Source organism: Macaca fascicularis, chromosome 3, assembly GCF_037993035.2.
Source record: "Macaca fascicularis isolate 582-1 chromosome 3, T2T-MFA8v1.1".
Lineage (NCBI taxonomy): Eukaryota > Metazoa > Chordata > Mammalia > Primates > Cercopithecidae > Macaca > Macaca fascicularis.
Genome location: NC_088377.1, coordinates 195,502 through 339,680, shown reverse-complemented (window position 1 = coordinate 339,680; position 144,179 = coordinate 195,502). Strand labels below are relative to the sequence as shown.

The 144,179-nt window shown below is 47.5% G+C and overlaps 1 long non-coding RNA gene and 2 pseudogenes across 1 annotated transcript; all 3 read left to right on the top strand.

Moving 5' to 3' along the window:
* The first annotated feature begins 749 nt into the window (after positions 1–749).
* LOC135969982 (uncharacterized) lies at positions 750–6,857 on the top strand (annotated as a pseudogene).
* A 9,112-nt stretch (positions 6,858–15,969) lies between these two features.
* LOC135969802 (uncharacterized) lies at positions 15,970–16,574 on the top strand (annotated as a pseudogene).
* Positions 16,575–24,663: 8,089 nt separating this feature from the next.
* LOC135969801 (uncharacterized) lies at positions 24,664–143,050 on the top strand. Its single transcript, XR_010585207.2, has 3 exons — positions 24,664–24,938; positions 133,627–133,752; positions 140,377–143,050. It is a non-coding gene; the product is annotated as an uncharacterized lncRNA (long non-coding RNA).
* The last annotated feature ends 1,129 nt before the right edge of the window (positions 143,051–144,179 follow it).

Here is a 144,179-nt window from a genome sequence, read left to right as displayed (position 1 = left end):
CGCTTCCGCAGAGGTAAATTGCGTTGCTGAGAAAACTTTTGCTTAAGTGCTGGTTTCACTTTGCGTCACCGAGCATTTATCTCCAACAAAACTAAGCTGTGCTCTGACCACCTTGGGCAACTGTCATCAGGACTTCCTGAGGCTGTGTCATGCACAAGCATCCCCAACCTTGGCAAAATAAACTTTCTAAATACTCTTTTCCCCAAATGCTCAGGGAGACTGATTTGAATAATCATAAAACTCCGAGGCTGCACTCCAGCCTGGGCGACAGAGCAAGACTCTGTTTCAGAAATAATAAAATAAAATGAAATGAAATGAAATAAAATAAAATAAAAATCAAATCTCTGGTCTCCCGCACAGCCGACTCTGCGTGAATTACTCCTTCTCTATTGCTATTCCCCCCGTCTTGAGAAATCGGCTCTGTCTAGGTAGCGGGCAAGGTGAACCCACTGGGCAGTTACAGAATTGCCATTATATTGCTTGCAATTTTATATCTATATTATGCACAAATAGCTATAATCTTGTATACAAGGTTAAATGCGAATGTGCTCCTTGCATGGTCAGATCCCAGCGCAGGAAGGACGCACCCCCTATAAACCGCTAGGCCAAAACGGTCATTCTGGCCTCATCCAGCCTCACGTGAGATCGCAATCTCCTGTCACTCAGGGCCTGAGGGGGCGGGGCCTGAAGCCCCAGACAATCAGGGACGCTGGAGTGGGGGCCCGTCAATCAGGCGCACCGCCGGAAAGGAGAGGGCGGCTTCCGGGATCTGGCTGGCGGGCGCTTTGTCTCGCCTTCGCCACCGTAGGCTCTTCCTGTGAGTCTCCGCTGCTACCTCCTGGCTCTGGGAGGCCCGGTGGCTCTGCAGCAGCCTCGGCCACCCTGTGACCTGCGGGTGTTGGGACATCCCTAGGTGACGCCGGGACACCCGGGAAGCCGAGGAACCGTGGGTGGACTGCGCCTGGCTTCCGGAAGTGGGGAAGAGGGCTGGGTGAAACCTGCTGGAACCAGCCATGGGCTGCGGAACCTGCGGATCGAGTCGCCGGGCGCAGCCGGGCCTCAGTCACCTTCTGCGCAGGGCTGGGCGGCGCGGGCAGCGGGACCCCTGCGTCCTGTCTGTACCTGCGGGCGCCACTTCCGCCGGCCGGAGCCCTCTCGGGAACCCCGCGCCTCCCCAACCCAGGTAGTGCGGTGAGCACGGGAGGGTGATCCGGGAGAGCCCCGACTCCGTGTGCGGGGTTCCAGCGTGGGAGAAGCTGTGGTTCATGGAGCTTCCGGTCCCACCTTTCTCCCCCTAAAATTAACCTGAGGCTTTGTTAAAACGTTAAACGGCGTGTTTGAGCAAACGCGATTCATAAACGGGTACGGCAGTCATGGTTTGTGGTGTGGGGTTCACGGGAGGGGCGTAAATGAGAGGCTTTGATAAGGTGAATGAGGAAGCAAACCATACATATATATACACACACATATATATACATATATATACACATATACCCACATATATATATATTTTTTTTTCTTTTTTCTTTTTTTTTGAGACGGAGTCTCACCCTGTCGCTAGGCTGGAGTGCAATGATGCAGTCTCAGCTCACTGCAACCTCTGACTCCCGGGTTCAAGCGATTCTCCTGCCTCAGCCTCCCAAGTAGCTGGGCTTATAGGCGCCACCACCACGTCCAGCTAATTTTTGTATGTTTAGTAGAGACAGGGTTTCGCCATGTTGGCTAGGTTGGTTTCGAACTCCTGACCTTAATTGATCACCCTCCTCGGCCTCCTAAAGCGCCGGGATTACAGGCGTGAGGCACCTTGGCCAAAATATTTTTCTGTTTCCAAACATTTTACATGAGAGGAAAGCGGAGAATAAATCATCTGACACTCTAAAAAAAAATCTTTGTACCTCTCTTCTTTTCATCTTTCCTAAGTGTACATATTACCAAAATGTCTTTAGGTTGAGGTCCCCCCGTGAAAACTTTACAGGGTGTTGTGTTCTTAGCCACTCTCCTGTCTTTTCCTAGTCCTGGCATTTTAGAACTGTCTGGGGGATGACCCAGGATACCCACAGTGGCCATGTCTATTGGAGGGTCTAGTGAGTATCAGCCCCGGGGTCATCTCATCCCCAAGGACAGCCTGAGGTAGGGGGTAGAGTCTCTCAGGGGAGCAGCTGGATGCTCTTGGCCTTAGAGGAATCTCCTGGTATAGTTTCATCTAAAATGGTGACCCCTTAGGGTCATTAAAATTTTAGGACATTAAAATTAATGGACAATACAATGTAATGTCATGAAAGTTAGGTCATTAAAATTATTCCTCCGGCCCGAGTTTTTATTCCTCGAAGACACATTGATGGTTTGCCAATTGGATGCTGATATTGAGAGGAAAAGACAGAAATGATTTCTGCTCTCTAGCTTGTCTCAGACCTGTGAAGAGAGAAAAACCATCCCAAAGGACAAGGAAAACCCACCCCAGAGAGGATGTGCAAGCACCTGAATATTAAAATGCACTTAAGGCACACAGGAGGACAAAGAGCAGTGCCAGTGCCTCGTAGGTGGTCATTGAGTACTTTACTGAACAGGATGGGTGTCCTAAGGGATAGAATGGCCTGCCGTGACACTTAGAAAGGTCTGCGTTGGAGTCAGCACTGCCTCTCCCTGAGTTTGTTACCTTGAAAAGGCTTGTCCGCTTATTTGAGTTTCAGGTTTTCACTGACTGTAAGATACATTTTGTCAGTACAGCTTGAAAGATAAAAATACTATTTCCAAAGAGGCAAGGTAAAATGATGTATTTCATTTGCTAAAAATTCGTATTTATTTCTTCCCCAGAGTGAGTGTAGTAAGTTTTAAAGTTCTGTTCTTTTTAAGGGTAATTTCAAATGGAATTGTAGGACTTAGCTTTGTAAATGCTACTGGTGAAATAAAATGTGTTAGATAAATTGATGATTTATAAAGATTCACCAAAATGTCAGTTCCCCTCTTGTAGCTTGGTGAAGAATTTATGACAGTGGACACATGTGTATCCTCTTATCTGGGTGTCTGAGTGTTGTTTTTTGTTTTTTTGGAGATGCTGTCTTGCTCTGTAGCCCGGCTAGAGTGCAGTGGCGCCATCTCTGCTTACTGCAACCTCCGCCTCCCGAGTTCAAGTGATTCTCCTGTGTCAGCCTCCCGAGGAACTGGGATTATAGGCACCCACCACCACACCCAGCTAATTTTCATATTTTTAGTAAACACAGGGTTTTAGGCCTGGCACGGTGGCTTATGCCTGTAATCCCAGCCCTTTGGGAGGCCAAGGTGGTCGGATCACGAGGTCAGGAGTTCCAGAGCAGCCTGGCCAACATGATGAAACCCTGTCTCTACTAAAAATACGAAAAAATTAGCCAGGCGTGGTGGCAGGCACCTGTAATCCCAGCTACTCGGGAGGCTGAGGCAAGAGAATTGCTTGAACCCAGGAGGTGGAGGTTGCAGTGAGCCAAGATCTTGCCACTGCACCCCAGCCCAAGGGACAATGTGAGACTCCATCTCAAAAACAAATAAACAAACAAACAAACAACAAAAAGACGGGATTTTTGCCATGTTGGCCAGGCTGGTCTCAACCTCCTGACCTCAGGTGATCCCCTGCTTCAGCCTCCCAAGGTGCTGGGATTACAGGCGTGAGCCACGACGCCTGGCCCACTCTATTTTCTTTTTATTCCCTAAATTTTAATATGTTTGAGTTTGTCTGTTCCTTTATCACTTTTTTCTTACATAAAAAAATTCTGCCTAATCGTTCATTAAAAAAAAATCTTCCTGTGACTTCTGAAAGTATTCTGGTTTTATCTTTTGTATTTGAATATATAATAAGATGATTATTGTTCATGGAATAGAGAAGAATGCAATACATTTTCCCAAGTAGATGCCAGCCTGGTTTGCCTCATATTTTAAAGTGCATGTAATTTCTTTGTCTATTCTATAGTGCCTACTCTATCATTCCTCAACTTTCTATATAGATGCTGGGTCATTAAGACTTTTTTTTTCCTTTGGTCTGCTTGCTCATCTCTTTGCTAACACTGTGCTGTCCTGAATATTTTTGTTTGAAAATCTTAGAAGTATGTAGACAAGCCATCATTCTTTTTTTAGATGACTAAAAATGATTAGACATTGGTCATTTTTACTGCATATGAAAGAGTAGATTTTCTTGCCTAAAACCACCTGATTTGGGAATTTATGTGGTTTCATAGGAATAGCATCTGGAGGTGGTGATATTAATGTCATTTTAAAAAGCATGTGTCCTATTTCCTCTTATTCCTTTCCGCCTTGATATTGTGCAATAGAAATTTGAAAAATTGTTGTATTAGTATTGTTAAATATCAATTATTGGTTTTATTTACTACTCAATTAAATTTAATAAGCCTATTCTCTCTTGGTGTAATCACGTGGAATGGGTTCACTTCCACAGTTAACAAGTGACAGCACATGTAAAATATTGTCTACCAGGGAAATTAATGGAACACTAGTGTTCAGACTGTGTTTTTGTGTCTGGTTCCCTAAGTACCACTGCAGTGACACAAAATAATAGACTTTCAGCAGAAGAAGTTTTGGAAAATATACTGCATAAGCCATTTAGATGCAGTGAGTCATTCTTATTACTTGGGTTGGTGGAATCCCTTTCAAAATGTAAGTTCCTAATACAAACAAAGATTGAACTTTGCGAGCAGGTATTTTTAAGAATAAGTAGTCTCAGGACTGATAATATTAACGCACTTATGCACATCAGGTAGGACTTTAGTATTACAGATACTAGAAATGTACAAAGTGAAGTTAAAAGGTAACTCCTAGCAGCATATCGTAATCTCACTCCCTGGATTCTCTAATGAGATGGGTGTTTCTACTTTGCTGTTGCCTTTTTGAATAATTCAATTCTAGCATTAGTACTGCTGTGTGGGAGGGAGTATGTGTGAACAGAGTAAGAGTTGTGACAATCAAGTCATAGAATAAATGCTTGGAAATTTTAGAATCATGTAAACAGCTTATGAATTGAGTATACATTCCCAGTGCTCTCAGTCTCACTCATCCTTCTATCCACATGTGTGGAATGTTTTAGGACTCCATGGCTTTTGAGGATGTGGCTGTGAACTTTACCCAGCAGGAATGGGCTTTGCTAGATTCTTCTCAGAAGAATCTCTCCAGAGAAGTGATGCAGGAAACCTGCAGGAACCTGGCTTCTGTAGGTGAGAATGACAACACATTTCACTTAATTACAGAAGTATTTCCCTATCATCAGTGCTATTTGTGATTTGGAATGGGGCAAGGGAATGATTTGGTGAATAAATCAGGCATGGGCACTGTGTACAATGAACATGAAATCTAGTAATGTTTCTATAGTTTGAAATAATTCATGATAATTTTGTGCATCTGCATTTTAGGAAAAAACGGAAAGACCAGAATATTGAAGATCACTTCAAAAAACGGGAAAGATACAAGATAATTTGCACCGAGAAGAGGAAATAAAGTCCTCTGAAGGAATCTTAGCATGTCATGAATTTAAAAACAAGCAATCAAAGCAAATAAGAGTCACTTGAAATTCATTTCCTTTTAGAAAAATTTCACCCAAAATGTAACATACATCAGTGTAGCAGTCAGTGTTTGGAAAACAGTTTACTTGAAAATAGTACTACAAAATTGTGTATATGAATGTTACTATTTTGGTCATAGCCATGCAGGTGGTAGCTGTGTTTTCAGTAGTAGCCCATTTACTTTCAAATAATTCAGTCATGGCACAAAAACAAAAACAAAACAAAACAAAAATGCATTTTCCCTAGTATTGGTAGCAGTGTAAGTCAAAGACCTATGAATGAGTAGAAAGTTATTAAACCAACCAATAGTAATGTGCTTGTCATTTTTTTTTTTACAGAAATCATATGGTACAGAGACTGTGTGAAAGCAAAGAAGGTAGTCAGTATGGACAAGTTGTCAGCCACATTCCAAATCTTGATCTGAATGAGAACATTTCTACTGGATTAAAACAATGTGAATGCAGTATTTGTGGAAAAGTCTTTGTACATCATTCCCTCCTTAATAGGCACATCCCAGCTCACTCAGGATACAAACCATATGGAGAGAAGCAATATAAATGTGAACAGTGAGGGAAACTCTTTGTTTCTGTTCCAGGTGTTAGAAGACACAAGATAACGCACAGTGGAAATCCAGCTTATAAATGTACGATATGTGGGAAAGCTTTTCATTTTCTCAATTCAGTTGAAAGACATCAGAGAACTCACACAGGAGAAAAACCCTATAAATGTAAACAATGTGGTAAAGCATTCACTGTTTCTGGTTCTTGTCTAATACATGGATGAACTCACACTGGAGAGAAACCCTACGAATGTAAGGAATGTGGGAAAACACTCAGATTTTCTTGTTTTAAGATGCATGAAAGGACTCACACTGGAGAGAGATGTACCAAATGTGATAAAGCCTTCAGTTGTTCCACTTCCCTTCATGACCATGGAAGCATTCATACTGGAGAGAGACCCTATGAATGTAAACAATGTGGCAAAGCCTTTAGTCGTTTGAGTTCCCTTTGTAACCATAGAAGTACTCATACTGGAGAGAAACCCTATGAATGTAAACAATGTGACCAAGCCTTCAGTCGCCTCAGTTCCCTTCACCTCCACGAAAGAATTCATACTGGAGAAAAACCCTATGAATGTAAGAGATGCGGTAAAGCCTACACTCGTTCCAGTTACCTTATGCGCCACTAAAGAAGTCATGATATAGAGGTTGGGTGTAGTGCCTCAGCCTATAATCCCAGCACTTTGGGAGGCCAAGGTGTGTGTATTGCTTGAGCCCAGGAGTTCATAACCAGCCTGGATTAAAACAATGTGAAACAACCTGGGCATCGTGATGAAACCCTGTCTGTACAAAAAATAAAATAAAGCCGGGACCGGTGGCTCACGCCAGCTACTCGGGAGGCTGAGGCAGGAGAATGGCGTGAACCTGGGAGGCGGAGCTTGCAGTGAGCTGAGATCGCACCACTGCGCTCCAGCTTGGGCGACAGAAGCAGACTCCGTCTCAAAACAAAAACAAAGAAAATAATTAGCTGGGCATGGTGGCACATTTCAGTTGTCTTAGTTCTTTTTCAAGGACATAAAAGGCCACAGGGGCTTGGGGGGAAGCCCTGTGCATGCGGATCACGAGGTCAGGAGATCGAGACCATCCTGGCCAACATGGTGAAACCTCGTCTCTACTAAAAATACAAAAATAGCTGGGTGTGGTAGCATAGGCTTGTAATCCCAGCTACTCAGGAGGCTGAGGCAGGAGAATCACTTGAACCCAGGAGGCGGAGGTTGCAGGGAGCTGACATTGTGTCACTGCACTCCAGCCTGGTGACAGAGTGAGACTCCATCTCAAAAATAAATAAATAAATAAATAAAGCCCCTTGAATGTAAGAAATGTGGTAAAACATTTACTCTTTCCCATTCCCTCATAAACATGAAAGAGCTCACACTGCAGAGAAACCTTAAGAATGTAGGAAATGTGGTCAAGCCTTCAGATTTTCCTGAAGATTTGGGAGGGCTCAGAGTGGAGAAAAGGTTTTGAATTTAAATTTATGGTAAGGCCTTTGGTTGTATTAGTTCCATTTGAAGACATCAGCTCATTCCTGAGAAAAACCCTATGAACAGAATGTTTGAGTGTTTCATTTCTCTCATACCCACTCAAGGACATATGTAAATGCACGCTGTAGCTGGCTGGACCTTGTAAATACAAGAACGTACACAGGATTAAAACTCTAATAGTTTAGAAACTGCAAGAATATTTTCAGTTTTAACATTTACTTGAAAAGCCGTGTGAAAACTCCCACGGGAAAGAAGTTCTATAAGTGAAGCTTTTCTAATTTGGAAAGCCTGATGCAAATTAATTATCGTGCAGTGCTTGAAAAAAAATCTATGAAATGTTACACAAGTTACAAGTATATTGTTTTTATCAGTGGCCCATTCTTAAAGAGTCTTGAGTATGCATTTCACCTTGTGTTGCAGGGAAACCTTGAGGTGAGAGTTCTGTAAATGTTCTTTAAGCAGTAGTACTTGAATTTCATAGATAATGATATTTTCTTAAGTCTGTTGGTAGAATTTTTGTCTATTCATTTGATAATGTGCTGGATTCATGGTTGAATTTGGATGTTTTTCTAATATGTAGGTAAGTTTAATTTTTTTTATTTCATTATTATTTCTTTTTGAGATGGAGTCTCACTCTGTTGCCCAGGCTAGAGTGCAGTGGTTCAATCTCGGCTCACTGCAACCTCCGCCCCCTGGGTTTAAGCGATTCTCCTGCCTCAGCCTTCCGAGTAGCTGGGACTACAGGTGAACGCCACTACATCCAGCTAATTCTTTGTATTTTTAGTAGAGACAGGGTTTCATCATGTTGGCTAGGCTGGTCTTGAACTCCTGACCTCATGATTTGCCCGCCTCAGCCTCCCAAAGTGCTGGGATTACAGGCATGAGCCACTGCGCCCGGTCAGGTAAGTTTCAATTGTATGTATTGTCCTGTGATTAATGGACCAGTGAATAATTATTGTGAATTCTTGGGATTGTCTTACTAGCCTCATTTGGCAAATTTTTATTATCCCTTGTCCATTATACACATCCCACCTATTTTTGTTAAATGAAAAACTACTCTTGATATAAAGATATTTATTTTTAGCTAATAATGAGTTGGTATTAATTCCTAAGTACATACAGTTTACCCAGGAGATGGAGCTTGCAGTGCACTGAGATCACACCACTGCACTCCAGCAAGGGTGACAGAGCGAGATTCTGTGTCAAAAAAAAAAAAAAAAAGGAATATCCTCACTTTTTAAATGCTATACCACTCTCTACGCTCAAGTTAATCCCTGTTTGGGCCTGTGGGAGCTTACACCATCCTCCTGTATGTAATTAATAACTGATATCTGGCTTATCTGTTTAGTAATAGATGTTATGTGTTTAACGGTGTCAGTAAACGTAGGGTGCTAATTCCTTCCTCACCAGTGGGGTGCATGAGACGCTATTGAAACAATTGGCAACACGAATGGAATGGATCAGCCCTCATGAAGGACACCAGCTCAACTTGACCTACCTGCTGTGGGCTGACTGTTCCGTAACACATCAGCAGTCACCTGGGTCAGAACCGTGAGCTGACGATGGGCGTTCCCTTTGGTCTGCACAGTGTTTTGTGGTCTTCAGGTGTTGTCATCTTCTTCCACACTAAAATGCTCTCATCTCCTAGACATCAATGTTTAACTGCACCCCAGCATGACCTTTGGCCTGTGCTTAGCAGGCAGTTTTGAGGCCCTGGCTTATGAATGCACAAAAGCACAGGACGTAAGCCAACACTTAAGTCCTAATTAGCAAGAATCAGGCTGTATGTCTGTAGTCCCTGCATCTGCTCTGGTCACCATCTCTGTGTGCTTAGGGCAGCCATGTGAACATTATTAATTATTTTACACTCCAAGACAATAGTTATTATGTAAGCAGAAGTAGTGGCCTTGTTTGTTTCTTGTGCTGCTGCTCCCCTTGCTGCTGTACCATACACCCTCCTGATGAGGTGTACATCTATGGTGCCTCATGGTTCAGGCACTGCTGAGTAAAGAAAATGGGAAGAACTAGTTTGATATTAGCCCCTACCGAAGCATATGAAGAAGCGTCTCAGCTGCTTTCATTGAAAAATTCCTGGCCAGTGTGTGGGCTTTTCTTATAACTGCTGCTTATCAGCATGTCAAAAGTCTCATCTTTGGACTGCAAGTCTTGACGGCCTTAGTTATAGTGGCCTTACTGTATGTGGAGCTAACCCCAGGAAGATGGAGTGACACTCTCTGGAGGATTAGGTGGTCTCCTCCAATGTGGGTTGATGGGCTTCTGAACTCTTTCCTTTAACCATGCAGAGAGTCTACACTGCCAGTGATCATGTGCCACAACTCTATAGATGTAGAAATTCAAAATATTCTGAAATAGTTTCCATTGAAAGGAAATAGAAAAGCGGTCTGGTGCCACGCTCCGGTTAAGAGAACTAGTAGATGGCTCACAAGAACACTCTGTCGCTACTGTCTGTGCCTCTGTCACAGCAAATATCCTCATCCTTCAGTTTTAAGGGTGCAGGGCCATTTTCCTCCCTTTCTTACTGGTAGTTCTCAAGATTACTGTATGACATGCTGGGAAGGCAATATCCTGATAATCAAGTGACATTGGTCAGAACAGCCCAGGCTCTGTTATAGTCCCTGCTCGAAACAGAATGGCCTTTAACCCTTGTGTCCAGCAAACCACATCCTGGGAGAAAACTCAATGTGGGCTTCTTTCTGGGGTCCCTCAGTTGTAGTGCAAGTGAAGCACTTATAGTCAAAACTCTATCCATCTGCTCTGGGTAGCCTTCCTGATCTTGTGGTAGTGGTTCATATTGAATCCTAGACTTCTGTTGTCTTTTGTTTGCTATTTGTAAGTAATAAATTCACTTCATGGAATTTATCTATGAATGTATTTGGCCTCATTGTACTCAGAAAAGTTGGTAGCCATTGCACAGTGAACCCGCTTCATAACTGGTGAAAACACCTATGGCCCCCTTGTGCCACAGCAAGGAGGTTCATTCAGCCAAACATAAACTTCATGTTTATAAAACCCTATAGCACAATTATTACCATGTGGGAGGCCTTTAACAATGGTGATGCTGATTTGAAAAACTCTGAAGGAAGAAATTTACCCAAATGGGTTGGGTACATGGGAGTTCCTCCTAATTCCAAGAAACCCTTACTCCCCTCCACCTAAAAAGAGTGGAGAGGCCGGGTGCGGTGGCTAAGGCCTGTAATCCGAGCACTTTAGGAGGCCGAGGTGGGCAGATCACAAGGTCAGGGGTTCAAGACCAGCCTGACTAACATGGGGAAGCCCTATCTCTACTAAAAATACAAAAATTAGCTGGGCGTGGTGGCAGGCACCTGTAATCCCAGCTACTCAGGAGGCTGAGGCAGGAGAATCGCTTGAACCTGGGAGGCGGAGGTTACAGTGAGTCGAGACAATGCCACTGCACTCTAGCCTAGGTGGCAGGGCAAGACTCCGTCTCGGGGGAAAAAAAAAAGTGGATAGGAACTGAAACAGGTTTAAAATTTCAACTAACTGGAAATGCAAGTTTACAAAAATAATATTTAAAATAAAAGGTTAAATGAGTGCTCATTGAATTTTATGCCTCCACAAAATAGGTTGTGAGTTAACTTCCACATTTATTGAAAGCCACCAAAGTTGGGAAGCCTCCGTGTCTGAAATTCACAGGTGGCTCAAATAAGAATTATACCTGGGGATACCCCAAAGTTTAAATATGGTATCCCCTATGATATTATAAGGAATTACTGTACATAAATCAGGTTGTCTTCCTTTAACTCTGAAAATCATATTCTTGCCTAAATTCTCCATAACTTATTGCTCCGCAGTATCCTATAGTGGACATGGCTTTTCTGACCAATGAGCACTAAAATTAAGTGTGTGAGACTCACCTATGTTCTTATCAAAATGGAAATCCCTGAATCCCACCAGTTAGAATAACATGACAGAATGTCAGATTTATGGAATATATAAGTTTTCTGTAAGGTTATTAGGTATTGATTCCATTTTATTAATAGATATCAATATATATAGATTACCTATTTCTCCTGTGTTTTAGTATTAATAGATTGTGTCTTTTAATTCATCCAGTTGGTCTAAGTTACCAAGTTTGTGGGTTATGGAGATTGTAATATTCTTTATGATTTTATCATCCATGGGCTCTCTAATATAAAGGCTTCTTTTAATTCTTAAAGTATTAGGTTGGTGCAAAAGTAATTATGGTTTTGGACCATGAATTTTAAATTTATATAACTAGGCTGCAACACATCTTTATTAATCAAAGTAGAACCCATTACAATGGGCTGGGCACAGTGGCTCACGCCTGTAATCCAGCACTTTGGGAGGCTAAGGCAGGCGGATCAGGAGGTCAGGAGTTTGAGACCAGCCTGACCAACATGGTGAAATCCCGTCTCTACTAAAAAGACAAAAAGTAGCCGGGAGTGGTGGCATGTGTCTGTAATCCCAGCTACTCAAGAGGCTGAGGCAGGAGAATCTCTTGAACCCAGGAGGCAGAGGTTGCGGTGAGCCGAGATTGCACCTTTGCACTCTGGCCTGGGTGACAGAGTGAGACTCTGTCAAAAAAAAAAAAAAAGAAAAAGAAAAAGAAAAAGAAAAGAAACCATTACAATGAATACATTTTTGCCAATGAGAAATAAAGTTGTTTATTCTGTGCTTTCAGGGTTGGATGAACTCTTGAAAAGCATTTTCTACATCCTGCTGGTTGTGTACTTGTTTTCCCTGCAAAAAGTTGTCAAGATGCTTAAAGAAGTGGTAGTTGGTTGGCGGTAGTGGGAGTAGTATCATCATCTCTTCCTTTAGATGACAGGAACAATATCACAGGGTGGGTGTACACCCTGTGTGTTTTTGGAAGCAATGTCATTCTCTCTTCTTTTAGGTTTTAGGATTCATATCACAGGCGGGGTATACACCCCTTGTTATATTGGATGGAATCTCATTTTCTTTCAACCTGTATCTTTAGAACAATATCCCATGGCAGCTGTTCATCCCTTCAATATTGGTACTAACACCATCTTCTCCTTTCCTGGATATAAGAAACAGTATCACAGGAGGGGTGTACACCCCTTGCAATACTGGTAGTAATATCACCTCTCCCTGTGGTTATTAAGGACAAAATCCCAAGGTGGCTGTATGGTTCCTACTTTATTGGGAGTAGTATCATCCACTCACCCCCTGAATAAGAGGAACCATATCACTGAAGAAGTGTCCACCCACTTCGATATTGTCAGCCATGTCATCTTCTTCCCACCTGGATATTAGGAACGATATCCTAGGGTTGGAGGCTGTGTACACCCACTGCGATATCGAAAGTAAAATCACCCTCTTTCCCGCTGGATATTTGGAACTCTATCACAGGTGTGTGTGCACCTTCTGGGATATTGGGAGTACTATGAGCCTCCTCCCCGCTGCATATTAGGAACAATACACAGGGGGCAGGGTGGTTACAGCCCCTGTGATATTGAGAGCAATAGTCTTCTCTTTCCCCTGTACATTAGGGTCTACATCACAGGGGTCTGTACACCTTCTGTGATATTAGGATTAATGTTGTCCTCTCCCCTACTGAATGTCAAAAACAGTATCATAGAAGGGTGTACCCCCCCTGCGATATGGCCAGTAATATCATCGTCTCTACCTTTGGATACTAGGAACAACATAACAGAGGGTGTGTACACTCCCCTGCGATATTGGGCATTATCCCGGCCCGCGGGATAGTCGAAGCAGGCCCTGGAGGAGGGGGTGGGAATTTGGGGAACAAGAGATACGAGAAATGGAGACAAGACGGTGCTCTGATCAAGTCTCGTTTAATGGCGGTAATGCAGTGCCTTATATACACTTGGAGGGGAAGGGGTTGGGCCAAGGCGAAAATGATCTCATAGTGGAGGCGTGGCCAGATAGGTATTGATTTCTCTGGTCGAACGTCATGTTGCACCTGCGCTGTCAGGTAGTAATTTTCACGGGCGCGGGAAAAATGGGTGAAGAAGAAGCAGGAAGAGCGCCATCTTTTATGAGGTATTAATACAGGGAAAAAGGTAAATCTAGGGAGGAGGTAGAAGGTGGAAATGAATAGAGCTCAGGCGTTTTTAATCGTCAGTTATTATTCGCTATGGCCGGGGCGTGCAGCTCCGGACAGGGCATAATGTTATCCTCTCTTCCCCTGGATATTAGGACTGATATCCCTGGTGGTGGGAGGTGGAGTACATTAAGAACAATATCACTGGGTGGGTGTACACCCTGAGATACTGGGTGTAGTATCCTCCTCTCTTCCCTAGGATATTAAGAACAATATCACTGGAGGGGTGTACCTCTGCAGCCCCTGTGTTATTGAGAGCAATAGCATCTTCTCCCCCTCTCGATATAAGGAACAATATCCCAGGATGGGTGTACATCCCCTGCGATATTGGGCGTAATGTCTTCGTCTTCCAACGTGGATATTGAGTGTAGTGTCACAGGGGGGTGTACGCCTTCTTCGATATTGGGAGCAATATTACCCTCTCCCCTCAGGATTGTAGGCAAAATATCAAAGGAGTTTTACAACACATGTGATATGAGCAGTAATATCATCCTCTCCCCACCTAGATGTTAGGAACTGTATCACAGGCTACTGTACACTTCTTGCGATATTGGGAGTCATATCATCCTCTCCCATCATGGATATTAAGAACAATATTACAAAGGAGGTGTACACCCCCTGCCATATTGAGAGAAATATGTTGCTCTCCCTTTCAGGATATTAGGAACAATATCACAGGAGGTGTGTATAACCACTGCGATATTGGGAGTAATATCATCCTCTCTCCCTGAATATAAGAAACAATATCACAGGAGGATGTATACACCCTGTGATATTGGGAGTCACATCATTTTCTCTCCCTCTGGATATTCGGAACAATATCACAGTGGATATGTACACCCCCTGCGATATTGCCATGAGTATCATCGTCTCCCTCCCAGGATATAGAGAACAATATCACAAGGGGGTGTACATCCCCTGCAATACTGGGAGTAATATCTTCCTCTCCCCCGCTGGCTATTAGGAGCAATGTCACAGAAAGGGTGTACACTCCCTGCTCTATTGGGAGTGATATCTTCCTCTACTTCCCTGGATATTAGGAACAATGTCACTAGGGAGTGTACACCTCCTGCAATATTGGGAGTAATATCTTCCTCTCCCCTGCTGGCTATGAGGAGCAATGTCACAGAAGGGGTGTACACTCCCTGCTCTATTGGGAGTGATATCTTCCTCTACTTCCCTGGATATTAGGAACAATGTCACTAGGGAGTGTACACCTCCTGCAATATTGAGACTAATATCATCCTCTCGCCCCTGGATGTTAGGAACCATATTGCAGGGGTGGTGTACATCCCCTGCGAAATCGGAAGAAATATCATCCTCTCCACCTTTGGAACACTTTTTAACATAGCTTCGTATGTGGGGAGGACTCGAGTGATTAATGGAATGTTTCATCAGGTGCGGTTCTTCTGTTTCCCAGTTTTGACGCAACATTTGGTGAAATTTCCAGGGACTCCCGTCGTCAGCTTCACGGTTTCACTCTGTCACTTTCTAATGCAGTATTCTTTGGGAGTCTTTCAAATTAAGCGCCATCATTTAAAAATAAGTTTTATAATATGCAGTTTCAGGTGAATTCTTTACCTTCGTGTCTCAGGCAGTGGCTACCTACCTGTGAGTTGTCAGAAAGGTTCACACTGTTTTCCAGGGCGACCTTTGCATTTACTGGAACTATTAAGAGCTCGTTCCTGCTTCGGCGGCGATTGACACACAGTGCACGTGAGGCCGTGCGTGGTTTAGCGTCTTCTGCAGGCTTAGAGGTCACTTTCTGTTCTTCCCCAAGCCTGCTCTGCTGTGCTGAGTGTTCACTGCGGGCGACGGTCACACTGTCTGGCACAGGCCACCGATGCCACAGGGCAGACTCCACGTATCGGAGCCTGCAGAATGGCAGAGCCTGGCCTCGCCGCCCTTCAGGGGGAGCAAAAAGCGCAAGCCTGTGATCAGAGCTGTGCTAGCCCAGAAAGCCTCTGAACAGGTTTAATTTAGGAATCAGCTCCTACCAACTGCCCATGTTTAGGATGTGTTTGAGTTTTTGTGATTTTTCCTGCACTGAAGCTACTGGGCTGGCTCTGAGTCACTGTCATGGGACTTCAGGTTGCCCCCACGGGAAGCGGCGGGGGAGGAGGGCCGCACAGAGGCTTGCCGCCGTGATAATGAAGGGCTTGTTGCCTCTTGGGACAGTGAGTTCAAACTCTTTGTAATTGTCAGCGTAAATAGCGACCCGCTGAGGACATGGCTGTAATTCAGGGTGGCATGGTTGATTGTCATCCTTGATATCAGGTACCTGCCTCTAAAATGACGGTACCCGTAGTGCGGCTCCAGGAGGGCAGCTCCTGCCAAACACACGTGCTCCTGGGCCTGCGCCTGAAGCCACAGTCGTGCTGCCAGCCAGGCCTGCAGCTGTTGGTGCAGCGGGGTCTTCATGGCACTCAGCGCCTCCCTCGTTTGCTTGTGGGGCCCAGCCCTCCGTCCCTCCTGGTCCCCAATGCGGCTCCTCCCAGGGTTCTCCCAGCCCCGTGCACACCTCCATCTTCACAGCTTCCCTAGTTTTCTCGTGGGCGGCCCAGGTGGGCGCCTGGGCAGGGTTCGTGTGTTAGTCGAGTTCTCTCCAGCCTTCCCTGGCTAGTGGCTCAACAGGTCCCTTCAGATGAGTCAGCCAGCTGTGTGCCCGCATTTTCAGGATACTTGTCAGGGGCCTTCCTCAGAGCAAGACCGACGCTCACCTCCTCCACAGGACTTTGTAGCCCGCCCTGGAGAGACGCCAGCCACATCCAGATGGGCCGCCCAGGTCCCCGTGGGCTGGTGGGAGTGACTTCTGAGCCACTCGAGGCCCCATTTTATGTTCCTACACCCCACAAAGTCACTTAAAGTGCCATGTTCTGGTGCCGTGTGCCTCTTGAGTGTGGCACACAAGCCTAGACGGGGATCTGAGCGGGCCTGCCTTCCTCAGGCTGCGCTTGTGTTTTAGGGCCCGTGGAACACTCGTGGCTGTGATTCTAGCCACTGTCTCGGCTTCCCTAGACGGTTTCACCCACAGCCTGAGGGCCACATCGGCAGCCACCGAGGAGCCAGCAGACGTTGGTCTCACTCAGTCCATCTCGACTTTGGTGAGGGAGGAGACAGCAAAACTTCAGCTGGGAGCCCCAGGCCTTCTCTGCTTGGGGCCCTGGGACTGACATAGCACAGATCCTGCCATCCACGTGCTGGGGGCCCCGCTGTGCGGCTCCCTCCTCTGGTCAGGGGCCGCTCCCTTGGGCTGGGCAGCTCCAGGTCCTCGCACTCACGGGCTCAGGGTGGATCCTGGATGCAGAGAGAAGGAGAACGGCGGCCGTTTGAGCCCACCTGTGTTGGCTTCATCTTCTGCTTCTTGTCGCTAAATACATTTGCAAAGTTTTCCAGATGAATACTCAGAAGGGATTTTTAATGACTGGAATCTGTGAATTCCATGGAAGCCAAGTCTGTCCACCTCTTTCACCCACCTCATTTCTCCCCGTTGGGGCTGATTTTGGCAGCGTTCATAGGGGCAGGGACGCAAGGGGTGGTGGCCAGCCCTTGGCCCTGTGTCCCTCCTCTCCTCCCCTCAGCGCCACAGCATTTCGGTGTCATCCCCTTCCCTGCATGTGTCCTCATGAAAACCAAGTGCGGCTGGAGGGAGATGCCTGTGCCCACTCCCGTGACCTTCCTGGCCAGCCTGGCTGCAGCGGCCTCTCGCAGGCATCTTTCTGGTGCTGCCTCCGTGCCCCTCCCATCACCTGACGCTCGTGCTCCTGAATCTTCACGCGTGTGCTCCGTGCAGCCACCTCACGGGCTCCCTGGGAATGGAGACAGTGTCTCACGCCAGTCAGAATGCTCTTCTCTGTCTACTGAATAGGCCAACACAGAATTATTGATCTATGATTATTTATGCTTTGTTATGTAGAACTGGAATAAAGAGAAAGCGAATTTAGACATTACAGCCATCAGGTTGAAGCTAGGTAATTGCATTAGGGAATTAAATGAGAGCATTTGAGCTTCTCGAGTTCTAATTCCACATCTTCGTATCCCCATCACCCCATACCCAGTGTCTAACACAGCTCTTGGTCTAGGAGTTTCTTGATAAATGCTTACTGAATTGAACTGGACTGAGCTTAACATTCCCACCCAGAGCTAGAAGCCAGTCCCTGAACAAATTGCATTTAGAACATGAGTTTGACGTTACTATGGTAAGGGGTATCCTACATAATTCCTAGTCAATATCAGCTATTTAGTCAAATAGAGTCAAGTATAGAGAGGCATTGGCCCATCTGGGGAAAGGGCAAGGCACGATGCTTTAGGTGCAGGTCCCCAATATCAACTATGAAAATAAAATGTTGTCATCTCCAATTGCAGCCCTGTCCTCAGCTGGTCACTGCTTATGCTAACAATTATAAACAGCTTGAACTTGCTGTCCTGAGAGACAACACACCCTCCATTCTCTCTGCAGTGCAGCTGCCTTGGTGGATGGAACATGCCCCTCCTCCCTCCCTCCCCCTCCCCTCTCCCTCCCTCCCTCCTCCTCTCTCCCTCTCTCCCCCCTCCTCTCTCCCTCCCTCTCCCCTCCTCTCTATCCCCCTCCCCCCTCCTTCTTCCTGTCTTCTCTCACATTTCTCCCCCCACCTTCTCTCCTGGGTGAGAGGCAGAAGAGAAGAGACCTCCGGAATCTTCTGCTTCATCCAAGCAGCTTGGGGACAGCATCAACTGCTGCAATTTGGCTGCCCCAGCAGGAGCCTCAGGGCAGCCTTTCTAATGGGAATCCTGGAATCATGTCTTTCCTTAATGTGTCCTAAAGGCTGGAGGACATGAAGTGAAACAATGCTCCATGCTCAGTCCTGTGATTTTGTGTATTTATTGGACTTACTTTGAAATTAAACTAAATGATACCCAAGGTAGAGCATGAAAAAAAAAGTAAAAACAGGCTATGGTGTTTGAAAAACAAACAAAACTGTTTGGTTTGTTGGTTTGTTCTTAGACCTTCACAGGCTCCTAGGTCACACGTTTCAGTTTCTCAGCGAGTGACATTCTCTGCGGAAGCCATGTGAGCCTCTTGTTTGATGATGTCAGCCACAGCAGAAAGAAGCACTCCATAGGCCCCATGCTAGGCACCGTGGCATGAGCTCCTGCCATCTTCTGTTCATGCTCATCACAGCTCTGTGCAGTGGGCATCCTCCTGATCCCTGTGGGAGGATGGAGGATGGAGGTGGAAGGGTGAGTGACGGCAGGATCACATGAGGGGTCTCTCCCGAAGTAGGGAGGGGAACCTTCCCAGGACCTCAGTGCCCATCACGTCCTTCCTCCTCCTCCTCTGCCTCTCTGTGACTGTTTGACTCAGGCTGCAGGGACAGACGTGAGTATGTGCAGAGCGTGTGTGCACCCCTGGGTGTGTGTGCTCATATTGGCAGGGAGGGATGTGCGTGTGTACAGAGCGTGTGTGCACACCTTGGATATATGTGCTGGCATTGGCAGGGACAGATGTGAGTGCGTACAGAATGTGTGCTGGCATTGGCAGGGACAGATGTGTACAGAGCATACAGATGTGTACACCTGGGAGGGTGTGCTTATGTTGTTTTGTAAGCAGCAAATACGTGGCCTGTTGCATTGGGCGGCCCTGCGCCGGTGCTGAGTCCGTCAATGTCCCTCGGGTTGGGGTCTCCATCTCCCCAGACAGCACTCGAGTGTCTTGAGGTTTCAGATTCTTCCTCTACGGGTACTTGGGCCTCCTCAAGACCAAACATCAGAACCAGCCTCAACTGCAAACTACAAGAACATTCAAATGCATCTTCAGTAGAGAAAACAAAAGCAATTGGAATAATTTTCCAACATGACCCCGTGGTTAAGCCGTTAGATACTCCAGCCAACAGATTGAGTCACTTTAAAATTCACACCAATTAAAATGGTTGTGAGAGTTGCAGAGCTTTACCGCTAAACCTTGAAATAATTGAAGCGTTCTGCTCCACTTGCTTACAAACTAGGGTTGGGGATAACTTTCAGTCCAAAGTAGTAACCTTGTAAATCCAGCTTAGATGCGAGGCTCCCACTGACACAGGAAGAGACAGTGGCCCTTGATTATTCTCCTGTGTTCAGATACTTTGTCATTTTTTTTTTTTTGTATCCTGATCATCACTTCTGCTTTTCCAATTCAAACTAAAGGGAGTGTAGTTCTGTTTTGGAGAAGCTGTGGTTAGTGGTTTCTTTTCATGGCTTGCTTAATCTCTTATGTCTGGAGCTTACATTTACCCAAATAGATTTTTCTTTAGTACGGCAGTGCCATAGCTCAGGGCTTCTCCTTCCATATCTGCTCCCCAGGAGGCCCCCTAGGAATGGGCGCTGGAGATCCAGCCCCTCTCCATGTGCCGTTTTCTTTGAGTCCAAGGTAGGTTTGGCTCAGAGAAGAAAACAGGCCTCCGGGTTAGGTGCCTCTGACTGCTTGCTTGTGAAATGTTTAATGATAAGGTGCCTTCCAAACTAATTTTACACATTGATAGTTGTAGCCTGAAGTATCACTGCAGTCATAAGAACAAGAAACACTCCCATCAAGTAGATAGGCAGAAGAAAGCCATAAAAGTTTAATAAAGCGCAAATAAAATGGTGTTGTAAGAATGTACAGTGGGAAATGCTCTCAGTCCAGCTAGATCGGCTGTGGCGTCCTCCTGTAAATACATTTAGCCACGTGTGGCCCTGATCGCAATCACTACTGTGAATTGCGATCCAGAATGTTCTTGGGGGTCGATGCCTGGACTGTGCCAGCAGATGAGTCTGATTTGACGTCACGGTGGTGATGTGCTTAACACAGCCAGCTGAACTGAGGGGTGGCCACCCATGCACTCACCACGTGCAGCCTTTATTCTTGTGATGGAGTTGCACGGGGCGCAGCTTGTCCACCAGGGCTACTTAAAGTACCGGGAACCCAACCATGGGTGGGTGTCTCCCGACATGAGAGCTGTCTTTTTTATCCAGGGCCCTCTGGCGCTGCAGACTCTGAGTCCACGGGGAGGCACCAGAGTGCTCTGCTGGGCCATGGAGGTCCCCGAGCAGGTGGTCACTCATTGCTTGTGGAGTGGTCCATGGCCTGTGAGTTTATTCCCCGGGTCTGTGTGGGTGAGATTAACCAGTTCACAGCTGGGAAATTACCCCTTACACAGGTGACACTAGTTAAAGTGGAATCTATATTAACTCGCACGGGAGTATGTGAGGAACCCGAAGGGTGGGGAGGTTTGGCCCTAGCACTAGAGCCTGGGCTCCTGACGATCTGCGTCTTCCAGTTGAGGGGCCGTCAGAGCCGCTGTGGGTCCTGAAAACAGTGGGTGCCATATGGACCAGGGGATGCAGAAGCCTCTAGAGGCTGCGGGAGGCAAGGAGACGGTCGCTTCCCCAGAGCCAGCCCTGCCGACACCTCGACGTTAGCTGGTGGGACCTGTTTTGGACTCCAGCTTCCAGAAATGTGAGAAAATAAGTCAGTGTTTAGGGCGCTAAATTTGGGGTGATTTAGTGGAGAAATAGAAAACTAGCCCACAAATGTGCACGCATTGAAATGTGCTCTGTCCAGGTGTTCACAGTGGTGTGAGGGGGATGGCATCAGGGTTCTGGGAACTGTGCAGTTTTACTGAAGGAAGGGGGCTCGCCACGCCTTTCCTCATGTAACTGAAGGTATGTATGCCTGCCACACCGCCCAGGAGACAGGGACTGGAATTCTGACTTTATTTCTTATGGGAACCAAGCCACAGTCAGAACACAGTGAGGGCTGAAATGAGCTTCCTGCAGCCTGAACTGGGAAGAGGAATCGCAAGTAGCTTGTTTTTTTCTACACAGACCTGTCCTTTCAGGTTTTGTTAAGTTCTGGAAAAAGGGAGAAGCCAGGCACACCTCGGCGAGGGACAGTGTTTCTGGAGGTGGTGCGGCTTCAGCCTTAATGTGGCCGTGTGGTTGGGAGGCTCAGAAACTGCCCTCCAAGGGCACTCATCTATTCCTTATTGCAGTAATACCTCGTTTACAGAAATCCACAGAAATTACAGTGCGGGAGGCCTCTGGTCTGGATGGGTTTGTGTGGACCGAGGTCACGGGGTGTTGTCCCAAGTGCTTATCCTGATCTGGCAGAGGCTTTGTTCCCAAATAATTATTCCACAGTTTCAGAGCCTATATCTGAGTGATAGTCTTTTAACTTTGTTGCATAAAAGTAAACAAAGTATGTCTTGAGGGTCTAAAAATCTATTTAGTAGTCATGGCTTTAAACTCATACATGGGGCTTTGGGATGGAGTGAAAACCACCGTCACCTGGCGTGGACGCTGCGTGGTATTTTTAGCGTGGTGGCCTGCTCGTGCCTTGAGCTCCATCTGCAGTGTGAGCAACAGCTGTGCATTTGAGAAATGTGGACAGGTCAGCTTGCTCCTCCAGGGGCCTGTGGGCATCCGGATGAGGGGCCTGGGATGAGGCCACATCAGTGGGAAGGAGCTTGATTGTGTCAGCAGATATGTCTGCCTCTACAGGCCTGAAAGCCGGCCAGAACCCAGTTTTCCTTTGGTCATCTAATGCCAGAAAAAAACCTGTTTCTTGGAGATTCTCGTAATTTATATTAATGAACCATTTGACCATAAATGTTATAAATGCATGAGGCTTTACAATTTGGCAGATGTGTAACTCAAATGTCATTATATCAAACTGTTGAAGATATTTGTTTCACTTGAAGGTTTTTAGCATTTTATGCGCAAACCAAATGCCAGTAGCATTTTGAAGGAGTATTTTGGAATTTTAAACACAGTGGGATAGTGCTGGGTCTCTGGGATACTGGTGAGGTGGACGTGACCTCAAGCTCTTGGAGCTTGCAAGCAGGATTCCTAAATTGTCACACCTGCAGTGCTGGAAGTCAAAGTGGATTTCTGTAAATGAGGTATTAGTGCAATAAGGAAGAGATGAGTGCTTGGAGGGCAGTTTCTGAGCCTCCCAGACACCCCAGGAGGAAACGGGGTGGGAGGCAGTTACCCACCAGAACCTGGACGGTGGACCGTGTTTGCTGGTGGCCCTGCTTGGCAGGCCATTACGTGCAATAAGAAACAGGTGAGTGCCCTTGAGGGAGGTTTCTCGGCCCCCTTCAGAACCGCAAGTGGAAGACGCTCCAAGGTGGGGGGTGGGGGTTCGGTTATCCACAGGAGCCTGGATGGTAGAGCTGGGTTTGCTGGTGGTCCTGCGTGGCAGGTCATTACATGCAATAAGGAACAGGTGACTGCCCTTGAGGGCGGTTTCTCGGCCTGCTTCAGAACTGCATATGGAAGACGCCCCAAAGTGGGGGGGGGGGTGGTGGTCCATTATCCAGCGGGGCCGGATTTGCTGTTGGCCGCTGCGTGGCAGGTCACTGCGTGGAGCGATGGGAGGTGAGTGGAGTGGGAATAGAGGATGCACCCTGCACAGCTGCTGCTGGGAGTTGGCTCTGGTAGCCAAGGGGGCATAGAGGGATTCCCATCAGGGGCAACACGACTGGGGTCCCACGTGTACTGGACGCCGAGGTGTGGCTATAGGTAATCTGTCTGCACAGCCGTCCTGGTGAGTGGGTTCAGTTACCTTCCCATCTCACATTTGAGAAATCTCGGGGGCTCACATCACAGCTAGGTGGGTTGGAACTAATGTCTCAGGCAGGACGTTGGCCCCAGAGTCCAGATCTTACCCCCCCTCTTTTGAGTCCACCAAGCTTGTAGACGGGGTGTGTGGTGGTGGATGGCGGCTGAGAAACCAACACAGTAGAAGGGGGGGAGGAAATTAACCAGGCAGGAGACACAGGCAGTGCTTAGGAGGTCTGCACGGGGTCTGGGTGTGGGGGGCACCTCTGGGCCTGTGAACCCCGTTCTGTGCTCCTGGCTTGCCCAACCTTGGCCATCAGCCACATGCTGCATGCTTTAGGTGAAATCTCAGTCCCTCATGTGGTGCGGGCATCTTTTCTCCCTGGCTTTGTCACTCCGTAAATCACGGAGTCTCAGTGGGGATGCTGGGATGGTTGGTGGTCCATGGAATTTGCCCTCAACCTCCCCATACTTGTCCTGTCCTGTCTGGCCTGTTACCTGAATCTGTGTCTCTTCAGAGCCTGCAAATGAGTGGAGGCCACGGCAGCCTCTTGCTGACCGACCTCTCAAACTTTTTTATTCATCAGAATCGTGTTAAATGCTGATTCCTAGGCACCCCATTAGACTCTACGCCTGCCTGGCATGGGTACTTTGGGGAAGGTACAGAGGGTTGCTGGGCTGTTCCAGGGGGGAATTTGCATTGTTGAATGTCTATTGTGTTCCTTCCAGCACTCTACTTTCCACGCACACCTGGCATTAAACCTGAAAGACCTCTGGGTGCTGTGCTGGTGAGGAAGCCCCGGCTGGATGAGGGGCTGCTGGGGCTCAGACTTGATTCCTGGGCTGGGGGCTGCGGGCTTATTCTCTTCAGTGTGCCTGCTGATGGGATGCCCTGAGAAGTCCTGCTGTGCACTCAGGGGAAGGTGCAGATAGGCTCAGGAAAGACAGACCATGGATTTAAAAATCCCTACTGGAAAATCTTTTATGAGCAAAGTAATTTGCATCTAACTGTAGACAATCATTGCTTGAATAACTGGTTTGTTTACAAAGTTGGTCCTATGAACAGATTAAAGTTTTCATTCATGCCTTATCTATAATGTAAATAGGAACTATTACTGCAACCTAAATTAGCTTTAAATTTTGTATCAGATTGCAGTCCAGAGTACAAACGGCTGCTTGATAATCTAATTGATAAAACGGAGGAATTTACTGCTTGGAACCCAGAGTGAAGGGAACAGAACTGCTTTGGCTTCTCAAAAGTGTGTGACTGAGTGGTGACCTGGGGTGAAGAGAAGTGGCTGGAGTCATTACACTGGAGGAGATGATCTGCCCCCGCCTTTCTCAGCTGTCTTCTGGACAAAACAAAAGGGTGATAAGTGGAAAAATTCAGCACTGATTTCATCTATGCCCTGAGCTTCTCATACGGTCATTAATGGGCTGTATCTGTGAAGCCTCCATACAGGCACAAAGGAATTAGGCTAGAGTAAGGCGGCTGGCGACCTCTGGCATCTGGACCGCGTGTCATTTCCTAAAGCCCTTTTGAGTGAAATGACAGTGGCAATGTCGTTGTTCGGAGGAGTGTAATCTCATGTATGAGATGCAGATTTTAAACACCAAAGACAGGAAGCTTGGTGGGAGTGGCTGTCTTCCAAGTGGTTTTCTGTGCTGCCATGGATGAGGCGTGGATGTGTCATCTGTTGGTGAGATCCACTGGTGAAGGGGCTAAGCAAACCATGGAGGTCGGGGGTGTGAAGCTGCATCTCTTCTGGCATCCCAAGTAAATACATTTTGTAAAACTTGTGAATTTGACCCTGACCCTAACCCTGAGTGTTGAAGTCTGGTGCAGTGTCTTGAGCCGTCTTCTGCATTGAGGGTGAATGACTGTAAATGACCGATTCCTCAGTGGTGAAAGTTCAAATTTAGCTTCCCTGAGGAAGCCAGACCTCAGTCACCCGTGTCTCCATTAACACTGCAGCCCCTACGCGGGTGGCTGCAAGTTTCCAGGCCTTCCTTGGAGAAGCAGCTGTGAGGTGCTTGATGATTTGATAACATCAGCCACCTTCTGTCTTCTGTCTAATCACGGTACAAATGATTCTCCTACAAGGAAATGGATCTGGTTTCTTCCTGATCGTTGGAAGAAGCAGCCCGCCTAGGGACTGCACCGTCCTCTGCACTTTTGCAGCGAAGCCTGTGTCTGTCTCCGAGGAGTGTCACGTATGTCGTGGGAATCGCCTCCTTAATTCTTCCTGCTTTTGAGGGCTCGGGTAGCTCAGCCTGTTTCACCCGGGATGAGCAGTGGGTGGTCTCTGGCTGCTGTGGGACCAGGGCTTGTGTTTCACCCGGGACGAGCAGCGGGTGGCCTCTGGCTGCTGTGGGACTAGGGCTTGGGGGTACATCATCACATCCGTTGGCCTGTCCAGGTGGGCATCATTGTCTTTTACCTGTTGCCTGAGGCAGCTGTGATGCCATGGGGGTCATGCTTGTCAGGGCCAACCCAGTTCTTCCCGTGTACACCTCTCCTGCTGGAGTGCCTTTCCTTATGATGACTTGTTGAATTAGCGTGGAGAATGCAGAGAGGCTCTGGGCCTGTCTCTCCCATTCTTACTCCCTGGAGCTGTGATGCCCGAGAAGGGAGCCCATAGCCAGAGGCTCCTTTAAATTTAATTAGAATAAAGATTTGATTACATAGCTAAACACATTTGAAAAGAACTTCACAGATTAAATTCCAGATTCAACCCTTCAGGCCCAGTGGCCACGTTTCAGGGCTCAGCCGCTGTAGGTGGCTGTTGTCTTTCTGTGTTGGCTGAGCAGATTGAAGCGTTTCCAGTTCAGCAGGCAATTCTCTTGCATGGCTCTGCCTGTGGTGAGGGCACCTAGGCTGGAGAGCCTCGTGGGGGATCCCTTAGGCCTCTGGCTGGAGACAAGCTGCATGGTTCCTGTGCCTCGGGTCCTCTGCAGGCCCAGATGGATCCCACCACAGAGCCAGCACTGCCAGACTTGGGTACTGTGTGCAGACAGCAGAGGGGCACGTCTGGGTGTTGCAGGGGCTGGGGCGACTGGCCTCCTTGGCCAGGCTCCTGTCTCCTAGTCTTCAGGGGAAATGCATCCACCATCCACACCGTGCACCAGAGGAAAACTGCAGGCTTCTCTGTGGATGGTGAATTGAGGTCACGCAGAGTGACTAGGTTTGGGCTCCTGGCCAGCATGGAACCTGATACCTTTAAGTGGAACCTGACATGCCTCCATGTGTACATGGCAAAGAGAATGCAGCATTGTCAACTTGAATCCAGATGTGCTCCCGTTTTGAGGTGGAAGGTTCTGGGAGTATTGGCCATTGGTGATTGTGCTGCCGTGGAGGACTTTGAATGCAGGCACTGGTTTGGGATAACCCTGGTTTCCTGGTCCTGTATGTGGGCATCCCTGAATATCCCGGACTGGAGGAAGGCAGGGCAGATGGGAGGGTGACAAGAGGTGTCAGGTGTTTCCAGCTGTGGGGAGTGATGCCATCAGATGGCCGAGATCAGGATTGTGGTGGCCAGGGACCAAAGCAGGGGTGCGTGGAAATTCCATGTTTCCTGGAGCAAGTGGAGGACCTCTTGAACTCTATTCCTGGGCAACAGTTCTTCCATTCTCAGGAATCTGTGCCATGTAATTGAGTAGCAAATTCCGTAATTGCTCTAATTACTTACTGTTAAGTCCCCATCCCATTTACCATGAATTAACAACAGTGATAAGTTTGCCTGGTCAAACCTTACCAAGAAAAATCAGTGGACCTAGTTTTAGTTGCCTCCAGTTCCCTCCAAATCAGATTCTTCAGCGGCTTGTGTCCCCACACTTGCTGCAGTGCCTCCTGGGCCTGGCAGGCACATTCCAGACATTCACATCTCCGCTCAGATGCAGGCGTGCACATTATTTATAGAAAATCGCACTGCGCTGTGATCGGCTTGAGCTGACGTTCTCTAGGTGGGAGGCGGAGGTTCAAAAGTTCTAATGGGATGAAATTAGAAATATGAATTTTAAAAATTCACGTGTTATGAACTCTGTTCAGTGATTTTTCTCTGAAATGAGAGACTATTTGCAGATAAGGCAGTCAGCCTGCAGCTCTCCTTAGATCTGTCCTAGACCTCGATGTCATCCTTTGGCCTCTTCCTGGGTGTGGGGTGCTCTGCTTGAAGCAAAACCAAAGGAAAGAACGTGGTCTGCATCACTCCTGCAGCCAGCTCAACGCGCACACCCACTGGGAGGGGGGGGTTTGATCACTTAACATTTTAAATGCATTTAACATTAAACCAGCAAGTCAGCTAGTGCTTTCTGTAAGCAAGCTGCCTGGCTCATGGGAACCTGACACTTTTTGGAAGAGAGTACTTCTGTGGAGTGTCAATATTTGTCTCATTTCTTGAGACTCTGCTCAAAGTGATGAACGTGAGTAAATTAGGACCTTTTTTTTTTTTGTAAATTGGGCCACAGAGCTCTCTAGGCACAGTCAGAGGAGTAAATAGCTGTGAAAGATGCCGCCTGATGTGAGCCATGGCCAGGCACTTTGGAACCTGGGAACCCATCTCCAGCCTTTCAAAGGACACAGAGGAATATAAAATGCAGATGGGAGGGTTCATATTTTGGGCATCTCTGTTCTTTTGAAATCAAAGTGCAAAGAAAAAGTTTTGCCTTAAGGTCTTAACCCATACTTGTTTTTCTCCAGAGGTTTTAAGATTTTCTTAACTGCTTTTTTCTCCCCCGATCCTTGAGGAACTTCTATCTTCATATCTTCTTAAAAGATATGGTTAAATTCAACACTGAAATTTAAAAACATGCTTTCATATTTTTCTTTAAACTGATGTATCTGACATTGGTGAAGAACTAACTGGGAGTATTGGTTTATTTTTAATTTTTTGAGACAGTCTTGCTATGTTGCCCAGGCTTGAATGCAGTGGTGTGATCTTGGCTCACTGCAGCCTCACCTCTTGGTTCACGCCATTCCCCTGCCTCAGCCTCCTGAGTAGCTGGGATTATAAGTGCCTGCCACCATGGCTGGTTCATTTTTGTATTAGTAGAGATGGGGTTTCAACATGTTGGCCAGAACTCCTGACCTCAGGTGATTCGCTCACCTTGGTCTCTCAAAGTGCTGGGATTACAGGCATGAGCCACCACACTCGGCCTGGGATATTCTTGATTGTAACTGTAATAGATTGCTTTAATAAAAAAGAAATTAGAACAACAACAAAAAAAACTGTCTGAAAAGTCCCGAAATTAAAGAGCTCACTTGGACAGGGATTTGGACACCAGTTGAATGGCCCAGCACAAACCATAGTTACATGGGCCACTAGGCCTGTTAGATCCTTAGGGTACTTGAAATCGTGGGGATATTTGCATTTCTGCCTCTGGATATCGTGTTGGTATGAATTCGGCTAGTGTTTGAGGGCCAGGCTCAGATCCGGGAAAACAAGAGCCCCAGCCCTCACAGCACTTCTCTTCCGTGTGTGTGTGTGTGTGTGTGTGTTAGGAAAATAGAAAGCATAAGATATTTTTTTCAATGAGCTGGGAAGATGGAAAAACAAGCTTAAGATGTTTACTTGTTCAGAAGAAGGGAAGTGCAAGGAGTACTCAGCTTTGCTGCTGCTGAAGGAGGCCCCTGGCCGAGGCTGTTTGAGAGGTGGAGTTTCTCTGAGAAAGGTGGTAAGAGGCAAATAGGATGCCCCATCTGGTTTACCAGAGATGGGGAAAGTTAGTATCCCCAAAACAGCCTCAGCATTCTGGCAAAGGCTTTGGAAAACCAGCTACGGTGTGGGACCTTGTTGGCCACTGGGTAGAAGGAAAACGTTGCTGGTCCTGAGGACTATACTGTTCTTCCACTGCTATAAAGAACTACCTGAGGCTGGGTAATAAGGAAAAAAATGTTTAATCGGCATACAGTTCTGTGGATTGTACAGGCTTCTACATCTGGGGAAACTTACAATCAGAGTGGAAGGTGAAGGGGAGGCATGTCTTCATATGGCTGGAAGGGGAGAGAGAGTGAAGGGGAAGGTGCCATGTACCTCCAAACAACCAGATCTCGGGAGAACTATCATGAGGACAGCACTTGGGGGATTGTGCTGCTAAACCATTAGAAACCACCCCCATGAGTCAATCACCTCCCACCAGGGCCCACCTCCAACACAGGGTTACAGTTCAGCATGAGATTTGGGTGGGGACACAGAGCCACACCATGTCGTGCTTCCCATTCTTCTGCACATGCTTTGCAAATGGTTCTGTCATTGGTTTTTGTTTCTGTTGATACATAATATATGTACATATTTTCAGAGTGCATGTGATATCTTGATTCATCCCAATATTGATGAAATCTGTGTACTTGGGATGTCTTTCACTTTAAATATTTTCTTTTCCTTATGCTGGTAATGTTCAAGTTATTCTCTCCTAGCTGTTTTGAAATACACACTAGATGACCCACTGCCATCCCCCTGCTGATATATCAATAGTAGGTCTTGTGCTCCCATTACGCTGTGTATTTGTGCCTGTTACTAGCCTCTGCCCATCCTGCTTATGAGTGGGCTCTGCTGGGCCCTGTTGACCACCTACTCTTGGCCTCCATGAGATCTGCTCTCAGCTCCTGCTTATGAGTGAGAACGTGCTCTGTTTCTTTGCTTGGCTGGTTTGTTTGACGTAATGTCCTCCAGCTCCATCCATATGTCGCGGATGACAGGGCTCTCCGCTGTGTGGTGGAGTATTGCTCCTGTGTATGTTCAGGCCACGTTCCCTTCATCCCCTGTTGACGGGCACTCAGGGTGATCCCGGACGTTGGCTGCTGTGGATGGTGCTGCACTGAAGCTGAGAGCAGTCACTGGCTTTATACTCAGGGGACATGAGCCACTTTGATGTTCTCAAGCAGCCTATCCCCAAAGCCCTCCGTAGAATGCCGCATTCGTTTGTACCCACGGCTTCTTCCACTAGGATGAACAGCTGGGAAGGGGCTTTGAGTGAATGCTTGGGTTTCTGTCTTTAATTGGTACCCAGCTACACTGGCCAAGTAGGGGTCCCAGTGACCCTGGACACTACCTCACATAAGGTCCAAAGATGCAGTTAGGTTCTTTTTTTAACTTAAAAAAAAATGCTTTTGACCTGGTTAAGCTATAGCATTATCAGTTAGAGTTTTTCTATATTGGAAAGGTGTATATTTTATTTTCTAAGAAGGAAAGAAATCCTGTTAAATACTCTAACCACAGATTAAATCATGTCAAGGAAAGAGGTACTATTTTGGGGGAAAATTACCCCTTCATGTCAAAGATCAAGGAGATGACTTACATTGTTTAATTGAGTTAATTATGAAATCTTAAGTGGTTTTAAGAAGATGAGCTGTGGATGCTGCAAGACATGAGACTGATACTGATTTAATGTTAGTCAGCCCTGACAGAATGTGGCTAATATTTAAAGCTTGCTCCAGTATTGCTTGATAGATTGTAAGTTAATGTAAAGATCTGTTTGATGCTTTTATTTTACAAAATATGATTGAGAAAAAGTTTGACAGCCAAGGAACCGCCTTCAACCAATTTCTTCCTAATTTCTATCACCAGAAAATTTTGTCCTGTTAATTCTAGAATTTACTTTTGGAAAGTTCCCATAAGGAGAGCAGAGGTATTGGTGGTTGAATCGTGACTTGAATTTAGGGTGAAGATCGTTAAATATTTCATAGTCATGTTTGTCTTGGTGGTTTTAGCAATTTTATATTAAATTTAGAACTGTGAGTCAAACCAAATGCGTTCTTTTGCTTTTGTGATACTCCTTTGTATGACTATACTGGTAAAGGATGATAAAATGTGTATAGGGTATTTTTTCTGTGTAGATATTAGGATTTTTAGGTAAACAAATCATTCTTCTAATATACACTGTGCTGTGTGTTGGGTCCTTTGTATATTAGTTGAATCACTATAATGAGGACCACTTGAAAGTCTGTTTCTATACCAGATCTTTTATATGTTGACTTGTGTTATACAAAATCCTTCATCCTCTAAGAAGACTAAGCAATGGGTTGGAGGAGAGATTTAATCACCCATTAGGTCTATTCCGAATGCCCAGAATTGAATGCAAGTACTAATTATGTTTTTGAAGTGAGGTGTGTGTGTGGTGGACTCCTTTTTAGGTCATGGGAGGGTGGTAAAGCAAAGATGAGATTTGCTGATGAACATTTGTGCATATGCTAGTGGAGAAGTCATATGACTTGACTGCACCTGCGTACTCTGATTTTGGTTTTGTTAGTGTCCATAGCCACGAGCCTCAGCCGCCTCTGGGACCCACCCTGAGGGGCTGTGGTGAGGGTTATTACAGAGTTGTGTGTCTTAGCGAATGACACAAACGGTCTTATGGGCCTCCTTTGGCTTTGTTTGAACCTGTAGATTGTTAAACTAAGTTTAACATTTTGAGGATTATAAATTGTGATTCTTGTCTAAGAAGAGGTTTCTGTTGTCTCTGAAGACAAGAGCCCCAATACAGATGGTCCCTGGCTCCCAATGGTTACATTTGTGATTTTTTTTTCAACCTTGTGATGGTGTGAACTAGTCACACTCAGTGCATTGTTTGGCCCGAGATGGGCTGCCTCTGGATGAACCCATTGTAAGTTGAAACTATTATGTCAAATGCACTTTCTATTTAGGACATTTTCAGCTTACGCTGGGTTTATTGGAACAGTTTCATCCCATGGTAAGTCAGGGAGCATATGTGCTCATAAAAGTGGAGACGATCTCATAGATACCATGAGATATAATGTCTCTGATGTTGTAGAGATACGATGAAAACAATCAAGTGGGACTTGGAAGCCTTGGAGGGACTCACAAGGGCAGCTCCTGGAATGCAAACTTGAGCGCCACTGGCTTCTGGATGTGACATCTGTGCCTTCTGCTTAGCCCAGTGGGTTATTAGCTGCTCCTGAGGGCAGAGAGGTCCAGTGTTCCTGTGTTTAGGTGTTTGAGCTGCCTTAAGAGGCTAGGTCAATTCTCACTGGTGTCTTCAGGGCTTTAGGTCTTCTGAACAAGCAAGAGGAAGGGCGACTTTGTAGAGCTTTGGAAATCTCAACAGACTTCAGGGCCATCCCCCTTGGCAGGAGAGAACCCCACTGGAGGTGAGCAGGGTGCCCTGCGTGCCTGTGCTGGGTCCAGGCATGTACGGACGTTGTGAGGGCCACAGGACACAGATCGGTCTTGGTTCACAACTGGTGTCGATGGCCACGCAGCATTTCTGCCAGGTACGTGAGTGCAGGGACTTGGGTTTTGGGGTGTGCGTCCTGGTTGCCTAGTTGCTTGGAAGACCCCTATTCAGACCCCAGCCTGAGTCACCGTGACAGGCCTCCCGCTTCACACGCCACACGGAAGCCATGGCATCGGTCACTGACGTCCACCAGGTGTCAGATGTGCGTGTGTATCTTCCCTGGTCTCGTGATGGGTCTTGTTTTGAGGTTATAGTGAACGTTCTTTAAGAGGGGTTTTGGATTTTTTATGTTGTTTGCAAGGAGGCAGCAGGGAGTGCTTGAGCAGTGAGATCCCCTTCCTAACCAATGCAATTTCAGATCACAGCAGGTAATTAGGGCAACGGAGCTGTGGGATCACCTACCCAACCAATGAAAATTCGGATCACAGCAGGTAATTATGGCAGCGGGGCGGGTGGCAGAACCCTGAACTGTGGCTGTTTCTGGTGTCTTGCCCCGCGGACAGAGCGTGCTGGGGCCTCCGTGGTCCTCTGTGGGGTGAGTGGAGCGCATGAGCTGGGTGCTGCTGGGCTGTGGCTGGCTCCCCAGCCCGGGGTTTATGCAGGACTGGTTCTTAAGACAACTTGGAACCCAGAAAGCAGCACGAGGAGAACGGATTTGTGCGTTTCTGGATCCTTGGTGCTTCCCAGTCTCAGATGCTGTGCAGGCTCTGAAGGGTCTCGCCAGGAAGACTTGCACAGTCAGCCCCCAGGGTGGAGTGGGGCTGCAGCGGGTCTTGCAGGAGCTGAAAGTGGGGGTGAGTGTCTCACAAGCGGGACCTTTCAAATGGGCCCAGCAGGATGCATCCATTGAAATGGTGCCACCTAATGCAGGGCTGCGGCCAGCAGGGCCTGAAAGGCTACAGCGGGCTCTGTTTCTGCTCTCTTGAAAGAGTCTCTGCATGGTTTTCCTTGGTTTTTGTCTGTTTGGAGGGCGCTTCCCCCTTTCTTGGGCTTACCTAGCCTTCTGAGCTCCCTTGTTGAGTATGACAAAGCCCTGAGAAGGCATTTTTATCGCATAATTATGTTATCCTGGTGGCTGGATAAATGACCTACAAATGTGGGTGACTCAGTAGCTCTGAGGGTGTCCAATATGCAAGCCAGAGGTGGGAATGAAATGTTCAGGCAGGCATCAGAGGATCTGTTCTCTACTTCACACTGGGGCCCTGGTTTGCTGACAGTCTTCACATTTGATCCAAAATGGGGATAATGAAGTCTCACGGATTCGGCTTCAGCTGAGAGCTGCCTTCAGTACAGTCTTGCGTGAGTAACAGTTTATAGATTTGGTGCAAAGGGCAGGCGTCAGTTGATCTTATTTGTGGTGGTGCTTATGGTGGCTTTTCCCTAAGGAATGTAGACTTTATTAGCTTTGGCAAGGGAATCCTGAGTGATAAATTGGAAGAATGTTTCAGGAAATTCTGGAACCTGCAGTGAATCTGGAATCTATGAAATTGAGATTTGGATTCTCACAATTTCCTAATGCTACCCTGAAACCCAGCAGTTGACATAGTCGTAGAGCTTCGGTCGTGCTGCCCCAGTTCCACATTTTAAAAGGAACACGTTGCTTTCATCTAGAATGTTCGGAGCTCTGAGTGCTGCCAACAGAGTGACCAGCTCTCTGCATCAGAGGGGAAGCCAGGGCTGTGTTCACGGTGTCGCGGCAGCCGGGAGCTGACCCTGGACCTCAGGCACGTGTGATGCTGACCATTTTCTGTAAACTCCAAGGGTGTAGTGGTCTCCTTGGCGCTTTACAGTCTTCTGAAGCTTTTGATGTGTCTGCACTTTGTAGATTTTTCAGAAGTAGACAGCCTTTTCCCATACCCTTGGGCTGAGTTTCGTCAGAGGCTGGTGTGTGGGAAGCACCACACCCACATTCTGACAGGGAAGACTCTGGTGCCCAACTGAGGTCAGAGTGGAAATTTGTTTTTCCTTCCCTCCAGTCTGGTCCAGCTGCTCCCTGCTTGGCCAGAAGAAAATCATGCTTATCCAAGTCGTAAGCAAACCCCCTAAATCAAACCTTTGTCTTTTTTCTTTAATATGCCCATTTAGTTTAGACATTTATAGAGAAATGTCTTTTAGGGGAAAATTAATTTCTTTAATTACAGATAACTTTTTGGATAAAAACTGCAATCAGGAGGCTATTTTGTAATAAGATCTAGTTAAATACTACAGTGGAAAGCTGCTTATATTTGATCTTAAACTTGGGCCTGGTGTGCGTGGCCGCACGCTTGTACTCATGATGCCACGCTCAGCTGTGAACTACCGGCACAGTACATACTTTCTGGTTGCTTTTTTGAAAGTCTTATTGCTTGGCCTCTCCGACTCAAATGTTGAGTTACGTTGATTCTGTTCAGAATGTTCATCCCTCCGTCTAGGGTCCAGTCGTCCATCTCAGAGGAGGAGACCTGAGGATGAGATAGAGGCCAGAGGGCTGTGGGGCTGAGGGCGAGGGTGGGGCATGGGGCTGGAGGGGCATGGGGCCAAGGGTGGGGCAGGGGCCTGAGGTGTGCAGGGCTGAGGCCGGGGCAGTGGTAGGAGGGGTGTGGGGCTGTGAGCCAAGCTCCATTGTGGCCTCTATGAATTGGGAGACTCCAGGCAGGAATACAAGCTTCTGACCCCTTGACTTCAGCCCTGGGACTCCTGACTTCCAGGGCTGAGAGAAGGTTTGCATTTGTGGTAATTTGTTGCAGCAGCAATAGGAAGTTAATGCATTGTATCTGTTCTTCACCTCCAAACCTTTGAAAAGTAACCCTGTTATATTGGCCTTTTGTGTGCCCTAAATTCTAATGAGATGGTTTGTAGGAAATAATGGACACAAAAGATGACAGAACAAAAAGTTGGACAGAAGCAGTGTCTTCTGTGGTTCTGTAGTTTGGGTCTGTGAAGTTAGATTTCGGTCAGAGTGTGTGGTCTTGTTCAGCGTATACCTGGAGTACTTGTTCAGAGCTCCTGGGGGAGTGGTCTTTAACACTGTTAGGATTAAAACTCCAAGCACATCAGGGCCAGATTTCCTGAGTCAGTGTTAGGCGACCTTTGAGTAAGAGTTGGCGTGTAGAATCTGCCCACTTTACTAGTATGAAGCAGCAAAGTCTTTTTTTTTTTTTTTTTTTTTTTTTTTGAGATGGAGTCTCGTTCTGTCTCCCAGACTGGAGTACAGTGGCGAGGCCTCGGCTCACTGCAACCTCCACTGCCTGCGCTCAAGTGATTCTCCTGCTTCAGCCTCCAAATTGCATGATTTATTTTCCTGTTTTATATACTTAGTATGTGAAAACTCTGCAAACTTTATTAATACAAATGACATGCCAGAACTTATGAGAATCCAGCATTTTCCCATGCAAATTTGTAGTGATGTGAAATTCCTGGGCTGGTTTGGTTTTATAAGACATGGGATGGATTCTTTGCCTAATTTCTGTGGAGCTAACAATTGTTAATCACCCAGCACTCTTACCTCCCCCAACAGCTCAGGTGAGGGGGTTGTTACCCCCACTGTTGTGATGAGATGCAGGAGACTGAGGCTTAGATGAGCAGGTGACACATTACTGTCCAGCCCCACCCACCCTGTAGTTTCCTGCCATGGCTCAGCTATCTTCCTGCAAGAAAGGAGAGACACCCTGGTGCTGGGTAGAATTCCTTGTGAACCCCTTTGCATCCTCCAGGGAGTTCTTGCTTTACGGTGGTGGCTCATGTGGGGAGGCCTCTGGCCCACTGAGAAAGTGACTCAAGTTGTAACATTACTGTCTCTCTGTCGGGCTGCTGTCGATTGGGTGATTTGTAAACAGACATTTATTGCTCACAGCTCTGGAAGCTGGAAAGTCCAAGGTCAAGGCAGTCCAAAGTCAAGGCACCTGCACATCTGGTGTCCCAGGGCCTCTGGCTTACAGACGGCAGCATCTCACCGGGTCTTGCGTGGCAGCAGGCGTCTCATCGGGACTCACATGGTGGAGGAGCAGGAGGGCTCCTCCAGGCCTCCCAACAAGGACATCAACCCCAGTCCTGAGAGCAGGACCTCCCAAAGGCCCCACCTCTTAATGTATCCCATCGGAGATGGTTTCAGCATGAGGTTTTGGGGACATTCAGGCTCTGCTGTGGTGTTAGGGCTGCATGGCATCATTACTGCAGCAGAGCCACAGCCTTCTCATCTGCATTTGCTGCAGGAGGAAGACGCAGATGCCTGTGCAAGTTGGGGTTCAGTGCAAGAAGTCGAGACCCTCTAGGAATCTTAGCAGGAGGAACTTAAGGCTTTGAGAACTGATACCTTAGGACTGTAGTTTTCTTCAGACTGTAAAAACCTTGGTGTGTGATAATACTGAACATTGCCTGAGCCCTGTGATCCTGTAAAACAGTGGTGGTTAAGACATTCCCCCTCCCCACAACTGCACCCCCACTTTTACTGCAAGAAGCCCCTTCCCATGTGGCTTAGGCTGACTGGCAGATGACCATTTACTGAGGACAAGGCCAGACACAGGCCTTCAAACCCCGCTTCTCTGCCTTATAAGTGATTAGCTAAACTGTCTGTTCCCACTGATCAATCACCTCCCACCTTGAAATGGTTCTTCGTGGTGCAGTTGTGCCTAGGGGGGTGGACTTGTCTCTGACTGTTGCCTTCCACAGAGGCCAGTTAGGGTGGGCAGGAAAGAATTCTCTGCTACAGGTCTGCATTCCAGGCTGTTTCCAGAAGTGGGAATTCTGGTGCCCTGGAGTGTGGGAATGGATTTCTAGTGTCCCAGCTTCAGGTGGAGTTGAAATTGAGTGAGGCAACCCACGACACCCATCTGGAGCCAGGAACTAGAGCCATTTTTAAAGTGGCAGTTTCTCCATAAGATTACCCAAAAAATGCGCTCAGCACGTTTCTTTCTTTCTCATATGCATTTGGCCATCTAAAATGGGAATGGTGGTTTTTTGAAGCATGGATGTAGTTTTAAATTTTGAGTATTGTAAACCTTAATGTAGCTTCTTAAAATGTTTGCCTGATTATCTGGAGATTTACTAAACCTTTGGAGTGGTAATAATGAGTTGATCTATACGACTTTGCTTTCTATGATGCAATGAAAGTACTCTAATTAAAACCTCTGCAGTTGGGTCAGCAGGCGATTGGCCAAAACAAATTCTGCTTTTTGGGTTTCTTTAACCACACAAGGGAGTAGAGTGTAGGCTGAAGTGGCAAATTCATTTCAGAGCACGCCAGAGCCCTCAGTGATTGAGCAGCCTTCTCAGGTGAACGTGTAACGTGCCGTGAGTCTTGGCAAGCCTGGCTACTGATGTGTGCACGTGACACCACAGAGCCACACCTAGGAAGATGTGGTTTCTGTAACAAGCTTTGGAAAACCAAAGTTCAACTTAATTATCCAACTTTGTTACAGAAAAAGCTTAGACCAGATGGCCAAAGACCTGATTGTTTCATGGTTGAGACATGGTTATAAAATTGCCCTTACTTGGTGCCAATCAGTGTTGGTCCACAGTGATACTCCTCCAACCTCACTGAATAGTTTGGAGACTGATATGAGACTGTGAAAATCTCCTTAAGGTGAAAAGGTCTCTGGAGCACCTGGGAATATCTGCACACCCGTGGCCATTCCCCTATAAGATGGAAAGGACGGCTGGGTCACGCGGGAGCATCCGCACACCAGTGGCCGTCCTCTTTAAGACGGAAAGGGCTGCTGGGGTGCCCCGCAATGTCTGCACACCCGCGGCCATTGTGGCTGTCCCCCTTTCTGCTCAGTCACCTCTGTGTCCCCGCATTCAGGCTTTGGGACACTCATGAACAGCTCGTACCCTGGGCTGGTGAGGAAAGAGTGGGAGGTTGTTCTGAGGCTCTGTCACTGTCTGCCCTGTCATGAGCTGGGCAAGGCAGTGGCAGTGACCCTGGAGGAGTCTGGTCAGTGAGGGCTCCGGCAGGAAGTGCTGAGGCTTGAGGTGGCTCTGCCAGTCGTCACCAAATGTCTTCCCTCTTATTTCCATGATTCCTTCTAGTTCTGCACCTTGCACTGCAGAGTCTCTGTGTGTCTATAAATACACATGAGTTACGATACAGGTGTCTCTTTCCCCTCTTTCAGGGGCTGGGCCCAGGGAGTGAAGTGCAAGACTCCCTTACTGCTGGATGCCCACCAGCACGAGGCACTGCCTGCCCTGCTGACGAATGCCTACAGCGAGTCCTGGAAGCCTCCTTCTGAGCACCTGGCCTGTTGACGGTGTATACGGGAGACAACGGAGCTCCCCTTGCCCCACCCTGAGCAGAGACTGGGGAGGCGGGGGCAGCACTGCCCCCATGGTGCATCCTTGGTGCATGGAGGAAAGTCTGTTTAGCCGGGCGAGGTGGCGGGCGCCTGTAGTCCCAGCTACTCGGGAGGCTGAGGCAGGAGAATGGCGTAAGCCCGGGAGGCGGAGCTTGCAGTGAGCTGAGATCCGGCCACTGCACTCCAGCCTGGGCGACAGAGTGAGACTCTGTCTCAAGAAAAAAAAAGAAAAAAAAAACACAGCCCATCCTCTCAAAAGCAGGGTGACAACCACATTTACTTCTGGAATCTTAAGAAAGGGCCTGTCTCTTTGAGAGAAGAATGTGGCATGAATGTGTGTACCTCCTTTGTTTTTTTTGAGACAGTTTCCCTCTGTCACCCAGGCTGGAGTGCGGTGGTGCAATCTCAGCTCACTGCAAGCTCTGCCTCCCGGGTTCATGCAATTCTCCAGCCTCAGCCTCCCAAGTAGCTGGGACTACAGGCACCCGCCACCACGCCTGGCTAATTGTTTGTATTTTTAGTAGAGACGGGGTTTCACGGTGTTAGCCAGGATGGTCTCGGTTTCCTGATCTCTTGATCTGTCCACTTCGGCCTCCCAAAGTGCTGGGATCATAGGTGTGAGCCACCGCGCTGGGCCGTATGTGTGTACCTCTTTACAAGTCTTGCCCGATCTTTGCATTGAAAAATTATTGAAAACCTTAAGGATGTAACTGACAAGAACTTTATAGATTTCTCCAAGTAAAAATTTGGAAAAGTGAAGTGAACCCATAATTTGTTTTATTTCTGAGTCCCACACTTGGATTTTTAAATGTGGGCAAAACATCTGTATGTTCTTCAGCCTGATTTCCGTGGAATCGTGAATGAAACGTGCTGAAGTTGCCGTGCGGATTTTGTTATGTGGCGGTGACAAATGGGGCTGGTCATTAAACAACTGGAGGGATCCCTATCCTTTCTGTGCTCTTGTTGGACACTAGGCACGTGCTTGGGTGTTTTCTGTGTGTGTGGACAAGATGAGGACAGAATTTCCAGATTCACACGGTGGTATCTTCTCCCTTTTCTGTTAAAACGTGTCTTCTGCTGCTTCTACATAGACCAAGTGTTTCTTTCTCTTGCCTGTCTACAGAAACGCTGTTTAACAAAAACTGCATTGTAAGCATGTGAAGCTGAATTCCACATGATCAAGCAGATAGAGATGACTGAGTATACTGTTTTGTGGAAGGAAGGTTTAAAATGATTTTTAGCTTTTTCCCTGAAATAGGGAATACTTTTAACTTTTTCCCTGAGATAGGGAATAATGAAATGGGAAAATAATTAAATTTTCCCATATAATTGTTAGATTATATTTAATTATTAGATTATTCATGTATTGCAAGGGAAAAAGGAACTAGATCACCCCATGTACCCAAATGAAAATTTAAAGGGTATGGGCGAGTTCATTTGAACTCCTTTAATTTGTTTTTGTTTGTTTGTTTTTGACAGTCTCACTCTGTTTCTCAGGCTGGGTGCAGTAGTACAATGACAGCTCTCTGCAACCCCAACCTTCTAGGCTCAAGTGATTCTCCTGCCTCAGCCTCCCCAACTGCTGGGATTTACAGGCGTTAACCACCACACACAGCTTATCACCTCTTGGAGACTAGCTATGAGTTTGGGCATTCACTGAACTATATTTTGGTTAATTCTCAAAGTTTGTCACTGTTTATCTTTAATTTGCTAAAAATCTACATATATTGTAAAATGAGTTACATTTCCTTAGCATTCACGGATTCCCTGTTAGTGGGGCAGAGACGCAGAAGGGCAGAAGGCATTCGGACATCATCAGGTTTGCAGTTGAGTGCTTTCCCCGAACACACTGGAGCTCTGGGCTCTGTGGCCCCACGGGGGTCCTCTGTCCACTGAGGGGGCCAGGTTACCTGGGAGGTCCCTCCAGCCTCTGCAATTTTGCCCTTTTCAGGTTAACATCTCATCGTTGTCCTGGACAGCACTGTCTTTCGTTCACTGACCCATGAGTGAACAGCTGGTCAGTGGCCAGTGCTGCTTCCTTCAGCTGGGAGGTGGTGATGTGATAACACTTCCGTGGAAATTGGTTCTTGGTGTATTAAGGGTTCAGTTTTATGTTTATTTTTAATCTGCACCTCTGAATTGGTCTTTTGATTGCAAAGAGATTGCTTACTGGATTTGTTTCTGAATATTTGGTGGATAACAGGAGAACCTTGCTTATCTGTGTGTTCATTTAATGTGTTTTTGCCAGGCATTTATATGGGTGTGTTAGCCCCTAGCCCACTTTCTGTGTGTGGTGGAGTCATTGAAATCATTTATGTGAAGTCTCTCTTCTATCAAGGCTAGAGGACGTGGGGTGGTGTCTCCCTAAACTAGAGGGAAATGGCATTGTTCTGCCCTCCTCCCTGGGAACGCTGGTGTTTCCAGGTCTCTGAACTTGGCTCCCACACTGGGAGAGTGGCTGTGGCTTCTGGAGCCCGTTTTGGGCGGGACTGACTCCTTCATTTGCTTTATTCCCCACCGTCTTTGCTGCTTTGTGACGCAGGGATGAGGGAGTTGGGCCCGGGGGCCTTGCCTGTGCCTGAAGGGCCCGATGCAGAAAACTCCTGGTGGGAAGGATGTTCCTTGAGGGCAGCTTTTGGAGTCTCTTCCTACTTTTAACTAAGAAGCAGCTATTCACATGGTTCTATTCTGCTGGTGTGTTTCAAAATAATTGGTGTAGAGTTGCGAAGATGTCCGAGACACCCATGATCCACTCCGGGCCAGTGCCGGGCATTGTGCTCAGATGCCTTCAGACCACATTCACATGCCAAAGATTCTTGCTTGGTTATTCTCAAACTTAAGAGAATCTAAAACGCGAGCCACGGTATGGATTTTCTCTTGAGCCCCCATGACTTTGCCTTGTATTTTGGGCATGAATGACTTCATCAAGGGGAAAGAATTTGAGGAAGGAGCCTCTGAGGCTAGGAGGGGGTGGGAAGGGGTGGGGGGAAGAGGAGGGAAAAGGAGCTGTAGAGGGAGGAACCAGGCTGGGGCTGGGGCGTCTCCCCATGATGCTCCCCCACCCCTGGCGCGAGGCCCCAGGGACTGACTGATTTTCCCACAAGAAATGTGTATAATTGCGTGTCTGTTTTGTGGGCTGGCCATTTGGATTGAGGGAATGTCTGTGTTGTGATTCCTTATTGATTCGAAGGTTGGAAAGGTTTGTGCTCAATACAGGGGTCTCTTGGTGCTATGGGAAATGTGATCGCAGCTGCCTTCTGGGTGGGGAGAGCCCTCGAGGCCATCAGTGGTGGCCGGTGTCGGCCTTCACTTCCCTGGGTGAGCTGCCCTCAGGGTGGGAAGGGAGGCCCTCGGTGGTGGCCGCTGTTGGCCTTCGCCTCCCTGGGTGAGGGCTGCTCCATCCCCGGCTCTCCGACTCCTTGCCTGGCACCTTCCTCGTTGGGGGCCGTGATCCATCAACTTTGTCCACGCGTGTCCTGCAAACTAGTGCTGACTGCAGGTTGAGGAGTGGTCAGAGGAGGCCAGAGGAGGCCCTCGTGATGCAAAGCTAAACGTTTAATGATGGCGCTGCTGAGTGCATGAGCCACGTCAGCCCAAGAGTCTGAGTAAGAGGAAACCGCGGGGTGGAGGGAAGACTGGACAGATGGGTGCTTTCCTCGGCCCCTGGGAGCACGGCCATGTCCACGCTCAGACCTCCTGGTTTCTCCCATATTTCCATAAATAGCAAGGGAAGGATATGGGGCACCCAGGGACCTCAGGGGTATAAGCTGTGTCCTCGCGTGGCCCCAGCTGTGGCCAGTGACGTTATTCTCTTTAACCTCAGGCTTATTTTCTATAAAAACACAAAGGGACAGAAGTAGTTCAAGAGCCTGTAAAGACTTACGTAATTGTTAATAGGCCTACTTTTATGCTTTCTTATGTATTAAGAGCAAATCATGAAACAAACTCATTTCTGTTTGAAGAAATCTTTACTGCTCTCATTTTTGTGGCAAGCAGCATTGATTCTTTGCTTAGTGAGCGTTAGTGCCCTCCTGCCCAGTGCTGCTGCCTGGCGTGTCCTCGCACACACCTCTGTCCATTGGTCTCCGTTCACCTTTCCGCCTAGAATTGTAGGAGGGGCGCTGGGATCTTAGGGCTAGAAAGAAACCCTGAAGACCACTTTTAGGGGCGACTTTTAGTCAGGGCTTCCAGAGAGACAGCCAGCCAGGTGTGCGTGTGTCTCCAGGGCGAGGCCTGCTGCAGGGGCTACAGAGTCCAAGAAGCCCCAGGACCCACAGCCTGCAAGCTATAGTCCTGAGAGGGTGTGGCTTGAAGACTTGAGAAGCGGAGGTTGCAGATCCGACCAGGGTCTGAGGAGCTGAGACCCAGGAGCACGGGCTGCAGAAGACAGATGTCACTGGCCCATCAGCCAGAGAGGTGGAGTGAACCCAGTTTTCCCCGCCTTGCTGTTTTACTCGGGCCCTGGGGGGATAGGGTGGTGCCCCCCACACCGGCGAGGATGGGTCTCCACTCAGTCCAGAGACAAACATGCATCTCACACAGAAATAATGCAGAACCAGCCATCTGGGCACCCCGGGCATGCTCAGGTTGATGCACAAAACCAATGCCGCGCGTGGCCCTGACATCTGCGTGTTCGCATCACTCCACACACATTGCTCAGTCATCGCCTTGGTGAGTTTGTAAGCTCGTTGTGTGGTTCTGGGGCTCTTTGTCCCTGGTGATGAGAGGCTCCCCACTGTCCCAGCTCAGGTATGGAAGGTGATGGCACCAGCGGCTCCTTGTTTCTCAGACACCTGAGTGGGTGCTCTGTGCAGCCAGTTCAACCTGCAGCAGCATCTGTTTCCTATGCCGATTCCATTCGGAGTATGTGCCTCCCTTCTGTTGAGGGTGCAGCCTTCTTTCAGGGAAGAATTGTGTCCTGTTCGCCTATATCGCCTGTGGTGTATCTCATGGCTGAATAAGTAGCTATAGGATACCTCGGTGGCTGAATGATAGGTTCATTGGAAGGAAAACTTTATATATTTTTTTCTTTTTGGGATGGAGTTTCACACTCAACGCCCAGGCTGACGTGCAATGGCACGATCTTGGCTCATTACAAACTCTCCCTCCCGGGTTCAAGTGATTCTCCTCCCTCAGCCTCCCAAGTAACTGGGGCTACAGGCTTCCGCCACCATGCCTGGCTAATTTTCGTATTTTCGTTAGAGAAGGGGTTTCACCATGTTGGCCAGGCTGGTCTTAAACTCTTGACCTCAGGTGATGCGCCCACCTCGGCCACCCAAAGTGCTGGGATTACGGCCATGAGCCCCTGCACCCAGGAACTTAATACCGTTTTTTTTTTTCCTTTAAATCGTAATGGGCTTGTTAAATGCTTACGTTTTTTTTTAAATTTATTATTATTATACTTTAAGTTCTAAGGTACATGTGCATAACGTGCAGGTTTGTTACATATGTATACTTGTGCCTTGTTGGTGTGCTGCACCCATCAACTCGTCAGCACCCATCAACTCGCCATTTACATCGGGTATAACTCCCAATGCAATCCCTCCCCCCTCCCCCCTCCCCATGATAGGCCCCGGTGTGTGATGTTCCCCTTCCCGAGTCCAAGTGATCTCATTGTTCAGTTCCCACCTATGAGTGAGAACATGCGGTGTTTGGTTTTCTCTTCTTGTGATAGTTTGCTAAGAAGGATGGTTTCCAGCTGCATCCATGTCCCTACAAAGGACACAAACTCATCCTTTTTGATGGCTGCATAGTATTCCATGGTGTATATGTGCCACATTTTCTTAATCCAGTCTGTCACTGATGGACATTTGGGTTGATTCCAAGTCTTTGCTATTGTGAATAGTGCCGCAATAAACATACGTGTGCATGTGTCTTTATAGCAGCATAATTTATAATCCTTTGGGTATATACCCAGTAATGGGATGGCTGGGTCATATGGTACATCTAGTTCTAGATCCTTGAGGAATCGCCATACTGTTTTCCATAATGGTTGAACTGGTTTACAATCCCACCAACAGTATAAAAGTGTTCCTATTTCTCCACATCCTCTCCAGCACCTGTTGTTTCCTGACTTTTTAATGATCGCCATTCTAACTGGTGTGAGATGGTATCTCATTGTGGTTTTGATTTGCATTTCTCTGATGGCCAGTGATGATGAGCATTTTTTCATGTGTCTGTTGGCTGTATGAATGTCTTCTTTTGAGAAATGTCTGTTCATATCCTTTGCCCACTTTTTGATGGGGTTGTTTGTTTTTTTCTTGTAAATTTGTTTGAGTTCTTTGTAGGTTCTGGATATTAGCCCTTTGTCAGATGAGTAGATTGCAAAAATTTTCTCCCATTCTGTAGGTTGCCTGTTCACTCTGATGGTAGTTTCTTTTGCTGTGCAGAAGCTCTTTAGTTTAATGAGATCCCATTTGTCAATTTTGGCTTTTGCTGCCGTTGCTTTTGGTGTTTTAGACATGAAATCTTTGCCCATGCCTATGTCCTGAATGGTACTACCTAGGTTTTCCTCTAGGATTTTTATGGTACTAGGTCTAACATTTAAGTCTCTAATCCATCTTGAATTAATTTTCGTATGAAAAAACTGCTTTAAAGTTCATTTGGAACCAAAAAAGAGCCCGCATCTCCAAGACAATCCTAAGTCAAAAGAACAAAGCTGGAGGCATCACGCTACCTGACTTCAAACTCTACTACAAGGCTACAGTAACCAAAACAGCATGGTACTGGTACCAAAACAGAGATATAGACCAATGGAACAGAACAGAGTCCTCAGAAATAATACCACACATCTACAGCCATCTGATCTTTGACAAACCTGAGAGAAACAAGAAATGGGGAAAGGATTCCCTATTTAATAAATGGTGCTGGGAAAATTGGCTAGTCATAAGTAGAAAGCTGAAACTGGATCCTTTCCTTACTCCTTATATGAAAATTAAATGCTTACGTTAATGTTTATTTTTAAAAATGTTATCTGTGACCTTTCAGCTTTTCATAGCACTTCTCGTGTGAATATTTTAAAAAGGCCCTTTAGTCGTGGGGGAGAAGGAGGTTATCCCTTTCAGCAGAGGGAGATGGAAGAACAGGCCCTGGTGGGTCTGAGCACAGGCAGTCACCCCAGCCTTGGTGCTTGCTTAGGTCTGTTCTCCGTTCACCGTAGCCGCATCCACTCTCATTGTCAGCTTAAAAATAAGCTTTTTCCTCTTTCTAATCGGAACAGTTAGTTTGTTAACCGTCACATTAAGGTATCGAGAATGATGGCTTTCAGGCCTCAGATATGACACAAGTAATAAATGCAGCTGACCCTGAACAACATGGGTTTTGAGCTTCGAAGGATCACTTATGTTAATTTTTTTTCCAACCAAACCCTTACTGAAAAAACCTGGCTTTGTGGAGGGCCGACGTTTCCTACATGTGGTTCCATAGGGTGGCCGTGGGGTCCTGTGGATACGTAGATTTGGGTAAACTCGGGGCGTGTTCTGGAATCCATGTCCCTGTGTATACAGAGGGACAATTGCAGCTTTTTAGAAGTTTGTGTTCTGCCTTGTCCTAAAAAGGTTCCAAGGTGGATGCAAAATTATTTCATTCCTTTGGTTTTCTTGGTGGGATATTGATGTTTATTCTTCAGTGTCTAATATCCTGAGTGAACAGAGTTACCGCTTCAGGAACAAAGCCAGTCTGGAAACACATATTGAGATATCCACCTTTTCTTCATGGTTTCACAAAAGGCCATGATCATATTTTATTCAGTTGAACTGTAGGAAACTGCCAATATTTGCTGTTTTTGGCCTACAAAATGGCAAGTTCGTACGATATTAAAAACAAAGGCTTCCTGGATGGGGAAAATAGGAATCGGTAAGAACCTGAAGTTCTCTGTCATGGCCTCTGAGTCACAGGTAAATAAACCTGCGTGAGGGGGAGTTGACTGTACAGTATTTTCCTTCTGTTTTGATACTGTCAGAAAAAGGTCAGTTCCAATGTGTTGGGTCCCTTTGCCTCAGCTTTGCTGCAGAAGGGACTTGCCATTATACCTCTTGTTCCCAGTGCCCAGGAGGCTGATGCCACATAGAAGACCTGCAGGTCGGTGGATGTGAAACAGGCATCGGACACGCTGTGCACCTTGGGACGCATCTGAGAAGTGTGTGCTTGCAGCAGATCTGAGGTGAGGGCGTGTTCCATCTCCTCTCCCTTCTCTGGCTTTGCAGGCCTTTGAAGTTGGTCCTGGAAGGTGAAATTAGTTAATGCTGATTTAAGCTCCAGGTCAAAGCCTGGGGGCCGAAGAGACCCGCCCTTCACTAGGGGTGTGAAGCATTGGGCCCTCCCATCAGGAGGCAGCAGGGACTCGAGAAAGCCCCACATGCCCTCCAGTTCCCTTATGTTGAAAGTTTTTGTACTCGGCCATGCCGGGTCATTTTGGGAGGTGAGTAGGGGATTCACATGGGGGTGTGCAGTATTCTTAGGTGTCAGGTGCGAGAGGTGAATTTGTAGAAGCTGTGCAGATAGGAAAGGGCCTGGCAGGGAGTGCTGTTTACACGGGGCCGATTTAACGCGAGGTCTGTGCTCTGCCTGGGTCCGTGTCTGACTGCTGTCTCCCAGTCTGCAACAGGACGTTGACGTGACTTGGCGCCATCGTCCCACTCTGTGTAGATGTCTGAGGATCTGTGCGCAGCTGCTCTGTGAGAATGCGTTGTGATAATGAACTGAGAAACAGTGAACAAACCCTGAATTGGTTAGCACTGGTTCCACGGCCACTTCTGCTGTGGTTGGAGTCATTCATAATAAAGTGTGCTGGACTGCTATGCAGAGCTCTGAATTTCAGAGGCCCTTTAACTTGGCAGCTAACCAGTCGCTTCCTTCAGAAGACATTTGAGTCCCCTTTACCTACCAGGGTGACCCTGGGAGTTTGAAGATGAGTGAGACAAGCCCTCTGTGTCCTGTGGATTTTACTGTCCAGAGGGGAGACAGATGTGGATGGTGAAGGAGGCCCTATCAGAGGTCAGCGCACGTCAGTTTTGTTTCTTCAGCACTTGCTGTGTTCAGGCGGTGCCCCGGGCCATGTGCAGAGCATCTGGGGACCCTGCCCATGGCATCCCAGGCACAGCTAGCATCTGCGCCATCTTCATACTTGGCCTGAGTTTTGGGGAAGTACCGAGGATGGCTTCTGCCTTTGCTGGAGAGAGTTGGAAGTCAGGGCAGCCCTCCACAAGGAGATGATCGCCAGCTGATTCCTCAAGAAAGAGAGGTGGTCCCCACATGGGTAGAGCAGGGCAGCATGTACAGACCTGGGTGTGGGTCTGGGGCATGTGCATCTGAGTGGGTTCTGCTGGGAGACAGCAGGGGTGAGGTGTGAAGGCAGTTGGAATTTACAGGATAAATTATCACTAAGGCGATGCCTGGAAAACATAAAATTGGGACTCTCTGGGGTAAACGTGGACTTAGGGTGACCCTGGGCGTGGGTGTTTTCAGGCTCTGAAGGCAGAGATTTAGGAAATTGGGGCAGAGCTGAGCCCCAGACGAGGATGAAGACCACCCTTGGGATGTTGAATGAGACAGGGGTGGAAACCCAGTGAATGTCCTGGGGGGTCAGTCCAGCAGGCAGGCAGCAGAGGAGACCGGTGTCCTCAAAGGCCCCTTGGGCCTACCTCTCAAAGTGCTGGGATGACAGGCATGAGCCACTGCTCCCTGCTGATACTTTTAAAATTTCTAAGCTACTCTCTCTCATACCCACTCCCGTATTTTTTTAAAAAAACCAGGTTTATGGCTATATTTTTTCCAAGGGAACCAAACAGTTACCTGTTTGAAGTACAAATAACACCGTGTTTAAAAACCGAAAATGCCACTTTGCATAGAAGTTTCCAAATACCCAGTTGGTTTGAGCCTTGCATTGCAGTGTCACTACCTGCTCTTAAATTTCTACCCGATGTATAGATAGCGAGACAGGGACGGCTCGTACATCTTCAGGTTTCAGTTCTACTACCTTGGGCTATATTTTCATTTATTTTGGCACAACTGTGGGTGTGGCAAGCAATGCCAGGGTATTTATTTTGAAGCGTGTCCAATAACAGTTGGGAAGATTTTCACATTTTTAGAATTTTCATAGTAATAGTTATAATTTACAAAGAATTTAAAATTGTGTAGTCATTATTTTGCTTTTTTCTAGATGTGCCCCGAAACAGGGTTGCTAACTATCATTCTACATCACAGGATTAATAACAGTACCCTTTTGGAGCAGATGCCTGTAATCAAGGAATTCTGCCTAGTCAGTTCACTTTAAGCGTGTTTAAAAGGTTGTCTTTATCCTAGTTGGCACCTGTGGCTATAGTTTGTTTTCACTGCTGAAGAATATTCCACGATGGAAGCCGTAATTCATCTGTTTTTCATATCGGTGGACATTTGGATTATTTTGGGTGGGTGTGTATGTCTATTCAGCCTTCATTTTTTCAGGATTTTTTGTAGAAGATAATGTAACAGTGTAACATCCTCTGCTAGGGAGCCAACACGAACCCTGATTACAGCCACACAGACTCTCACACAGACTCTCAGGCCTTGTTACCAACACACAGAACCATTTTCTTAAGTTGAAACACAGTAGCAGAACCTGAAGCCATGTGAACGGTTCCTCCGATCTTACACTTGGAATTCACTTTTTATTACTATGTCTGCTAATTAGGAAGCATATCAATTATACAGAAATCTGAGAATGTAAAATTATACGTTTATAACAGAAAAACCTTATTTAATAGCCCAGAACACATGGCTATGTTTTTCCCTCATGCCCCACCACTGTTTTCTTTGCTTGAAATGGGAAATGACACTTGAATGCGGTTTTCTAGCGACTGTTAGCCTGGCATAGTTCTTCAGAGACAGAGGATGTAAAGCACATGGAGAATTTCTGTTTGTGGAATGTGATTTCCCGGTCGCCTCATTCAGGCTGCCGCCGCCTTCCCCTCTGGCCGCCTGCATCGTGGGACGTCTGAGAAGGTCCCTGTTTCATCCTCTGGAAATTCTGAAAAGGAAGGAGAGGAGGGTGTGCAGGGTGTGGTGCATTTGTGTTGGTCTTCCAGCTTTTATTTGGAGTCTCCGCTACCTTGGTTCCTGCCTTTATGTCCCTAGCTCGTGGCTTCATCCTTGTGTCTAACTCACAGGCAGACAGATGGAAAGGGAAGTTGTATTCAGCCAACAGCTTGATCTTATTCTCAAGGCTTAAATCGACTGGGTATTTGGAGACTTCTGTGCAAATGGGCATTTTTGGTTTTTAAACACCGTGTCTTATTTGTACTTGAAATGGGGTAACTGGTTCTCTTGGAAAAAATATAGGCATAAAGCTGGTTCTTAAAAAAAAAAAAAAAAAAAAAAAGGGAGTGGGTGTGAGAGAGTGGCTTAGAAATTACACCAGTAATGGTCGGGAGTGGTGGCTTATGCCTGTAATTCCAGCACTTTGAGAGAAGGAGGCAGGTGGATCCCCTGAGGTTAGGAGTTCGAGACCAGACTGGTGAACATGGTGAAACCCCGTCTGTACTGAAAAGATGAAAATTAGCCGGGCATGGTGGCAGGCACCTGTAATCCCAGCTACTTGGGAGGCTGAGGCAGGAGAATCACTTGTACCCGGGAGGCAGAGGTTGCAGGGAGCCAAGATCGCACCACTGCACTCCACCCTGGGCGACAGAGCAGAAACTCCATCTCAAAATAGAAAAAAACCAAAAAACTAAACAAAACAAAAACCCGGTAATGAAAACCTGATTGCATCATCTGTGATGGAGATGGCGGATTATTTCATTTTTAGTGACAGGATGAATTGGATATGTTTGCAGTATTGATTTGACAAGGGAAATGGTGAGAACCAAATGTGCCGCCCAGCTTGGGCCTCGCCGTTGGCAGAAAACCGTGGCGGGCAACAGACTGGAGACTCGGAGACCGAGGGGAGAATTCTCACGCCTTGACGCTGGTGCAGTGTGTGCTTCTGGACTCCTGCTGGAGGGAGCGGCCCCTTTGCCTTGCAGACTTTGGTGCAGTGGAGACCTTAGGACCTGCCCCTCCTGGCACACCTGTGGGTGTGGCGAGCAGTGCCAGGGCTGAGGCACAGGTGTTGAGCCAGGAACGTGGGACGGGAGAGGCTGCACACGCCGGCAGGCGTCTGCTCCAGCAGCCGGGGGTTTCCGCAAGGGGGCGGGGCGTTGGTTTTCCTCCTTGAATTTGGGTGGGGAGGGTGTCCTGGGGTGCTGTGTCTGCACTTGTGTTGCTCTGAGGTCAAGTTGTGGCCCCGAGTCCCTGTCTCTCTGCCAAAGTGAGGGTTTGCCCATTTTCAGGTCAGATTTCCCTTGGGTCCGGGCCTCTAGGAGTGGGGGGTAGCCGAAGGGGGCGTGAGCACGGTGGACGCGCGTGGGCCTGTTCCTCTCCCCTCAGCTCCTGGGCTGTGTGTGAAGAGCTGCCCAGCGGAATCACCCTCCTGCCTGGTGTTTCATTCACCAGAAATCGTTCTCACTGTGGACTCTTGAGTCAAATGTAATCCAGGAATGGAACGTGCTGTTGCTGGATGCCACACACAGCATCAGGAGCCTAGTTGGGGATTATATGATCTTACCCCACACCTTAAAAGTAAAGACTATAGTTGTCAGGCGTCTGAGCCCAAGCCAAGCCATCGCGTCCCCTGTGACTTGCACGTATATACGCCCAGATGGCCTGAAGTAACTGAAGAATCACAAAAGTGCAAATGCCCTGCCTGGACTTAACTGATAACATTCTACCAGAAATAAGTCAAAATGGCCAGTCCTTGCCTTAAGCGATGATTTTTTTTGTGTGTGAAATTCCTTTTCCAGGCTCATCCTGGCTCAAAAAGCTCCCCCACTGAGCACCTTGTGACCCCCACTCCTGCCCGCCAGAGAACAAGCCCCCTTTGACTAATATTCCTTTACCTAACCAAATCCTATAAAACGGCCCCACACTTAGCTCCCTTCGCTGACTCTTTGGACTCAGCCCGCCTGCACCCTGGTGAAATGAACAGCCATGTTGCGCTCACAAAGCCTGTTTGGTGGTCTCTTCACATGGATGTGCATGACAATAGTTAAGGGGATACTGAAGTCTTTGGCAGTTCCAAGAGCTTTTTCAGTTTGTGTCGGGCCATTGTAGGCAGAAGGAAATACTTGCTTAGAGACTCTTACAGAAATGTTCGGTGCAGTGCCATTAACTCGTGGAATAAATGTGTAACTTTCCATGGCAGACCTCTGGAAAGAGATGCTCTTTGAGTGCACCCTGGCCTGCTCGCTACAAGAATCGGCCGTGTCACCCCGCTTTCCGTGGGTCTGCAGGTGTGCGTGGTCCATTGCCCTGCACTGTGGCCATGGAAGGGAAGATGATCTGGAATGCTGGCGACAGTTATCGGTGCGTGTTGATATGTGCTGCTTTCTACAGGGGAGAACATTTCTGTTTAATAAACATCTCATCTCGATGATGACTGCAAGATATTTGAGTCTCATTCAATAGTGTTTCTGGGTTCCTTCTGTTTTTAATCTGCTTTCTAGCACTAGGCAAGTGAAGACATGGAAAGTAAAAACTCATCGAACTTGTAGAGACATGGTGTTGTGTAGGAGCAGACTGTAGCCTCTGGCTCTGTTTAAAGATTGTAGTAAACCTCTTACCTGGCACGGTCAGGGTGTAAATTATCTTGTTTAATCGAAATGTGTATGAGTCAAAGCTGGCGCCTGCATTGTTGATGAAATACCAGATTTTAAGGGAACATGTCAATGTGCTGTAAGATACCAACAAAGTTCCTCACTGAGGTTCGGGGCGGGTTCGGAGCAGCTGGCCCTTAGGTCACCAGGGTCGTCTCTGGGAGCAGATGCTCAGTGTGGGCATTAGTCACTTAGCCTTTCCAGAGCCGAGGAATAGCTCTCTGTGGTGATGTTTGAAACCTGTATTTTGAGTCAGTTTGTCCCACTGGACTCGAAGTTGCCGCGCGATATCAGACCTTTGCCTCCACCGTGCGCTCGTTTTCTTGTCCCCTGATAACTGCCTCGGTTGCCCCAGCCTGACATTTGAGCCTCGTCGTTCATGGACACAGGCTCCGTGGTGGGGCCAAGGCCGCGAGTCCGGCTTGTACAATTCCTTGCCTCTCACCATGGTTTATCACATCACTCCCGGGATCTCCCATTTAGAGGAAGAGTGTCCCTTTCCTGCAGGCCCTGTGTGGTGTGGAAACCACCCCTACCTAGCTTTTTCTGTTTGAACTGTACCGTGAAGCTATTTCTGTTCTAGTCAACCGTCAGAATTTAAGGAACAGTGATTTATGTAACTTATCACACGCTTCTCAGCAATTCTTTATGAATTTCATTCTGTTGTGAAATTATTGCAGTTTTCATGGCTATGCTGGTCTCACGTTGTGGCCCTTGAAATGAATTCCCTTCCCCATTGTGTGTTAAGGTTGTGCCTGGGAGCTGTTGAGGCCTCACCTCTGCTTAGGGCAGTGGCTTTGCTCTCCTGACAACAGGAAGAATCTTATTTAGAGCACTTCTAATGTAGTTTTTGCTTCCAGACAGAGTTACTTTTTTTCACAGAGACAGCCACTAAAGTCATAAATTATGCTCAGGATGGACACACGGGTCAGCTGACAGAGTGGAGTCCAGAACAGATCCAAAGACACAAAAGCAGTTCAGTGGAATTTGAGTCTTTTCAACAAATGGTGCTGGAATTATGGGACAGCTGTATGCAAAAGAGTGAAAACAGGGAGAAATTCCTGTATGAAAATTAAGGTGGACCATAGGCCTGAATGTAAAATACCAAACTACAAAAGAAAGGGAAATTGTGGAGACCTAGGGTGAGAGCTCTTAGCCATACCATGATCCATAATCAAGGAAGAAAACAAGTAGGTAAGACTCATCAAAATTAAACTTCTAATATAAAAGACACCCCTAGGGAATTGAAGAGACACATTTTCGATAGATGGGGAGAAGATGTCTACGAACCATGCAGCCGGCAAAGGACTCGTATCCAGAATGCACAGGACTCCCACGGCTCATGACAGAGAACAAACCACCTGACTTAAAAGCGGAAGAGACCTGAACAGATGCTTCGCTGAGAAGGACGGGAGGATGGCCCGAAAGCATCTGAAATGACCTTCAGCATGACTGGTTGCACCGAGATGTGCACCGAAGCCGCAGTGAATTTGTTCACACCCCTGCTGGAGCCGCCTGACTAAGGTCTTCCAACAGCCCCAGGTGCTGGTGAGGACCGGCAGTCGGGACTCCTGTGCGATGCTGGGGTTCAGCACGGTGCAGACAGCTTGGCGGTTTCTTACAAAACTGAACTCACACAAACGTGGGTCCCAGTGACCCCAATCCTGGGTATTTACCCTAGAGAAACAGAATCTGATGTTTAAGAAAAACTGTGCCCAGATGTTAATAGCGCTGTCTATGGTTGTCCAAAACAGGTTACAATGTGCCACAGCCATATGTGGAATAATAAATACCCAGCAGCCCCGAGGCCTGGCTGTTGATCACAGGACACCCTGGGTGCACCTCCAAGCACGATGCCCAGGAAATTGTGATTTTGCGAGTGTTTTGCCACAACGCTCGCAAAAGATAGACCCGAGTCATGGGAGGACACGGAAAGGGTGGTTGCTGAGAATGGGAGGGTATGCTTATGAGGCCCCGTGAGTGGGTTTGGGGCTGTTGGACTGTTCTGCTTGTGTGATGATGATTATGGGAATATTGTGCCGAAATTCACAGAACTGAACACTGTCCACTTTACAGTAATTTTTAAAAAGTGGTAATATGCTCATTTTCGGTACTGTTTTTAATGGAAGATGGAGTTTGCAGATGATTTGTCAGGGCAAGCCTCTTTCAAGAGTTTGTAGACAATTCGTTAGGGGCCTGTCTCAGGGCCCTTGGGGTGGGGTGGGGTGGGGTAGGGTGGGGTGGGTTGGGTTGGGTTGGGTTGGGTTGGGTTGGGTTGAGTTGGAAAAGCCTTCTCTGTTGTGGGCAGTAGTACGGGGCGTGGAAAGGATATTGCCAAGGAAACATGTAGAATCCTTTGAGGAAACGTGTATTTCTAACTTGCTATAAGATAGAATTGGAAATTGTAATGGTTTTGTTTTCTAGAGTCTTGGTAGAATAGGGAAGACAGTGTAATAAAAGCTAATTTTGAAATGAAGAATTTTAAAGATTTTCAACAGCAATTGCTCTAGGAAGTCACCCTGGAAATGTTTTTAAAGATGTTCAATAGCAATAGCTTTAGGAAGAGTCACCCTGGAGTTGCTTCTTGAGCATTGGTTTCCTGGCTGTATCTTCCAACTTTCATTTTTAAGTTTTGCTGTGAGTTGGGGATGTGTGGGAATAGCCATCCCGGCCCTGCAGGGGGGTGCATGTGCCCCGAGGCCTGAGGCACTGTTTCAACCTAGCTTGCAACATGGGGACTCTTGTCAGTGGCTGGAGTAAGAGTACCAGCCTGGCAGGCTGGGGGGAGCCCCAGGGTGGTCTGGGCACTGTCCTCCCTGCCTGCAGGATGGCAGCTGGAGGAGCTCGAAGGCTGCCTGCCTCGTGGCTGTCAGCGCAGCAGCCCCTCCTGGCCCTGGAGCAATCTTTGGGTCCATGAGTCTCTGCACCGGGACTTGCCTCCTGGGACCTCCGCCACTGTCCTGAGGGCCCTGGTGCCACTTTCCCGGTGGGACCCAAGCCTCAGGCAGCTGCGACCCCAGATTCGGTTGCTTTCCCTGCCGTCTCATTGCAGCACGAGTGCTCATCTCACTCAATGTAGAACCTCAGGTTCCTTCAAGATCCCCAGAGATGGAATCTCCCAACTTAACAAGATAGTTGGTGACAAGATTTGAGCGGCACTGATTTAACTCAGCTTCCAGAGTTTAAGTTCCCAAGACATAGTCCTGCTCCTTCCCTGGCCTCATCCTGTGTGGCTGGTGTGGATGCGGGGTTTCCGGAGGGTGGGGCTGTGGCAGGTCAGCAGCCAGGGGGATGGCTCATTATTGATCGCTCAATGCCTTGAGGATAACTAGGATTAATGACCTTTATAGGGCTGTAGGTTTGGAGTATATATATATATGTGTGTGTATATATATATACATATTTAAACGAGGTGGACACGGTTATCACTGCATTTTTCTGACATGAAACTTGGAGAGCAGAGGGTTTAGGAAACTCCTGAAGCCACACTGTCAGCGGGACTCGGGCGGTCTGGCCTTAGACCCTGCACTGTTTGCCCCTCACCACGCTGTCGGCAGACCCGGGTGGTCTGGCCTTAGAACTCACGCTGGTCGCCCCTCCCTGCCACGTTGTGGGGTTTTTCCTGCTTCTGGGCAGCATTTGATAGCTTGTGAAACAAGACCAAGACTTACTATGAGTGGATTTGCCATTATCTGAGATCCAGAACGTTTCCTGGACCTGGCGTTGCCGATGTCACGTAAGGGAAGGTAAAAACATTTTCATTGTGGTCACTGGGGCTCCTGAAATGGTATTTTTCCCAGTGAAAGTTTACTCATAAAAATCTTTTAACTCAATACTATGTGAACAGGAAGAAATGTGTTGGGCTCTAGTTAAATGTCTCAGAGCCACAGAAGTAAATGAGGGCACCTTCCGAGCACAGCCTCCCGGAGGAGGCCAAGGACGTTTGTCTGGAGGGTTTGCCATGAAGCAGGACTTGGGCAGGGCTGGTCTGCCTAGGGAGGCCTCTGCCATGATGTAGGTTAGTTGAAGTAGTTGACGGGTGGTGGCTTGAGGTCGGTGGTCCCCGAGGAAGCCCCTACCAAGGTCGGTTTCCGTGGGATGGAAAACTGCCGTTCAGTGGCTGTAATCTTGGCTTCACGGGTCTGACATACAATCCTGCCCTCGGATACTTGGATCCCAGCCAGGTCAGATGGCCCTGAAAGGACATTCGGACTGTGATGGCTGCACCCATTCTCAGCATCTGTAGGGTCTCCTATGTATGTGTGTGTTTCCATTTTCTTTCAGCACAATTTCTCCCAGTGAAGTCGTGAGAAATAGAAGGAAAGGTGGAATGAAGATGTGATTGAGGAAAGTGTGGTGTGGTCTTCGACCTTATTTTGCCTTGGTTGGTGCTCAAGAACTCCACCTGACCTCAGAGCTGAGCGTTTCTGCCAGGAAGTCCTGCCTTTTATCCTACCTCGAGGCCTGTTGAGACACTCCAAGAAGCTTCGTTAACAAATTGCCTTTTCCTTTTACAGCAGTTGGATATATTTGCAGCAAAACAAAGGAATAACCCCCAATATGGTGATTAAATGCATTTAAGTATAGATAGCATTCAGTCTTGAAGGGCCTGGGATTTTAATCATCTTTGGGTCATGTAACAAGTGGTGTTGGTGATTAAAATCTCCTGACAGCTTTGTTCTGCCACGTTCCTCAGTTTTGAATGATGATCTTCCTGGTGTTGTACCTTGGGAGGGGCGTTTGTGTCAGTAGAGAGCAGAGTGGTGGTTCCCAGAGGCTGCGAAAGGACAGAGGTGAGGCCCCTGAAGGACACTGGTCTTCCTGGTTTAGGGGTTTGGGGCTCTGCCACCTTCCTGTGTCCGTGTAAATTATACCCAGGATCATTTTCACTCGCCCCACTTTAGTTGAGTATTGGAGCTTCAGGATATGTGTGTGCCCACGTCACCTGGGCCGTGATCCTGGAGTTGGGTGAGACTGATTCCCGGGTTTATAGAATTACTCTGGGATTATTGAAAACAGAAGCACTTGAGGCATTCATAATGCTATTTCCTGAACGTAATTTATGTTCAGTTCTTCAGAAACATTTATCTGAGGAAGCATCTATAATTTTTGTTTTCTGCCACTCAGTGCTAGAAAGAATTGTGCAACACTCAAGTGAGTGGCATTATTCCTCTCCCTCCACCATGCAAGCAAGATTAAAGGTACCTCTGGCTCCCCTCAATCTTCTCATCTGCAGGGTGCCTGGCATGGCAGTGTGCTGCCTTCCGTCTTCTTTTTGGGGAGAATTAGTTGTGTTTGTGTGTACTGCCCAGCTCAGCCTCGTGCAGTTGTGTGGGTGAGGAGCTTGGATGCTAGGTGACCCTCCCAGGCCTGCCTCCCACCTCCCTAGGCCTTGTTCTAAACTGACAGATAAACAGTGTGTTTTGGAAGAGGACAGCAGCAGGGCAGGAGAGAGTTTGTTCAGACTTTCTCCTTGCACTGACGTTTGAGCCTTCATCCAGCCTGGGCACTTCTACAGAGCTGCGTTTGTGTGTTGCAAACCATTCCCTCCCAGTAACCGTGCTTTCAGAGGTTTGGAAATGTGACATAACTCATCTTCAATTTAAAGCGTACTATCAAATTTTAGTGTTGAAACTGATGTATTTTATGGCCTTTATTTGATTTCTCTTGATTTTTTTTCCCATATGACACAGGGCATCTTAAGGGACACAGCCTGGTGTTGGCCGCCTTTCCTAAGGATGAAAGTGAATTCTGAAAGCCCTTTATGTAGGCAGCGAAGGCCTCTTTTATTTTGGCCTAGTCAGGTATATAATTCTTTTTCTCTTTGGTTTTTTTGAGACAGGCAAAAAAACCTTTTTGTTGCCCAGGCAGTGGTGTGAGCACAGCTTACTACAGCCTCAACCTCCCAGGCTCAAGTGATCTTCCTGCCTCAGTCTCCTGAGTAGCCAGGACCCACAGGCACATGTTCCACGTGTCCCCATGCCTGACTTAGTTTTGTATTTTTTGTAGAGATGGAGTTTTGCAATGTTGCCCAGGCTGGACTTGAACTCCTGGACTTAAGCAGTCCAGCTGTCTCAGCCACCCAAAGTACTGAGATCACAGGCATGAGCCACCGTGCCTGGCCAAGTGTGTTTCTAATTTCAAAATTAAGAGGACACCCATCCAGTTAATTACATCTCTATTGGAACATGCTGCTTATAGTGCATTAGGAAAAATCATCCAGAACTTGGAAAAGGAGCTGGACAGACACAGCCCTTCGAGGTTGTCTGATGAACCCCTGGGGTCTTTAACTATCTGGAGGGATGTACCATGTCAGACTCACTGTTGACCGGCTGAAGCCTAGGTTTCATGAGGTTATGTGTCAGCTTGTAGTACTTTCTCTGGCAGAGATGCGAGTGACTTCTGCTCAGTGACAGGCTCATCTCAGGGACTTCATGGCCTGAGGGACGGCAGCCTGTTTGAGCTGATCGAGCAATCTCGCACTACCCTTATTTTCTGAAACGCCTATGAGTGACTTCTCACACGGTCTTTGAAGCGGCTTCATGCCCGCGCTCCTTGGTAATGATCGAATGCTTTTTTTGACCCCTCATCCCTTTCTTTGGGGTGTTCCAGTCTCAGTTCTCATGATGTGTTCTGCTTCTGCAGGAATTTCTGAAGCTGCTGAGTGTAGAAAGCACTGAGGAGGCTGTGCTCCCACCCCTGTGAGCCTTCCAGGCATCATCCTCTCCCCTTGGCGAGGCAGCGTCCATGACACACCGAGGAGGCTGTGCTCCTGTCCCCCGTGAGCTTTCCAGGCATCCTCGTCTCCCCTACAGGAGGACAGGAGGAACCTTTCAAACCCTTCTTAAACTTGTTTTCATGTCTTTGTTTTAACAGTTTTCTTTGCATCATCTCCCTTATCCAGAAGTGAGGGTGAACGCTGAGTTATTCACGGGAGTCAAGAAACCACACGCAGCCCAAAGTGACGTTTGTTTCCCTGAAATGATTTGTGTGTGTTCACCTTAAAATGCAACTCAGTAAAACAGGTGTGTTTTGAGGAATGACTTTAAATTACCTAGGTAAAAATGTGACAGTTAAATTTCATCATCTGTGTGGGTGTCCACAACCCCCTTCTGTGATTGCATGTGAGTTTGTGACTTGTGGTTATTTTTGAAGAAAGAAAATCTGTTGCTGAGGACTTCAGATGGTGTGCTGGGATTGTGTAGGGTGGACATCGGGGGCTTCAGTGTGTGACTTCCTTTGAAGAGGTTCAAATTAAGGCTGAGAGTCCCTACTCCAAAATGCTCCAAAACCTGAAACATTCTGAGCTTCCTCATGACACTCGAAGGAAATGCTCTTTAGAGCACTTTGGATTTCAGGCTGGGGATGGTCAACTGGAAAGTGAAATATTGCAAGACCCTTCTGGCCCCAGGAGCTTGGATAAGGACATGGAGGGGGCCTGTGCCGGGTGTCCCTGGAGTGTGAGGCAGCCTGGGCTCTCTGAACTGGTTTTTTGTAGGAGCCACAGAAGGGAAAAGAGGGTCAAAGTGGCCACGCCTGGCTCCTGAGAAGGCTGGACCAGAAGGAGGTGGATGCGGAGGACAGCAGTTGAGTCCCCAGCGTCCGGGACTCCTGTCCCTGGTGGAGTTGAGAGCCTCCTCTAGTTGTGGCCTCTCCCCTGTCAGCAGCCACTGAGGCCTGAAGGGAGAGGAAGGATAGGCCTGCTTCTGGAGAGGGCCAGCATCGGCCTGTGCTAGCCTCGTTTGTTACTCCTGCGTCCAGTGTGCACGGCCGTGCCTCGTGGTGTAGCGGTTCCCGGGATGCACAGCGCTCTTGTCTGCAGTAACGTCTTTGTCTCCGACCCTTGGAGGCAAGTTACCTTTTTCCCCAGTGAAAAGAGGTAGAAAACGTTACAGAAATGCATTTGCTCTAATGTCTGTTTTCCGATAAGACATGGTCGCTTAGGCTAAATCTTTGTGAGGTCAAGACAGGAGGATCACTTGAGGCCAAGGGGTTGAAGACCAGCCTGGACATCATAGCAAGACCCCATCTGTATAACAGAAGTTAGCTGAGTGTGGTGGTGCGTGCCTGTGGTCCCTGGTACTCTGGAGGCTGAGGTGGGAAAATCACTTAAGACTACAGTGAGCTGCTATTGCTCCACTGTACTCCAATCTTGGCGACAGAGCCAAGACCCTGTCTCAGAAAGAAAAGTTAAAAAAAAATCCAGAAATGTCATTTTCTTTTAAAATCATCCCAAAAGAAAAATCATTTTTTTCTAAGAATGTAAAGGGTAACTGATACGATTCTTTCCTTGCACTGTTTCTCCTTTTCGAATATCTACAGTAGTCCGTCCACATCGTCTCTCATCTCATTACAAAGCAGCAGGTGTCTTTGAGGTTAGTGGTGTTTCTCTGTGTCGCACCTTGGAGAACAGCCAGCATGAAACCTCTTACCACGATCGTGCACATCGTTTGTAGTCCCAATTAAAATCCTCTCCAGGGACGCCTGTGCTGCTTATTATAGCAGAACTTTGGTTGTGCTGAAATGTGCATTCAGCTAATGGTTTTAAGTTCATATCTGAGATGATGCTGTATAATTCCTGAAGCGTATGGGATCAGTAATGATTGAAGATAATTCTGGCTGATGTCATTTGGAGGATATTTTTCACTTCAAGTTAAAACTTCCTTCGCGATAGTCATTTTGGGATTCATTTAACTATGTGCTTTATTTCATAGCTCAAATTTTCATTAGTCATTTCATACCATAGGATTTTGAAAGCAGATTTGGCAAAACCTTTCTAACAAAATGTTTGCTTATGATGTCCCAAGGAACAGCACTCAGAATTGCTGGTAACTGTGGTACATTTTAAGGCTGATGATAGAAGTCACTTGAATGGTAAGGGCTGCTTTGTGAGGCAGATGGGGTTTGAATCCCGACCCTCCTGATATGCAAGCCCTGACCGTGGCCTTCTCTCCTCTCCCCTGGGAGATGGGAAGGTGCCAGCATCCACCTCACAGGCCGTCCTGAGAACCTGGGACTAAGGGCTTGTGTTCCTCTTGCAGGTGGCACAGACGTGGGGGCTTGACGATACACACACTGCAGGCTGCCAGTGTCAGGGTAATCCAGTTTTAGTCATAAAGGTGGGATTTGCTTTGCTCCCCTGCAGACCAGGTGCGGTGCTGCTGTTGTAGCAGGTGTGTGGATCCTCTTGGGTGGTCCTCAGGTGGACAAGGAGTCACCGATTCGGATTCCCAGTGTTAGATGTGAGGGGACCATGGACCTCATGTGTTCAGAGGGGAGGAGTAAAAAGCTTCCTTTGTATTTCCAGAACTGTCTATCCCAGGAATGCCAAACCCCACTGGCTTTCACCTGACGCTGTCGTAGGTGACACTGTCTGGAAATGAGGACTCATGTTCCGCATACTTGAGCCAGTACCCGTCTCCCTCCAGAGCCGTGGCCCAGCCCTCCTCATTTCGCTGGGTTGCCAGCCTGGGGATCTGTAAGCCCAGTGACGTCTCCGGTCTCGGCCCCCGCTCCCCGTGGGGACAGGAGGTGGCTTCAGGAGGCTGGTGATGAATGCCTGAATGAAGCCGACTTGTGACTGCAGTTCTGTCTAAGGGCCTCCCCGGGTGTTAGATGTCAGTAAATGACACCTGTGTGTGGATCTCATGTGATGAAACAGTGGGGGAAACCAATGCTTGTGGAGTCTACAGGTTCTGAACTTGGAGGTGTGTGCACCTGTGTACTTGGTGAGGGGTGTGACGTCCGGAATGAGTGTGCACGTGTGTCACGTTTGTGCATGTGTGGTTGAGTGTATTTAGCAGGTGTGGGTGGAGTGAGCATGTTCATGTGTGTCGTATGTATTTGAGGGTGTGTGTGGAGTGTGTACATGCATCATATTTGGTGAGTGTATTTGAGGGTGTGTATGGAGTACATACATGCGTTTGCGTGTATACTATTGGGTGAAGCGGTGGCATGTGTGGAGTAAGCATGCACACGTGTATGCTGTGTGTGGGGTTTCTAAGTGGTCCTCCCCTGAGCCTGCTCCTGGGTCCTGCTGTCCTGGCAGCTTTACAGTTTGGTGCGTCTTTGATTCCGGAAGATTCTGGAACCAAATTCTGAAGCTGTGATCACAAACTTGCAGCCCTGGAGGACGCTGGCCTGTGGAGCCGGCACGAGGGTCTCTGTGCTGGCCTCTCCCTGGGCTCTGTCCACAGAAGAGCATGTCCGATGATTGAGCTGTGCGGGTCTGTGGCTCCCCAGCCTCGAGTCAGCCCTCGGTTCTGTCCCACCTCTGTTTTTCTTGCTGAGGGGCTCCGGGAAGTGGTGCCTGGGATGGCGTTTTCACCCTGGGGTTGTTTCGCCAGCTGCCCAGGTGCTGGCTGCCTGAGACCTGCTGCCGTCCTGGGTGGACGGGGCTGTCGCGGGGACATCCCTGAGCCACCCGCGGGAAGGCAGGTTTAGGAAGTGCCAGAGGTGAGTGGCTTCCTCTCACACTTGATTTTCTGGAAAGTTCTGGGTCTCCTGTTTTTCCCTAAGGGAAGTTAGAAACTGAGTTTCTCTTTAGGGGAACGTCTTTGCAGAGTCTGCTGTTTGAATGTTCCCCAGGTGTGGAATACTCGGGGCCCTATGTGTTTGGGAACATCCGTGTCCTGAGCGAATTCAGTAAGGAATGGAGAGAAGCCTTCTATCAGCTTGGCCTCTGTTTCCAGCTTGTTGAGGGTTGACGGCTGCTGGTATCCCAGGGAGAGTTAAACACTAGGCGGTGTGGGATGGGAACGTTTGCTCTGACAAGGACAGTGGGAAAGCATCTAAACAAACGTCGCTGTTCTCCGGTCTCCTCGGGGTCGAGCTTGTTTTGTGGTGTTGAGGGAAAGCTACCCTTGTTCCTGTTCCTCACCATTTGAAAGGTGTCCAGGACACGTTCCTCTGGAGAGGTGATGTGCGTGAGTGGGGGTCAGGTCGCAGGCTCCGAGGTTATTTGGGACCTGTCAACTGATTTCCTGAACACACAAGTGCTTGGTAAAGATGTTCCTGATTAGCTAAAAACATTTCAACAGGACGTGATAGCTGGTGGTTGTTTAAAGACTATCACAATTTTCCTGTTACTTTTTAAATGCCTGTTGAATAAGGGAGGATTCACGTATTTTTATTTTCCTGTCTGCATACTTGATATTTTGTTTTTTGTTTTTCATGTGGGTGTGCAGATAACAGGATTTAGAAGCAGTCTCAGCCCTGGGGAGACTTCAGGGCCGCCTCAGTCAGTGCTGAAGGGAGGCAGGGATTTGGGGGCTACCTCCTCCACAGGAAGGACACCAAGGGCCAGAGGTCAGCAATCTCAGTGAGGTCACAAAGACGGGCACACCCAGCACCCTGGCCCATGTGCCTCTCCTTCACCTTTGTCTCTGCTCACAGCTGCTCTCCTGGGTCATCACTGGTGATCTCTAGGTGCGTGCTTGCTTCTTGCAGAAGTGGTGTCTGGCTGTGGTCAGTGTGGGCCCTCAGGACTTCCCTGTTTTTGGCTCACATCAATATTGGGCAGTGGTGTATGTTTGCTTTGGAGTGGTAGATCCGGTGGATTTTGGCTTTGCCAACTCATTTAATACCTGTTCTCCTAGGTGCTGGGACCCTCTCCTAAGCCGCCTGTTCTCCTAGGTGCTGGAGCCCTATCATAAGCCACATGTTCTCCTAGGTGTTGTGACCCTATCATTAGCTGTGTGTTCTGCTAGGCACTGGTACCCTATCGTAAACTGCTTGTGAGAGGTCTCGGAGGTGCTCCTTATGAGGATCCGCTGCCTGACCTGAGGTGGAACAGTTGCAATTCAAAACCACCCCCCAGAAAAATTGTCTTCCATGAAACCCATCCCTGGTGCCAAAAAGGCTGGGGGACAGCTGGCCTAACGCGGGCTAAGATGTCAGTAGATTTTTGGACTCGGGCCTCAGTTGAAGAGGATTAGATTTTGAAAGGTGGGGTTTGAAGGCTTCTAAAGGGCAGGTTTTCATCTCCAGTGGGGCCTGGCCAGAACTGGGTAGAACTGACCCAGAAGCTGACAATTAGTCAGGCTGGCTCACTGCCTGTGTCCTGTGTGTGCAGCCTTGCTGTTTATTCAATTATCTGGTGGTGGTGTGGATTCCATCCACAGCCTCAGAGTAGTGGAAGCCATTACTTCAAGGCTGACCTTATTTAACTTTATCAAAAAGACATGAAAATCATTTAGTATAAATCTTCCAGATACCTGTATCCTTTCTTTTCCCAGAGGCTTTTAAGTATTGCAACTTAAAAATCTTCAAAAATAACTTGAAAGGAAAACCTCTAAATATACTTTTGATGAGCACCCTTGAGAGCTTTAATATGTGAAGTAAATTCCCTTGACTTTTGTATTCCTAGAAACTCGTTCATGTTTGCAGATGACTTTGTATTTTGTCAACAGTGGCCACTGGTTGGTGACCATCAACACCTGCCGTGTATCATTTAGATGGTTGGATGTGGATGTATTAACTTTTCAGACACACAAACACATGGGCTGTTTGTTTTTGGTTTTGATTTTTTTGGTTTTTTTCCTCCCCCCAGCTGAATTCAAGAAAGGGAAACAAGCAGACAGAGTAAGTACCAGAAAGCGTCTGAGTGGCTGGGTGGGGGATCCTACTATGGTGTTGGATTGTGTTCTGCCAGACATCGCTCCTCGAAAAGCTGACCCTGAAACGGCTGGCATTGCCCTCACCCTGGGACATTCATCTGTCTCACCAGAAAATGAAGAATCTGCCAGAGTACTGTGAGTCAAATTCAGTCAGAACTCGATTAACTAAGAGGCTTTGTCTCAAAGGCCAAAACATGAGGACACATTTTTAATTTTTAAGGAGTGCTTCATTGTGAGTCAGTTCTGATGTGTACTGCAATAGGAAACCTCTGAACTTCCACGGTCAGGCCCAGAACTCTGAGGGAAAGTGGTTGTGCCCTTCCCACTGTTTTTGTCACTAGCTGTATTGATTTCCTTAAAACCCTTTTTATATGAGTTCTATTATAGTTTGAAAAAAATTCACTTAGGTAGAACTGGAAGCGTTTGCGCCGTGTTAATACTCATGACCCGTTCTGGGTCTCGGTATATGTGTACTGTATAAATGTACATGTGTGTATGTGGTATACACATACTACGTGTATTTCCACTGTGCATGTATTTACAGTGTATAGGTATGTACACTACATTTGTGTCCTACACACGTGCATGCTGTAGGCATGCATGTACATGTGTATATGTGTGTATCTACGGGGATGATTATATGCACACTAGTTGGACACCTATCTGTTCTACATGTGTACATACATGCATGTATTTAATGCCATATACATACCTGTGTACGTGCACCATGTGGGTATGTGCACATTATTTCTGCAGATGTATATATACATATGTGCACACAGGCATGCATGTACACTATGCACACTGAATAAACTTCTGGATATGTACACAATAATACGTATACATGCTGCATATGTATGTACACTATCGCATATGTGTATACGTTTTATACGTTAGTGTACTGATGTACATTGTATACATGTGCATATGTGTACACTGCACATGTGTATGCATGCTGTAGTGCACCTACGTACATTGGATAAGAATGTATGTTATATGCATGTGTATACATATAGCAAATAGCATACCTGTGTACATACGGATGTGCATGTGTATGCCATATGCATGTACATACAGGTTATAGTATACCTGTGTACACTGTATGCATATAGACGTGTGTACATGCTCTGCATGTACATACATGTTAGCATACCTATGTACATTTGCTATATGGATGTGTGTATGCTCTGTGCTTGTACACACATAGTGATCTTGTTTGTACACTATATATGTTTGGATGTGTGTACACTCTATGCATGTACCCTACATGGATCTGGATGTGTGTGCACTCTGTATGCACGTAGTGCACTTATGTACACTCTACGTATTCGGATGTGTGTACGCTCTGTGCAGGTACACGTGTTACAGTGTGCCATATACGTACATTATGTGGATGTAAATGTGTGTGTGTGCGCTCTATGGCACCAGGAATAGGGCTCCCGCAGGGATCCGAGAACGCACCATCTTGCTGGCACCGGAGCGTGTAGGATGAAAACAGTTGTTTGTTACAACCTAGTTGAAATTTGGCAGGTTACTCTACCCTTTGCAACGATTTAGGAACAGTCACTTCATTGATGTGTGTGTTCCTGAAATCATAAACAGCTCTGTGAGGTGTGTCTCATCCCCAGACGAGAGAGGGAACCGAAACAACAATGACTCGGTCACTTAAGTGAGGTAGAACTAACAGAGCAGCTGTCTAGCTTTCTGTATTATAACTTTGTCAGCAGCTCAATGAGAAATCGGCACTCATCAGGAAATGTGTCCACTTTCTACTGTTCTTTATTCGTGGCGTATTAACTGCCTCGTGTTATTCCTCACAATGTAGCAAAATCCCTCCTAGAGTTGTGAATATAAACAGTTCATGACAAATGTAGTATCTTCTTTGTAACGTTGAAAACGATATGTACGTTCATCTTCAGATATTGTTTGGAAGGATGAGAAGGAAGATGTTTAGGACAAAAGAATAGAGAGCTTTCAAGTAAACAGGGAAAATAAGGACTTTGTGCAAAATATTTCCAAATTTGGAATTTGAGAATACTAAATCTCACATCTAAGATCATAGGTAGTATTTTTTTTGGGGGGGAGGGTTAAAATTAGTACTTGGTTTTCCATGCCTTTGGGAATTTCAGTCCTGATGGAGGATTGCAAGAATAATCTGATTTTTCAGAACAGAAGGGCAGTCTGTCTCAAAGGTAAATTCCAGGTTGTACCATAGAGAAATAGAAATTGCTGTCAACTTTCTGTAAGGTTCTTCAGTTCTTTCCTCTTCTGTGGTTAAAAAAACCATCTCTGGGTTTAGTCTCAGCCAAGTTCCTCTTATGAGGTTGCCTTACATTTCGCACAGCTGTTGAGAGTCTTCATCATTCGTAGTTAACTTGTTAAAAGCAAAACCTTGTACTAGTTAGATCTGGGCACCTTGAAGGCAGGGGTTTGTTTTATATTTTTAATAAGCAGCAGGGTGATGGCAGGGCTAGGGCCCTTCATCCCATCATGCATTCCTCTGAGCTTTCAGAGCTCTCACTGCATGCTGAGTGGTGTTGGCTGTTTAGGGTTTAAATAGGAAGACGAGGCTCTGCGACTTGGGACGCTCTTACTACCTTCATAGAGAGCTTGGTGACAGTTCAGCATGACAGTTTGTGCCCCTGCTGTGTATACTTTGTTACGGCCTCACAGAAAGGGTATTGATTTAAACGTGACTAATTTCTTCATGTTTATTTTTGCCTTTATTCCTAGTTACAGTCCTGATAATTTTTCTTCCTTTAAAATCTTGCTAATGGTTAGTGAATTAGTGATAAACTATATTTACGTGTTCTCTAAATCTAGCGATTTAATTGGAGGTCATTCTTCTTGCACCATGTGTCAGTGCTGTGTCAGGATGGCTCAGTTTTACGTTGTCAAAGGATTAACTAGAGCAGGATGCAGCCTTACTGGAAATTGCTCGTTTGTGAAATACAGGCACTTTATTTTTTGTTATACTCGAGGTGTGTTCAAATGTAAACATTTTGAGCCGTGTTAGAAGGATATACAAGATTGTAATGAAGAAAGCAGCAACTTGATCAAGTACTAGCTAATGAATTTTATGTTTTAAGTATATGGACTGTGGACCTTGGCAATCAGTTCTCATCTTGACCTTTTATTGTTTTATTAGAATCTTGCTCTGTCACCCAGACTGGAAGGGTAGAGCCCAGGAGTACAATCTCCATTCACTGCAACCTCTACGTCACAGGTTCAAGCGATTCTTATGCCTCAGCCTCCCTAGTAGCTGGGGTTACAGGGTGTGTGCCACCATGTCTGGATAAATTATTTTTAGTAGAGATGGGGTTTTGCCATGTTGGCCAAGCTGGTCTGCAACTCCTGACCTCAAGTGATCCACCCACCTCAGCTTCCCAAAGTGCTGGGATTACAGGTCTGAGCCACCATCGCTGGCCTGACCTTCTGTTCTAATATTGGTTATTCAGTCTCGATGATAGCACCTGGTTGTATTCACTTGGGGTAGAAAGCACAATTGCAATGAATCTGGTTGTGTATATACGTGCTGACTTAGCGTTCATGGCAGCACTGTGAGGTGGGCATTGTTCCTGAAGGAAGGCCGATGGGCAAGTCGGGGCTTAGATACGGGACTTGTGGGCAATCACTGCTGTCCCATGGCTGAGATCAGGCCTGTCTGTCGCCTGTACCCTGAACTCTGAACACACAAACGAGCAACGGTCAAGAGTCGGTGCTCGAGTGTGATGTGGCCTGTGGTGTTTGCCTCGCAGCGCTGCTTTGGCTCGGGGCAACGGGGCAACAGCTCCCTCCCTCGTTCGGCTGCCTGGGAGTCCCAGGAGAACCCACTGATACCGTTTATAAATGCCGGACATCGAGCGTTCTCCTTGGTACCAGCACATCTGGAATTGGACAGCTCGGTTAGATTCTCGGCCAGCAAACCTGTACAAGAGTGTGTGAACTCTGCGTTTGCTTCGCCCGGACAAAGGTGAATTCGTGGTCACTACTGGATGGCAACAGGTGTGGCCTCAGGAGCAGCACGGAGACAGGCACCCGGGTGCAGGAAGAGCATCTGCAAGAGGGGGTGGGGAAGGTGACGGACGCACGTGCGAGTTTAGCTGTTACCGTGGGTGGGGGGTGGTTGGGTAAGACCAGATTTTCTCACTGTTGCCCCTTTCTGAAAAAGACCCTGAATTGACTTCTCTGTGGCTCCTCGCGCCTCCTTGTCAGGTTGGAGGAGACTGCTCTCCTGGCTCAGGCCCTGCTTGCGGCGAGACGGAAGCTGCTGTTGCTTGCCCTGCCCTCCCTGTGACGTCCTCTGTGCTGTTGTCCGGGAACAGTTCTGCCGAGCAAGCTTGGACTCTGCTCCCTTCTGCTCTTGGATTTCGTGTCTGGAAAGCTTGTGTTCTTTCCTGATTTTTGATGATGCTGAGCTATGTTTTTGCAAGGATCACGCGTGCCTATAGCAGGGAGAAGCCCCTTTGCAATTTTAACATCTTGACGCTCTCAAGCAGAGCTTGCTATCGAAGTTGACAGCCTCCTGTGTTTTTGTTTTGGCAGAAACTGAATTTCGGTCCTAGGACAGCTTCAGCACACTTGTTCCTAGCTCTTCTCTCTCACTCCTCCCCTCGTGTGTGGCAGAAATCATATGCCCTGAAGTTTACCAGTCCCTTCATTTGAAAATCAGTTAGTGTATGTGATCCTCATGAGAATTTTACTTTTTATAAAAGCAATCGCAAAGACTGGGTTTTGCGAAACCAGTGTTTTATGTGTATATTAATTGCACTCACAATAAGCTTTGTCTTCTAAATATTTCATGTTTCAGATTAGCCCTGGAATCATGCCCTGGAGTAGTTTTGCTATTCCACTTTTATTTTTGGCTAAGGTAAAGTTGAGAACATTGTGATATTAGATGTAGTGAGTCCTTTTAGTTTCTTCTATGTCTGTTTTCCTATAAGCCAGAACCAGCAGACTGATACCAGTTTGTGAGCACCTGGCATCTCCCAGGCCTTTCCTGGGTCTTCCCTCCGCTGTCTTGTGGACAGAGCGGTCATTGGTGGAAGATGAACTTTTGAGAATCTGTGTGTGGAATTAAGTAAATGTCATAGCTCTCTTCTGTGACAAACTGAATGACATTAAGCCCAGTAAATTGTAACAGCAGACTTTGCACATACAAAGCATTGAACACCAGGAAGGTAACCAGGCTGCGATGCTTCTGGTCCTGCACAAGACCTCCGGTATCACAGCGCATTTAACATACTGGCAGCATTGAGTGTTTGAAAATGTTGTGTATGTACCATGTCCGTGATTTTCGAGGGCCTGGATAAACACCTCTGGTTATCGCAATCTTTATCAATGGGAGCTTAAGGTTAGTACTGGGGCAGACTGTGTTTTAAAGAATTAAGGTGTCTCGAGTATGTTTCAGTTTTCCCATGAAGAAGAAACATGTCAGCTGTTCTTTCCTGGACTGTGGCTATCACAGTGCCCCACCACGGTCGGTCACATGTTTACTTCCCCTCCATTTAACCGGGCTGGGCTTGGGCCAGAGTACTTCGGTTGTCAAATGTCATATGAGGCTGAGGAACTGTCTTCTGCTTCATCATTAGCTTATGGAAACACTGTTTTCCAAAGCATACTCTCCTTTATCATTTGTGTTTATATAAAATAATGGAATGGTTATTTTAACTGTGCAGTTTCCTATGTTTGGTTATTTAATTGCAGAAAGATAATGGTTTTATTTTGCTAAAATCTGTGCTAGGAATTGTGCAAAATCTTTGTGAAATGCCCAGTTTACTAGCTTAAGTTATAGATCTTTGTATAGAAAAGAAAAAGCCTATTGCTACAAGGAGCATTGTCTTTATCGATGCAAAAAGCTTTAAACTTATTGGCCGTGTAGTAGGTAAAAATGCATCAGAATGTGACGAAAATTGAGAAAAGCATTGAAGTTTTAAAATCTGCTCTGCAGTTTTCTTCAACTCCCTTGCAAGATACTTAATTTGAATAAAAGACAGAATAAAGTGTTCCCACTGAGGAAAGTGGCAGGAGGACTGTTTAGAATGTGTTCTGAATCTGAGCAGTCCTGCCACACTCGTCTGTGATGTGGTGGTGTCCATGGTGTCACTTTTACAGAACTTTAAGAATGCCTCTGTGAATAAAATACATTTTATTCTTAGTATTTCTGTTTTGAGTTTTGAGGTGTGTAAAACATGTTAATGGTTTCTTTCCCTTACAGAATTTGCTTGTTCTTTTTTTTTTTTTTTTTTAAATGCCTACAAGACTCTGAAGCACATTAATCACTTAAAAAGGAAAGAAAAAAAAAAAAGGGCCAGGCGTGATGGCTCACGCCTGTAATCCCAGGGCTTTGGGAGGCCGAGGCGGGCGGATTGCTTGAGCCTCGGAACTCGAGACCCAGGGAACCAGCCTGGGCAACCTAGTGAAATCCCATCTCTACGGAAAACACACAAATTATCTGGGCATGATGGCTGCACACCTGTAGTCCCGGCTACTCCAGAGGCTGAAGAGAATCGCTTGAGCCTGGGAGGCGGACCTTGCAGTGAGTGGAGATCACGCCCCTGCTGTCAAGCCTTGACAGAGTTGGGACCCTGTCTGAAAAACAGCAACGTTCATAACGTATGGGTGAACTGCCCGGCTGCTCTGTCTAGAGTAGAATAAATCTAATTATGTTTTTGCCTTTTATTAGCATTGAAATTTTCTTAATTATCCCTTTGTTTTCATTACATTGTAGCAATATGTTGCCGCTTAGAGTCTGGAACAAGTAGGCTTCTCTGGATCAGGTTCTTACTGGATGGCCAAAACTTAGAATGATTTTTCCCTTCCTTGGATGTGACTTACAGAACTTTGCCTTTTGAGGTGATGTGCTGCATTTGATAGCGGACACAGGAATGCCCGAAGAATTCACTTACAGGGCTAAAATATACGTGCTTTGTAGTGTTTCCCTCCTAGAATGAAAACGGTACCTCTCATTTGTGGGTCGATGATGCTATTTGCTGAAAACTTTTAAAATTTTATTTATTTTATTTTATTTTTTTCAGACGGAGTCTTGCTCTGTCGCCGAGGCTGGAGTGCAGTGGTGTGATCTTAGCTCTCTGCAAACTCCGCCTCCTGGCTTCACGCCATTCTCCTGCCTCAGCCTCCCGAGTACGCGGGACTACAGGTGCCCGCCAGCACGCCTGGCTAATTTTTTGTATTTTTGGTAGAGACGGGGGTTTCATCGTGTTAGCCAGGATGGTCTCGATCGCCTGACCTTGTGATCTGCCTGCCTCCTTCTCCCAAAGTTCTGGGATTACAAGCATAAACCGCCGCCCCCGGCCAAATACATGTTTGTTTACTGCCTCAGTCCTCCGTTGGGTAGCCCTGTTCTTCGTCGGATATTCAGGGAGCGGGGGCATCTTGAGTCTTGAAAGGTGTGCTCTGCGAGATGGGAATCTTCCGGCTGCTTATTTAGGGAATCCTGCCGGCTGTCATTTACTGGAGAGCGCAGTTTCCTGGCTGCCCTGGTCTTTGAGGGGAGGGAGACTGAGGGGTCATTTTCCCACCTGGACCAATGTGTTTATTAAACCTGGTTTGTGTATCATTTGGATCTTTTTATGAAGGAAAAGCTACATCTGTGACTTTCAGATGAGTGGAAGTCATGTTAAAATATATATATATATATATATAGGCTACTATGGAGAAGTTTTGTCCTTGTGACCTGTGAATACAGTCACAGGAGAGCAGAATGTTCACGGTGTGGGTGCTTACAGTGTACATGCAGAGTCACATTCTTCACTAGTATTACGTTAAAAAGTGACAAATAAGAGAGAAATATTTTGCTCATTACAACGTCGGTAAGAAGCTGGCAGCACTCTTGTTTTTGGAGGGGTGTGAAGGGAATATTGAGAAAGTGTCATCAACATTAGACTCGCCCACTCTGCAAATCCTGTGCCAGCTGGAGTGAGGACCCCGTGATGGAAAGATGCACCCCTCTTCCCGGAAGGAGTTGAATCTTTGTAGCGCTCAGGACGCATGGTTCATCTCTATATAAAGGCAGAGTGTGAAACGCCGTGGAGGCTGAGAGAAGCGATGTGGTTAGCAAGTATGAGTGAGACGTTTGGGGCTTGTTAGCACCTGGCGTGTGTGCAGCAAGCTTTGCTATCTGCACATGTGTGATCCTTAGAACACTGGCGTCTGGAGCCATGGGGGCTGTCGAGGGCCCCAGCTCCTGGCGGGCTGAGGAGTTCCCTGTTACCACCAGGATAACCGTGATTTTTGAAGGCTGTCACTCAATCCCAAGTCCTGGAAGGGGGCTCCTTTCAGAGAGGAAAACACCCCTAGAGCCTCAGGCAGAATTCAGTGATTTTTCTTATAATGTTGCTTAGATTTCGCAAACATGAAACCAAGAACATATTTCAGAATGCTTATGGTTCTTTTGTAACCATGGAAACAAAGTAAGTTGCAGTCGATGGACAGTTTGCGGAAGCTGAACTGCCTACATCGTGAGCACGGCGCTCTCCCTACCGCCCTGGGCCTTGCTCCGGTTTGCTGGGGAGGCTTTGCAGGGCCTCTTGGCTGGGATACCTCTCTCATGTCCAATGTTGCTACCCCTGGTCACAGCCATACTGCTGGGCACCTGCGACGTGAGGTCACTGAGTGGACACGGAGCCGCGGGGCAGCAGTTGGTCAGGAGGTGGCATCCACATGGTCCGAAACAGGTTTCTGTTCATTAAGAATGATCATTGCAATAAAAACAGAGTGAAAGAAAACTCTACTGACCTGAGAATGCGTCCGCTGAGTTGCATAGGGAAGTGCAGTGAGGAAGGTGAGGGCTGAAAGGAAATGAGGGAGGGAGAGGAAAGGAGAGAAGGGAAGCGAAAGGGGGAGGGCGGATGGGAGTGAAGAGGGAGATGGAGGAGGAAGAAGAGAGAGGGCGGTGGGCAGGAGCCTGGGAAATGTGTCCCAGAGCCGGTTCCTGACCGTCGTGGGTGCGTCAGAGCTGATCTTCCAGGAGAGGTGGCCTGGGAGGGCTGACCCTTAGGAAGTGAGGGCCAGGGGGAGCTGATTTTTTGGCCCTCAGCGGGGCTGTTGTTGACCTGAGATACAGTCGATAGTTTTCCTGAAGAGATCGTCTGCACAGCCACCGTTTGCTGCCAGGTTGGAGACAGAAGTGCTCCTCCCCATGGATTCTTTCTAGTTTGTGGATTTTTCCCAGTTTACCTGAGCAGCCTGTCAGTGGAAATGTCGGGGATTACTAACATGTCTCCATTCTACAGAGCAGTCGACCAGCTTCCGATCCTGTAGTTGTTGGGGACACCATTCCGGTCCTGTCAGTGCCGGCCCAGCGTGGAAGCCGCAGCCCGAGGCGCTGGGAAACCTGCGGGGCTCTCACTGCCAGGGTTCTGATGGGAATCGAGCGCTGGAAGAAAGATGTCCTTAGGGCAGAGCCTGGCGAGGAGGGGGTGCTGCTGTTGCAGCAGTACATGGAATTTCAAATGACAAATGAAACAAGCTTTTAATTATGACCAGAGCCCTATGCTCTGCGTTTCTTCAAATGGAAATGTTGTGCTGAAATGAAATTGCTGTTAATCGGTTGCCTCATGCAAGACGCAAGACGGAGGGCTGGGAGCAAAGTAGAACGTGGACTTATCTACAAAGCTTCCTCCTCCCAGACTATCATCAGTTGGATGGTGCTACACAGGAATATGTGAGAATTCGTGTGAGAAAGGTGATGGGTGCAGACCTGTGTGACCGGCAGGTGTGGGGGAGGTTTGAGAGAAGCTTTTGGCTGAAGTGATGTCAGATGCAGGAGCTGAAGTGTGATGTCTGTCTGGATGGAAGAGCACACACGCCTCTGGGCTGCGGGAAACAGATAAAGGAGGAGGTGGACAGACGTGAGTCGTGTCTTAGGAATGGTAGCAATTCAGGCAGACCCAGGATCAGGCTCCCACGGGGGAGGAGTGGATATCAGGACCCAGGGAGCGTGGGGCGGGGGTCATGCCCAGGCCTCTGCGGGTCTTGCTCTTGTGTCAGCAGGGCCCTGTGCTTGCCCTCCTTAAAACTTTCCTGATCCATAAAACGGGCACGACAAAATCCACCTTGTGACACTGAAGCTTAAATGAGATGAGGTACATGGTGTCTTCCTTCCCTTCCTGACACATCCTAGACTCACAGCTATGGTAGCAGCGACAGACTGGATGGAATGCTGGAGCCGCTTTGCGCCTGGTGAAGCCACATGGATTTGTGCAGTGCTGGCGACTGTCTCTGAAAGCCTTTGGTCATGGCAGTGGCAGCCTGGAGTGGCTCCTGGCATACTTGAGTCTGTGGAGTGCAAGGTTGACAGGAGCTCCGGGGCCATTGATACTATCCAGGGGTGAGCTGATGAGGCCCTAAAACATGGGGGGAAGGCCGAGAGGACTTGGCTGCCAGAAGTATTGTAGATTTCTGGCTTTGAGAACTTGCTGACTTATGGACATAGGAAGGTAAACCGAGATGGCTCCAAAATTGTAAGTCCAGAAGAAAGGTGGGAGGGTACAATTGCTGACTAGGTCATGGTTGCCCTGTCCCTTTGTTTCTGGCCATCGTTTCTCCTCCCTCCCCCTGCCTTTGTGGGCTGGAGGGCCTGAGCCTGCACAGCGGTCTATTTCATGATGACAATGGCCGATTATTACCCTGCAGTAAGAAGTCTCTCCATTTTATTTGGCAGCAGTAGTTAAATAAATTTAAGGAGTGATGGTGTAGTAGTATTTGTTTTGTTTGTGCTTTTTTTTTTTTTTTTTTTTTTTTTTTTTTTTTTTTTTAGTGTCATTTAACTGAATGTTATTTCCAATTTCACTGATCACTTTGAGAGGCCAAAACATGCTTTGATTTGTTATTTTGTGTTTGAGCTAGTTTATTGCCTCACAGGAATGCCAAGTATTCTGTTGTCACACATCATTAAGTATCTCAAATTGTGTTACTATAATACTTAGCTGAATTACCTCCCTTATTTTGGCTTTTAAAAATCTAAAATCTGTGTGAAACACAGGATGGTGCATCTCCATTGAGGGTTGTTGAGAAGTGTGACTTTTGCTGGCATGCGTGAGAATCAGTGACATTATTTTATAGAAACACTTTGTAACTGACAGCAAAGCTAGAAGCTCCTGTAAAGGGCAGAGTAGGCAACGTGTTATGCTTTGAGGGCCATAGAAGTCTCTGCATATATTTCTTTTGTGAAAACGTCAAAGTGTAAAAATCACTTCTGGTTCCCTGGCCAAGGCTCGGTCGGGGATCGTGGTTTGCAGACCCTTGACAGCAGCTTAGCTGAAAGCTGGTCTCCCATGCGGTGAGCAGGAGCCTACCTCATTGCTTCAGCCAGAAAGATGCTGCCCTCATGCTGAAATTTACTTCAAACAAACTTGAAAGCTCTGGCACCGCTGCTCATTTCCATACTGTTGCAGGCTATCTAAAATACGGAGGATGCCGTGGCGTTTTGATTTTGTTACTCCTCTTGAAGGGCTCTGAGATGGCTCATCGCGAGTTAGACATTTGCAGAAATGATCAAGCAGAGCTGCAGTCATCTTGCAGATCAAGTGAAGTTTTTTCTGAAAGCTTGTTACAGGCTTAAATTTCTGATCCCGTTCCATCCACTGATCTTGTATGATTGGTTTTGTTTTGCACCCATTTGGGTCTGTGAAGCGTCTCCCCACCGTGGTAGAACTTTAGCTCTGATTTCATGCATGATTCGATATCCTTACTCCTCTTCTGTGAGGAGAAAGCGCTGTAGCTCCTGCGTGGTTTCCGGCCCCTCCCTGCACGCGGATGGATTGGGAGGTATTTGTGGTGTGTGAACTTGCTACCCCCCCAAAGGCTCCTTGTTGACTCCCCTGGACCAGACTCTTCCCTACTCCCATGGACTGCACTCCTCCCTCCTGGTTCATTCCCCGGACCACATGCCTCCCTCCTCCTCCCTGGCTCACTCCCCTGGACCACACACGTCCCTCCTGGTTCACTCCTTGGACCACACTCCTCCCTCCTGGTTCACTCCCTGGATCACACTCCTCCCTCCTGGTTCACTCCCTGGGTCGAACTCCTGCCTCCTGTTTCACTCGCTGGGCCGAACTCCACCCTCCTCCCTCCTGGTTCACTCTCCTGTGTCCCCACGCCTCTCTCCTGGTTCACTGCCCTGGGCCCCCACGCCTCCCTGTTGGTTCACTGTCCTGGGCCCCCATGCCTCCCTTCTTCTTCACTCCCCTGAGCCCCCACTCCTCCCTACTCCCCTGGGCCACTTTCCTCCCTCCTGGTTCACTCCCCTGGGTCCCCACTCCTCCCTCTTGGGGTCGTGTTAGTTTCTGCTGTGCTTGTGCCAGCACGATAAGGCTGAGTGGCAGCTCCAGGGCTATGGCTGCGTGCGCAGCTGTGGTGTTAGTGCAGAGAACTGTGGGGATGCAGCTGCCCTTGCTGTGATGCTTCGAGTGTCACAGTCGGTATGGGAAACTGGGTGGGATGTGGATGTCCCAGGAAGGGACAGGAGCCTCCCCTCAGCCTCTGTCAAACAGTTCTCAGCCAGGCATGGTGGCTCATGCCTGTAATCCCAGCCCTTTGGGAGGCCGGGGTGGGTGGATCACCTGAGGTCAGGAGTTGGAGACCAGCTTGACCAATGTGGTAATTTTTGACACGTTAAGGATTAAGGAAAATGACTCTCACTCGTTTGCCTTGCTTTTTAATTGATGATTGGTGTAGCCCAGTAGTCTGAACTTGTTAAGCAACCATTCTTACTGAAAGACTAATGTTTAAAAGTCTCTTCCTCTGGACACGTCTTTGGCTGCTGTAATCAAATGCAATGTAATCAAATGCAATGTAATCAGCACTGGTTAATGGCTTTCCTTGTTTGGCTAACAAATGCTCCTCAGAAACTTTGGTTTCTTGTTATTTTCATTTATAATTATGTTTTAAGCCTTCTAATTTTTCTAGCTTTCCTGCGAGTTGGGAATAACTGTGATGGGTGCTTAGTTTGGGATGTTGACGTACACTCTATGCCCAGCTACTATGCCATTGTGTGAACACTGATTTCTCACTTTCTCATGAAGACTGATTTCACCTAGTTTGGTAAATTCTATTAATTTTAAGGAAGGGGGGTGGAATGCATCTACTGTTAGGAGGCTTTTTTAAGGATCGGGGAAATGTTGCCATGATTATTACCGTTACAGAAGGAACATAAAAATACGTGCTGCCTTCAGTCATGATGAATATGTAAGTCCGCGTCTGGGACTGCAGAAAACGGCAGCCCCAAATCTTAAAATCGTGTGGATGTACCAAGCCCATCTGCAGGGCACTGTGGAGCAGCCTGCATTAGCCGAAGTTGGCCCACAAGCCCTGAGGGATGGTGTCTGAGTTATGATAAGGCTCTGACTTGGGATTTAACAGATCTCCTAATACTGTGATATTCTAAACAAAGACACGATAATGCCCAGGGAGCCCAGTGGGCACCTGTAGGCAGTGTAGGTGAGAAAAGGTTCCAAAGAAGATTCCTGCAGCTCAGCTAGGAGGATTCTGTAAGGCAGTAGACACATCAATGTTCACATGGGAGTGTTGAGCTATATTCATTCCTTTTAAGCAGCCAGGCTTGTGTGTGTTTTTAGGGGCACTCACATAGCGCCCCTTCCACTCTCACTGCCGGTTGTGCCTGTTTGATGTTGCGGATTTCTGTGTTAAGTGTGTCCACTCTCCAAATGTATCTCTGTCTCTAGAATATTTTAGAGTAGATCATTTATTGTTTAAACGCTTGCTTTTAGTAAGGAAGAAATCTTTAAAACGGGCCATACAGACCCTGCTATAAATGTTGAACAATGGCACGTGTAATGTTTAACACGTAGTGTTTAAAGTAGAAGACAGTTTAATTTAGAAATCCTGTTGGAATGCCAACTTAAATTACCACCATCCGTATGCATATGGAAAAGAATGAGAGAGAATGTACAGAAATGGAATTTTGTCTATTTTGTAGAGAGTCTGTAATGTATCAGGTACAAGCCTCACTTCATGATTTAAATGCATGAAGCTGAAATTACAAAACTTGACAAAAACATGCCTTTGAATAGTGAGCCTTTATCCTCCTTGAAATAGTGATTTATTCACTAAAATGTCCACCTGCAACTTTGTCAAACACATTTGTTGCATTAGTTCTCAAGTGAGCTCAGTTTTCCAGACAGGGAGATTATTATTGCTTAGTGTTTGTCCTGATGATGTTGGTGAACAGGGAAAATCCTATGATGTGGATCCTCTGTATGTGTTACACAGCAGACGCGGCCTGCCCAACCCTCTGCCTGTAACTGGGAACCTTGACTGTCAGGATCATTGTAGAGAACCTTGAGGAAAGCAAAACAAAAAGCCTCTGGAGTAGCAAAAGATGTAGCTGATTTCATGCAGTAAAACTTACACATTTTTCTTTAAAATGCTTCCTTCGGAACCTCAGTTTGCTGATTATTTTAGAATTACTGTAGTCTGCTGACAGCAGTCGTGGGAACAGGTGCATGGCCCGGCTGGTGCAGGAGGGTCTCAGAGCGGAGTCGCACTGCTGACACTGAAGGAGGGGCTGGAGCCATCACGCTCGTGACTCGTGCAGATGGCCTTGGCTGACCTCCAGAAGAGAAAACGTCAGTATCCAAGGAGGAAAAAGTCTATTAATTTCATGAGTGTTTGCCTTCGCAGTGGCTACAACCCTGAGTTTGTGGCACCTGCTGTCTCTGGAATGAGGAGTCTTCCCTTCCTGGCAGACAAGCTCTAGATGGGCACAGGAGCTGTGGTTGCTGGATTGAAGAGGTTTCCTTCTTGGGGAGGTGGCCTTCGAGCCTGACATGAAGGAAGCTGTGACTGGCGGGAAAGGGCCTTGGAGACAGTGTATTTACCAGGAGGGTCAGTGACTGAGAACCATCCTGTTCCGAGTGTTGCCATTCTGGTTCTAGAGTAAACTTGGGGAGAAACAACAGCCAAAAGCCTCGAGGAATATTCTGTGATGTTGATCACGTTTGGTAGATTTGTTGCTGAGACTCTGAAATGAGAAGCCCGGGAGGTGCAGGTCTATCAGGCCGTGGGACGTGGGAGAGCTGCTGCTTCAGGGGTTGGAGTCCCCGTGCCAGAGGCTCAGTCCTGCAGAGACTTTTGCACAGTGGGCAACTGCTGCCTCTGGTTGATTGTGAGTCCCCCAGATGAATACCCATGAAAGGTACCATGTCAGTAAAGAGTCAAACTCTGTGAAGCATTTGGAGATTTATTCTGAGCCAAATGAGTTACCATGGCCCTTGATACTGCCCTCAGGAGATCCTAAGAACGTATTCCCGAGGTGGTCAGAGCCCAGCCTGGTTTTATAGCTTTTAGGGAGACATGAGACAATCGATCAAATAAATGTAAGATGTACATGGGTTTGGTCTGGAAAGGTGGGACAACTGGAAGCAGGGGTGTCCAGGTCATAGGTAGATTTGAAAATTTCCTGATTGACAGTTGGTTAAGAGAGTTGTCAGATAAGGGGTTGTGGAGACCAAGGCTGTGTCATGTGGAGGAAATCCTCCAGGTAGCTTCGGAGAGAATAGATTGTAAATGTTTCCCATCAGACTAAACGTCTAAGTTCTGTCTAATTCCAGAAGGGAGGTAGGGTGATGAGGCAAGTCCGACCCCCCAGCGATCATGGCCTGGACTAGTTTTTCAGATTAGCTTTGGAATGCCCTTGTCAAAAGCAGGGGCTGTTCAGATGGCCAAAGTGGCTTCGAATTCTAATGTTTTTACAACCAGAAGGTGATTGTGTTTTTTTCTGTGGATGACAGCCAGTGTGGTAATTAATATTTTGTTAGCAGATTAAGTTGGAAGTCAATGTGTTTTCATGTATGTTAATTATTAAATCATCAACAAACAGAGAAGGGCTTACTTTGAAACCAGCCTGAGACTCAAGAGACTCATCAAAGAAAACGATGGACTTGGGAGAACTGATTCACGTGTTTACTGCGCCAAGTTTCAGGCATTATGAGAAGTCTGTGCTGATACATTGTGACTTGAGAACTTAAATCTTGATGGACTCTTAAGAGTGAGGCTTTTTTCTTTTTCTTTTTCTTTTAAACGGTCAGCGTTTCTGTCTCCTGTGTTTTGTCTTCCAGCTGTGGAGCACTTTAGGTTTGTGTTCACGTGGCGTTGTTCCCTGAACCACCAGGTTTGTGGCTCCGCGGTCCTGCCCGCCTTGATCGCGTCTTCCCCGCCCCGTGGGTTTTATCCTGAGGACGGTTCTCCGCTGTGTGGAGTGGAGGATCAGTGGACAATGGCTTCACCGACTCATTTTCTATGTAGCTCCCAGTTTCTCAAAATCATAATTGTCTTGGATTCCCTGTGAACTGGGAGTCAGGCCTTGGGCACAGTGCTGGGTGGCCTTGGGTGCAGTACTGGGGAAGGAGGGAGAGATGAGAATAGGAAGGATGGGTTTGTCAGGGGAAGGACCCCTTTGCCGCATTCCTGTGTCTGTTTTAGGTTAAAGATGAATGGCCGGGTGGTGGATGTCTCCCCTGCTGTGGCTGGACCTCGCTGTGCTGAACCCTGAGCAGGGGCCCCAGCAGCTGCCTCCTGCCAGGCCGGGGCCACAGGGCTGGGCTGCTGCCTCTAGGGTGGGTTGCGAGGGCTCGTGCCAAGTTGCAAGGGTCTGCACCGCTCCTGTGTGACCTGAGGGGCATGGGGGAAGCTGGTCTGTGCTCCTTACCTGGGAGAAGTTGAGCTCACCTGGGCCAGAGCCTCTGGGGAGGTATTAAGGCAGAGGCCTGGAATTCCTGCTTTCCCCAGACAGCAAGAAAGCTCAGTGTTGCACCTGCTCTGAGATGCCCTCAGCAGCCATATATAGTTGACTTGAACATGAGGGAAGGTGCCAATTAACCCGGCTCTGTGGAGAGCTTTGAGGAGTCCAGGCCCTGGGCCCCGGGCTTTTTAATATGTTCCTTCCTGAACAAAAAAGAACAAAAGATCCCTGTGGCTGATGCCGACTGCATGGGGTAGGACATGCCGAGCTTGCGTGGGGCTTGCCCCTGAGTTTTCCTGGTGCTCCTCCCAGCTCCCACGGACACCAGCCTCTCCAGGCCGAGGCTTGTCCTGTTTAGACCCTTGTTGGTGGGGTCTGTGGTCCTGGATCGAGGGCCCAAGCACTTCTTTCATGATTATAAATGATTCACCAGAGACGCACGGCTGCCCCCAAACATCTCACGAGCATGAGATACAGCCAGTGTCGCCGCCGCAAGCTCATAATTCTAGTGGAAAGAGGAAATTTTACTTTTAATGTGCTCGTGTGACTCAGATGCAAATATTTAATTCCCGTTCAACTTTCAAGACCTTGAGAACCTCTGAGATTCCTTGAAAGCTGTTCCTTTGCCCCACGACTAACTCTCCTGTGGAAGGAGGCTGGGGTGGTCCGCGGCGTCTGGGGTCCTGCTGCGTTCTCCAGGATTCCTTAGGTTTCATCATTAGTCCCAGCTCTTCAGCAGGTGGAGCTGATTGACTCTGACATTTCCATTATATTGTTCTTGTGTTGCCTCAGTTAACTTAGAATAATCAGTATTTACCAGAAATAATTGATGGCGAGATGGGAATTATTGGTGATTCCCTGACATAGGCAGCCTGTATAGATAAGCGTGTTACACGGTGTCTGATTTCTGAGATGTTGGTCCAAACCTTCTCAGCAACACACTTTGAAGGGTAGATTCCTGTGCAGGAGAAGCTGCTTTTCCCCGAGACGCGGTGGCGGCCCCTGCACTGGCATGGCAGGGTGGGCGTGTGACTGGGCAGGGCTGGACCTGCTCCTGTCCGCCCCTGTGCGGGGCGCGTACCTCCGCACCACATGTGTGTCGAGGGTGCCTGCCTTTGTTCCCCCAGCTCGAACTCATAGAATTGTATACCTTCCTGACACATTCCTGCATAGAGATTATTAGATCTGGGGGCTGAATCTCAATCTCACATGCATGTAGGTAAATTATTCACGTAAATGACTTGGGTCCTCCACGTTCAGGGTCAGGAGGCGCGGGGTGGGTTTGGAGACAACTGCCTGGCCTCAGGAAGTTTCTCTCAGAGCCTGTTTCTTTCTCTAGCAAAGTAAATGATGCCTTCCTCACGGGGCTTGACACACGCTCAGTACTCAGATGCTGTCTGGTCTTTATTATAGTTAGTATTTGGGGAACAGCATGGCTGGTAAGAAAATGCGTTATCTTTACAATTTATAGAATGTCACACAAGGCAAGCGTGAAACCGGGACTCTACCCTAATCTGAAGGTGCTGGTGCTTAGTCTTCTGAAGCATTTTGTTGTAATTCTGGCGTGTGTCAGCCAAGTCATATGATGGCACCGCATGCGTGATGCCAGCTCAGTTACCTTGGAACGGGGAGCCTGAGGCTGCCAGGGAGCAACCCTCCTACCTCCAGCCTTCGGCGGTTTCTCTCTCTCCTTCCCTCTGTCCCTCCCTATCCCCCACTCCTCCTTTCCACTCCTGCTCCCCTCCCTACTCCCCTCACTTACTCTACAACAGAGGTCCAGACTTTGACAAATCCCAGCTGGGCCTATTTATCACTGGGCTGGGAAACCAGAGGGAAAGGGGCCCAGTTACTACAAAAATAGAGAATTGAAATAGAATGTGAACTACTTTTGCGTATTTTTTATTTTAATCTGAATATGAAAGGCAAGTATCAGCATAAAAAGGGTGCTAACTGCGCCACACAGCTCCAAGTCTGCCTTGTCGGGGCTCCGTGGGTTCCCACGCCCTGGCCTTCTCTATGAGTGTCTGGACACGCCGTGGCTGCGAAAGGAGCATTCAGTTATGGTCCTTTGAATGTTGCAGAGTCATGTTTAATAAAAAATCTTCACGTTTACCCACAGCCAAGTCTTGATTTAATAACAGGTACTGCAGGTCTCTGGGTGGGCCTGAGCCTCTGTTTTAGAAGCAGCCGCACCATCCGAGGGGCAGGTCCGTGTGGGCTGGCAGGCGGCCTGGTCCTTGGAGCACAGGGTGGACCTGACTCAGTCCTGGCAGTGGGGGGCCTTGCAGTTCTAGGATGTAGTGATGCAACCTGTGGCATAAATAAAAAGCCTCATGTGCCCCCATGAGAAGCTGGGGCTTCCCCTCAGTAGTGTGGTGTGCTGTGTTTGTGATCGTGCAGATGTAAAAGGGTGAGGGAGATGTCTAAAAACTAGGCTCCCAAAGACAGCCCTTCATGTCGGGTGCTTTCATGTGTGTATGTACACCTGTTTGACGAGTGTACACCTTCACGCGTGCACCTGTTTCACGCATGCACACCTGTTTGTGCATGTGCCTGTTTCACACTTGTGCCTGTTTCGCGTGTGTGTGTGCCTGGGCATTCTCCTTGTATTGCGTCATACGTTGTATTTTACAGATTGTTTTTTTTCAGTTTGTATCGTGAGCTTGTAACGACGTCGTGAAGAAAAGAGGGGATCCTGGCAGCCTTTGGCTCTGAGAAACGTGATGTCACGGGAACAGATGAGACAACCCGGGTGAGGCCGGCAGAGGCCATCGTGGCCTGGGAGTCCGTGCACATCCACTGTCTGTCGCTGTGTGACAAGTGACCACAAAACTAGGGGCTTAAGGCAAAGTACACGTACGACTGTACAGCTTCTTCAGGTTGCAAATTCAGGGCAGCCTTGCTGAGCGGCTCTGGCCCAGTCCCCCGGGTCACCGTGAAGATGCTGTCCAGGGCTGCAGCCATCTGTAGGCTCAGCTGGGCTGGAGGTTCTGCTCCAGGATGCTGTGCTGACGTGTCTGCGGGCAGAGGCCTGGTCCTCCACACCTGGTCCCTCCCTGGGGCTGCCAAGTGCATTCCTGCCCAGGGCCGCTCCTTTCCCCAGAGACGTAGCAGTGCTGGTCTTATGCCCAGCGTCAAGGTGGCCGGGTCAGGAGCAAAGACTTGTTTCCCCTACTCGGCGGCTACTCCTGCAGGGCTGGGAGACAGTGGAGGTCGCGCAGGAAGGTGTTCGCTGAAGACCGTGCTCTGTGACTTGACGGGTGTTCCTCCCAGGAGGGTGAAATGGAGACTGGACGCTGGGAGCAGCATCCTGCGTGACCCCACGTGTAGTGGGCTCACAGCAGAGCTAAGTCCTTCCTTTACAGATACTTTTCAGAGTTTGCCCGTCTTTAGATTCTCTGATTAACATGTCTGAGGAGGGTCCCAGGAGTCTGCCACCTGCCAGGCCAAGGAGGTTCCCTACATGTAGCTGGTACCCTGACACCCTGAGAAATGTGACTCGAGAGGATCACCTGAGTTTCCTAAATGAGTCACCTGCCTTCTCTTCCCTTTGCTTTTATGCCTCCCCCAGGGTGGGTCAGTCCTGTCAGCCGCAGCGATACCTGCATGCTGGGGTTCCAAGGAGATTGGGGGTGTGTCGGGTCCCCCAGGGAGATTCGGTGACTGAGGATGCTGTCATAGCAGCCAACATGTCCCTATCGTTTTCACTTTTAATGAAGTTCAGTTACTAGGTTTTCTGAGGCACAATGATGTCCTTGTGAAAAATTGGTGATCAGGGAAGCAAGCAAGTGTGGGAAAATGATCCTGCCCTTAAATCTAAAAAATGATGAAACAGCAAAGAGCCCTGAAGAGCCCATGAACCTCCTCATGGGGCAGTGAGGAGATACCTCAGTAATGGCTTAAAAAAAATGAGATCATACTGAAGAAAAAGTACACTAAATTTTGGGTCTCCTATGGGTAAAGAGATTGTGGTTTACATTTTGGAGGCATGCATTTATATACTTATTTATTTTTCTTTGCTGGATTTAGAATTAGTTGAAATAATTGTGTTTTTTAAATTTAAAAAAATGGGGTATACGAAGTCTAATCTCTTTGTGACATTTCTGTACTGTGAGACTCCACATACAAAAGTGAAGCCCAGACTGTCTGTCTCTAATGAGCCAGAGAGAGGTGGTCATCTCCTGCAGGCCGGTCTGGTCTCCAGGCATCTGGCCATCCTCCCAGTCTTGGGCACACCTGCATCACTGGTGCTTCCTGCCAGACTGTGACTCTGCCCAGGTTTCAGGAGCACCCGGAACTGTTTTCCTAGGGCCTCCTGCTTTGTCCTGGCTCCTGGAAGCACAGGCTTTTGATGAAGGACTCTCCCCACTGCTAGGTAAATTGGTGATTGCCCCACAGTCTGTGTTTCTTGCATGGGGCGCAGAGCGTCTGGGCGTGGTGTCGTGGCCCTGGAGCCAGCTCTAGGACTGCCCGGCGGCCTTGCCTCCGCCCCTCATCTGGGAACAGGGCGGTGGGGAGGAGAAGGAAAGCAGGGTCTTGCCCCTTCTGCGTCTCGAGAACACGGGAACACATCGTCCCATTGCCTCGCACCATTCACAGCCCAGGCTTGTGTGAAGTATTATTTTATAACCTCCCCTGACAATGATGTATTTTATATAAGCAGCACATAAAGTGGTAATTTAATACCCTATCGAGGAGGATTAAACAATAAGGAGCAGATATCGCTGTAGAAAAGTTACTTTATCCGGGAAACATTTATCTACTGCAGGTGGATGTGAACCATGGCTTCCTCCTCGGTGGCTCCTGACGAGCCTATGAGATTCTGTTCTGTTCGCCACTGTTAGTTATAAGCTACACCTTTCCTTCTATGATGTTAGTTACAAGCTCTACCTTTCCTTCTATGATGTTTATTTCTTGCCTGTTCACCACTGTTACAGTTAAAAGCTATACTTTTCCTTCTGCGATGTGTATTTCTTCCCTATTCACCACTGTTAGTTACAAGCTATACCTTTTCTTCTGTGCTGTATATTTCTTGAAGGCATGGACTAAATCCTAATTCCACAGTATTTGATGAACACGCTCAAGAGATACTTGTTTGAATGAATGGATTAATGGAAAATAGAAGTGGTGACTTCACTTTTAATTCATTATGTCAAACTTTGTTTACATGGAAAATTTTATGGTCCTTTGGATAAACAGGGCCTCTGTGCAGGGTTGTTAGAGATTGTGAGAGTGCCTCAAATGGCTCTGTGGCTCTAGGCCCACAAAGGTCTTTCAGGGACTTGGTGGCGGCACCTGTGTTGAAAACTGAGTTCTGCAAATCCATTCGAGTGACCTGCCAGCACACACAATCCTACTTCCCAATTGATTTCTGCACAGAGGCTTCTTCTGAATGCCCCAGGTGAACGTGGGTTTAGCCAGCACTGCTGGGCTTCCACAGCAAGCCAGGGTGCTGCAGGGATGAGAGAGAAGAGGGGCAGGACCTGGATCTTCTTGGGACCCAGTCCCCGTGTGGGGACGCTGCCTGGCCTGGCTCTTCTGTGGGAGGTCAGGGAAATGATGGCATGGAGGGACTGTTGGCACGAGCTGCTTGCTCAAACATAGATCCCAGTTCTGTGTGAGAGGCAAAATAGAAATTTATGTGGATATCATCAGTAACATAGCAAATATGGGCTTCTTCCCTAGGGTGGCTGTGACCCTCTTGCTCATCTGCTGAGCAAAGGCCAGGCCCGGCCTTCTGGGCCTCCACAGTGAGCTTTTCCCAAGCTCTGTCCACTCCGTGGAGATGGCCAGAGCCAGGGCAGACAATGGGGTGTTTGCCACTTTTTGTTTTTCTTTTTCGAGACGGAGTCTTGCTCTGTTGCCCAGGCTGGAGTACAGTGGTGTGATCTCGGCTCAGTGCAAGCTCCGCCTCCCAGGTCACGCCATTCTCCTGCCTCACCCTCTCGAGTAGCTGGGACCACAGGTGTCTGCCACCACACCAGGCTAGGTTTTTGCGTTTTTAGTAGAGACGAGGCTTCACCGTTTTAGCCAGGATGGTCTCGATCTCCTGACCTTGTGATCCACCCGCCTCGGCCTGCCAAAGTGCTGGGATTACAGGCATGAGCCACCACACCCGGCCAGGTATTTGTCGGTTTTTGAAAGCTACATTTAAAGAATGAAATAGACTGAACAGAATTACTTCCTTTTGAATGTTTAATACTTAATCTACCAGAACACTTAAATACAGTTAATGTATTCAAATAATAAGAAAGAACTTTCCCTCCATTTCCAAAGCAAAAGTATAAACAATCTTTTACTTGGCAGGGATTTCACTATGTTTCTTAAAAGCCAGCAAGCACTTTTCCTGAAATAGACCCGTCTCTTCCTCTGCATAGATCCTATGAACATTTTAGCTACATTTCTGCTATATCTTGATGTGTGATAGATTATAGAAAATTCCTTGCTACTGGAACTTCACGATGCTTTCCTTTTAAACATCAAATAGAAAGTATGGATAGTAAATCTCAGATTAGTTGCCATTCTTGGTCTTGGTAGAGCTGCCACCAACAGCCTCTGTCAATTACAACAGAGTGTGTCTCCCCAGCAACTAGGTTTAGATTGCAGACCAAGCCAGGATCACCCAGGATTCAATGCAACGTCTTCCAAAGCTGTAGCCACTGCTCCTGGAAAAGATTTGAGAAGCCCTCCCTTTGATGCCTGTGCATGGCTGTTCTCAGATCACAGCAGCTGCAGCAGCATCTCGGAGGATGCCGGCAGGGGTGTCCTGGGTACTGACTCCACGGCAGGGGCCTGCAGTATCTGAATGAAATGGCCGTGACACTGTGCACCCTAGAGGAATCCACAGCCACGTTTCAAAGGTGCAGTGGCCCGAGGTGAACCCCAGAGCACTGAGGAGCCTGGAGTTGACCTGTCACAACTCCATTGAGAGAACTGACTGAATTCCGAACCTGTGCGGGCAAAAGATGGCTATTTGCGCTTGGCTCCTTCCCAGGACAGGGCAAGGGAGGTTGTCTGTACAGCTAGTGGGAGCTTGACTCTGTTCACACTCGGGGCTGAGTCACGCTCCTTTCTGTGAGCCCAGGGAAGATAGACATGCCTAGCTTTCCTGGAAGAGGGCCCTGATGAGTCGAAGCTGAGCTTCAAGATGTTCGGTGTTGTGGTGTGCGTGGCGGGTTCCGAGTCGGTGTGTGCTGAGTGGGGACCCGGCTGCTGCTGTCGCTATTGGGCTCAGCAGACGCTGCGGGGGAAGTGGCTCCTGTGGTACTTGGTTTTCTCCTCACAGAGGTGGGTTTCCCTGCGGTGAAGGTGTTGGTGCTGTGACAGGCAGCCTGGCAGGAGGAAAGGTGCTCGTGGGGTTGTGCCCCGAGGTCCCCTTCCACTTGAGGAGTAGGAAGTGGGTTTGGGACCCTGCTTCCCGCTGCGCTCCCTTGCTAGGTTCTTGGCCTCGGGGACCGGGAGAAGCTGAGTAGAGGCCTGAAACCTGGACCCCTTCCACAGCCTCCGCGGCACTTGTGGTGGTATGCGGGACATGGCCCTTGGAACTCCAAGCCCTACCCTGGCATGCCCGCCCACTGGGGCGTCTCGGGCACCTGCTGTGTGCTAGGCTCCGTGGTGGGGTGGGCGGTAGCAAGGGCTGTGGGGTAGAGTGGACACGGTACGCGGATGATGAGAAGCGTCAGGGAGGCAGTGAGAGCACAGCTGAGACCTGCAAGGAGGGGACTGGCTGTGGGTGTTGGGGCTCAGGGAGCTGCCTCTACCCAGAGCCACAGTGGCCAGTGAGGGCAGAGCAGGGGACCGAGGCCCAGGGAAGCCGTGTGTATGGTTCGCATCAGGTGTGCGGGTCTGCCGGGCTGTGCGGCCCTTCTCAGTCCTGGCTGGGCCTGGGGTCCCAGAGGGAACGGAGGGTCTTTGCATCTCCCTCCTCTTGCTTCCCTGCTGCTTCCTGGTCAAGGGATGCTTCTTTATTGCAACTCTGGCAGTTATTGTGCATACTAAGAGGAGTTTCACAAAATCATAGGGGGAGAGGCGGACTAGGGATTCATTTTTTTTTCTCCCCCTGATTTTATACGGAGGCTTCTACTATCCCTTAGTGTGGAGGCAGAGTGCAGATGCTCTACAGTTATCTATCCAGGAAGAGAAGAGCTGCTGGGAAGCCACAGAGCTGATCATTGCAATAGCTCTGACATTTTAAAGTGGGAAAATGCTGATGTCTATAATAATCAGAGTAAAACTTCAGTAGCTTCAACATAAAGATTCTGAGATGATCTTAGAGCCATTTCGTCCCTAGATCCTTCTACAGTGTGGAGTGTGACATCTCTACCAGCCGCTGGTCAGTGGCCGCCTGGGGGTAACTGAATGCTTGAAGTGTAAATGAGAACTTCTAATTTTATTTAATTTTAGTCAAATTTAAATAGCTATATGGGCCGGGCACCGTGGCTCATGCGTGTGTTCCCAGCAGTTTGGGAGGTCGAGGCGGGTGGATCATGTGAAGTCAGGTGTTCAAGACCAGCCTGACCAACAAGGTGAAATCCCATCTGTACTTAAAAATATAAAAAATGAGTTGGGCGTGGTGACAGGCACCTGTAATCCCAGCTACTCGGGAGGCCGAGGCAGAAGAATCACTTGAACTCGAGAGGCAGAGGTTGCAGCAAGCCGAGATCGAGCCACTGCACTCCAGCCTGGGTGACAGAGGGAGACTCTGTCTTAAGAAAAAAAAAAGATTTTAAAAAACCCTACATGCCCCTAGTTGCCTCTGTAGGAGACGGCATGGTTCCAGAAGGTAGACTTTGTGTTGAGGACTCTGCAGCGTCAGGCTGGAGACAGTCTCCCTTCCTAGCAGCGTGGGCCGCTGGGTCCTCTACCAGAAGGGATGGTGGCGTCTCTGGGAGGTATTTGTGGACTCAGATCTGTGTGGATTAGTGACTTGTGTTACTCACAGATACTTAATTTTATGGGTAAATGAATACCTGGACTGGCTGCAACTTCAGGGCGAGATTCGGGAGTAGGGAGTGAAAAGTGACGACGGAACCCTGGGCTTGTCCTGCCATCCCCAGGAACCGGTCGGGGTGCCTTCTCGTCTGAAGTCCCAGCACGTGGTCAGGGTACCCCTCCCCTCTGAACCCCCCCGGAAGTGATCGGGGCACCAATCCCCTCTGAAGCCCCAGCACCTGGTCGGGGCACCCCTCCCTTCTGAATCCCCCAGCACATGGTCGGGGAGCCCCTCCCTTCTGAATCCCCCAGTACCTGGTCGGGGCGCCCCTCCCTTCTAAAGCCCCCAGACCTTCCTGGCCTGCGGTGCTGCTTCTCCAAATTCTGCCCTTGGCTGTTTTCTAGGAATCACCTGTACCCGAACAGGCTGCGTGTGTCACTTCTTGTCGGATCTGGGTCGACGGTGAAGCTCATTTATCTTGTCTTCCTCCTCACGTGCCGTATCTCACCTGTTGTCTGTCTGAGTTTGTGTGAGTGCGTGTTGTGCGTTCTCAGGCTGTACTCGGTGCTTAGGTGACAAGAACGTCTTAGAGCAACGGACTGTCTGCTCCAAAGGACGCTGTGAATGAATGGAGACACGGTTTACTTGTGGGGTTTAAATTTCCTTGGTGTTGGAGGCAATTAGGGGGAAACAAGGTCTAAAAAAGCCCCTGGGGATGAGGAAGGCAATAATGAAAGAAATTACTCTATACACACTTAGCAGTTGGTTTAATTTGTAGGTGAATTTTGCATTTTGAGAACTACTAAAGCTATTGTTTGTAGGGATTCCTTGATGAGCTTCTTGTTTTCTGTCAAGTAGAAAGTAAAGTGGATCGGTTTTGCCTTTAATTCTGACTGACTAGAATCTACTTCCTTTTTCCCCCCCATTCACGTTAGGGTGGGGATTGGACTAGAAGAGCTGTAGGATCTCTTTATTTCTGATCTTAAATGAATTTTTTCTTTAATTAGTTTTTTTGTTTGTTTTGTTTTGTTTTGTTTTGTTTTCGGTGAGCTATTACTTTTTCCTTCAATGCACTGTTCTTTGGTTTGGAAAACGGGCTCTATTTGTACCGTGCTTTAAATGTACACAATGGTTCTAAATTGCTACTTTTCGTTAAAGTTAGATACAACATCTTAATTGAAATGTCATCCATAATTGAGGCACAGTCTGAGGCCTGGAGACCCCTCTTGTCACTTCCTTCCAGCCGTGTCTCCTTCTCTGGCCACGTTGCCCCTGGCCACATCTCCTCCCCCCACCACGCCGTGTCATCCCCCCACCACGTCACCTCTGGTCACATCAACTCCCTCCCGGCCACATCACCTCTGGCCTCACTGCCTGCCTCCCTCTCTCCCTGGTAGCCTCTGTGACTCCTGCTGTCTACCCTCCCGTGGGTCTGTTCAAGGCTCCTTCCCCGTTTTCCACTCCTGAGTGGGTCTCAGGGCCTGGATGTTTCACAGGATGCAAGTTTCTTCCCTTCCAGCCGCGGGTCTCTGAGCGACAAGTCCAGAGAGGGCACTAAGCTCTCCTTACCCACCTCGAGGTCCCGAGCCCTGACCGCCGACCACCAGGGCTTTTCTGCAGGGTGTGGGGCAGACTCATGCGTGAATTGGACAAAAAAGGTGCTTCTAGGAATCCTTGTTTTAAGTGCACTGGAGCAGAGATGGGGAGAGGGGACCACCGGGTTTGCTCAGAATTGGGCCCTGCTCACAGCCAATGAGGCAACATAAGCACCTCCTAAATGAAGCATTCCACACACTGATTTTACACATGACGGTTGTGATGGCTGGAAAAGGCTTCACACAACGAGTGAGTTTGAGCTGCATTTGAAGGAAGAACAGGTCCCTGTAGGTGGAAATGAAAGATAAGGGTGACCCAAGCCATCAGCAGCAGCGGGGGTGGGGTGGTACAGACTCCCCATGGATGGTGGGCATGGCTGAAATGCAGGAGAGGGCAGGGGTGCGAAGGAACAGCAGGGCGGCAGTAAAATTCCCCTGCAGAGAGGGGACGTGACTGAGATATTACCACATGTATACAACTGAGAGATGATCTGAGGATGATTTCTGGGAGCCTATGGGAAGAGCACGTGGTCATCATCAGTTCCCGGGATCTCTTTTTATGAAGTGAAAACAGTCATGCCTCTGCCTATCTTGTGAGCTGTTAAGATCAAATCAGATAATCTTCAGCAAGCCTTGTAAATGCTAAAGGTTATGACAGACTGTTCCAGCCCGCTTGTCTCCACCCTCCTTTCCTATTCGGTAACGTGAACCCTGCTGGGTACCTCACTATCTGCCTGGCTTCCTCCTCCATAACGTGAGCCTTGAGTACTTGCTGGGTACCTCGCTGTGCACCTTCCTTCCTCAGTAACGTGAGCCCTGAGTATTTGCTGGATACCTCGCTGCCTGCCATACAGCTGGCTGTAGAATTGTCAAACGCACTTGACTGGCACATAAACAGAAGTGCTCGCCAGGCCTTGGAAGGGCTTTCTGACATGTGGGTGCCTTCTGTTCCCTGTTAGGCTGGAGCTGCAGGAGCCCTCCTAGACCAGACAGAGGACCAAGGCTGGGGCCTCGGGGTGGGGGCTGGGGGATCTCCCTGGGTGTATTGTGTGGGTGAGAGCAAACTTCAGTCCCGCTGTGGCATTGGGATTCAGGGTTCCTTCTGGAATGTTCTGAGTGAGAAACAGGAAGTGTGCACAGGTGCGTCTTCTGCGGATTTTATGGTTATCTCTTGGGAGAGCACTGGTGCCTCTGAACTATGAACCTGCAGAACCACTTCTTCCACTAACGGCCGCCTTTATATAAAGAATGACTTACAAAAGATGCCACTTCAGATGGAGGTATTTGCAGGTGTGGCCTGAAAAATGAACAAAATGACTTTCATCTCAAGGAAAGTACCTTACATTATTCCCAATGATAGACATTTGAGCTTTCCAGCGAATATTAAAATATAAAAATCTTGTGTCTACCACTTTCTCATGTGATTAATGATATTGATGCGGTTTGGTTTGGTTTGGTTTGGTTTGGTTTGGTTTTTTACATATAACGAAATGTGGAAGCTGCTCATAACTCTGAATTAGTGTTATCTAACCAATGTGTGATTACAAAATCGTGTGCTGGTAAAAGCCATTCAAGTGCAAGACGGACCAGTTGACTTAGAAGGAATTGGGGCAGAAAGGTCCAACGAGCAGAGCACAGACTGTGTTGCAGACAGCCTGTACGGAAGTGCCACTTGTTACATTTGGCAGCAGAGAATAACTAAAGTGATCTGAAAACACAGTGAAAATACCGCTTCCTAATTGTATATCAGTATGGGGTTGGACTTTCTTCATAAACTTCAGTCACGGTTCTACAGCCCACTGAACGCAGATGCAGGCATGAGAACCCTGCTGTCTGAGGTGCAGAGATGTTAGGTGTTTTCACAGCACCACAAACTGTTGCCACGCTGCTGCTTATTTTGGAAAATGGTTTCTTCTTTAAGACTGTGTTAAGATGTAATGACTTTATCCTTGTAAAATAAACTAAATTGTTACTTTTTTTTTTTTTTTTTTTGAGACGGAGTCTTGCTCTGCCACGCAGGCCGGAGTGCGGTGGTGTGACCTCAGCTCACTTCAACCTCTGCCTCCTGAGTTCAAACGATTCTCCTGCCTCAGCCTCCCTAGTAGCTGGTACTACAGGTGTTCGGCACCATGCCAGGCTAATTTTTGTATTTTTAGTAGAGACGGGGTTTCACCATGTTGGCCAGGCCGGTCTCGAACTCCTGACCTCAAGTGATCCACCTGCCTCTGCCTCCCAAAGTGCTGGGATTACAGGCATGAGCAGCCACCACTCCCGGCTTGATGAGAAAGCTTTTTTGTGCTCTTTAATAAAGTGCAAAGGGTTCCTGAGACCCAAAAGTTTGAAAACCACTGGCTTAAACTGACAAAATTGTCTTCAGTGTATCTTCTAATCTGTTGATGGAGAAAGGACGGTAAGGGATGCTTTACTTTTTGCCTTTCACAACTCAGTGGTGCCGGGACAACTTGGGTATCCACATGGAAAAGGATGGACTGGACCCTTCCTCACCGTACAAGCAAAGCTCAACATGAATCCAACGTAAGGAGCTGACTGAGACCCATTCTGTCAGTCTGCTGGGTACCATAACGGACACCACAGACCGTGCGACTTAGACAATAGCATCTTATTTCCTTTTTCCTGGAGACTGGAAGCCTGGGATCAAGGTGGGGGCAAGGTTGGATTCTCTGGGGCCTCACCCCATGCTGTGTAGATGGCGTCTTCTCTGCGTCTTCACAGGTTTCTCTTATGTGCATGGAGCACTAAGGACTGTGTCTAAATTATCTTAAAAGAACACCAGTCATACTGGATCAGGCCCTACTCTTAAGATCTTATGGGACCTAAATTACCAAGCTAAGGCCCTGTATCTAAATACAGTGACATTTTAAGTTTCTGGGGTTGTGACTTTAACATGGAATCTTGGGGGGCGGGGAATGGGACAGTTCAGCCCATGACACCTTCAGGGGAGAATCCTCGAGAAACTGTTAGGTTGGATTAGGCAATGTTTCCTTGGCTGAGGCGTCTAAAGCTATAACAAGCAACTGAAGGGAAAAAGACGGTATCAAAATTAAAAATGTTCATTTCAGAGGATACTATTAAAGTAAAAAGACAACCCACAGAACAGGATACATTATCACGATAAGGACCTGATATCAAGAATATATTTTAAAGCTCTTAATAAAAATCCAATTTAAAAATGGAAAAAGGATTTGAATAGACATTCTCCAGAGAAAGACATATAAATGCCTTAAAAAGCACGTGAGATGTTTAGCAGAATTCGTCATCTTAGAAATGGAAATCAAAACCACTGAGATACCACTTCACAACCACTGGATGGGTAAAATCCCAGTATTGGACAGTGACTTGGTGGTGAATTTGGGAAAACTGAAATCTTGATATATTGCTAGTGGGAAGGGAAGTAAAATGGTACAGTTGATTTGGAAAAGTCTGGCAGTTCCTCAGAAAAGTTATGCATGAAATCACCATACGACCCAGGAATTTCACTCCTAGGCATATGCCCAAGAAAATTGAAAACATTTTTACAAACAAAAAAAAAAATCTTATGCAAGAATCTTCAGAGCAGCATTATTTGTAGTAGTAGAAACAGTCCAGGTGTCTGTCAACAGGTCACTCACTGTGAGATTCCACTCACCTTGGACGTGAAAGATGTCAGCACCGAAGGTCACGCCAAAGGTCATGCACTGTACGATTCTTCTCACAACAGATGTCCAGAATGGGCAAATCCAGAGAAACGGAAGTCGGCTGGCGATTGCCAGGTGCTGGCGGAAGGAAGGAGCAGGTGCTGACTCTTAATGGGTTCAAGGTTTCTTTGGCCCATGGTGAAAAAGTCCCAGAATTACATACTAGTGGTTGATGTGCAGCTTTGAGAATGTGCTAAAAAGACTGAATTGTATCCTTTAATATTGGGGCTTTTATGGTTTGTAAATTCCTTTCAATTTAAAAAGGAACTCAAGAACTTCTTTGGTGTTGATATTTAGATGGTGAAAGAGACAGTATCCAAAACAAGTTACTATGTAACTCACGTCGACAGAGTTAAACTTCATATTCTGAGGATCTTAAAGGAAGTGTGTGAGCCTAGGAGACACAACGATCCTACACTAGATGTTACACCCCATCTTACTGATTTCTATCTCTCATAACCATATTCAGGGAAAACCGACATGTAAACGTGAGCTACATGCTATGCAGAGGCACACTCCTCTTACCCGGATGATCTTTAGTGGCACAGTAAGAGATGAGGTCATAGCAACGTTAGTTTAGTTAAATTTCTATGGCAACAGAAATTTGGCACATCTGATGAGTTAGATCTCTCTGCACAGCTCCTAATGGGGTTGCCCATTTCTGTCTGGTGTCTGTGTATATTCTTGCTGTGGAAATAAGTGATAGCACCTGTACAAACACTTGCCCGGAAACGTGCACGAAGCTGGTGAAGGCAGAGGACAGGCAACAGGGAAGCATGGCTCAGCCCTGGCAAAGAAGACCGTTATTCCGAACGCAGAAGATTCAGGAACACAGTCGTTGGGAAGACTGGTGATGTCCGTGGATCTCACTGCTGTTGTGTTGTATCTGTGCAGCGAGTTACCGGAGCTGTCAGAACCGCACGTGTTGGTATTGGTATCATCACTCAATGCTTCTGACTTTTCCTGGTGCTGAGGATGACTGCATGTGGCGGAAGCAAAGTACTGACCTAGCACAGATCATCAGATCCCAGTTCTTTTTTATGAAGGGGGGCAGGATTAGAACCATCCCCCCACACTCCCCAATCCTATAAGAACTGGGATCTGATGATCTGTGCTGTTGAGAGAGGCAGGGTTAGAACGCCCCACTCCCCAATCCCATTGTTGAAAATAATAGTTGGCTTGGGAGGGTTTTTTCTCCTAAGGTTGAAGCTGTGCATTTCTGGAGCCTGGGCTGTCAGCCATGGTGACTGGGGAATGCTGGGGCTGCGGTCGTCCGGCCGCTGGTGGGTCCTGCCTCTTTGACACCGTTCATTTCTGAAGCTTGCTTTCCCCGGTGTTGGAAGTAGCAGCACTGGAAGAATGGCCGCCTTCCTACAGTGAAGCTCTGGCAGAAGAGGAGAAGACACGGAGCGTCTGTTCAAGGACGTGACGTTCTGGGCACCGCACCATGCGTTCTGCTTCTCAGCGGTGCCTCTTGGTTGATGTTACCATCACCTGGCATTTCCCAGGAGGTAACTCGCAGATGTCACACTGATGGAAAGCCGCAGCAGCGCGGTTCGAGTCCAGGGCCAGCTGGAGCACATCAGCAAGGTCAGGCTGGATACATGTGCTTGCTGACAGGAAAATGACAGGAAATATGTCATTTCAGGGAAATGACAGGAAATGTGCTTGCTGACAGGAAAATGACAGGAAGACGACAGGAAAGAGGCCCATGAGGAGAGGAACCAGTGGATTCAAGGCGGGGAACTGAAGGAGCGAGTCATCACAGGGTGGGAGGCTCAGGAGCCAGCAGGCAAGTGGGATGTGGCCTCAGGGTGCTGCTGGGTTGGTGAGGGGCCTTCTGTGACTTTTCTAAGAGTGCAGTCAATTGTAGGGGTGGGTGCCGGCTCCCGGCTCCCGCACATAAGAGCCAAGCGTCTTGCAGGAGACCAACGTGTGCACTGGGAGTTCCTAGTTGCGTGTCCCAGCATGCGGCCCAGAGGCCCCTGACAAAGCTCAGTGCACCAGGGACACAGTGGACTTTTGGTTCCTGAGCCAACGAGGAAGTGAGGGAGTGAGTGAGGGCCGAGACACAGATGCAAGGATGCACAGGATGGGGTGCAGTCAGGTGGAGAGTCATGCTGTGGGGTCCGGGAGAGATGGGTTCGAGAATAAATGGGACCGGGTTGCAGTCAAGTGGAGAGTCATGCTGCTGGGGTCTGGGAAATGTGTTGTGTTTGCTTCCATGTGAACAGCGGGACCTGAGCATGTCTGTGCTTTGACGTTTAATCTGTACACTATCCTTGGCAGGGTGTGTATCTCTGTGGCAGAGGACACCCCGGCCACAGTGGATGTCAGTGGCGGTGGCTGGACTCACGGTCCGTGAATGTTGCATGATCGAACGCGTTTGGTACATTCTCAACTCCTGCCCAGGTGCCTCCCGAGTATCCGGTGCTGTGGCTCCCCACACCCTTCCCATCTGTGTGTAGCATGACCACCATCTTCCTACCATGTGTTTGTGCTACCACGGCTGCCATGTCTAACGGGCGCTTTGCTTTCCAGCTACTTTCCTATAACCAAACCCTTGAACGACTTTGCCTGCGTTTCAGAGATGATTAGGGTATTAGTCTTTCAAGATTGCTCTGAGGATTTCCAAAAGCAAATGCAACTTACAGGGTGCAAGATATTGGAAATGACAGTAATTATAGATGAGTTTTCTCAGTGTGTTGATTGCGGTAAAATTACATAGCACTCTATTTTTAAGTGTATGGTTTGGAGGCATTAAGTGTGTTCACACTGTGGTGCCACGATCACCGCCATCCATCTCCAGAACTTCCTGGTCTCCCCACGCTTGAAACTCGGTCTACCCAACACCAGCTCTCCTCCCGCCCCAGCTCTGGGAAGCACTACAGGTTGCTTACAAAATAGGCTTTTTCAGTAAGAGAAGGGGAAGGAAAAGAGCTCTAAAGACTGTCTTGAGATTTGAGGAAGTGTTTTAGGTTTTGTTGTCTGGTTCCCGGTGTAAAGGAACTATTGAAGACGTGGGAAGGCGAAGGTCTGTGATCTCAGGAAGTGCTGGGCTGGGCAGCTTTCCCGCTGTGACGGGGGCACTTGCCCTCAAACCCGCCTGAGATAATCGCGTGAGGATGGTGCTGCATTGTGACAGCTCTGAACTTGGTCTCCTTGAACGTTGCCAAGTACATAAGCTTTGGCGGTTACCGTCTAATGTCTGCGGGAGACCTAGAATTTGAACATTGTTGACTTTAGAACACTCTCATTTTTATAACACTCTACCTGTTCTCAACAATAGGAAATATGCTGTGTCCTTTTTTTTAACGCCTTAATATTCTGTGTTGCGGTGGCAGTAGTTGCAGCGGACGCTACTTCTGGTTCATGGTCATCGCCAAACACAAGCTTCTGGAAACCGTGTGAAAAATGAAGGGGAAAGTGCTTTTCTGCAAAGGGCTTTTTTGAACATCCTGTTTTTTTCTGGAATATCTGTTGTGGTGTAAAACGTTTTCATATTTAGGGGTTTGTAATGTGTTTTATACTGGTTAGCTTTGAAACCCCATGTTTTTGCATGTCATGGGGCTGCTTTATCCTATTCTGTGATATAGCTGGTTTGCAAAACTATTGGTTATTTCACTTTAAAAACCAAAGCAGCTTACAGATTGAGTGTGATTCCTGTAAGAATTTAATTGTAAAATTGATTTGTGTTCAATAAGCTTACTGGAATGGCTAGATCCGTGGACAAAAAGATAAGAACATGTCAAGTCTCTGGGCCAGGAAGGACTTCCAAATAATACAAGTGATACACGGTAATTTCTTAACAAACAATTAGATTTAGTATATAACTGGTTTAAAACCTCTATATTTTCTATTATAGCCATTCCACAGTGCCCATGGGGGTGGGCTGCAGGACTGCCTATGGAATCCAAGGTCTGTGGGCACTCAGGTCCCTGCAATAAAATGGCATCGTGTTTGCATATGACATATGCACATCCTCCTGCAGACAGTCATGTCAGGGTTGCTCGTAACAGCTATACCATGCACATGCCATGCGAGTAGTTGTTTAATGAATAATAAAGTCTGAATGCTTAGTACAAACACATTAAAAAAAAATCTTGATCTATGGTTGGTTGAATCCACAGGCCTGGAACCCCGGGAGAGAGTACAAACTCTAGAAGCAAAACGAACAAAGCACTTGAGGTCAGCAGTGACGGGTGTGGAATCACACTGAATCTCATGTGTTTTGCTGTCTGTGTCACTGTGTCCCGTGTAAACGGGAATCATTTGTAGCTTAAGGTAAAATAGGTAACAGGAAACACTACAGAATGGGCACGAAGGCGCGCCACTCATTACCCCGTGTTACAGCCAAGCATCTGCCTCCTGGGGAAGGATCTGTTCTGTGGGGAGACTAGATGTTGATGATTTCCGGATGTGTGAAGGGAAACTCCCTCCGAGAAGCGTGGCTTTGGCCGGAGCACATCAGATGAGAGTTAGCGTGGCATGGAGTTTCCACAGTGCCCCTCAGGCCTGCTGCTTCTCTCCTCTCCCCACCCCTGGCCCTGACGCTTACCAAGGGAGGAAAGTTCAGCTCCAGCTGAGCCCCGCACAGGGCTGTGGGTCTCTAGGGCAGGTGCCACCTTCATCTGAACAGGCTGTGTCAGAGGAGGGTCTGGCTGTACTTGAGCTGTGAGAGATGCTCTGAGAGATCCAGCATCCTGAAAACCCAGGTGCTGAAGGTTCCTCCTCTTCCACCATCCTGCGGGGAAGGGGGTCTTATCCTGCTTCCCCTCAACCCGAGCTGACTTCTTGTCTGTTCTGTACACCTAGGTTTTCAGAGCAGTTATTGTTAATCATCTAGCAGACAAACAACCATAAGGTGATAGCCTGGGAGGGTAGACGGCGCTGGAAGGTAGTTTTCTGAATAACAGCGTTCAGTTTCCTGTTTTGCCGTCATTTGACCCAAGGCCCCAAGATAATTGAAATACCGTCAGCCAAACACCGATTTTTTACCTGAGGTTTTTTTTTTTTTTCTTTTTAAGTTATGGGTGCAAACTTATAACCAGGGACCTGACAAAAGAGAAGGATTTATTTGCAAAGTGAATGTCGGGGATGGTTGGCATTTGCCAACTCTGACTAGCAGGGACCCAGGCTGCTTCCGTTCTGCCGCCCGACTCCTGACCCTCCAGCTCCTGACCCTGTTCCCACCAGCAGGAAGAGGAGCGGGAAGGTGCCTTTTCCCCTTTAAGGGGATGAGGTGAGAGTTGCACCTGCCAGTTTGCTAGTCCCTGGGGTGATTCTCCAGCATGGGTGGGAGTTGGGTTTGGAGGCCTGAGCCCCGTGAAGCTGGGGTTGCTGTTCCCTGAGCAGCAGGAAACTGGACTCTGGGAAGTGGGGTCAGAGGGTAGCATCCGCAGGAGGGGCCTCTCGTCCCGTTTGACATCTTCACTGCAAAAGGGGGTGTGGGCTTCATGGTCCATTGACAAATAGAACGTTATTTTTGTGTTGTTTTTTAAGCACATCGAATCCTAATTCCTTTGGCCTTTACTAAAGTGGCATTTTGTAATTCCACATGATTTCATTGATATACTCGCAGGAAAGAATGCTTCCTGTAAACCAGAAGGATCTCTGAGACGGTTCTCGGCCCATAGAGAGTTCATTTTCCCAAGGTGAAAGACACAGCCTCAGGCGGGGTTGAGGACACACTGCAACAGCCTCAGGAAGTCCTGGACATGTGTCCAAGGTGTTTGGGACACAACTTGGTCTTACACATTTTAGGGAGACGTGAGACATCAATATATATGAGATGTACGTTGGTTCGGTCCAGGAAGGGAGGCACGGCTCCAAGCAGGGATGGGTTTCCAGGTCACAGGTAGATCAGACAAATGTGTTTCTGGTGTACCTTTCCAGAGGAAGCAGCCAGATCCGCATTTATCTCCGTGTGCAGATGGGGACTTTGAATTCTCTCCTCTGTCCATGAGGAATTTCCTTGTGGATCGGTTGTGAGGGAGGTACGTGGCTTTTTTTCCTCCTCCCCCCAGTAGCTGTCTCTGTTCGGAAGAGCATGGGAGGCAGGTTTGCTCTAAGCTCTTCCTCACTTTGACGTCCCTTTATCGTAGTGATTTTGGGGTCCTGAGATGTAGTTTCAACTTCATGTTTCTGAACACACTGGCACTGGAAACAGTATTGTAGGAGGCATCTAACTTACTTAGAAGAAGAATCTATTTGGAAGGACTTGAGCACATTCCTCCTTGAGAGAACCAAGCCTTTGTTTAGTTTGCTTTGCCCCGAGGCTGTTACGCTGCCCCAGGCTGTGCGGCCTTAGAAAGCTGTGCCCCTGTGAGCTACTGCCTGTGGAATCTGGTGACTTTGAAGTTAATCCAGCAGCTACATGTTTTGGAAAGCAGATTGCCTCTTAAAGTGTTGGTGATTATGATTCTAGCACTAGAATTTCAGTGTGTATTTTCCACCTTCTTACTTTGTCTCCTCATACACTGAGATACTGCTGCATTTGCCCTTAGGCTTCACGGAGGGAGGGTCAGTTCTCACCCTTTCTTAGATATTGACCTTGAACGGACAGAATCGAGATTCAGAAAAACTCTCGAGCTGTGAGAGTGTGCTGATATCTATGTAAGTGGGGTTCATGTGTCAAACTCAGGTTTAAGAAAAACCAATTCTAGGCTGGGCATAGTGACTCACACCTGTCATCCCAGCACCTTGGGAGACTGAGGTGGGCAGTTCACTTTTGAGCCCAGGAATTCGAGACCAGCCTGGGGAACATAGCAAGACCCTGACTCTACAAAAAATTAAATAGGAGTGGTGATGTATACCTGTGGGCCCAGCTACTCGGAAGCTGAGGCTGGAGGTTCACCCAAGCCTGGCAGGTTGAGGCTGCAGTGAACCATGATAGCACCACTGTACTTATGGTGCACTGTGCCTGAGTGACAGAACAACCACCCCCCCACACACAAAGTATCAATTCATGCAGTGGCCAGTTCTGCTGGGACCACCTGTTAAGGCTACTCTGGGCCTCACGGTGTGAGAAGGGTCTGTCCAGCGGTGAGAAGGAGTGGCTTGAAGGCCTAAAAGCCAGTTGCTGTGGTTCAGCATGACTGCGGGTGTGGAGTTGGGGGAACGGCTCTCCATGGCATGAGTGGGTAAACGGATGGGCTTCCAGAACGAGCCCCTGTGACTTTGCCTGGTTTGCATCCGTCCAATACAAATCCACAGGCTCTTACTCTAGCAGCTTCTGCCGGGGCTGATGGACTGGCCTGGGGACAGAGGGTGCCCTCAGAGCCTCAGGGTGCTGTCTGGTTTAGGAAGAGCACTTAGTCACCTAGATCTAGGATTTATGACACTACAAGGGGACTTGTCACACTCGGAGCAGCAGCCATCTGCATTCTAGACTTGGTTCTAGGTGAAGTATTTTGGAGCCTGTTGGTACCCTGTGTTCTGTTTATGTGTAAAACAAGTTAGAGTTATAACTAGTTAAAACTTATTTTTAAAATTTTGCCACAGAATATGGCAATTGTGGTGGAGCCTGGCCAGAGACCCCCACACTTGGACGCTGCCGTGTGCTGGGGCTGCAGGCGTTGACTGCATCTGCTGTCCCTCCCGGCGTGTCTGTGTTCTTGACACGGGCGCCCATCGAGGCTCGGCCTGTGAGAATCGTGCCACCGTTTGTCTCCATGTTCCTCTGAGGTTCCGCAGACTTCACGGTCCCATGGCAGAGCGTACGGTATCTGCTTGCGTACGCTCTGATTTCCCCAAACCCCAGGACAGGCCAAGAGTTAGTTACACACAACTGCAGAGGGCCCCGTGGTGTGGATTTGCGGTGACACAGCCTTTCCCCAGCTCGGCCTTCGTCTCCAGAGTTGGCTTTAGGGCGATAGAAGCTTCCTTCAGACTGGGGGGCCCTGAAGCTTTGGTGCTAGGAATTCGGTGACCAGCACGGATGATACCCCATTTCTCTGCATTTGTAGCAATAGTTGTTAACATGACCACGAGATGTACAGAGGAAGGAAAAAGGAGGTTTTATTTTCAGAGTAACACTCTGTGCTTTGGGAAATGTGGTCTTGGGGGAGCTGTAAGCACACGCCCCTCAGGAGGAGAGGAGGCCGCGGCGTTACACGTTCCGGGGTTTGTTGGCTGTGTGTGTTCATCGGGCTCAAGGAATGTCTGAACGTTTACAGGGAAAGTGGGGTTTGTTCATCCGGTTCGTGCAATGTCTGAACACTTACAGGGAAAGTCTAGCACACATGCAGTGAGTTAACCTGTAACATCCATGTTCGCCTTGGGGCGAGCGTAACATTTGAAATGAAGTGGACTGGGCGTGTCATATACAAAGGTGAGCTGTTGGGTGCAGATGTTTATGCGCAGCCTCAGTCACAGCCAGGACTGGCTCAAGGTCTGCAGCTTGTGGCGGGAAAGGACACTCACGAGGTCATTCTGTCCAGTTGGGGCTGCCGGCAGGGTCCGGGGGGGGGGTTGTCTGGTCAGCCAGCGTCTGGAGTCCACCCAGGTCCCGTGGACAGCGTTCCTCTAAACCAGGCTTCTGATTGTGGAGGAGACTTCATGCTGGTTAACACACTTTACAGGAGTACTGCCGTGGGGCTTTGGGGTTGACCTTCCCTATGATGCCAGTTACATTTCTCTCCAGATCTCATCATAGCCACAGAGATTGTACCTCCTCTGACAGCTGGGGGTGCCATGTTGATATAGTAATTTATTGTATTAAACTTTTTATTACTATTTTAATAACCTTTTTTTTTTCTTTTTAAAGAGATAGGGTATTGCTGTGTTACTCAAGCCAGTCTTGAACTCCTGGCCTCAAGCAATCCTCCCACCTCGGCCTCCCAAAGTGCTGGGCTTATAGACGTGAGCCAGTGCGCCCAGCCTACAGCCATGTTTTTAAAACTCAGCTGTTTAAAAATCCTACTCCTTTCACCCCCTCAAGCAGGCTGGTTGGCCTTGTGCAAACTGGGGTGTCACGATCTTAGCCTCCCCCTTTTATTTTTCTCTTTGGCCTCAAGTTCTGATGAGAACAGCAGTTACAAAATGGGCATTAGGTGATTCTTCCGTTACTAAAGCCAGAATTCTCACCAGTTGGAGATGTTTGTCCCCAGGATCCCAGAAAGCTGTTTTGAATCAAGCCCGTAGTAAATAAGTAAGGAACTAAACTCTTGGTCCTCTACTTAGTACCAGGGGAACGGGTTAGTTGCTGATGCCCTTTGATCTGTGCTCACGTGCTGCATCTCATCACGGGAAGCAGAGTCGCCCTGTGGAATAAAGCCCGGCTCATGGTGGCAGGTCGAGACGCTCGGGGCTGTCAGTCCCTTATACAGCGGCAGACTTGGAGACTCAGCATCGCGTGCAGAGCCCGGGCAACCGGAGTGCATCCACTTTAGAGACCACATGGACGGTCGGTAAGGTGGACGTCCGGGCATATGGCCTTGATAGGCCCACTGCGAGATGAATTAGGAATTCGTTAGCAAAGAAATCAAACTCGCCTATGGGTCCCAGCTGCTTGGAAGGCTGAGGCGGGAGGATTGCTTGAGCCAGAAAGTCAAGGCCGCGATGAGCCATGATTGTAATACTGTACTCCGGCCTGGGTGACATAGCGAGACTCCAAGTCAAAAAAAAAAAAAAACACAAAAAAACCCCTCAAACCTTACTCTTCATAGCAGGAGGGAGAATTTGTCTAAGTAACTGCAACAAAATCTTAGATGATATAATTTCAGTGGCTAAGTGAGCTGTCCATCCCACGTGGCTGGCTCACAACGCAACAGAGCCAGGTGCTGCTGCCACTGCCCCCCTCCCCACCCGATTGCTTGTGGACATTTTCTGTTTCCCCATATCTCCCTTTTGGATACATAGCTCGCTACTTTATAGCTAAGCATCAGTAAAACAGGTTGTCTATTTTGAAAAGTAACTATTATGTCTTTTAAGGACAGAAAATGAAGCAGGTGACAATAGCATGGCGATCTGGTGAATAGATTTAGAGGAATATTTAATACTTGGCACCACTCTGAACCCTTCTTCTCTCATGCTAAGTTACAGCTACCGCCTTCTAGGACAAAACACTTTCAGCTCTGTGAGTAGGAATTAAACATGTTCTAAATCAGAAGTTTTAGTTAAGCAGTATTTTACGTGAATGCCCAGATCCTAAGTGTTTACTGTACTGGGGTGTGGTGTTGAAGAAGGAACGAGGGCTTGGGGCTGTGTTTATGGTGCAGCGTCCGGGTTCCCATATGTGAGATGAGGGCCATGAGACACGGCCTGGAAGGTTCAGACTGTGGGATTGAATGGATCTACCCACTCCTGGAAAGCCTCAAGTCTAACTTGACTTGGGCTGGTTTTAGGGAGATGCTGGCAGCGCTGCCCTCACAGGTTACCGGGAGGGGCTCTGGCACCGTCCCCGTCAGGTGTCTCATGATCAGTCCAGCTTGCTCTTCTCAGAAGCTGCTGGTCGTGTTCTCGTTCCTGTTGTTTGTTGCGTGTTATTTAGGGTTCTGTTCATGTGGGGACCTAGGAATTTTTCACAGTGAGAGGAGAGCCGCTGAGCCGCCTTCCTGCCTGGACGCCAGCCCCACGGAGGACCGTAACTGCTTGAGGTTGGCTTCTGCCCCCGGCCTCACCTGTGGAGGCATTGATGCAGTGGTACTTTCTAAGCTCCTGGGGCACACAGTGCTGTTGTGTGGATCCACAGGCTACTGTGGCGTCCAAGCACGTGCTCCCGGAGGAGAGGACTCTGCGGGCACTGATAGTGGGAGCTGGCTGAGAGTCCAGCAAGTGAGACTCCCTGTGACGTGCACAGCTGCCATCTGCACAGCCCCTCCTGACGCCAAGATGGTCGTGCGATAAATGTACAAAGCGCGTCTCCAGCAAAAAGCCGCCAAGTGTCCACATCCAGGATATCCACCAAGGTGGCCTTTTGGTGTTAATCCGATGAATGTGAGCGGCAGGTGGTCTGCATTGAGTGTGACTGTGCCACTGCAGTTTTCTTCTCATGTCTTGATGAGCATGAACGGTTCCTGACGAGGGTAGGTAAGGATGCTGTGACCTGAGACTCTGCAGTATTGTAGCTTGAGGAACCAAGGAGATCTTCTCTCTTGCAAAGCCGTCAGGGAGGATGTTCCAGGCTGGTGACTGCTCCATGAGGTATTCAGAGATCCAGGTTTCTTCCCGACCCCTGCTCTGCATTCCCAGGGACATGGCTGTCCTTGCTGTGGTTGGGACTGGGTGATTGCCATGCTGGCAGGGGAGGCTTAAGGTGAGAGTGGCCGTGATTTACCTAAGTTACATAATGGCAGGGAGCCTGGGAGTAAAGTGTAGCCGTAGCCTTGAGGATGGATGATGGGTGTTGGTGAACGACTGGCTGCACTCACCGCACCTGGCCCAGGAATGGGGAAGGATGGCTGAGTATGCCATTCAATGGTACCTGGTTCTTTCAGATTTGACTTCCTTATGGATTTTCTGCTGTAAAGAGGAGAGAGCCTGTGGTTCTAGGCCAAGCATCTCACTCATCTCATAACATCTTGTATCCCTCAGCCAACATTTATGTCAAGTTTTAGAAGTCCTATCAAACTGGCAAGCATTTCTCAGTTTGGTTTAACCATTGGATTTTATATCTGTGTCTGCATCTCTATTTTACATCTATGTGGTTATTTGACACTCTGTAGTACCTTTGTAATAGGTTCTCTTTGGTGGAAGTTACTTTCAACAAACCCTTGCTGCTACTTGAATTTTCAAGGTTGCAAGTAGAAAGGAGAGAATAAAAACCACATCTTCTCTAATTTTAAAATTTGTTGTTTCTCAAATCACACCAGAAGTACAGATATTACAAATTACAAAAGCAACCAGAATCAAGGTTAAGAGATTTCTGGGCGATTCTGGCTAATCAGCAGTATTTGCTGAGGTGTGTGCAGCAGACCAACATGCCAAAAAGCCCGGGACGGGGGAGAGATGGGAGGCCAGGCTGTGACTTCGGAGGTGCTGTTGCCTCAGGGAGAGGAGCCTAGATGTAGAGAGGATAAATGGACACAGGTGTGACCACCGCCATCCTTGCCGTGGCACGGAGGTCTTTGTACAGGGACCTTTGTGAGCTGAGTTAAAAATTGAAACAGAGAGTGCAATGCATTCTTAGTTTTTAAAATAAAATGCTAATAGAGAACATTTTGTTTGTAAGAATGTAAAATGTTACATCTTTGTTAAAGAATAATAATTTGCTTCTGAGATCTTTGTGACTGAGATTTGAAATCTTAAGTATGGTTTTTTCTTCCATGTTTTATACATATGCACGTATACACATACATGTAAGGTATATAAAAGGAAAATAAGCATATCTGTATTCACATTTATATACACTTCCATAATGTGTATACTTCTAGTCACACATAAGTCTAAGAGACTATGACTTGACTTGATAACCATGAGAGGGTAATTAAATAATTTATCTGCTCTTAGCCTTGCTTTTGTATGTGAGCAGGGACCCTGCGAAACGCGCCTCCCGCGTTCCAGGCCTCACACAGCCCGTGCCAGGTTTTGGAAGCAGGAGTTTGTCTGCAGCCACTTCGGGAAACATGTGGTTGCCAGGATTGCCTAGAGCTCCAGGCTGTCTCCAGTCCCAGCCTCCCTGGGGTAGAAGCTGCCCTACCAGGGGCCTGGACATGGACGTTAGGGCCTGGAGCCAGGGAGCGCTCCTGAAGCGGGGGGCTCCCCTCACGGTTGGGCATGAGAACCGAGGATAGGAGGCGGAACCAGCCTCGGGCCAGTGCACGGCCTCCCTGAAGTGCTTGCGGGAAGCCCCAGCTGTACTTTGCTGACCCCATAGACAGCACCACACTCTGTGAGATCCCCCTGGCCCACCCCTCAGGTTCCTAAAATGATGAAGGTTTCCTGAGCTCTGAATTTTTAGGTCTAGGCTAAAAAGTCCTGGGACAGGCTCACAGGGTTCTTTATGTAGAAATGATGAGTGTGCTGGTGACTCAGAGCAGGCACTGTACCCTCACTCCAGGGTCCTTTGTGCCAGGTGGAAACGAGCGTGTGGGTCACCCAGAGTCCCTGCATCCTCACTCCAGTCACTGCTCTTTGGTTTCTTAATTAAAAGCCTAAAAGCCTTGATAATGAAAATGCATTCTCCCCAGAGAGTCGAGTTTCCGGTTATGGAGGCTCACCTGTAAATGCCGTGCCAGGTCAAATATGCTGAGATCTGGGCCAGGTCCTGCTTCCTGCTCACGGCCAAAGCAGGTACTTCATTTGGGAGGTGACCCAGGGGGATATCTGAGAGGCCTGCCGGTCCCCGAGGGATGAATCCGCTGGCCTTCACATTCTGCTCCGGCCTCCATCAGCTCCTTCCTACCTGCAAACTGCCAGCTTTGACGTTGCCATCATTGGAGATATGTTAGGGACTTGGTATGGGTTGACACCCATAGGACCAGCAGATCGTGAAAAGGTGGGAACCAGGGCTGGGAGGGTGGTGACCACGGCCAAACTGAGAACCGTGGTGGGCTGGGAGGTCCATCTTCTGTCTGAAGTGTTTTTTAAAATAAAAAACATTGTCTCAGGAGCATGAGAGGGGAGGCCACAGACGGGGAGAACGCATCTGTAAAAGACTCATCTGATAAAGGCTGTTATCCAAACCGTGCAAGGAACTCTCAAAACTCAACAAGAAAATGAACAACCTGATTAAAAATGGACCAAAGACCTGGACAGATACCCCAACAAAGAAGATACACAGATGGCAAATCTACACGTGGAAAGATGGCCCGCGTCTTATGTCATAGGGCGAGGCGTCACTGTGCACCCATCGGCCTGGCCAAAACCTGAACTCCGACACCACCACGTGCTGGTGGGTGTGTGGGCATCAGGACCCTCACTCATCGCTGGGGGAAGTGGGGCAGCTCCTGTGGGAGGCAGCATGGCGGTTTTCCGTGGAACTAAGCTCTCCGACCACAGAAGCAGTCACAGTCCTGGCCGTTTACTCGGAGGAGCTGAAAGCTTACTTCCATGCGGAAATGTGCACACAGACATTGACAGCAGCTTTATAATTGCCAAAACTAGAAAGCAACCAAGATGCCCTTCAGTAGGTGAATGGATAAACTGTGGTATGTCAGATACTGGGATATTATTCAGCACTAAAAAGAACTGGACCCCTAAGCCATGAAAATACACAGAAGGATCATAAACGCATGTTGCTAAGTGAGACTCCAATCTGGAAAGGCTGCCTGCTGTCTGAGTCCAACCACAGCACAGTCTGGAAAAGGCAAAGCTGTGGAAACAGTCAAACAATCAGCGGCTGTCAGGGGTTGGGGAGGGGAGAGATGAATGGGAGGAGCATAGGGGGTGTGTAGGGTGGGGCAGCAACTCCAGGTGGGGCTTTCATGGGGGATCCATGCCGTTCCACGTCTGTGAAACCCACAGAGTGAGCAGCAGCAGGCCGAGTCCTCGTGTGAGCTGTGGACTGTGGGTGGTGGTGCCGTGTTGATGCGGGTCTGTCGGTCGTAGAGACATGCTGGTCTGGTGAGGGCAGGAGAATGATGGAGGCTGTGCCTGTGCTGGGAAAGGATATGTGAGGACTCTCTGTACTTTCCTCTTGATTTTGCTATGAACCGAAAACTGCTTTTAAAAACGTCATTGAAAAGGCAAACAAAAAAGTGCTGGCCAGACAACATCAGTGTGAGGGTGTGGCCTGTGTTCTACGTTCAGAATTTCCCTTTTAGAATACACGTATCTAAATTTTTCAAAGTTAAACCTTTGCATTAAGTAACTCACTACCAAGTTACAGTATCAGCTTGAGCACTGCCAGGATGGCCAGGATCCTGTATCCTGACAGGCTTCTCCCCTTACAGGTGCAGTTGACGTCCATGGCCACATCCCAGTAAGCGGCAGGGCTGGAATCAGGAGTCAGGCTTTGCGGGACAGAGAGGAAGTGTGAGATCTTGTAAGCACGTGGCTGAGGGCGGGCAGGGAGGAGCCCGTGGCGCAGGGAGCCGGCAGGGATGACTTTTTGACCAGTTTTCCTTATCGCTGAGGCCTTCTTAGACTTGGGGAGTTGGGAGTCCCCACTCTCGGGTGCCTCAGAAACCAAAGGCTGCTTGTAATGCTCAAGTTCCAGATGCCTCAGGGAGAGGTACCTGGGTTGTTGGGTACAGTTCCGTTATTTGCTGCTCGGTGGGATTTGCCCGCAACATTTCTGATTGTTTTTAAGAGCTGATGTTTGAGCTGCTTAAAATCACATATGGATGTCGATTTATCTATAAAAGTTAAGAATGGAATTTGAGTGCAAAGAGTTGTGAAAATGCTCAAGGTGATGTACTAATGTATACATTACATTTGTGGAAATATTTGAAAGTTCAGGATTTACATTAAACACTTCTCTTGATTTTTGTAATATCTACCTGTCATTTTCCCATTTGATTAATAGATGTCAGAGGGCTTAAATTTTGAGTGCCTGAATTCACTGAAATTAAAACTTCTTACATCAAATGTAATTAAACTGAATGTAGCAACAGTGCATGCTTTTATAAGTACTGATCAAAAAATATATAAAAACACATATCCATGAACATGCAGATGGGGGCAACATATTAAACCATGGAAGTAGAATTAGTATTGTTTTCTGAGAAGACAAATTTTTAAAAAGCTAAGGGGTCTTATAACTTTCTAGTTTCCAACTTATTTACCCTAAAGTGGAAGATTGACAGCAGCAGAAGAGGAGATCCTGGGCCAGTGCAGGCTCTGGGAGCAGCGGGGTGAGTGCTGGAAGGAGCTGGCTGGAGGCAGAGCCAGGGAGGTGCTCAGGCAGGCCAGGACGGCCTCAGGGCACGCGGCTCAGTGAGTGAGAAAAGGTTCACATTTCTTGGAGAGCCCTTGACTCTGCCCACGGAAAACCCAAACTCCTTCCAACGGGGATGTGCATCTCATGTAAAAGTTGTTACTCCCAGAAAGAAAACCAGTGGATGTAGAAATATTACGTATGCAGAAATTACTTCAAATTTGTTTCTGACCTTATCCTTTTCTTCCCCCATCTTAATGTGTGGTGACTTTCTGCAGGTGACGCACACATCTTAGGAGAGGGCTGTATTTCAGTTGCTGTTGGCTCTGATGTGACTTTGTGGTGTCCGATGTTCTTGTTCTGAGGTTCTGCCCAGAACGTGGCTCCTCCCTGCTGAGCGTTGCTTGTTGAAGGCCCGTGTGGAAACTTTCCCTGTAAGCTCGTTGACCGCAGCAGTCTTGGTTAAGAAACCTTTGGACCTCCTGAGACTTTACACAGCCTTCTAACCTTTCTAGTGTGTCCTTTTCATTTTACTGTTCCCCGTTAACCCAGATGTTTTCTAGAATGTAAGTAATCTGCTGAATGCACGGTGGGGGGTGCCCTCCGTTGGCTCTGGGGAGAAGCATGGCTGTTTCTCCGGGTGGAGCTTCCCGCCCACCATGGTGTGCTCCAAGACGCAGCAGGGTTCTTTGGCAGAAATAATCGTCGAAGGCCTGCGTCTCCGTGGCAGGGTGGCTGTGGGTATGGGACCTCGCGGCCATACCGGCCCCTCCCTATCAATGGCACCACGGAGAGGAGCAGGGGGAGGCCTGGGATCTGTCTCCAGAGTCACAGCTGTGCTTCCGAGACTGCGTCGTCCGTTTGTAACTAGACATGCAGAGAAAGTGTTGGAGATCAGCAGGAGACGGTGTCTGTCCCTAATGAGCTCAGGCGTGCCCTTGAGAGGGTCAGGTTTCTGTGCGGCTGATCTGGACTCAGCCTGGCTGTGGCAGTGCAGGTGACTGCTGGGCTTTGGCAAGGCTGCACCCACTATCCGTCTGAAATGGCCCCCTTCCCTGGCTCGCGGTGTCAACTGGGCCCCCAGGCCTGATTTCCCGCCAGGACGGAGGCCCTGTGTATGTGTCGGGGATGGGGGAGGTGGGGGTCCTACTTTATTGCTGTATCCAATGCCACGCGGGGTCAGCACTCAGGAAACATGTGCTGTGTGGGTCAGCGATTGAGTTCAGAAACCTGGAAAATTCAGCAGTGTAGGCTTTGGGCATGACCCGTCCAGCCTTGGGGCTCTTTCTTTCTCTGAATTTCCTTCCATGGCATCCTCCTCATCCCAGGGGCCCCTGTTCCCATATGGCTGTTGGCAACTTCACAGGTTCCTCTGCCTCCCCTCCCGGGCCCTGGTGTGGCTGGGGCAGCTAGTAGCTGTGCAGACCCCACAGCCAGTAGATCATTGGTGCCAACGCCTTGGGCCTGGTTTACTTGAGTCAAGGACGGCAGTACATGGCTGAACCCACCCCGAATGCCTGGATCGGAAGGCCTTGGGTTGCAGAGGGGTGGGGGTTGGATATTGAAGGACAACCTGCAAAGCAGAAGGGGAAATGGCTGTGCTGATGGGCAGCTAGAGGAGTCTGTGCAGAGCCTGGGACCCAGTGCAGACACAGAGCTGACATGGGCAACGCAGTGACACGGCCACCGTGGAAGTGGGCAAAGTTACAGGCTTCAGACCGATATGGAGGGGCTGGTCTAAAAGGATCCTCATTTTCCTTTAATCCTAACAATTGCTGGCTTACAGGGTGGGGGAGTGAGATCTGTGGTGGCCGCGAGGAGAGACAGGGATTTTAATTAAACCCCTCTTTCTGGGAGAGGGGAGTAGCCGTTTCTGTAGGGCGGTGAGCATCGTCATCTCAGGCAGCTCAGGCTGCTGTAACGAAACACCATTGACTGAGCGGCTTATGAACAACAGGAATTTGTTTCTCACAGTTCTAGCGGCTGGAAGGCAGGATCAGGGTGCCGCACGGGTGAATTCTGGTGTGGGCTCTTTCCTGGTTGGCACACACCTTCTCTCTGGCCCTGACACAATGGGAGGGTGAGGGATTTGCTGGGCCCCTTTCTGAGGCACAAATCCCATTCAAGGGTCTCCAGCCTCGGGAACTCATTACCTCCCAAAGACCACCTGACAGCATCACATTGAGGCTGAGGATTTCAACCTGTGTTTTGAGGGGCAGGCAGGCAGTTTGTAACCGTCACCCTCTTTGTGTATTTCTGACTCAACATTGAGTCTGCCTTTGGCTCTCCAGTGGACAGAGCCTGTGTGGACACTGAGCAAGGTCAGAGCTGCAAGCATGTACACATCGGGGGCAAGGGAGCTGCCAGGGGTGTGAGAACGGGGTTTCAGCATCAATCGGAGCTGCTTTCCTGGCAAATGTACTCATAAGCTATCCTGGCAACATTTGCTTTTCACGAAGAGTCGATGAGGCAGTGGGGGCAGCAGGCGGTGTTGCCAGAAGCTTGGAACTGATGAGCAGCAGAGAAGGGGCAGAGGCCACGACCTTGGGGTAGTCAGCAGTGCCAGGTGTCTGCCCTCCAGGCCTCACGTCTGTGACTGTGTAGAGACCGAGCCGACCGGGGCTTGCCGGCCAGTGTGGCTCTCATACAGGTGATTATCGCGTTGTGCTTTCTATGTAATGTTCCCTCAACCCCACGCCCACCCCACCAATTTCTGTGCCTAGCAGAAATCATGCTGCGTTTCCTTGATGAAGCCTTGAGTTTCCTGTGGAGATGTAGGAATAGCATGATTTGGCTCACGTCAAAATACTTTGCAGTGAAGCTGCACGGAAGAGGTTTCTAGGCTTCCATTTGACGTTTTCAACAATGCCTGAGTGTTACAGGACCGTCTTGCTTGTTAATAAAGCACCAGATGAAAAAGGCTACTGGTTAATAAAGGAGACTTTTTACATTAGCACAGAGAGGGTGGCTTGAGATAAATTCAGCGTAACGTAGGTGTGTTGGTAAGCCATCAAAAGGACCATCTCTCTGCTGGTGACACATGTTTTCCGGTATTGGTTTTGTTCTGTAAAAGGATGACTGGCATTCGGCAGAGTCATTCCAGAATTCACCTGGAAGGCGTCCACATGGTGCCTTGTTTTCTCCTGACATTCTGGGCACCACGAGGGATTATTCCTGTCTTCAGCACTAGCAGGAGACTTTTCCTGAACACCTGCTCCTCTTTGGCGTTGTGGGTGTGAAGGGGTCAGAGTGAGCCTGTCTTCATGGAGTTTTCAGACACCATGGGGATAGTGTGGCACGAGTGTCGGGCTCGGGTGGGAGGGAGACTTTCCCCAGAAAACAGCTGCCGTTTCCAGGACGGCCCTCGACCCCTCCTCCCTCTGTTCCTCTGCGTCATGTCTGAATTAAGGCTGTTCTATCGTAGCGGGGGTGTCATGTTAACTGGAAGTGTGCTTTTTTACTGGGCAGTAAGTAAATTAATGGTACATTTGCCAAGGACAGCGAGGTTTGATTTGATGAATCCAGTGGGGGAAAGGAGAAGGGGCTTGGCTGTGTGGGGATGTATGTGATGGGAGCAGAATGGAGTAGCCATGCAGGCTGTTGGGATGGAGGGGCCACGCCCACATTTCCATGGGATCCGTCGCTGTTTGTGCCACTAGACCTGAACCTCTGTCTCTACTTCTAACACCCGTATAGTGAGGAAGCCCCTGATGGGCCTGAGTTGTTACTTCCCATGGCCATCGCTGGGAAATGCCCCAGACGCCTCTCCAGGCTGGTGACGGCCCTGGGGCTGGACACTGGCTTTGTCCTGAGTTGTTTCTTCTTGTGGCCATCGCTGGGAAGTGCCCCGGACACCTCTCCTGGCTGGTGACGGCCCCAGGCCTGGACACTGGGTTCGTCCTGAGCTCTGCGAGGGGCTTTGGCTCCACGTGCAGCAGGCATCTGTGCATCCCTTTGGATGTGAGATGTTGGCGCTCGGCTTGGAGGCCAGCGCAATCTGGGTGTGGTCAGGATCCAGTTCATCCTTTGGAGAGAGAGCACCTGCCCAGGGACCCCTCTGAGGTACATAGTCATGCAGTGCCCTCACAGGATGCCCGGTCCCCCGAGAACTTCCCGCCATTCCCCTGGACCCTCAGGTATGGGAGTCAAGTGTGGTGTGTGTGTCACAGGCGGGGGTACTGAGGACACCACGTGCCTGCTCGTGCGAAGACCTGAAGTGCTGCTTGAGCTCGTTCCCAAGGGGCCGTTGGCATCTGGGGGCCTGTGGGTGTCTTTCCACTGGCAGAAAATAATGGGTGGCCCATGTTACCTTTTGTGTCTTTTTTTTTCTTTGCCGAAAAGCCCTAATGCCAACGTCGCTGTCCTGCTATTGGAACCGCCCACCTCAGGCTCACTGGCCCTCCTGTTTCTGGGCTGCTGCAGTGTTGTGTTGGGGTAACTGTATTAACTTCGTTTGAATTTTCTTCCTGTTCTTTTGGAATAAGTGTTGATAGTTTGTGCTGCTTGTTCACCCCAGAGGCGAGGATGTCCTTTAGGCCTGGAGGAGCACAGCCCCTAGAGGGAGGTGCCGGGCCTCTACCTCTCATGTCATCAGCAGCCCTCTCCACACGTCTCCTCTTCACTCCTCGTGCCCACGGCTGGGGTCACGGGCCGCTCGCTCTGCTGTTTGAGATCCTCGGAAAAGATGTTTGCCCTGAAGAGAGATTGGGGGTGTGTGGCTGATTTTAAATAGGAGGAAATTATTGTAACAGAATGAGCAATGCCTAGCACTTAGTCTCAGGCTTGAGAAATTGTGTTTTAGAAGCAAGGTATCCCCAACTCCGGTTTCCTTCAAATTAAATCTTTTAAAGAGTCCACAAATATAAATAGTTAAAGCCTAAAACTATGCAACAGAGGGCCTAGAGCCCAAGCCACTGCCACCTCTGACTCCAAGACACCTCAAAAACTTGGCCCTCCTCCTCAGAGAACCCCCCTTCTGCTCCTCCTTCCACACTGCTCCCTCCACAGTGCTCCCTCCACAGTGCTCCCTCCACACTCCTCCCTCCACACTCCTCTTCCGCCCCTCCCCTTCTTCCTTCCCTTTCCCTTCTTCCTTCCTTCCTCTCCCCTTCTTCCTTCCTTCCTCCCCTTCTTCCTTCCTTCCTCTCCCCTTCTTCCTTCCTTCCTCCCCTTCTTCCTTCCTTCCTCCCTTTCCTCCTCCCTCCTCTACCTCCTCCCTCCTCTTCCTCCTCTTCCCCCTCTTCCCCCTCTTCCCCCTCCCTGTCCTTGGGCAACCTCCATGGAACTCTGGTTCAAAGTCACTGGTCTGTGGGGCCGCCCATTTGATAGACGACCACGCTGGGGATCAGACACAAGTGACTGACTCAGACCAGCTCGCATGTCGTCTCCTGCCTCCCGTAACACCGGGTTGTCCCTAATGGAAGAGAATCAATGATGCTGCTTCACTGATCTCCAGGGAAAACAGGTTGATAACAGGTTATAAACATGGGAATGTTTTGGAAAAAGCGTCGTCCACTTGTCAGCTCCATCTCTCCTGCCCGGAAGATGTAGGGGAAACCTGCCTTCAGCCCACCCTCATCCCATAACAGGACAGAGGACAAAGGGGCAGAGACCCAGGTCCTGTCAGTGCCCTCAGGAAACCCCCCATTTCCTCCTCATGGTGGAAGTGGAAACCATCCCACTGGACTAGATTTTCCCGGGAAGCCCCTTCACCCCGAAAGCAAGGAATCTGGTTTGAGCACACACCATTCTCGGTGCCATGACTTTCTGCTGCTGAACCCTGCATACGTGGCCCATTGATCTTGCTAGTCCAGTGTTACTGGGTCCTGGGAGTTTCTGTGGGCTGATGGCAGGTGTTTACCATTGTGTTCAGAGGGGAGAACAGAACTTTATTTGTCGAAATCAGATGATAACCATTGCCATGTGATTCCTTGGGTTGGTTTGGGTGGGGGGTGCTCAATGCTTTTCCTGAGGGCTAAGTTCTAGTTTGAGACCGTCTCTCTTTGTCGCCCAAGCTGGAGTGCAGTGGTGCGATCTTGGCTCACTGCAACCTCTGCCTCCTGGTTTCAAGCAGTTCTCCCTGCCTCAGCCTCCCAAGTAGCTGGGATTATAGGTGTGTGCCACCACGCTTGGCTAATTACAAAAATATTTAATATAGGCTGGGTTTTGCCATATTGGTCAGGCTGGTCTCGAACTCCTTGCCTCAAATGATCGGCCCACCTTGCCCTCCTAAAATACTGGGATTACAGGCTTCAGCCACTGTGCCCGGCCTGATCCTGACATCTTTTAAAGCTGCCTTCATGTACCAAAAGCCAGTCTATGTTTGAAAATCAGTCTTGAAGAGCCTAGGAGGAGAGGGATAAGCTTCAACTAGGTGAATAACTATGCATATGTTAAAAATATGGGCCAAAATCCTACCCCAAATGTTAACTCTTCTGCTTTGCGTATTATATCCATTTATAGTTATTTCAGCACTAAGATTTTTAAAGACTCTTTTGATAATTATGGAGAAATTACTATTAAAACTCAGCTGCATTTGTAACACTTCAAAGAACTAATTGGATGACATCATTTTTCCCAGAGGCATTTTGGATTGTTATATAATTAATGTTTATCTCTTTGCCAGAAATCTTTTTTTTTTCTTTTCCAGAACAGATACCTGAAAAGAAAATTTCCTTTGCATTAAGTGTTATTTCACTGTGTGACAATCAATTTTTGAACGTGAGAACAAGATCATCATGTATTTTTGGGATAAATCTTCCTTAATAGTGATAATGCTAAGTGTTAAAATTATGCAACAATTTGTTTCTTTGAAAATTACTATTTGCCTGCTCACCAGGTGGGAGCTGATGAGAACGTGGATGTAAAAATTAAATTGTATTTAGCTTGTATAAAAGAAGTTTTAAAAAAAAAAAAAGCTTTTTTTTTTGTTTTGTTTTGTGCTACTACTGAAGTTGCTTCGTTGTGGAAATGAGGTCATTGCAGGCACCTAGAATTTTATCTCCTTGTACAATGGGAAGAAATTCTCCAACAAGCACAGGAATCTGACTCCTAGGCATCAAGCCCCGTGGAAAGGTTGGTGATTTACGTGAGCGTTGGCGTTGATGTGGGCACCCTCCAAGCCGGACGCAGGGAGCAGGGAAGGGCAGAACAGGCCCCTCAGGAGCCATGAGAAAATCAAGTGTTGGCAGCAGTGGTGAGGGTTGATGTCAGGGGCCAGGAGGAGGTGGTGAAGGGAGTATGTGCCTCAAGGCAGCCCTGGAACCCGTGGTCCCTGCAGTGAGGTCTGATCTGCAGGGGATGTGGACGGCCATGTGGCGAGGCCCACGGACAGCCTGGACTTGGCTGCCTCAGAACTCTGGTGGACGTTGCAAACGGCCCCACAGGGTTGCAGTGCACATTCCTCGGACAGAGAGAAGACGCTTGTAACTGTTCTCGGCACGAAGCCAGCGCCCTGTGAACAGTGGCCACTGCTGTCGTGACTGAGTGCCGTGCAACTGGAGGCATTTGCTCTGCTCGGTTCACTTAATTGGGCCAGGAATGGGGTTGCCCTGCCTTCAACAAGCTTGACGCATTGAACGAGGACTCAGTAAAGTACTCTGTAAATATGCTCTCCTGGCTAGAGTGAGCAAAGCCCAGGGAGAGAGTGGTTCCTCAGTATTAGACAGGTGTTTGGCGGGGCCAGCTGTGTGGCTGCCAGAGCGAATGTGACCAGGAAGCCTCTGTTCCCCCGGAGGTGGCCAGCGTAACTGTTACACGTGCCGTAGGTAGAAAGTGGGCACTGCTGGGAAACTTGCTCATGCTGCTGTTTCCTGATTGGAAATTCAAGGTTTCTGAGCATCCTACATCGAATTTGTACATTGCTGAGACTGTACACCTTTCAACACTTGTTTTTTCCTGCTTTTCGGATCTATACAACCTGATATTTGGCCGTGGCTTCCAGAACAGGCTGGATGCAGAGTGAAGTCCTCTCCTCACTGTCAATCTTTGCAGATGTCTTTCTTGAGAGTCTCAATTAGGTTTTTACTTAACTAGACTTTTTAAATTGCCATGCACATAACTCTACCAGTTACAATCGTGAGCTAACATGGGATTTTGGTTTTACTTTGATGAATGTTTAACATTTGCATGCTGGATGTAGGGGTGGAGGTCATTTATCTGCTTTTCATTTCCTTCTTGGTTATACTTAGTGACTTTCAGGTACGGTGTGGAAAGCCTGGTACAGGGTGAATTGCAGGCTGCAGTGTGGCGTGGTGGACGAGAGGCGTGGGCTGCAGTATGCACAGTGGATGAGAGTGAAGCTATTTCCATCCTGGAGGGAAACACACAGGAAACAATTTAAAAAACTGATCATCTAGCTTGAATGAGGTCCAACAAATTCAGTTTGCAAAGTTTAACTTCCAAGTTAACTTAGTAACTTTTCCCCTAAGTCATTAATTTAGTAGCTTATGTTTATTGCCTAAAGCATAATAGTCATAAATTCTAAAATGAAGGACTAAACATGTAATAATTTAGGCATACAGCACCTGAAGGGAAAACTGCCAGTATGCTAAAATATTGGATACAGATGCTCAAAAAATATAATGTAGCATTCTTACAATGCATGTGCTTTTAGCATGTAACTTGGTGAGTAGTTTTGAGCTATATTTGTAGGAATGTGTATCTTGAATACTTTAGGACACCACTGGAGATGTGTGCTTGAGAGGTATAAATACTGAATGTTCTTCTCCCTTCCTTTAAATGAAAAACATTAGCTCCCTTGATTTTTATTTTTATTTTTTGAAGTGGACTCTCACTCTTGTTGCCCAGGCTGGAGTGCAGTGAGGCAGTCTCGGCCCACTGCAACTTCCGCCTCCAGGGTTGAAGTGATTCTCCTGCCTCAGCCTCCCCAGTAGTTGGGATTACAGGTACCCACCACCATGCCCCGCTAATTTTTGTATTTTTATTAGAGATGGGGTTTTGCCATAGTGTCCAGGCTGGTCTCAAACTCCTGACCTCAGGTGATCTGCCCACCTCGACCTCCCAAATTGCTGGGATTACAGGCGTGAGCCACTGCGCCTGGCCAGCTCCCTTCTATAATGATTTATACAGTTGTTTTTGCTTTTCGTTTTTTCGAGACGGTGTCTCACTCTGTCGTCCAAGCTGGAGTGCAGTGATGCAAATCTGGGCTGACTGCAGCCTTCACCTCCTGGGCTCAGGTGATCGTCCCACCTCAGCTTCCTGAGTTGCTGTGACTAGACACACGTCACCATGCCCAGCTTTATTATTATTATTATTGGTATTTTTAATAGAGACAGGGTTTTGCCATGTTTTCCAGGCTGGTCTCGAGCTCCTGGGCTCAAGCAATCTCCTGGCCTCAACCTCCGAAACTGCTGGGATTACAGGCGTGAGCACCACATTTGGCCCATTTTTTTTTTTCTTCCAGGATTAGGAGTCGACTTTCAGAAAATCCTTCAACCTTGCAAGCTTAATTTTCCATAAAAGTATTCCTCTAGGATAAAAACAAGACACAAAGAAGTACGTGTGGACTGCAGTTAAAAATTTTCAACACAACTTAGCTTAGGAAAGTTGACATTGACAAAGAGCAGGAGGCCCGTTCAGTGCCTTCTAGGCACTGGGAATGGCGGTCTGTGGGCGACCCTAACATGTGCGGCGTCCTGAGACGTGATCGTGGTGTTCACGCTTTTACCGAGGGCTTCCCGGGAGTACCAGAGGCTGTTCTTCTGCAGTCGGCCAGCCAGGCAGCAGCTGCTGGAGAAGGAACAAATAGCAAAAGACAGATGTACACGGTGTTATTGTGGCAGAGAGGTTAAAACCAGGGTCACTTTGTTCTTACAGTTTTAAAAAGCTAATAATGAAGTCCTTAAATATGTTTAGGATTTCAAAGTAGTTGTGGGTGTGTCTGTGTCTCTAGCTCCCGTTCGGGTGCTTCCTGCGAAGAGAGCTCAGAGACGCCACCTTTCCTTGATGAGGTGACAGGGCCTGGAGAGGTGTGAACCCCGTGGTGGGGGGATGACTGACCTGGGGTGAGTCTGGGTCAGTGTGGGGATCCAACCCCACTCCACACTCCTGTAGGGAATCCATAGTTCTAAGTCTTTATGATAGGGGTAAAAATAACCTGGAAGAGGTGTTATTTTTTAAGAAGTAAGTGCCATGCTCTTTTTTCCTCATACTTTTCCGTGTTTAAGCAGCATTGAAGGATAAGGCACTAGTAGCATGTTGTTTTGAAAACAATGTTGTTGGTTATTTTACGTTGAATATGGTACTAAGGTTGCCTGGTAACAGAAGTTTTCCTTAAACAACATAGAACTCTGTTGAATCTGTTGCCCCATTGGCTGAGCCGTCTGAAATCAGTGCAGTAGCAGCTGAAGAGGCCTCTTCCCCTTGGAGGAAGCCGCTGGATTGGCAGGAGGCACCGCGCTTGACTGAGGGAGTGAGGCGCCCTTGCAGGGACCCCACGTGGCCCCTGCAGCTCTCTCCTGCCCCCTGCTGGTTGGCCAAGCAGCCTTGCGACAGTGTGCTCAGTGTGAATGTTCACTGGGGCAGGCCAAGGCTTTTGTTCCAGAAACACTGACTTCAGAAATGGCCGGCTGTGTGTGTTGAGCATGGCAAGAAAGACTTACGTGTGTCTTAAACCTCTTGAACAAAGCAAGTTGATGTTTCAAATGCATCTCGAAGGCTAATGACTTTGCTATGGTCAATATTCAGGAGAAAAGAGGGTTTGATGAAACAGAAAGACAGGAGTGGCAAGGGACGTGCTTGTGCCCCGTATGACTAAGCGATGTCCTGGCCGTTCCACACCACGGCCTCTGAGCAGCCAGCCTGCAGATACTGGGTCAATTTAGATACCCTTGATCTCTGCAGAGGTTTGATCAGGTAGCCCAAGAGCAGATAAACACAAACGCTGACTGGAAACCCTGGCACAGGGAGACACTGGAAACAGCAAGCTGCTATTAACATCATAGTAAGAGACAGTCGCCTGCTCTCAGGGGTGTCAGTTTCTTTTGCTTCTAGACGTTCATCTGCGTTACAATACAGTTTTGCTCAGTTTATCCCCATTACTCCACTGTCTTCGCTGTTAAAGTCTCAGCCAGCACTTAGCTCTGACACTGCAGGAGTTTCACTGTGCGGCTGACCAGGCCTACCTGGCTTGGCTGTAAAGCAGGTGAGATTTTCCGGAAGGCAGTAACGAGAACCCGAGGCAGGAAAGAGCATTGCTGGTCTACATAGGGCAGTGCACCTGCAGCAGAGCATGTACGTGCACGTTCAGGCTAAACAGGTGTAGGAGAGAAGAAAATCACCTACAATTAGTCACTTAAAATGCCACACACCCAACCCTTGAGACCCTAGCACATAGAGCAGTAGTGGTCTTGGAGATGGCAGGTGTGCTGAAGTCTGATTTTCTCACTTAGCTTTTCCAGCAGCGTTTTCCTCATCTCTAAGCTGGGGCTAACAACTGCCACGCGTAGATTTGTGCATGGAACCGTGCGTGTAAAGTGGGGTAGCCCCCAGGACCTAGGAAGGACTCGTGGTCAGTGTCGGTGGTCATGCGTGCTGTACGGGTCCCCCAGGAAGATGATTGCTACAGATAACTCCCTCCGTTCAATGTCACTGAATGTAAAAGGTGGGACATTGGCTTCTGATGTGTCTGGTTTGCTGTAGGCCACGCTGCACCCCGTGGTTCCTGAGCCCTGAGCTGAAGTACATCCTGCTGCATCGCCTGTGTCGCTTTTGCTGTGTCACTTAGAGCTCCTGCCCTGGGAAACTTCCTCGCGCCTGACGAGCACCACAGTTTGCAGCAAGACCTGTCCAAAGCGTGGACTGCGAGAGCCCCGCTGTGGTCCTCTCCTCTCCATGTTGGGAGCGACTTTGTGGGGTTTGTCGGCCCTTCTCTCAGGTGTCCTGTGTCTCATGGATCAGCCGACGAGCCCCGTCTGGAGGAGCACTCTGCAAAACGCTGCCGGCCACCCAGATCTCCTAGCGCAGAGTGAGGCCACATCTGCAGACTTGACCGCACAGAGTCCCGAGGCATTTGGCAAGAAGGGGAGTGGGATGTGTGTGAGATCCCACTGCGGAAGCCGGCTCTGCTCCGTACTCTGCGTGCGGGGTGCCTGATGTTCAGACCTGCTGTGTCTATCGGGGGCCATGGCGGGGTGGTGGGAGTGGGGGCAGGGAGCAGCGTGGATGGATCCAGGAAAGGACTTAGTTGAATCCCAGCTGCCCACATACCTGTTGCTGGTCTTGGACAAGGTCCCTAGTTTCTCTGGGCTTTCGGTTTGATTGTAAGACTAGGACGCCGCCCTAGTCTGAAGATGTCGGTGTGTGCGGGAATGCCTGGCGCAGTCACCATGGGTTTTCCTTCAGCCTCCTCCGTGCCCCTCCCTGGGTCAATCAGTATCCATGCGTGCCACAAGTAAATTACAGTCCCTCCGAAAACCAGTTGACCCGAGTTTTATGGTCGAGCATGGTGAGTGTCCTTGCCAGGAAATGCCACTAGATGTCTTGGGCCTGCTCCTCTACCTCCACAGCAATCCCCGGAACAGGCTGGTTCAGGACGTGGGAGGTGGGAGTCGGTGTTGTACCTAGGACAGGCTGAAGTCAAAGGCTCATTTGCTCTGTGAGGGGTGATCAGGATGACACATCAAGTGGAGCCCCATGGCTGACCCTGGAGGTGGACGGTCGGGTCGGATTGGCTGCCCTCCAGCACGTGTTTCGAGTGATGCCTTCCCTGGGTTACGCAGCCCTGATCTGTAGGGCACAACTTCCCAGCTCCAGCCAATCTGGTCTTGCCGTCTCCTTCCAAGAAGGTAGGTGCGGCGCAGTTGCCTTTAAGCGGCTCCTTCTGGACACCGCAGGGCAGCAGCAAGCAAGCATGGGCGACTTTTTTCTTACGTTGACCACAATACGCGGGGCCAGCTTTGCACGATCCCATTCAGCATCACACGTGTGCATCGGCCACTCACCTGTCCATCTGCCACAGACAGGCTTGGACAGGACCATTGAGTGGCCTTTACGGCAAAGAGCCTAAAGGGCTCACAGGAAACCTGGACCCAGCGCAATGGTAACAGCGCAGCAATACCTGTCATTGATCAAGGGGTATTCTGGGCCCGACATGGTGTTAAGTGATCCAGTTCGGTTAGCACTCTTAGAATTAACCCCCTTTTGCCTATCAGGAAATCGAAGACGGAGGGCATTAACGCCAGGGAGCAGGGAGTAAGGGGACACACAGAGGGGCTGAGGGGCTGGGCATTCTGAGCCCACGGATCTGCCCACAGGCCCCGGCTGCACGGGCACCAGGGCTGCTGCTCTGGAGGGGATGAGGAGCTCTGGGGAAAAGATGGAGCCTGACGTGGGTAAGATTTGGATATTTTCAGAAGAGATTTTCAGCCTGGAATGAGGGTGTAAGTGACTGAATCGGAGTGATGAGCCAGATAGCCCGGCTGCGGGAGCTCCCCTGTGGGGTGAGGGAGGAAGGCCTTGGGGGCGTGTGGCTGAGCAGAGGCGCTGGGTCGCCAGGAGCCGCCGCGGGTTTGGAAAGGGGGAGAAACGCAGCGCCCTGCACTGCAAGGGCACCGAGACGTGGTTGTGGTTCTTCCTGACCGTGACAGGCACAAATGGTGCTGATGGTGGAATGCACGGAGTTTGCCTTCAGAGAACTCCTGCTGTCTTTTAAAACCTGGGCCTCTCATTTAAACTTGGTGGCCTCAGGTGAATGGTCAGAAACAGTTTCTGATGAGGTTGCAGAGACTGTGCATGGCCTCTGATTGTGTACATCCTGTGATTGTGTATAGTCTCTGATTGTGGCCTCTGGCCTCTTTGTGGCCTCTGATTGTGTGGGTCTCTGTGTGTGGTCTCTGATTGTGTGTGGTCTCTGATTGTGTGTGCTCTCTGATTGTGTGTGCTCTCTGATTGTGCTCAGTCTCGGATTGTGCGCGGCCTCTGATTGTGTGCGGCCTCTGATTGTGGGTTGTGTGAGTTTCCCGGGATTAAGTAGATGAGCCTCGTGCTGGAGCAGGTGTGCCTTGTGTTGGGCATGTGGATAAAGAAGTTTAACCCATCCCCTCTTTGAGAATGGCAGGGCAGTAACAAAGGCGGTTGATTTATACATGGCCATCCTCGTGAGGTGAGGACCTGAAAGGTTTACTGCTTTCCCGGAAAGCTGCTCTGGGCGTCACCATCACTGATCATGGACAGCAGCTCAGAAGCCCCCTTAAGGTGCAGGGAGGGACCGGCGCTGGTCCTGTCTGTGCCCAGGCTGCTGGTCACCCTGACGGCCAGGCGATGGCTGCCTGTGCACGAAGCTGGGGTTAGAGTGAATTTGGGCAGTGTCGGCTTTGATTTAGGTCAAGACTGATCAGTCTTCCTAAAATACTAGCCATGAAAGCTTTCATAGATTGTAGTTCTTTGGGAGATTTATATGTGGTTTTTAAAGCACAGGGCCCATGGCCAGTGTTGAATTACATTTTGTTCAGTGTAACTGACAGGACACTGGACCTGAGTCTCAGGCCTGCCACAGGGTTCAGGGAGCTTCAGAGAGGGAGATGTTTGTGCTCAAGTTTTCGCAGATGGGATGGGACATGGGCATGGGGCTGGAATGCTCTAAACTTCAATCTTCAGTCATCGGTATCACCTGTGCACACGCATATCGTTTTCAAAGATGGACAAGCTTTTGGGAAATATCTGAAGACTTTTCCAGTTTTGAAAGAAGCCGGGATGACACTGGAAACGTCAGGTGTCTTGGCTGCTGATCAGGTCCATCACCACGCACATGGTCCCTAACCTGGCCCACCTCTGATCATGCACAGCGGGTGATGAGGTCCATAACCTCACACTTCTGTGCACAGCAGGTGACCAGGTCCCTAACCTCAAAAGCTTCTGATTGGGTGCAGCTGGTGACCAGGTCTGTAACTTCACATGGCTCTGATTGTGCAGAGCTGGTGACCAGGTCACTAACCACCCACACCTCTATTCATACCCAGCGGGTGACCGGGTCCATCACCTCACACCTCTGATTGTGCATAGCAGGTGACCAGGTCTGGAACCTTGCACACCTCTGATCGTGCACAACGGGCGACTAGGTCCATGACCTCACGCCTCTCTGCACAGTTGGTGACCAGGTCCATAACCTCACACCTCTGATCGTGCACAGCTGGTGGGCGCAGGACCCACTTCAGTGAGGGGCTGACTTCCCAGGTGTGAAGGGGGAATGTTGTGTGGCTCGCTAAGCCCCTCCATGCTTTGGGGGCTCCAGGCTGTGGCCGGCAAGTAGGAGGTTGTCCCAGGAGGCTGCTGTGTGTTGGGGATGGGAGGCAGCTGCAGGGTGGAAGTACGATGTTGTCGTAGGGGGCCACTGTGGGGGGGTGGGACGGGAGGCAACTGCAAGTTGGAAGTAGGATGTTGTCCCAGGAGGCTGCTGTGTGTGGGGGAGGGAGGAGGCAACTGCAGGGTGGTGTGGTGGTCCCCGTGCCACTGATTTCAGGTTAAAATAGAATGTGGACCTCTTTTTACCATAGTTTTTAATTACTCCGCTAGTTTGTGTTGCTGTCTCTTGCTATGAAGTCCACAGTCTGATGTCTCTGTGGTCCCCATGTTTCCCTTCTGCTTGTGTTACCCGATCCTGTGGGTCAGCTGTGAGGAAACCACTCTCCACGCCTCATCTGGAGTGGTCTCGAGCTGGGTGTGCTGGTCTCCTTGTGGGCTAAAGTGTTCTTCTGTTACTGTTTTCTCTGTTTTTTGACCAAATTTAGCAGACTTGTGTATGATACAAACACTTTAAAAAACGTCTTTTGCCTTTATGAAAAAAACACTTGCATTGCTTTAAAATGAACCTTTCCTGTGTCTCCATCCTTCCTCACAGATTGCTCTGTGTTAGAAACTCGGTGGTGTGTGCGCTTCATGGCCTCATTCCATCAAGCACTGTAACCTCTGATTGCAAAAGTGACTACACTCAAGGCAAAAAACTTCGCAAATGTTGGAAATAATGAACAAAAACAATATATTGTTCTCTTGTCACCCTGAAATGGCTACTCTTAATATTTTGATGTAGTTCTTTGAATTCTTTTTAAGTAAAGTTGCTTCTAACACAAGCACTTTGATTATATTGATCAAATTATATTCAGGAAATAAGGAGAAAGTAAAAAGAATATCCAGTTTGGGGCAAAAAGGAAGACGACATAGAAAGAGGCTGTAAAACTCCCTGCAACTTGAAAAGCTGGGTTGTGGTGGCTGTGGTTTTGTTTTTACTGTGAGAGACCACAGGATTCTTCTTGGCACTGAAGGGCAATAAGATAATACCCTGTGTGTGTGCTGGTGGCTGTATAAACCGAGCCGCATGTCCTCTTTCGAAGCAGAGAAAGCATGAGGTTTGAGGTAGTGGTTTGGTAACTTTTGGAAAGTCTGTTTGTAGGACTGCACTGCAGAGATTAGGTCAGTCTGAATTAGAATCGAATGATCTGTTCAGGCCTTGGGAGCTTTCTACACCGGGTGTACGCCTGTTCTGGATGTGGTGTAGAAGGAACAGGACTGGGAGGGTTTCTTGCTTCCCAGTCATAGAAATGCCTGCAATTATCACTGTTTGTTGTTTCTCGGGAAGCTATTTTGGGAAGGAAGTGTACGTTCCAAGGCTGCTGGTTGGCCTTTCATCACCCTGGGGGTCTTGGTGTGGGTCACGGGAGCTGTGACTGCTCACGCGTGCAGCTCTGTCTCTCTCGCTGCCGCGCCGGTAGACAGCTGGTCACCAACACAGTGTGTGTCCCAGTGGCCTTTGAGAAGAATTCTCTACATCATTTTTATACAAGGTCCTTTTTCCTTTCAATGTCAACATCGTGCCTTCTAGCCAAGCGATATGTTCTTGCAGAAACAGGAAGTGTGGCCCAAGTGAGAAATGAGGGAATTGATCCATAACTGCTATCAGTTTTTATAGAGTTGAGCCATTGTAATTTATACACAAACATGTTAAATCTGTAGAAGTGAGTCACGGTGCCAGACCCTCACAAATGCCGAATGTCTACGTGGGACCTCTCTTCTATCGGGTCCACATCACAAGAAGAAAAGTCGCTCAAATGCAGGACGGAGTGGACGTGAATCTCCGAAAACTCCATGAATCAGAGTGACTGCTTTCCCAATTGCTGGTCTCCCCATTTGAGGTTGTGAGATTCCCGTTCTGAAGCTCCTTCAATTTCCCAGCATCCATTTCACTCCTTCATGGAGATAACAGACTCACACTGATACCTTGTTCTCAGATTTTCTAATTAGAAAAAGCACATATTTCACAAGAATTGTCCAGCTAACTCACTCCTTAGCCTGGGGTAAGCCACATACCTCTTTTCTCTTTAAAATACTCACCTTTCAGAACTCTTGGTAAATAAGAATAGGAAGGTACCATGACTTTGGCCACAAGCAGTATTATGTATAATGTGCAAGTGAGTGCCTTGAGAGCCATGGTTGCTAAAAACAAATTTTCTCAGAAGAGAAAAATGTAAGCAGTTCTTTACATGATCGTTAATTTTGTTTTGCCTAAATAACATCTTGTCGTTGTACAGGGATACAGGACGTTGCTGAGTATTGACCGGGGCGAGTGGGTCCTGCTGCCCCACTGTGTGATCCTGAATATCGACAGGGGTGAGTGGGTCCTGCTGCCCCACTGTGTGTGACAAGCCCTTTGTTTCTGGCCTGGAAATGTCCTGGCTCTTTCAGTGCATTGGGGTGGTGCTGGCCCCCTTTGTTAGTTTGCATGTGAGGCAAAATCTCACGCCTTTCACTCTTGTTGACATACAGATGCCAAAGCTTTGAACAAATTCTTACTAAATCAAACCCAGAAATATGTAAAAGGGATAAGAATACCATGAACACTTAGAGTTTGTTCTCATGATCTGTAGTTTTGCATTGCACATTTGGCTCATCATTCAAAAATCAATGTAATTCACCATATTAACAAAAAATAAAGCAGAAAACCCATTTTATCCTCCCGGTAGACACTGGAAAACATCTGTTGAAATTTAATAGTCCTTATACGAATTTCCTATCACATCAGGAACAGAAGGGAACTTTCTCCGTTTGATAAAGGCCACTCCTGAAAAACAAGAGCTGACCCCCCTCCTCGGTGGTGGCAGCCGGGGAGCTCTGCCCACAGTCAGGGGTGTCGGGAGCATGGCCATTCTCCGTGCTTCAGGTTCGCATGGTGCACACTGGGGCCCTCGTCCGTGAAGTTAGTTAGGAGAACTAAAAGGCATAAAGACTTGGAAGCAGGGGGAGATGCTTGATGTACAGAAGACACAGGGCCTTATTTAGAACATTTTAGGAAATGTACAAACAACCAGAAATGGTGTGAATTTTGCAAGCATGCAAGATGGACTCTTCGCAACAGATGTATACAGATGCCCAGTGGCCCATGAGAGGTGCTCACCAGGGAGTCATTGGGTAAGTACAACTTAAACCCGCGAGGTTCCCCTTCACAAGAGTGGAGAAGGGAGGACAGTAGCAGGTGCTGGTGAAGATATGACAGACTGGATCTCAGACTGATGGAGACTTAAAATGGCACAGCCACTTCAGCAAATGTGGCAGTTTCTTTAAAATGTGTACACTTACCATATGGCCCAGCAGGTATGCTGTAGACGTTCACCAAGGAGAGCAGAAAATGTGTGTCCTTGTAAAAGAATGCACATTATCTCCAGAGTAAATTGTCATAGCCAAGAACTGGAAACAACATAAATCTCTCTCATCTGGAGAAACATGAGCAAATTCTGATATATTCACACATTGTCCTAGTTCCCATCAGGAAAAACGTACAAAATGCTGAAACCAAAACAGACAACGGGGATGAGTTCCAGGAGCCTTGAACTGAGCAGAGAGTGAACACCACGCCGTGGAGTCCATGTGACAACGGAGAATCTATGCGAGTCTCGGGTGACGGAAGAGCGCCAAGAACACTCCTCGAGAATGAACAGTGGCTGTCTCTTGAGGGCTGGGATTGACTGGGAGGGGACTTGTGGGAACTTTGATGCAAAAGATTTGATTAGGGTAATAGATTTCCATTTATCGAAATGCGCCAAGTGTACTCAAGATCTGAACATTTCACTGTGTATACTTTGTACTCCCTACCTTCCAAAAAAACAATGAAAAAATAATTACAAATGAGCACTGAACTCGATAGATTTTTCACCGTGGTATTAGATAGCAATTCTGAAAGCATTTCTGTATCTCCAGACTTAAGCAAATAAGCTTAATAAATCAGTGAATATATTGAGTGCTGCAGGTGCCAGGTTTCTTTCTTGGTAAGAGGTAGAAATAAGAAAAGGCCAAAGCCTGGAATGGATCACGTGGGATTAGGTTGCAGCAGGAGGTACAAGTATCAGCTGGTGGCTCCCGACAGATGTAGACAGGGATAGAAGTGCCTGTGGATGGGTGTGGGTGCACATGCGTGTACATGCGTGTGTGTGTTCTACTTGCCGGCAATGCCCAGCAGCACCCGGTGCCCACTCTTAGCTTCCAAACTCCGTTCTTCACTAGAAGGAGCCCTGGTCTAAGGGCTGGGGAATCCGGTGTCAAATCTGGGACCAGTTGAGCAACAGAACAAACCATTGTAACTATGAATCATAACCCACGAAGCCAGACTCCGTGAGTATATATGGACATATGTAAATGAATGCTGAAAGATAAAATTATTTTTCAGTGAATATGGAAGATCTAATGATTTAGAAGGAATGACAGGAAATCAGTGGATGCTAAAACTAGTAGTGGAGAATTCATGAAAAACAGAATATGCACATAGTGTCAGGGTGTCTCCTCCCAAATCTTAATTTCAACGCGAGAAGTAGCATCTTTGCTTTGGAGGCACTTAAGCACCACCTTCACTGAGTTGCCGATGTTAACATTGTCACGTAAGACAGACTTCTGCGGTGTCCCTGCTAAAATGCATACTCCTGAGTCTAGTCCGGAAGATACCAAAATAAAGGACAAGCTGTGAAATAACTGACCTGTATTCTTTAACATTTCCAATTTCAGGAAACACAAAACCTGAGAAACTTGGATGCTGGATGGGTAAAAATCACATGACAAATCAATTCATCATCCTGGATTGGATCGTAGAAGAAGACAAAGTAAGAAAATTATGGAGACAGTTGACAGCATTTGAAAGTGAACTTTGTATATGACAGTTAAATTTCCGGATCTTGAGGAAAGTGAATGTGAGAGCATATCCTTGTGTTTAGGAAATACATTGAAACATTTAGGTATGGAAGGATATAGTATCTGATATTTATTTTCATTTGACTTAGAAAATTCATGGGGGAGGGGGGAAAGCAGTGATGTAAGATAGGAGCAGTTGGGCCTAAGTTGAGCCTGGTAAGTTATGTGGAAATTCACTACGCTGGTCTTGCAGATTTTCTGTGTCTTTGAAATTACATCCAAAAAGTTTAAAACGGAGAATATGCAAAACAAAAAGCGATTTGTGGAAGTGAGTGGACTGTCACCTCATTGATCCCTTCAGTTTTCGGCCATGAGCCAAGTCAGTCACATAATGGTTTTTGACCTGGGAATTAGAAATAGTGGCCAGATGACCAGGCTCTTTATCTAGTTAGGGAGAGAAGTGTGCACAAAGGCTGACAAGACCAAGCAGTGCGATGAGCTGCTTGTGGGCGTGATGCTGAGGGTCTGGGTCCTGTCTCAGGTGGCAGCTTGGGGGTTTTAAGCCAGAAAGCCACGTCTGATTCTCTTTCAGTGGGATCATTCTCGCAGCTTCAGAGAAAACTGCCCCAACTCGTCTTCACTCACGCTGGCCATTTTTGGTGGTGGTGGTTTTATTCTGCTAACACCGTTCTCACTGACAGTTTAGGGCCTTTGAGCGGATTTTTGCCTGTGTCTCGAAGATTCTCGTCTTGACAGCCGGTATGTTTCATTCCTGTTGTTCCGATTCTGTGTTAAGAGGGTTCTTCCCTGGCTTCACAGTTTGGAGTTGCTGCTGCATCTGTCTCTGCTTTAATTCTCTAGCCCATCTATCACTTGTCTCATCCCTTAAGAAGTGGCCTGCGTGAGATGCCATGAGACTGTCTGCCTTATCACCACTGCGACCCCAACCCGTAAGGACTTACAGAGAAGGCATTCAGTGAATGTGTGGAATTAATGTAATGGGTTAATAGCCACAAAATGTCTTAATGGTTGTTTTAGTCCATTTCCATGCTGCTGATAAAGACATACCCGAAACTGGGAAGAAAAAGATTTAGTTGGCGTTGCGGTTCCGCATGGCTGGGGAGGCCTCAGAATCATGGTGGGAGGCGAAAGGCACTTCTTACATGTCAGCAGCAAGAGAAAACGAGGTAGAAGCAAAAGCGGAAACCCCGATAAGCCATCAGATCTCATGAGACTTATTCACTATCACGAGAATAGCACAGGAAAGACGGGACCCAGTGATTCAGTTACCTCTCCCTAAGTCCCTCCCACGACACATGGGGATTCTGGGATGTAGAATTCAAGTTGAGATTTGGGTGGGGACACAGCCAAACCATATCCATAGCCAACACAGTCCTGGCCCATGGCCGGTGTTGAGCTGAGCTGCGACCGTGGCTGTGTGAGTTGGGGTGCGAGGCGTGCACACGCCTCTCAACGGTACAGTGAAAGGATTTGGAGGCTCAAACGTGTGACCTACAAAGAATCTCCAAAGATCAAGGTGCATTCACCCTAAAAAGAAAAATCTCAGTGCAGTTTACACCCAGTGTTTGCTTGCGGATATGGATTCTACAGTAATAAAATGAATAATTAAAAGTCTGTGAATAAATTTTAATGTCTTTATGGAACTGTAAACACTGATTTTCTTTCCTCACCCACCCATCTGTTGGTGAGTTTCAGAAGGTGGATGAACCGTGCTGCGGGGACAGAGAGGAGGGTGCAGCTTGGCCTCTGGGACCTAAGCTGAGAACTGAGTGACTGAGCTCTCTCCATTTCAGACGTCCACACGGAAGCTGTCCAGGCGGCTCTGGCCAGACACAAAGAGCAGAAGATGGCGGTGCCTATGCCTTCCAAACGCAGGTCCCTGGTCGTGTAGACCTCCATGGACGCCTACACCCCTCCAGGTAAGGGACACGCTCCCCGACGCTGCCTCCTGAACATGCTGGGCGCCTCAGAATTGACCGCTAGCCCAGAAGTTGGGTTTTTGCCTTCAAAATCATGGTGCAGAAATGCAGATTTTGTGAACCAGAAGTCCGAAAACAGTGCATGAAAAGTAACACTATGTATCTGTATAAATACACATTTTTAACTTTTCATCAAGATTGATACATATGATACATACCAGTAAAATCTCACACAGTTTTATTCATTTAATTCCTTGTAGGGAAAAGGGAAGAGTTTGTAACCCTATGGGTGGAATTGGACTTTTCTTCTGATTAGGCTGTTGCATGCATATTCTCAAATCTTCAGATAAGTGTGCTACATTATTGGATTGTTTTAGAACAAGCGAATTGGACAGTTTAGGCAGCTACCCGAATCAGGTCATAAACTTTGCCTGCAAGGTGCCAGCTAGTATTTTAGTTCCTGCAGGCCATAAGGTCTCTCACAACCACTCAACTCTGCCCTCAGCCATGGGTGACAGCAAGTGCGTATGACTGTGTACCAATAAAACTTTATTTACAAGAACAACGGACCAGATTTGGTGCAGGGACCTGCCAACCCCTGATCTAAATTACTGAAGGTAATAGCCAATTTATATTTCTGCTATATAATACTGCTTTTCTTTAATCTTGAATTTTACATAACTACCCCAATTCTCTATTTTCTCTGCCCAAATAATTATAAACTACATTTCATGATCTTCACACCCAAGTAAAGCAGAAAGTTTAGTTATCCAGATACTTGTTAGAGACACGGATTGAACCTATGCTATTTGGTGTTTAGTTTCTGTGATTTTGATTCCAACATTATTCATGCCGTTGTTGCAAGCTTGTCTTCTCAAAGGACCTGAATCACCTTACATCCCACGTTGAAGCTACATATCACTTTAAATGACCCAGTATTTTTGCTCCAATACCAAAGAAACTTAAGGTACAATACGAATAGTTGAAAATGTACAACATTTTCGGGAGTATTTTTACTTCTGAAATTTAGCTTAGTCTTGGCAAGCAGTGAGACAGAAGGACGTGCTTCAGATCAGAGCTGAGGTCAAGCGTACGCCCACATTACTACAGGCAGCTCCTGAGTTTCACCTTTACATACCTTTACAAATGAAGGTACTGGAATTTAAAGGACAGAACTTAGAGTGCATCATTTTGGGTTTTCGTTGCTTTTTGTTTTGAGACAAGGTCTTGCTCTGTCACCAAGGTTGGAATTCAGCATCATGATGGCAGCTCTTGGCTCACTGCAGCTGTGACCACCTGCGCTCACGCGGTCCTCCCACTTCAACCTCAAGCAGCTGGGACCACAGGTGCTCGCCACCACACCCAGCTAATTTTTAAGTGTTTGTAGAGACAGGGTGTTCCTATGTCGTTTCTGTTTCTCATTGACACATAACGTGTTCTTCATCGAAAGAACGCAGTGCCAGCCAGGCAAGGGAGTGAATGCCATGCTAGCAAGTTGTTGACAAGGGAGCCCTTTCTGCCAACGTGCTCCCTTGGGCTCCTCCCTTTCCTTATTTTAATATTAAGCCACAGCACATAATGAAGGACTGGGCACGATAGCTCATGCCTATAACTCCAGTAATTTGGGAACCCAGGGCAGGTGTATGGCTTGAGCCCAAGGGTTCAAGGTCAGCCTGGACAACATGGCAAAATGTACAGAAATGCCTTTTGTACATCTTGTCTTCACCAAAAGTACAAAAAATTAGCTGAGCCTGGTGGTGTGCACCTGTAGTCCCAGCTACTTGGGAGGCTGAGGTGGGAGAATCACTTGAGCCCGGGAGGCAGAGGTTGCTGTCAGCTGAGATGGCACCACTGCACTCCAGCCGGGGCAACAGAGCAAGACCCCCATCTCAATTAGAAAAAAATAACGATAATAAATGCAGACTCTTTAAAAATGATTAGGCCAGGCATGGTGGCTCATGCCTCTAACCTCAGCAGTTTGGGAAGCCAAGGCAGGCAGATTGCTTGAGTTCCCAGCATTTGAGACTAGCCTGGGCAACATTCCAAAGCCCTTCCCTGCAAAACATACAGAAATCAGCCAGGAATGGTGGTGTGTGCCTGTGGTCCCAGCTGCTCGGGAGGCTGGAGTGGGAGGATCAGGGTGCAGTGAGCCATGATCGTGCCACTGCACTCCAGCCTGGGCAACAGAGCAAGACCCTATCTCAAAAATAACATGCTTACTCCTGTTTGTTTAGTTAATGGTTATAATTTGCCAAAACTTATGGCAAAATAATTGTATTTGTATGTGTTCTTTGTGTAACTAACAACATGGACGTAAAACATTTCAAGGGTTGAAATATTTTAAACCAAATTTTTGGCACTAACCAGTATGTAAGGCAACGGGCATTTTTCTTGACCACTTTGTATAAGAGAAAAGACTTTGAAATGGAAGAAACAGTGCGGTTACGGTTATTTGCTTATTTCTCGTATTGAATCCAACCGCTGACAAATGTTACTGGGTCATGTGTGATGAATAACCTCCTTGTACAGATGTCTGCAAAATATAAAAGAATATTATTTGAAATGTTATTTTTGTGAAATATTTGGATTTGACCAACAGTTTTATATAAGCCATAAAGCATCCTTTGTAAATTTTCATCAGGAGTCCTCTTGATATATCATATGGGGCAGTTTTGTAAAATCGTAAATGTCAATGTCATAAAAATTTTTTACTCCCAGCCTATTTGTGCTTAGCGATAGTTTGCATGTTTATTACCGTACTTACTTGATCCAAATCTTAGCTGCATTTTCTTACCTATTTTTCTTGGTTGTTGGTAACAGTGGTTAGATCTTACTCAGTTTCATTGCCCTTCAGAGAATGTTCTTGAAGTTTATCTTCTATGAAATGACTGGCTGCTGACCTGGATCCTAGTTTCTGGAGAAACTCTCATTAGGATTGTCGCAACGCTAGTATTCTATGGGTGAAACTTTCCTTTAGTTTCCGAATGTAAAGATAAAAGAATAATTTGCCAAAACTACTTCTAGCCATGATGAGAGAACAGGGACCCAAATCACCCATCTGCCCTAAACAACTGTAAAACTGCACAAAACGAATGAGGTGGCTGTTTTTAGTCTGTGACCACAGCTGTACCAGCCAGAACCTGAGGGCGAGGGCAGGAGAATGAATGAGATGCACCCACAGTACACTTGCCCTCTGGAGAACACCTGCAGACCGTGGTGCCGAGAGTTCAGGTGTGGGCGGAGTATGGCCATCCTACCACATCCAGAAGGCGGAGCTCGGAGAGAGCTCAGGTGTGGCGGAGCATGGCCACCCTACCACGTCCAGGAGGGGGGGAGATCAGAGAGAGCTCAGGTGTGGCGGAGCATGGCCATCCTACCATGTCCGGGAGGGGGAGATCAGAGAGAGCTCAGGTGTGGCGGAGCATGGCCGTCCTACCATGTCCGGGAGGGGGAGATCAGAGAGAGCTCAGGTGTGGGCGGAGCATGGCCATCTTACCACGTCCAGGAGGGGGAGACCCAAGTGGGTGCAGGATGGGAGCTCTCCACAGATTCACACCAACAGCGAATCCAACCAAGCCTGCCCATGTCACGATGACCCAGCCGTGCCTGTGCTAACTGCTAAAACAAGAGCTGGAAAGCTTCAGAGGGAGGTTAGGGATCCTGAGTGTGCTCAACAAGTTACCCACAATGTGTAATATTCAGCAAATAATCACCGCATACACAGAGAAACGGGGGGTAGAATCTGTGGTCAAGAAAAAGGCAGTAAAAAGTGCACACACATGCAGGATGGTCTCTGTCACTCACCACATGCGGCGGCTGAGCACATGACGTGTGCCTGGTCTGAACTGGATTTGCTGCATGAAAGACATGCCAGTTAATATAAAAAATAGAAAATATTGTATTTGTTTTTTTTTTTAATTTGAGACGGAGTCTAGCTCTGTTGCCCAGGCTAGAGTGCAGTGGTGTGATCTCGGCTCACTGCAATCTCCGCCTCCCGGGTTCATGCCATTCTCCTGCCTCAGCCTCCCAAGTTGCTGCCCGCTGCCACGCCTGGCTAATTTTTTGTATTTTTAGTAGGCACGGGGTTTCACCGTGTTAGCCAGGATGGTCTCGATCTCCCGATCTCGTGATCCACCCGCCTCGGCCTCCCAAAGTGCTGGGATTACAGACTTGAGCCACCGCATCCGGCCTATTTGTATTTCTTATTGCAAGTATAGCATGAGCATTTTGAGTTAAAAATATACCAGTAAAATTAATTATACCTGTTTATATATTTATATGAGGCTACAAGGAAGGTTATGAGGCTACAAGGAAGGTTTCAAGTTCTATAACAGGACTCTCATAATTCTGTTGGAAAGTGCCAGTCTACATGTCTGATACAGCAGAAAACTGAGTTTTTAAATCTGCAATTATAAATATTTAGGGAATCAGAGTACAACGTGTCAGAGAATGAAAATATTTTAATTCTTGAGCCAGAGGAAGGGAAGACACTTTTCACTATAATGCAGTTGGGGAATTTCAGGTTCTGTACACGATAATCTTGAGAATTGTCACTCCCTCCTCACAGGTAAAAAGCTGAGCAAACTGAAAAATCAGCAGCTCTTCTTAAACCTGCAAGAGACGTGAGGTCACCGGCAAGCCACTGTCCCCAGATTGGCTGGACAGGTAAAGCAGATGAATCACCATACACTGGAGCACAATGCTCCAAGGAACCCACGCTGGGATTGGAAACCCTGAACTGGAATTGACAAATTGCTGTGGTGAGGTGTGGCCACGTCTGAGAGTTAAAACCTCCAGGAGGCCTGTGCATATGGGTCTCATGCTTTTGTGAGTTGTATCATCAGAAGCTCAATCAGGTTCTCGAAGTAAACATCAGAGAAAAATCCCCTCATACTTACTACAGGGGAAAGAGAATAGGAATCATTTTTCAATATGCAAGTGCACTCTTCACTAGGTCCACCTTCCTGAGAAGCTAGTTAAGTGGAGACTAACCTGGTGGGATTTTATCAGAGCCTTCTGACCTGGGAGAAAGGGAAATACCCAACTCCAACCTCCAGAGCTGAAAAGCAAAAAAGAACGGAGTATCCAAGCACTATGGGACTTCCACAGAGGCATAAAATATGCATAACGGTAATACAAGGGGGAAGAAAGAGGAACAGAAGAAATATTTGTAACAGTAATCGCTGAATTTCCTCAGATTAATGCCAGACACCAAACCATAGATCCAGGAAGCTCAAGAAACACCAAGAAGGATAAATGTAAAAACGATGACGACAAAAACAAAACAAAAATAAACTCTATTTGGGCATAAAATATTGAAACTATGGTGAATCAAAGATTAAAAAGCAAAGAAACCAGAGTAATCTCCTTCCCTATGGAGGATCAAAGATAAGAATTATTTTCAACTTCCCCTCAAAAACCATGAAAGCAAGAAGTGGAGTGAAGTATTTAAACTATTGAGAGGAAAAAAATTCCATTAACCTAGAAGTCTATACTCTGTGAAATTATCTTTCAAAAGTGAAGAAAAAGAAAAGACCTTCTCCTACAAAAATTGAAAAATTTGTTGCCGGTAGACCTGCCTTGCAAAAAATGTTCAAAGTTCTCCAGAGAAAATAGTAGAGGTCAGTAACTCAGCTGTGCACAAAGAAAGGAAGAGCACAGTCTGTTTACAGGGCTCACAGCTGTCATCCTAACACTCTGGGAGGCAAAGATGGGAGTAGAGCTGGAGGCCGCTTAGTTGAGACCAGCCTGGGCAACGTTGTGAGACTCTGTCTCATTAAAAAAAAGCCAAACGTGGTGGCCAACACCTATAGTGCCAGCTACTTTGAGAGGCTGAGACGGGTCACTTCTTGAGCCCAGGATCCCGTTCAAGGCTGCGGTGAGCTATAATGATGCTGCTCCACTCCAGCCTGGGCAACAGAGAAAGACCTTGTCTGTTTAAAAAAATAAATAGAAAAACAAAAAGCATTAAAGAAGAAATAGTGAAGGTAGAAGAAAATCTTTCATTTTTCTTAACAGATCTAACTTAACAGTTCATTCATAATAGCGACGGTAAATATACTGTATTATATGCTTATGTATATGTCATATACACACACTTAAATATAAGTGAAATGAATGAGAGCAGTGATACCCAAGGGATGGGAGAGAGCAATTAGGAATTAGGGTTATTTTGTTATTATAGTGTGCTTGCATTATCAAGAAACCAGTGTAGTGTCATTTGAAAGTGGACTTGGGTTACTTGTAAATTTATATTGCAAATTCCAAGGCAGCCACTTAAAAAAAAAAAAAAAAGTAACTGATATGCTAAGAAAGGAAAGAAAATAAATCATAGAATATGCTCAATAAAGACCACAAGGAAAAAAAAGTGAAAGACAAAAACAAAGAACAAGGGCAACAAATAGAAAATAGTAACAAATATGGTAGATGTTAATTCAACTGTATATTATTACTTTCAATGTCAGTCCAAATGCACCGAACTATATATTATCTATAAGAAATCCACTTTAGATATAAAGACATACATATAGATCAACAGTAAAGGGATGGCAAAAGATATAAATGTTAACACTAATTTTTTGGTGTGCAATGGCCTGATATCTCACTGCAACCTCTGCCTTCCAGGTTCAAGTGATTCTCCCTCAGCCTCCCGAGTAGCTGGGATTACAGGCATTTGTCGTCATGCCTGGGTAATTTATTTATTTTTTCTATTTTTGTACAGATGGGATTTCACCGTGTTGGCCAGGCTGGTCTTGAACTCCTGACCTCAGGTGATCATTCTGCCTTGCCCTTCTAAAGTGCTGGGATTACAGGCATGAGCCACCGTGCCCGGCCAACACTCATTTTGAAAAATGGAAGTGGTGATATTAATTTTAGACAGAGTCGACTATACATCAAGGAAAGTTACCAGAGATGACTATTACGTAATAAAGAGGTCAATACTCCAAGAAGATGTAACAATCCTTAAATGTACTTTTGCTAACAAAGTATCAGAATTCCAAAGTAAAAACTGATAAACTTCAAGGAGAAATAATTAACCCACTATTATAGTTGGAGACGTTAACACCCCTTTATCAGAAATGGACCAATTCAGTAGCCAGAAAAGCAGTAAGGACAAAATTGAAATCGGCATCCTCAGTCAACTGTATATAACTGAAGTTTATAGACTATTTCCTCCAACAGCAGCAGAATACACAACATTCACCAAGACATACCATGTTGTGGTCCATTAAACACACCTTAACACATTTAAAAGAATAGGAATCAAACAAGTATGTTCTCAACCACAGTAAAGTAGAAATCAATAATGGACGACTGGAAAATATATTAGGATATTAAACAGTACACTTATACATAATACGTTGTTCAAGGAAGAAACCTGAAGATTTCTTTGAATTTTTGAAGTAAATGAAAATGAAAACTTGTTAAAATTTGTGAGCTGCAGTGACAGTAATGTTTATAGGGAAATTTATAGATTTAAATGCATACGTTAAAAATAAGATCTAAAATCAATCAGCTTCCACCTTCGAAAACTAGAAAAAGAACATCCAATTAAATTCTAAGCAGGAGACAAATAATGAAAGAGCAGAAATCAATACATTGAAAACAGAATATCAGTAGAGAAAAATCAATGAAACCAAAAGCTGGTTCTTTGAGAGAAAATCTGTAAGCCTCTAACAAGAAAAAGAAATACAGCAGATAAATTACCAATATCAGAAATGAAATAAGGGACATAACTACAGATCCCATGGACATTAAAAGGATAATAAAAATTATGACTAACTCTATGGCCACAAATTTGATAACGTGGATGAAATGAACCAATTTCTTTAAAGACAGAATTTGCCAAAATTTGAACAGGAAGAAACGATCTGTATGGGCCTGTATCTGTTAAATTGAATCAGTGGTTAATAACCTTTCAAAACAGGAAGTGCCAGGCCCAGATGGGTTCACTGGTGAATTCTACCAAATATCTAAGAAGAAATTATACCAATTATCTACAATCTCTTTCAGAACATAGAAGCTGAGGAATACTTCTTAACTCATTCTATAGAGCCAGCATCATTTTAATATCAAATACCATTTTAATAACAAAATATTACAAGAAAACTACAGAACATCTCTCATGAACATAGATGCAGTAATCTTCAATAAAATATTAGCAAATCTAGCAAAAATTGTGCACTAAAACCACATGGAATTTCACGTATCCAAAGCCGGTTTAACATTGAAAAGCCAATTAACGTAATTCATCACATTAATGGGTCAAAGACTAACAGATGCCTCATCTAAGAAGATATAGAGATGGCAAATCGACGTATGAGATGATGCTTCACATCACGTGTCATAGAGAAATGCAGATGAAAGCAACAGTAAGATATCACTACACCAGAATCCAGAACACTATCAACACCAAAGCCTGTGAAGATGTGGAGCTGTGGGAATTCTCTCTCATTCATGGCGGGTCTTAATAAAAATAGAACAGCCTTTAGGAAGACAGATTGGTGGTTTCTTACAAAACTAACTATACTCTTACCATATGATAAAGCAATTACACTCCTTGGCATTTGCTCAAAGCAGTTGAAAACTTATGTCTACACACAAAAGCCTGCAAGTAGATATTTAGAGCAGCCTTATTCATAGTTGTCAAAACTTGGAAGCAACCAAAATGCCCCTCAGTAGGTGAATGTATAAGTGAGCTGTGGTACATCCAGACAATGGGATATTATTTGAGGCTGAAAATAAATGAGCTATCCATAAAAAGACACGGAGGAAACTTAAAGGGCATATTGCTAAGTGAAAGAAGCAATCTGAAAAGGTTGTTGTATGATTCCAGCTTTACAACATCCTGGAAAAGGCAAGACTATGGAGACTGTAAGAAGATCAGTTGTTGCCAGGGGGAGGCAGGGATGAATAGGCAGAGCAGGAGAGTTTTTAGTATCATGTGATCTCTGTATGATACTGTAATAGTGGATACATGTTATGCATTTGTCCAGAGCCATATATTGTACAACACCAAGAATGAACCCTGATGTGAATGATGGAGTTGGAGTGGTAATGATGTTTCACTGTAGAAGTATCAGTTGTGACAAATGTACCAGTCTGGTAGGCAATGTCCATGATAGGAGACGCTGTGCATATATAGGGTATACATGAGACATCACTATGAAGCTGGAAAATATGACACTGAGATGAAATGGCGCTGATGGGCTTAACAGGTTGGAGAAGGAAGATGAAGTCTGTGGGCTCGAAGGGAGATGAAAAGGAATTAACCAAAGTGAAGCCCAGAGAAACAAAATGAAAGGAAAGCCAACAGAACCTCAAGCTCCTGTGATACGTCAATATACTTGTAATACAAGAAGGAAAAGAGAGAGAAGAGCAAGAACCTTTGAAAAAAGGAGTCAAAATTTTCTCAGATTGATGTCAAACACCTGTGTCCGGCCCCGAGAAGTTCAGTGAACTCCAAGCAGAACAAGTATAACAAGAAGCACATCCGAGTTCATGATAGCCAAAGTACTGAAATCCCAAGATTAAGAGGAGATCCTGAAAGGACTCAGAAGGAAAAGACACGTTACATACCAGAGAAGCATTTCAAAAACGCGTGACTTCTGTGAAGATACAGTGGAGACCAGAAGACCATGGAAAGACATTTTTTTAAAGCACTAAAAGCAGGAGAAAGGCCTGTCAACTCATATCCAGGGAAAATCTCCTTTATAAACAGGGGTGAAACAACACATTCCCAAATATGAAAGCTGAGAGAATGTGTTATCAGCAGAACTACACTATAAACGTGCTAAAGAATGTACTTGGCTGATTGCAAAGGATATCAGATGAAAGGTTAGCTCTACGGAAAAGAACCCTAGAAATCATAACAGTGCACTCTAAATTTTCTAGAATATAAAATCATAGAATATTTTACTCTGATTTTATGGTTTTTGGTTTTTTTATGATCTTATAATTTTATGATATAAAATCATACAATGTACACACTTCTCTATGCCTCCTTTACCTGTTTTGAAGTCCTTGCTGTACCATGCACCAGTAGTTTATTTCTTATTATTTATTTATATTCTATTTGATAGATATGACACATTCTGTTTATTCATTTACCAGTTGGTTATTCATTGTTTCCATATTCAGCTGCCATTGACATTAATGTACATATCTTTGTGTATGCATATAATTTCTTTTATCTTAAGTGGATGCCAAGTAGCATGATTGAGTCTTATTGTAAGTTTAGGTTTAGCTTTTTAAAAACTGCCAAATTATTTACAAAATAACTGCACCATTTCACATTTCCACCAGCAGCATATGCTCATCCCAGTTTCTCCACATCATCACCACCAATAGTTACTGTTATTTTTATTTTTGTCATTCTAATTGATGTGGAATGGTATATCATTGTGTATTTACTTTGCAACAATGAA